Raw genomic sequence first — 126,498 nt, forward strand, 5'->3', positions numbered from 1 at the left:
CCCTGGTGTATTGAAGGAACATCACATCACATATATGTATGTATGTATGTATGTATGTATGTATGTATGTATGTATGTATGTATGTGTATATATATATGTGTGTGTGTTTGTGTTTTCGTAGATTTTATATATATATATACATACTAAAAGTCACTGAGATGCCTATTTTCCAAAGATAAAGCTTACCTATTTATTTATTTTTAAAATTTATGGACAGACCCAGCCATTTTCTCTGTGTAATGGGAAGTGCGATATAGGCCACAGTAAGATCAAGATAGAAGGGAAACTATTTTGCTGCTATGACTGTCTTCGGTGTGCAGAAGGAAAGATTGCTAACAGGGAGGGTAAGAGATATTGTATATATCAACCAATGAAGCAGATTGTCAAACGTGCTTGGGAAATTTTCTGTTTTGTGTCAACTGTTACACTTGGCAGATCAGATCAGTAATTGAATTGCAAGCATGTTCATTATTGGTAGCAAGAAATGGATTTATGGAAATACAAGTTGACAACAACTATCTTAATGTATAACTTATATTTTTCAGAAGTTAATAGATAGTCCACAATTTGAATATTTATAAAGTCTGTTTTTCCCCTTTCAATTGAAGTTCAACATCAATATTTTGTTTCATAGACATGGATGAATGCTTTCAATGTCCAGAAGATCAGTATCCCAATGAGAAGCAGGTTTTGTGTCTGAGCAAAGTGACAACATTCTTGAACTACAAAGAAACTTTGGGAACTGTTATGGCTAGTTCGTCTCTTTTCTTCTCTTTAATCACAGTTGGAGTTTTTTGGATCTTTATTAAGCATCAGGATACTCCCATTGTCAGAGCTAACAACCGAAACCTCACATTTGTCCTCCTTGTTGCTCTCCTGTTATCATTTCTTTGTACTTTGCTATTTATTGGGAAACCTCACAAGGTGACATGCCTCCTTGGTCAAATTGCCTTTGGCATCATCTTCTCAGTGGCCATTTCTTGCATTTTGGCCAAAACCATCATTGTGGTTCTAGCTTTCATGGCTACCAAGCCAGGATCCAGGATGACCAAGTGGGTGGGGAACAGACTTGGCACATTTATAGTATCCTGCTGCTCCTTTATTCAAATTAAAATTTGTGCTATATGGCTGATCATCTCTCCCCCATTCCCTAATGCTGACATGAAATCAGTAGCAGAAGAAATCATTCTGGAGTGTAACAAAGGATCTGCCTTCATGTTCTACTGTGTCTTGGGTTACATGGGCTTCCTTGCCATTGTCAGCTTCACACTGGCCTTCCTAGCAAGGAAATTGCCTGATGCTTTCAATGAAGCCAAGTTTATCACTTTCAGCATGTTGGTCTTCTGGAGTGTATGGTTGTCCTTTGTTCCAGCATACCTGAGTTCAAAGGGAAAATATATGGTTACTGTGGAAATCTTCTCCATTATAGCTTCCACTGCTGGATTATTGCTTTGTATCTTTTCTCCCAAGTTGTATATCATTGTGTTGAGGCCTGATTTGAACACAAAACAGCAGCTCAAAACAGAAAAGGACAGAATAGTATAAATTCTTATCACTGTTTTCTGTTTTTGAACAGGTATGAGGAAGTGTGGAGCCAGTTTGGTCTTGCCATGGTGGCACAGTGGTTAGAGTGCAGTACTGCAAGCTGCTTTTGCTGACTGCTTGCTGTAGTTCACCAGTTCAAACCTTACCAGGCTCAAGGTTGACTCAGCCTTTCATCCTTCCTAGGTGGGCAAAATGAGGACCCAGATTATTGTAGGTGATATTCTGACTGTAAACCAAATAGAGGGGGTTGTAAAGCACTGTGAAGTTGTACATATATGCCTAAGTGCTATTGCTAGTGCTGTTGCATTTAAGGCACAAAGCTTGAAAGCAGGAAATTGTGAGCTTTACTTCCACTTCAAACACCTCAGACACATTGCTGCGTGGCTAGGTCTTTTCCCCAATTTTCTTAGGAAAATTTGAGGCGCAAGGAATATTAATTATGTTAGCTTTCTTGAATTATTTATTTATATAAAAATAATAATGGATAGAGAAATTTAAAACAAATAAATATTGATTTATTAATTTTCCTTCAATATTGACATCTTCAATTTTAGTTGAAATTGTTCTGTTTTTTAAAAAAAACTAAAATAAATATTTATTATATGTACATAATATAGGTTTGTGAATTTCTTAAACAGTTATTTAAGTAGAAAACAGTAGTATATTTCAAACAACCACATCGTAAAGAAATGTCTTAAATACATAGGCCTATTATCTGGATTATTTAAAGCTCAAAGTAAATTTTGATCATTCTGCTTGTCATTATTTTCAATGTGGGAAGGTGCACTTCCCTATTCTCTGTTCAGAGAGAAAAATAGTTCAGTCCCTTTACAGTTTTCATATTTGTCCTATAACAGTGATGGTGAACCTATGGCACAGGTGCATTCACAATAATGCATACGTATGCTCTTTTTGCACCTGAGCCATATCTGCTAATATGTGAGCTCAGCTCCAATGTGCATGTGTGTGCTTGCCAGCTGATTTTTGGCTCGCACAGAGACTCTGTGAGGGCATTTTTGGCTTCCAGAGAGCCTCCAGAGGGGTGGGGGAGGTTGTTTTTACTCTCCCCCAGCTCCAGGGAAACATTTGGAGCCTGGTGAGGGCAAAACATGAGCCTACTGGCCCACCTGAAGTTGGGAAACAGGCTATTTCCAGCCTCCAGAGGACCTCCTGGGAGTGTGGGAAGCATTTTTCACCTTCAACAGGCATTGTATTATGGGTGTGGACACTCATGCATGTACAATAGCACAAACACATGCTCTTTTGGCACCTGAGGAAAAAAAGGTTTGCCACCACTGTCCTATGATGATAGAGAACCGTAGAATAGAATAAAGAAAAAAGGAGCCTCTTGCAGCAGGACCCTGCAAGAATTGATGTGTTGTTGTGTTCATGAGAGGTAGCACCACCACAGGTTTCAACATAGTCCACAACCGCATGACACCAGTTGTACTGGTATGACAAACTTCACAGTGGTGCCGCAGCTCCTTTTGCATGGCTCTTTCAAGTTGCAAACAGCTTAGTGATTTGGGTGGCCTTTATATGGCCAGGATGTCTTCAGGATCCTTGGCTTCTGAGTCCGGCAAGGCCCAACATTTAGGCTCTAGTACACTCTTCTCCTCCCTAACTACAATAAGTAATATAATTTATTATTGCAATTGTTATTATCTTTCATGTTTTACAAACCTTTTAATAGAATTTCTTATCTTTATACTTTAAAGGGGAGAAAGAGTGCTGTTATACATCCTGATATATATCTCTGTTTGGCTTATTTTCTGATTTAGCTCAATTACATGATCACAATAATTTCATTCAATTATAGTGCCAGGAAAAGAACTGGTTCAATCAAAAATGGAAAATTAATTATTGGTTTTGATATTGTCCATTGAATTACATTTCCAAATTTGTTTTTTAAGGAAGTCTAAGTTGAAGGCACAGACTTTAAGAACTTCAATGAAAAAATGGCCACTATTTATGAAAATGATATTGTGTGGCCAAGCAGGTTTAACCAGGTGTGAACCAATGACATAGCGTTCAGTCCAGATTTAACTATTTCTAAAGCTCACTTAGAGGCAAACATATCCACTTCAGTGACCCTCAGAAACAAAATCATATTCTCTCCATGAAGCCTCTCTAGCCTAGCTCTTTGTTTATTCATATCAAAAGCATCACAGTTAAAATAAGGGAAAACATTTAAAAATATAAAATGTAACATTAAAATATGTACAAATTAAACAGACCTTGCCCAGAATTCTGTACGAGAAGCCCTTTCTTGCATTGGCCAATCATGGATCACACACATAAGAGGTTGGGCCTCAGGGCATCACCCTGAGCAGGCACTGAGCTGGAGACAGGGTAGGTGTCAGGTTAGGTGTCAGGGATCCAAATATTACCCAAAATTAAATCAGAGTCCAAAGCATTCTTCAACGTTCCAGTTTATTAGCACAGCCATGTCGGCATATTTGTGAGAAACGTGAATCTGAAGTCCCATTAGTTTTTCCATCCAGTTTCAAGGTTATTCCCCTGTTCCCAAACCCACAGGTTTACCACATTGACAGTCTCTTTCTTCCAATGTGTATGTTTCTCCCATCAGCTTTCAAGCAGGTGTTGAACAAAGGATGACCTTGATAATCTAGAAGAAATTTGTTATGTCTGTATCTCTACTTCCCTCATGCAGCAGCTCTTAGAGCCATACCAGTTGTGTCCAAAGCTATTTGGATGATGTCCTCATTCTGCCCTCCTCTCTGATTCAGGCAGAGGAGGACATCCAGGTAATCTATAACACCCTTGGGTACCACTGGTTCCCATGAACATGGGTAAGAATCAGCTTTCCCTATCTACTAGGCTGACTCATCTAGAGGCTTTCATTGACTCCCTGGAGTGCAGGATGTACCTGTCCATATATATGCACAGGCAGGAGGACTAGATAAGTAATCCGGTTATATTGTGGCAATTTAATGAACCAGATAAATGACGAAGACGTATTTGTATAAAACAGTAGTTTACTCTTCAGTGAAAAATATCTTCAGTCTTCTATATACAGGAACTTTACTTCAGCTATATTCAGCTTACTTCCAAGTAGATATTCAACCAATCCAGGTTTCTAGTAGATACCAAACCAATCCAGGTTTCTCTATCACTATTTCAGTTCTACTCAATATCTAAGTCATGCTCAAACTGCTCCAGCCATCCAATTAACAACCACCACCAATAGCCAATGGCCACAAGGGAATGATGAAGTTGATCTACATCTTATAATGCCCAGCCCAATCAGGCTGCAGTTCACGCCCAATGACTCAGCTTTAGCATGCTTACATTCTATCTTTTACCTTATATGGAAATACATTCTACTTTACACTTTATATGTTACTACAATGAAATATCATTCAGGATTGCTAAGCCTGACACCCCTTCTGATAATTCATTGAATAAACATTATTTTGTTTCACCATTTTACAATGCTTTACATCTGGTAAATGTTTTATTAATCTATTGGCTATATCAGGGGTGGGCAGTTAATTTTGCCATGGGGGTGCATGAGAAATTGGGATGGTTTTAGAGGGCCAGACTAATATAATCAACTCAGTTCTACCCAATACTGTAAAGACCCAGACTCTGGCCTGATCTAAACATCCAGACCCACTCTACAGATGCCTAATTATTTACTTTACGGCAACACAGTGCACCACAGTCACTGTGCTGGAGTTTTTGTGTGGTTTCTGTGCTCAGCCACTCTCAGTAGGAAATCGGGGTCTGCTCCAGTGTGATGATGAAAGAGCTCACCACATCTGCTGGGACTCCTCTGGTTCCTGTTTTCCTCATGATTCATCAGGAAATCAGGAACTGGAGGAGTCCTGGAATATGTGATGAGCTCTTTCACCCTCACACTAGAGTAAACCCCGACCTTTGTGGACCGGTCACAGATAGCGGGTGGGCCAGTCACAGACAGCGGGTAGACTGGATGCGGGATGCGGGCTGCCCCCTTGCCCAGGTCTGGGCTATATTATACTCTGACTCTATGCAATACAATTTTAACATTCAATTTCTAATAATTTCTTTATAGCAGTATATTTCATCTTTGCCTTCATGCATTCTATTTCTGCAAGATTAATACATGTTTGTGAATCTTCAAACACCAGAATGGGCACCATAATTCTTCTTCCAAAGTCCTTTCGCAGTTGATCAATCAAGATCACTTCACAGCAAACTTGAGACAATGATGCATATTCAGCATCCGCCATCGACAAACTGATTGATGTTTGCTTCCTTGATTTCCAGTTTATCAAAACATTTTCATACAATATAGTGAAACCTGTATGAATTTAGTTGACTAAACATTTCATTACATTTTTAACATTAAATGTCTTACGCAACTCTTTAATCTTTATTACATACATAAGCACTAACCATGCTCTGTGTATAACTCATTGCTACCAATCTTGCATCTCAACTCACTACTGCCATCCGGCATCATATTACACTTATATACCCAATGCGATTCCACTGCTTTGTGGTTCACAGGTAAATCCACAACATCAAACACTTTTTTTTCTCAATACCTGAAACTCAACATCCATCGCATGTTTCCACTGTCTAACCTCCTCAGCAGGTCTAGCTAGCATCTTCAAATAACTCACATAAGGCTCACATAGGATGTTGCATGCATACATACCCTGAGTAAATCCATACCTTTCTGGTAGTATATCCTTAGTACTCCTTTCAGATCTACATGGCAATACTCTCTTACCTTCCGGCATCTGTTCAGCTTCTACACCACTTTCAGTCTCTGAAACACTTTCAGTTTCAACTTTTATACTATCTTGCAAAGATCTAGAACTTTCGGTGCCTTACTTCTTTGATCTTCCTTTACTTTATTCTGATCAAATAACACTTTGGTATTACTTTGTATCCTTTCCCAGCCAACATGTCTTTCAAAATTCACACTCCTGGTTACCAACACTTTATCATACTGACATGAAAACCTATACCTATTTCCTTTAGAATTTTCATCATATCCTATAAATTTCAGACATTTCCATTTCTTTGACCTTTCAGCCTCCTTTCTGTGGAAATCAACACATATGCATAAGTAGCAAATATCCTTAAATGATCTAACCAAGGAGCTTTCTTAAACAACATATAATATGGAGTTTGCTTAACAGTAGAACTCCATGTCTTATTTAGCAAAACTAAATCAGCTAGCGGTACCTGAACACACTTGTCAGTGGATCACAAGCTTCCTAACAGACAGGAAGCAGCAGGTGAAGCTAGGAAAAATCACATCAGATACATGTACAATTAGCACATCGGCCCCCCAAGGCTGCATACTCTCACTACTTCTCTTCTCTCTGTACACCAATGATTGCATCTCAAACAATCCATCTGTAAACTACTGAAGTTTGCAGATGATGCAACAGTGATCAGACTCATTTGGGACAATGATGAATCCGTATACAAATGGGAGGTTGAACAACTAACCTTGTGGTGTAACTGAAACAATCTAGAGCTGAACACACTCAAAACCGTAGAAATGGTGGTAGACCCTTCCATCCTCCCATCTCTCACAATATTAGACAACAAAGTATCAACGGTAGATACCTTCAAATTTCTAGGTTCTATTATATCTTAAGATCTAAAATTGTCACCTAACATCAAAAACATCATCAAAAAAGCACAACAAAGAATTCTTTGCCAACCCAGGAAGCTCAAACTGCCACAGGGCTTGCTGATACAGTTCTACAGAGGAATCATTGAGTCTGTTATCTGCACCTCTATAACTGTCGGGTTTGGTTCTGTAACCCAACAAGACTGACACAGACTTCAGAGGATAATCAGAATTTAGTTTGAAACTACGGATTTAGTCAACTAAAGTTTCAGTCCTGCATATTCTGCCGAAATTAAGTGACAAGATCCGAATGACTGCTGGAAAGTTAAGCCCTTTGCAATGGTCATGTGGATTTTTGCAACCCAGACAGATTTGTAGCTTTACCTTAAGAGTTAGTATGCAACAGAAATAAAGTAAGATTGGTCCTCTTAGCTTTTTTAAAAATATAAATGTTTGTAATGTTTGCAATATAAAGCAAAAATCCCCAGTTTGAATTGATACTGCCAAATCAAGTCCACATCTTATCATAGACAAGCTATGTATTGTACTGTTTTTTATCATTGTTGTGAGCCGCCCCGAGTTTCCAGAGAGGGGCGGCATATAAATCCAATAAACCTAAACCTAACCTAACCATTACTACATTGGCAAGATTCATCCTTGGTTTTATGGCTGCAATTTTTAAACTTCCCAGTATCAAATCCTAAATTCTGGTTTCTTCTGAATGCTTCAACCCATACTTCTTTTTAGATTTCAAAGAATTTTCTATTTCTAATTGTTCTGTACCTCTTTCAATTTTTTTAAAAAATATAAATTTAAATGCAAAGGTAATCTAGATTTGACCCACTACCACCAATCTCTCTTGCATCCCTCTGAAGGCTTTTACAGAGGCATTTACAATTTAGACCAAATTTTTAATCAAGAAACACCCCCCCCCCCGGTCAATGGTGTCCTGCTTTACCAATCTTAAAATCTGGTCACCATATACTAGAGGGGTGAAGAGAAAGTAGAAAGGAAGGGAGAGAAGGAGTGAGAGGTAGAGAGAGAGAGAAGAAGAAAAAAGAGGGAAAGAGAGGTTTAAGAGGAGTGAAGGGAGAGGAGGAAAGAGGAGGAAAGAAGGAAGGAGGAAGGGGGTGCAAGAAAGGGTAATTAAAGGGGCAGGCTACTGCATTTTAAAATAAATAAATAAATAAATAAGGGTCTATGAATAAAGGGCAAAAATGTACAATTATGAACTTTGTATGATGTATGTAATACTGAAAGGTATAAATATGTTAAATCTGTATTTGCGAAGGTGGAGAAAAATAAAAAAAATTGAACAAAAAGATTATAAACAGACAGGTATCCAAATATGATCAAATACCAATGAAGTGTAAACCTTCACTGACATTCTTGATGAATTAAAAAAGGGTTTTTTAAAGAAAAAAATAATGCTTTACAGCATCAGTTTTCTATAATTATTTTGCTATTATCTGGCATTTGGCTGGTTTCTTTTTTATTTTATTTTATGTTTATTCTTGTTATCTAGTTTGTACTTTAGTTAAATAAATTTTATTATATTGTATGGTTTCTTTTAATATTCTGCACCACCTTAATAACTGTGAGACTATGGTGAGATGTCAAACAAATAAATTAAGTAAATTAAAATAAGGACATATTGCTTTAAAACTAGAAGAACTTTTTATTTCTGTCTTCATACAAATGGGGAAAAGTTCTGTATTTCTTGTAAGGTTTCATTGCTGTCAGTAATTACATGTTGCTGTACAGTTGTTTACATGCCATGGTTTCCTAGGACTTGAATTCTGAATTGTAATATTTCCAGTGTCATTATCATTATCTCCTAGTAGGCAAGAAGTTGTTGTAGAGGCAAGTGCAATTATAAATACCCTTAACAAGACAGAGCTTGGGAAAACTTCAATTGGCATAAGATCAGACACTTTTACATATTATGATGATACTTGTTGCCTTTATCTTGGTGCTTTTGCCTGAAATGATGCTCATGATTCCCAGTGCTAAATGTAGGACTAACCACCCTCTGCCTTTTCTTCACAAGCAATATAAACCAGGAGATTTCATCATTGTGGGCATTTTCTCTCAGATCTATATCTACTGCAGAATGATAGACTTCAGGAAACAGCCATCTAAGGAGCTTTTTGGCACCACCATGTAAGATGTTTTATAAACAGACAGGAAAAGAGAAACAAGAGAAGAGAAGAAGGGAGAGAGGAGGTAGAGAGGGAGAGATAGAGAGAGGGAGAGTATTTGTATGTAGGGAAATATATAGATGGACAATATTACATGATGGATGGATGGATGGATACATGTATGTAAGTATGTATGTATGTATGTATGTATGTATATATGCATGTATGGATGGATGGATGGATGGATGGATGGATGGATGGATGGAAGGATGGAAAAATGCTGGATAGATGATAGGTAAATGGTAGCTCACTAGATACATGGATGAAGAGATAGATGATAGGTAGGTAGGTAGGTAGATAGATAGATAGATAGATAGATAGATAGATAGATAGATAGATAGATAGATAGATAGATGACAGACAGCACAGACAGATGTTACAATCATTAAATCTATACCATCTATGATATTTTGGGAAGTATGTATCTTTACAGAATATGTACAAAGTATATTTAGAGAGTCCTCAGAGAGGGGTGGCATATAAATCCAATAAAAATATAATATAATATAATATAATGCAATGCAATGCAATGCAATTCAATGCAATGCAATGCAATGCAATGCAATGCAATGCAATGCAATGCAATGCAATGCAATGCAATACAATACAATACAATATAATTTAATAAAATAAAATAACAACATAACGTAACATAACATAATAAATATAACGTAATATTATAAATATAATGTAATATAATGTTATGTAATGCTTATTTTAGAGTCATAACTCCAATGTATCAGCACATCCTCGCTTTAGAGTTTGCCATCATGGAAATCAATACAGATCCCTCTATTCTGACAAACCATACTTTGGGTTTTCATATATATAATACCAACTTTGATCCAAGTTGGACATACCGTGCTTCATTGGAGCTCTTCTTTACAAAGGGCCAATTCATACCTAACTATAACTGTGATGCTCAAAACAGACCAATAGCAGTAATTGGAGGACCTTCTTCTGACATCTATTTATACATGGCTAATATTCTTTCTCTATACAAGATGCCACAGGTATGTTGTTTCTATGGAATTAAGTGGCAGGAGATAAAAATCCATAAGAAATCTCAGACAGGGTTTTTTGTAAGATTTTTATGTGATATAACATGGTATGATTCATCTCTGAATTGTGAACTGGTGATCTAATGCAATCCTGAACTACTCACCTATTTTGGTGATGCAGCTCAGCCTTGGAAGTGATGCAGAGAGATGGAGATCTGGTTATTGAATATGTTTACTTAAGTCATGAGAAAAGCTGAACGTTCCTGCTCCATTAGCTCAGTTTGAATATGAATGTGAAACTTACATGGAATTGGGTTTCAGTTTCTAATTTAGTGGAATAACTAGGGAAAGAATCTGATTGCACATCATTTTTTTTTACTTTATACTTATTTCCCCTTTTATTTTTTTAAAATAATGTTTATTAAATATTAATATTAAAAAGAGAGAACAAACATAACAAACATAAAAGAGAAAGTGGTATAATACATAATATGAAGTCATTAATAGTAATATATAATCTCAAGTGTATATGTGCAAGATACAATATCAGATATGGAGAATATAAGGTAAAAGTATAATACGTAATATAAATTAATAATAGTAACACATAATGTCAAGTATATATGTACAAAATGCAGTATTAAATGTGAGAAATATAAGGTAAAAAATAGAAAGGAGGAAAAGATAGAGAAGGCGATAGGGAGAGAAGTAGAGAAAGAGAGAGAGAAGGGGTGACACTTATACGACTTTGGGGCGCAAAGGGGTAGTAGGAGTACATATGCCTTTGTCTTAGTTATCAAAGTAAGGAGGTGTAGTTAGTAAGGGTTCATAAAAATCAATGTGACTCAAGCACTATGAGCATTTGTATCTGAACAAAGTGAGCTGAAATCCCTTTTATTGTTTATTTTTCTGTTTCTAGATATTGTATGGTTCTTCTCCTGAAATTAGCACAAAAGAACAAGCTACTTTTTACCAACAGATGTTGCCGGATATGGACAGTCAGTACAAGGGAATTTCTCAATTATTGCTATATTTCACATGGACATGGGTTGGGATGTTGTTAGTAGACAATGAGAGTGGTGAAATATTTCTGCGCAGGATGCTTCCCTTGGCTACCCAGAGTGGCATCTGCTTTGACTTCATTGCAAGATTTCCCAAACCTGTTCATTCGAATAATGTGAAAAACCTGATTAAAATAGGTCTTAACATGTACAGATTTGTTATGAAAAGTAATGTCACTGTAGTTGTTGTTCATGGTGAAAGTGGTAACATGATGACTCTAAGGTTTCTTTCCAGTAAATTGAAAGATAATGATTTCCCACTCTGGACAAAAGGGAAAGTTTGGATTATGACAATCCAGATGGAATTCTCATCAACTCCCTTTCAAAGAAATATGGATATGGTTTTCCTTCATGGTGCTTTATCTTTTGCAGTTCACTCAGAGAAGGTACTGGGATTCCAGCAATTTGTTCAGATGAGAAACCCTATCTTGGAAAAGGAAGACAGTTTTATCAAGATCTTCTGGGAAAATGCCTTTAGATGTTCCTTCCACACCTCTGTAATACAAAAGTCAAATGGGGCCACTTGTACTGGAAAGGAGAAACTGGAGATTCTTCCTACATCTGTCTTTGAAATGGAAATGAGTGGCCACAGCTACAGTGTCTACAATGCAATTTATGTGGTGGCACATGCTTTGCATGCATTCTATTCATCTATAGTGAAATACAGAGCAGGGAGAAAAATCAAGGATAAACTTTTGAATCAACATTTATGGAAGGTAAAATCCTCCAAAATACAAATTATAGATGTCTCACTCTATCTTCCTACTAGATTTCTAAATAAATTCATTCTTCTAAGAATTCATTTGTCCAATGTGAAACTGTACATTTTTGGTAAATTTGAATTTAGCTTTTTTATTTCTGCGGTCTCAGAGCAAATAAAAAATATATCCATATTAATATATCCATATGTAATATTATGTAAATATATAAAAAGAAGAAACTCTATATAATGACTCTATAATTAGAGTCACAAAAAAGTTTCTATAAGCTAAATGAGATTGGGCAGCATAGAAGCCTAAATAGATAGATAGATAGATAGATAGATAGATAGATAGATAGATAGATAGATAGATAGATAGATAGTACAAGTATTCAATCTTATATACCTCTTCACAGTACGTTACAGCCCTCTCTAAGCGGTTTACAGAGTAAACATATTTATTTATTAATTTGTTTGTTTGTTATTGGTTGGTTGATTGATTGATTGATTGGATTTATATGCCATCCCTCTCTGAGGACTTGGGGTGGCTTACAACATATAAAAAGAAACAATAGAATAGAGTAGGATAAATCAAAAACTAAGTAAACTAGTGTAAAATAGCCAATTACATATATTAAAAACCAATCATACCCATTCAAACAGCAACCATAAGTAACAATTATCACCCAGGGGGCTAAGATCAAATTGGCCCAAGCCTGGCAGCATAAATGACTCTTACAGAAGGCAAGGAGTGTGGGGGCAATGTGAGTCTCTGGGGGAAGCTGATTCCAGAAGGCTGGGGCCTCCACAGAGAAGGCTCTTCCCCTAGACCCCACCAAGTGACATTGTCTAGTGGATGGGACCTGGGGAAGGCTGATTCTAACCAGTTGCTGGGACTCATATGACAGAAAATAATCCTGAAAGTAATCTGGCCCAATGCCTGTTCTGTCTGGGTTCCCCCAGACGTCAACACCAACTAAAAAGAGTACTAGACACGCTGGTAAAAAGCAAAGTATCTTTGAAAACAAACACAGATAACAAAAACTGTTCTTACAAACTGGAATGCTATGAAGCTTCACAGAAAAGTCACGACAGCCAGACAATACAACAGGCTTCCTGCTGGCACACACACCACTGTAGATAATAAAACCCATGCCTCTCCCAAGTTTTCAGCCTTCGAGGCCACAAGCCAGAATCAGAGACGCCAAGGATCGAAGCAAGGTCACAGGACTCCCAAAAGATAACTCTCCACACTACAGGAAGGGCGGGCCTGCCTTTTCAATCTTTCTGAGGAGAACCACACCCAAACCCAGCTGTTGCCTATTAGGGATGGAAATACCTGGCTAATTGTCCCCTTCGTTGTGCTGCCCTTCTCTGCCTCATATCTATGATGGCTTGTGCGTTCTCATCTAATGACTCCAGGCTACTCGCTGGGGAGAGCTCCCCCCTGGGGGTCTCAGGCTGTTCTCCCTCCTCCTCGTCCTGACATTCCTCTTCCCCGTCTGCCTGGTCCTCCTCCTCCTCCTGTTCCTCGTCCTCCCCCTCTGAGCATGGAGCCGGCAGAGTTCCATCGTTCCCTGAGGAGCCTCAGACTGAATCACAACAATGCCATGTAGGGCTTTATAGTCATTACCAACAACCGGCAATCAATTCAGCTCACAGTGTGTTGGAGAAATATGGGCATGCTAGGAAAGCCCGTGACCGCATGTGCAACTGCATTTTTCATGCTTTGCAGTTTCTGAACACTCTTCAAAGGTAGCCCCATATAGAGAGCATTGCAGTAGTCAAATCTTGAGGTGATAAGGGCATGAGAGACTATGGGTAGAGACTTCCTGTCCAAATGGGACCGCAACTGGTGCACCAGGTAAACCTGGGCAAATGTTGCCACAGCTGAAAGAAAACCTCACCACAGCTGAAAGACAATGGTCCAAAGTCGGCTGTGGATCGAGGAGGATGCCCAAGTTGCAGACCCCCTCTAAGGGAATCAAAAGTTCCCCCTGCCAGAGTAATTGACAGACAGATGGAAGTGTCCTTGGGAGGCAGAAACTACAGCCGCTCCATCTTGTTGTGGTTGAGTTAACACCCATCTGGATCCTAACAGCCTCCAGACACTGGGACATTACTTCCACTGCTTCACTGAGTGGACACGGGGTGGAGATGTATAGCTGAGTATCATAAGCATACTGATGGTAACTCACTCCATGTCCTCGGATGATCTCACCCAGCGGTTTCATGTAGATATTAAACAGCAGGGGGGATAGGACCGACCCCTGAGGAACCCCACAAAGGAAGGATCTAGCAGTCAATTTCTGACCCCCTGCTAACACCGACTGCAACTGACCAGAGAGATAGGAGGAGAACCACCGTAAAATGGTACTAAAATTAAATGTATTTTTAAAGAATTTTTTTATTTTTCTCCAGAAGCTCCATCCATACTTCAATATACACATACCTTGAAATAATCAGTGATATACATATACATACATTTTGACTCAATTAATCATTAATCAATACCCTGCTTTGCAACAATTTTTCATTCCATTTCTTCCGTCTGTCTTTTGCACTTTTTTACTCCTTTTCTCCTTTTCTTCTTTCCCTCCATCAACCTATCTTCTCCCCCTCATCTGCTTTCTTCCACTTCTTTTCTCTCTTCTCTTCTGCTCTGTCTTCACTTCCTACTTCCTCTTCCTCCCTACTTTACCTTCTCTTGAGTGCTTCTCTTCCTTACTTATATCATAACTGACAGGCTGAAATTTTCTTCCCAACTTTTATTCTAATAGTACCCAACTTTTATTCTAATAGTATTCTAAAATTATTATTATTTATTTATAATATTCTATGTCTATTCTGTATTTTTAAAGATACCAACCTACTATCATACTATAGGTATGCATTCTTTCTCTAGTGCTACATCTACTGAAAAGATCTATTTTCATCATCTGGGAACCCCACCAATTAATTTCAGTTTATTATACCAAATTAACTACAGTAGCTTAACTTCTCAGTCATTTATTATTTCTCCTGCTTCTTAAGTTCAAGCCATAGTGCTTCCTCCTATTCCTTGATTTCTTACTCACCCTTCAATTTTTAACCACTATTTCAACCATAACTAAATACCCCATAGCAAATCAACATTTGTTTACATAATTTGATAAAGAATATTAAATAGTAACTTCAGTTTCCACATTAAATCCTTTGAGTTATTACGTAACATACACCTTTACTTGTATCATTTTTATTCCATAATACTTTTTATAAATATCATTTCAAATTTAAGTCATTTAGAAAATGAAGGGAAGTAACAGTTATTCAATTCCTAGGTTTTCACATTATACCTCATTTCATACTTTTTTCCTGCTCTATTTCACTTTAATAAGACCAAGCATGTACTAAACTTCAATTTATATTTTTATCTAACAAACCAAGCTTATAACAATCTGTAATATAATTACTGTTCCCCATAAATTGTCATTTATTTATACCTATACTTATTTTATAATTCATCAACTACTACACGAACTATTATATAAATAGACACAAGAACAGTTTTTTTCAGAACGCCATCACTCTACTAAACAAATAATTCCCTGAACACTGTCAGACTTTCTACTAAATCTGCACATCTATTCTACTAGTTTTTCTCATCATTCCTATCACCCATTTCCTCCCATATTGACTGTATGACTGTAACTTGTTGCTTATATCCTAAGATTTTTATTAATATTGCTTCTTCATTACTTATTTGACCCCTAGGACAATCATTAAGTGTCGTACCACATGATTCTTGACAAATGTATCATTTATTTTATGTACGCTGAGAGCATATGCACCAAGACAAATTCCTTGTGTGTCCAATCACACTCGGCCAATAAAATTCTATTCTATTCTATAGTAGTAAGAGCATATCTCTCTTCCCTATAATAAAAAAGCAGAATTCATCCATTTTCTTTAAGTTGCCTTTTTCTTTCCTTGGCTTTTCTCCCCCCCCCCCCCTGCTTTCTTTTATCTTTGTATCCCCGATTTCTATTATGCACTTCTTGCACCTTTTTAATGTTTATTAATATTATAGATTTTCCTTTAATCCTTCTTAATCCCTTTGTCCTGTCTCTTCTATCTACATCTTTGCTTATTTTTTTCTATCACTATTAAACCCAAAGTAACAATCATAAAATGAGTATTATCTTTAAACTGTTCATTTTCTATGTCTTCTATTTTTTCACTGTCGAGTTGAAAGTCTTCTACCTGCTTTTCTTCTTCTGTTTTCTTTTCCTTTTTGCTGCCTTTTTGTTCTGAGTCATTTTTTTTCTTTGTCATTATAGTTTGAAGATCCTTATTATCTTCTTGTGTTTTTTCTTTTTCTATTTTTATTTCATCTGCAAGTTCGGAATATTCTTTTTTACTTATTTTAACTCTTCGCAGCAGTCTTTCAACAAAGCTACCAACTCTTCATAGTAACTTATTTCCATGTTAACCAGGTCATGGTTAATAAGCTTACACAATAAGTCCAGCTGTCAAAAAAGTGTCTGTTTCCCAGACTTTATAATTATTTCCTTTTAGGTGAATTTAGATAGGTTATTTGTATTTAGTATCTAGTATTTTATGTTTTTCTATTTTATTGTGCTGTAATCATAATTACAATCAGCAATGTAATTTAATAATCTGGATGGCATGCATATAATTTATTTTAAACATTTTATTCTATATTTTTATTAGTTCCAAGACCAATATGTTATATCTCTCATTTGGTACTACTTTTTTCCTTCCTCCTATGTTTACTGAATCTGCTAATTTTGAGAAATTTCGGAAATCCAAAACATACTCAAAATTCAATTTCTTTTAAAAATAAATCTATGGAGATTATTGACATTTCTGTACTAGAAACTTTTTAAAAATGTATGGTCCTGATTTGAATTTTTTAAAATATATTTTAAAGTCTTTTGCAACATTCTTCCCTTATACTCTTTTATACTCTCTTCAATACAAACATGTTTCTCAATGGTTTTTTTCCCCAAAAATCTGCTAAAATGATTAGTCTGTTTTAAATTAATCTGAATAATATTTTATTTTATTTGTTCTTTTCATTGTGCGTAATGAAGATTCTGTTTATATAATTTAAAAGGGAGAAAGATTGCTGTTGTACATCCTTATTTATATTTCTGCTTGGCGTATTTTCTGATTTAGCTCAACTACATGATCAGAAGAATTTCATTTAATAATAGTGCCGGGCAAAAAATTGGGTTCAATGAAAATGGAGAATTAGAGACTGGATTTGATATTCTCAACTGGATCACATTTTCAAATTTGTCTTTTAAGAAAGTCCAAGTTGGAGGCATCAACCTTAAGGACTCCAATGAAGAAATGGTCTTCATTTATGAAGATGATATTGTGTGGCCAAGCAGGTTTAACCAGGTATTGACCAGTCACATTGTATTCAATCCAGATTTCATACCAAAATTGTATATGCTCAAACTTTCAAACCCTTTGTTCTGTCGGGCTCTCTGGTACACTCCTCCCAAAAATTCACAGGTACAAATTTCAGACACACACACGTTTGAAAATTCAAAACAATGTTCTTTATAATGAAAATTCACTTAAACTAAGCCCTCTTTTGTTATAGGAAAGAGCACTGGTCTCCAAACAAACTGGTAATTTGTACAAGTCCCTTATCAGTTCTGTGATACTTAACTTGCAGCTGTGAGGCAATTCACAGTCCTTCTTTCACAAAGTGAAATACACTTTGCTCTGGTTTAGTTTCAAAGCGGGGAAAAATCAGCACACAAAAGGTCAAAGTCAGTAAAGCAGTCATGAAACACAATGATCAGATAATCCTCCACAATGGCCAAACCCACAGGCTGCTATTTATAGCAGCCTCACTAATTACAGCCCCACCCAACCACAGGTGGCCTCATTTTCTTTGATAATAATATCTCAGTTGTTGTTGCCCATGCATCGCTCTCCGCATGCGTAGCTGTATCATTAACTCTTGTTCTGAATCCAAGGAGGAGCTAGATAATTGATCTCCTTCTGAGCTGTCTGCCACACTCTCCTCCTCCTTGTCACTCATGTCTTCTTGGTCAGAGGAGCCTTCATCATCAGATTCCACCGGGGGCAAAACAGGCCTGCAGCATGTGGATGTCTCCCCCACATCCACAGTCATTGGGGCAGGAGCTGGGCCAGAGCTAACCACAACAGCCTTGTTTTGGCCTCATCAGCTAGCCATACCCACTGGGACTTGAACTTGCAACCTTTGCCTTGTAAGGCAGAGAATTATCCTCTAGGGTACAGTATCCAATCCCTTCAGCTCTGCACCAGGGAAGGGTTACATATTTTTGTGTCAAATCACCTGGTGTATTGAAGGAACATCACAGCTCCTTATTTGCCTCTCGGCCCAACCCAGGGCCATTTCCAAGGCAGTTAATTTTATTGATAGTCGACAATTCTATCTATATGTGTCACATGTTTGGGTTTTTTTGCTGAATTTGAAAATTAAGGGAGACTAGGATTCATCAATTTCGGCCTTGTTTTGGCCTCATCAGCTAGCCATACCCACTGGGACTTGAACCTGCAACCTTTGCCTTGTAAGGCAGAGAATTATCCTCTAGGCTACAGTATCCAATCCCTTCAGCTTTGCACCAGGGAAGGGTTACATATTTTTGTGTCTAATCACCCTGGTGTATTGAAGGAACATCACATCACATATATGTATATATGTGTCTATGTATGTATGTGTGTGTGTGTGTGTGTATATATATATATATATATGTGTGTGTGTGTGTGTGTGTTTTCATAGATTATATATATATATATATATATATATATATATATATATATATATATATATGTTTTTCTTATGTCGGATCACCCTGGTATATTTTTAAGGAACGTCACAGCTCCTTTTTTTGCCTCTAGGCCCAACCCAGGGCCACTGCAAGGCAGTAATATATTTATAGCCGACAAACTATATTTTGTATGTGTTAAATGTTTTTAGCTGGAATTTTAAAATTAAGGGAGACTAGGATAGATCCATTTCGGCCTTATTAGGCCTCATCAGCTAGCCACACCCTTTCTTTACTGGGATTCGATCTGGGAAGCTTCTGCATTGTAAAGCAGAGAGCTAGCTGGGAGGATTCAGATCTGATGGGTCTAATTGCTAGCTCTCTGCTTTACAATGCAGAAGCTTCCCAGATCGAATCCCAGTAAAGAAAGGGTGTGGCTAGCTGATGAGGCCTAATAAGGCCGAAATGGATCTATCCTAGTCTCCCTTAATTTTAAAATTCCAGCTAAAAACATTTAACACATACAAAATATAGTTTGTCGGCTATAAATATATTACTGCCTTGCAGTGGCCCTGGGTTGGGCCTAGAGGCAAAAAAAGGAGCTGTGACGTTCCTTAAAAATATACCAGGGTGATCCGACATAAGAAAAACATATACCCCCTCCCTGGTACAGAGCTGGGAGGATTCAGATCTGATGGGTCTAATTGCTAGCTCTCTGCTTTACAATGCAGAAGCTTCCCAGATCGAATCCCAGTAAAGAAAGGGTGTGGCTAGCTGATGAGGCCTAATAAGGCCGAAATGGATCTATCCTAGTCACTGAGATGCCTATTTTCCAAAGATAAAGCTTACCTATTTATTTATTTTTAAAATTTATGGACAGACCCAGCCATTTTCTCTGTGTAATGGGAAGTGTGATGTAGGCCAAAGTAAGATCAAGATAGAAGGGAAACTATTTTGCTGCTATGACTGTCTTCGGTGTGCAGAAGGAAAGATTGCTAACAGGGAAGGTAAGAGATATTGTATATATCAACTAATGAAGCAGATTGTCAAATGTGCTTTGGAAATTTTCTGTTTTGTGTCAAGTGTTACACTTGGCAGATCAGATCAGTAATTGAATTGCAAGCATGTTCATTATTGGTAGCAAGAAATGGATTTAAGGAAATACAAGTTGATGACAACTATCTTAATGTACAACATATATTTTTCAGAAGTTAATTGATAGTCCACATTTTGAACATTTATAAAGTCTGTTTTTCCCCTTTCAATTGAAGTTCAACATCAATATTTTGTTTCATAGACATGGATGAATGCTTTCAATGTCCAGAAGATCAGTATCCCAATGAGAAGCAGGTTTTGTGTCTGAGCAAAGTGACAACATTCTTGAACTACAAAGAAACTTTGGGAACTGTTATGGCTAGTTGTTCTCTTTTCTTCTCTTTAATCACAGTTGGAGTTTTTTGGATCTTTATTAAGCATCAGGATACTCCCATTGTCAGAGCTAACAACCGGAACCTCACATTTGTCCTCCTTATTGCTCTCCTGTTATCATTTCTTTGTACTTTGCTATTCATTGGGAAACCTCACAAGGTGACATGCCTCCTTGGTCAAATTGCCTTTGGCATCATCTTCTCAGTGGCCATTTCTTGCATTTTGGGCAAAACCATCATTGTGGTTCTAGCTTTCATGGCTACCAAGCCAGGATCCAAGATGACCAAGTGGGTGGGGAACAGACTTGGCACATTTATAGTATCCTGCTGCTCCTTTATTCAAATTAAAATTTGTGCTATATGGCTGATCATTTCTCCCCCATTCCCAGATGCTGACATGAAATCAATAGCAGAAGAAATCATTCTGGAGTGTAACAAAGGATCTGCCTTCATGTTCTACTGTGTCTTGGGTTACATGGGCTTGCTTGCCATTGTCAGCTTCACACTGGCCTTCCTAGCAAGGAAATTGCCTGATGCTTTCAATGAAGCCAAGTTTATCACTTTCAGCATGTTGGTCTTCTGGAGTGTATGGTTGTCCTTTGTTCCAGCATACCTGAGTTCAAAGGGAAAATATATGGTTACTGTGGAAATCTTCTCCATTATAGCTTCCACTGCTGGATTATTGCTTTGTATCTTTTCTCCCAAGTTGTACATCATTGTATTGAGACCTGATTTGAACACAAAACAGCAGCTCAAAAGAGAAAAGGACAGAATAGTATAAATTCTGTTTTTTTAAAAAAAATAAAATAAATATTTATTATATGTACATAATATAGGTTCAGTGAATTTTTTAAACAATTATTTAAGTAGAAAACAGTAGTGTATTTCAAATAACCACATCGTAAAAAAAATGTCTTAAATGCATAGGCCTATTATCTGGATCATTTAAAGCTCAAAGTAAATTTTGATCATTCTGCTTGTCATTATTTTCAATGTGGGAAGGTGCATTTCCCTATTCTCTGTTCAGAGAGAAAAATAGTTCAGTCCCTTTACAGTTTTCATATTTGTCCTATAACAGTGATGGTGAACCTATGGCACGGGTGCATTCACAGTAATGCATACGTATGCTCTTTTTGCACCTGAGCCATATCTGCTGATATGTGAGCTCAGTTCCAATGTGCATGTGTGTGCTTGCCAGCTGATTTTTGGCTCACACAGAGACTCTGTGAGGGCATTTTTGGCTTCCAGAGAGCCTCCAGAGGGGTGGGGGAGATTGTTTTTACTCTCCCCTAGCTTCAGGGAAACATTTGGAGCCTGGTGAGGGCAAAGCATGAGCCTACTGGCCCACCAGAAGTTGGGAAACAGGCTGTTTCCAGCCTCCAGAGGGCCTCCTGGGAGTGCGGAAAGCATTTTTCACCTTCAACAGGCATTGTATTATGGGTGTGGACACTCATGCATGCACAATAGCACAAACACAAGAGAACAACATGAGAAAATATTATTTTACTGAAAGAGTAGTAGATCCTTCGAACAAACTACCAGCAGATGTGGTAGATAAATCCACAGTAACTGAATTTAAACATGCCTGGGATAAACATATATCCATCCTAAGATAAAATACAGAAAATAGTATAAGGGCAGACTAGATGGACCATGAGGTCTTTTTCTGCCGTCAGACTCCTGTGTTTCTATGTTTCTATGTTTTGGCACCTGAGGAAAAAAAGGTTTGCACCACTGTCCTATGATGATGGAGAACCGTAGAATAGAAGAAAGAAAAAAGGAGCCTCTTGGAGCAGGACCCTGCAAGAATTGATGTGTTGTTGTGTTCATGAGCGGTAGCACCACCACAGGTTTCAACATAGTCCACAACTGCATGACACCAGTTATACTGGTGTGATGAAGCTCACAGTGGTGCTATCATTTATGAGTGCAATGCCACAACAAACCTTGCAGGGTCCTTCTTCAAGAGGCTGCGCTGGTATGACAAACCTCACAGTGGTGCCGCAGCCCCTTTGCATGGCTCTCTCAAGTTGCAAACAGCTTAGTGATTTGGGTGGCCTTTACATGGCCAGGATGTCTGCAGGATCCCTGGCTTCTGAGTCTGGCAAGGCCCAACATTTAGGCTCTAGTACACTCTTCTCCTCCCTAATTACAATAAGTAATATAATTTATTATTGCAATTGTTATTATCTTTCATTTCATTATCTTTCAATTAATTAATTAAATAAATGGATGGATAGATAGATAGATAGATAGATAGATAGATAGATAAATAAATAAATTTATTTACTCACTTCAGAGATGGTATTCAGTTGGTTATACCTGGTTCAGGTGAACTGATAGTGATGACTGTGGGTGTCTCCACCTACCCAGAAATAATGATGTCCCATTTACCCACATTTCAAGGTTCTGTGCATGTGCAGAAGGCATGCATGATCACATTTGCAAACCGGTAGGGAGGGTAAGTGAATACTATCCCTGACTCAACTGAGTAACTTTGGGCACTATACAAGTCGTAGTTCTTCCTTAAGTTCTCATTAAGAAATTTTTCTTTTGCTCTCCATATGTATAAGCATGCAATTTAAAAAGATATGTGGCCTAGAGGTTTTTTAAATGAATACAATTTAAACAATTTAATGTGTTTCTGTATTCTTGATTGTCACACAGTATTGTGAAAAACATGTTTTTCTATTCAAAGACCTCTTTACTAAGACCTTTGATGCCGAGCTGGTATTTTTTCCACTGCAATTATCACCTCCTTTTCCCAGGAGAGCTCTTTTAGCTGGCAGTTCAAGGAGAAGTATTCACTTTTAAAATATATTTCTGAGCTAGGTTCAGGAATGGGTTCATAGAATATTTTTACTGCCCAGTAAAAACTACCCAACTGGCCAAGTTGCTGTTGTAATTGAGCCCTGCTGTGCTAAAGAAGGATAATGTCAGGACAGGTGAATTGAGTTTCAGGGAAAAAAATGTTTTTACTCAAGATGGTGGTATTTCTAGCTTTTCTTTTAGTGTTTTTGCCCCGAGTGGTGTGCATGATTTCCAGTGCTAAATGCAACATCATTGATCCTCTACCTTTTCTTCACAAGCAATATCAGTCAGGAGATTTTATTATTGTGGACATTCTCTCTCTGATCTACATCTTTTATGAAATGATAAACTTCACAGAACGACCCTCCAAGAAAATCTTTGAAGACATTGTGTAAGGTCTTTAAGCCAAGATGCACCTAGCCATAAACACACAGAAAATGTATTGATTTTATCAAATTGTATTTATCAATTCATATTACCTTTGGTTCCACTGAAGCAAAGTTTTGTATCTAATATCAACTCTATTTTTCCTGACTGACATCTGATCTGAGTTTCCGGAGAGGGGCGGCATATAAATCCAATAAATCTAATCTAATCTAATCTAATTCCTCCTTTACCACTACAATTACCATCTTCATCATCAGTTTCTCATCTGTAAGAAACTGTTTGACTCTGTAAGGAGGCATTCATAAGCACACTAGAGTGCCTACTGTACCTATCCTATTGTCCACATTTACTTGTACTTATTTCATGTGCTCATGTCCATGTTTATACTTACACCTGCTATCTCATACATGTTTGACAAGCTAAATAAATAAAAAGAATAAAGAAATACATATTCCTTTTTTATTACATTGTCCTTTTCACATTTTTGTCATAATTAAATAATTGCACAAATAGAAACGTGCATTTGACGGAGAGGCAGGGAAATATCACAAAGGCAAAGGAAATAGTTAGCTGATACGTGAAAAAATAAGATATTATTAACCAAGAATATTACCGTTGTCAAATTATGTGTGGCAAAACATATTTAAAAACATGGGAAATTAAAATGGTCTACTATGGTGCCTTCCCTTTAAAAGGGGAATAGACAAAATTGTATAGTGGCATAAATCTAACTAGCCATCAAAATAAACTTTTGTAGGCATAACCCTGTATATTCCAGTATCTTCTCACTACATTTAAAAGTGGATCCTTCACTAGTGTCAATGCTGCATATTTTCATATTTGAATTTGGGATGTGGAACAGGATAAAGTTGACAAAAGACTCATAAACATTGGATGCATTTTATATTAAACTCATTCCTCCATACACTTCAATGCCATTTTTAGACCATCTATGAGAAACTTGCTCCAAAGTACTGAGAAAAATATTAGTGTCTTTGGAAAAATCATTAACTGGAAAAAAAATGGTTGCAAAATCAAGATTACATGAGTAATCTTAAATTATTTCTTGAAAGACCTTGAGTATTAGACTACTGGATCTAGAAAAGTCATCATGACTTTTAACCATATTTAGTCATATCAATGTATGTGAAATATTCCATTAAACTCAATTATATGTTGTATCAAAGTTTGAAGTGAATTGGTGGTGATATAGTGTGTAATTTTCATTTCAGGTTTATGACTCCACTCTATCAAAATATCCTAGCCTTAGAGTTTGCAATCAAGGAGATCAATGAGAATCCCCGTATTTTACCCAATTTTACCCTAGGTTTCCATATCTATAACTCATATTTCTCTCCAGGTTGGACTTTTCGTGCCTCCCTGGAACTTTTTTCTGCACAAAGCAGATTTATCCCTAATTACAATTGTGAAATTCAAAACAGACCGATAGCAGTCATTGGAGGCGCAACTTCTGAAGTATCTCTGCATATGGCTACAATTCTGTCGTTGTACAAGATGCCACAGGTATTGTAAAATGTTTATGACACCAGAATAAAAAATATTGTGATTGGCATAAAGTCAGAAGCTGTAAAATATTTGTTTCCTAGTATGTTGAAGTAATAGAGTAGAACATTAATGTTATGACCTTACCCTTTTAATTTTGATTTATGGTCTTATACAAACTTTAAAAAGAAATGACAAACAGATGGATAAAATTGTTGTTGTTGTTGTTAGCATTAAGATGATGATGATGATGATGATATTATTATTATTATTATTATTATTATTATTAGCATTAGCATTAGCATTAGCATTATTCATTAGAGTCAGCTAGATGTTCAGAGTGGGTTTGGCATTTTTGTCTACCTTTCTAAGAATGATGATGAAGATGGTAATGGTGATTTCACATCACTGCATTTTTATCTGGACAGGATATATTTGAATTATTAACACTGAATGCTGGAACTATTCCCAGTTTTAGAAATTGAGCTTTGGTGATAAATGAATCCCTCCCTCTCCCTCCCCTCTCCCTCCCCTCTCCCTCCCTCCCCACTCTCTTTATCTCTCTCTCCTCTCTTTATATGTGTATGTAAAAATAGATGATGGTATTCAATCATTTTTTAAAAATTATTTTTATGAATAAAGGTTTTTTTGCAAAGTAAAAGCAATATAAATTTAAAGTCAAAAGACCAAGTAATACAAAAACGATAAGTAAACAGGAATGAAATGAGAGAAAAGAGATGATTGACAATGGGAAGAAAAACCTTATAGACATGGTTTCCAATCTTCTTTTATAGTAATTATAAATGTTGTATCTATTTTGTCCTCTCTCACTAAGATTATATCTATCAAAGTAACTAGAACTGAAAATGGTAATAAAGAAGATTATGTCAAATATCTTATCTTCAGATAATGGCACAGAAAATCCCTGCAATAGGAATTATCTAATTATCTAAATTCTGCTTTATTAATATGACATGGAAAGTCTTAATTCCATGAGATGTAAACTCATGCAAATGCTTAGCAAAGTTGGTCAATCACTGGTATAAAGTATCAGTTTTGTTGCCCCCCCCCTTTATGTGCTTTAAAATGGCATATCTACTCATTACATGAGGGACACGGTGGTTCATTGGCTAAGAGACTGAGCTTGTCCATCAGAAAGGTTGGAAGTTCAGAAGTTCAAATCCGTAGTGCAACATAACAGGGTGAGCTCCCGTTACTTGTTCCAGTTTGAAAGCTTGTAAAAAATGAAAGTAGAACATTAGGAACCACCTATGGTGGAAAGGTAACAGCATTCTGTGAGACTTCTTCGGACAGCACTGGCTCATCAACTTTGAAATGGAGATGAGCACCACCACATAGAATCAGGAATGACTAACACATTTATGGTGATAAATGAATCCCTCCCTCCCTTCCTCTCCCCTCTCTTGAGTGGAACCTTTACTTTTACTCATTCCATTTGTTCAAAGCCTATTCATTCATAGGATCATAGGGAAATTCTGCATCTTTTTAGTACATGAAGCCCTCCTCAATACAGGAGGCTTGAAATATAACTAGATTCAAATTTTGAAATATCAATTACAACTTAATTTTTAATTTGGAGCTATAGTGTTGAAAGGTAGTGAAAATCACTATCAACATTTTATCTGAAAATATATCTTTTTTGTTTCTTCATTATTTCTAGATCATATATGGGCTTGTTCCAGAAACAGATGTCAAAAATCAGAATGCTTTTTACCAACAGATTTTCCCAAATGCAGAACATCAGTACTTGGGTTTAATCAAATTATTGCTTCATTTGAAATGGACATGGATTGGTGCATACACTGTAAATAATGAGAATGGGCAGAGGTTTGTGCAAAATGTAGTTCCCATGTTTGCCAAGAAAGGCATCTGCTTTGCCTTTATCGAAAAATTTCCCAAAGGTTCTTATTCCAATAGTCTGGTTGATTCACTGGAAGAAGGAAGTAAAGTATATTATGAAGTTATGAGAAGCACTGTTAATGTTGTGGTTCTTCATGGTGAAATTGATCACATAATACTTCTACGAATACTTTCCAACAGGTTGAAAGATTATAACATACCACTATGGAAGAAAGGCAAAGTCTGGATTATGACAGCCCAAATGGATTTCACATCAGTTTCCTTTGTAAGAAATATTGACCTAGTATTCCTCCATGGCGCTTTATCCTTTGCAATTCACTCAGAAAAGATTTTAGGATTCCAGAAATTTCTTCAGTCAAAAAACCCTAGCTTGAAAAAAAAAGATAGCCTTTTCAGAGACTTCTGGAAAAATGCATTTGAATGTTCATTCCACATCAACATGATTGAGGAGAAAGATGAGGTCATCTGCAATGGACAGGAGAGACTGGAGACCCTTCCTACATCTGTGTTTGAAATGCAGATGACTGGCCACAGCTACAGCATCTATAATGCAGCCTATGTGTTGGCACATGCTTTGCATGACTTCTATTTATCTGTAAGAAAGTACAGAGCAGATGATCATGAAAATAAACTGAACTTTCTAAAGCAACCATTATGGAAGGTAAATATCCTAGTTTACACTATGATAACTTTACCATATCTGTGGTGATAATTGGTTGATTCCATGTTGTGAAATTATACTACATATAATTTTCTTTTTTTAGAATTTATTATATTTTTCAGAATATAAGACACCTTTTTCCTCCCTAAAAGTGGCTCAAAATTTGGGTGCATCTTATACGCTGAATGTAGCTTTTCTAAAGCTTTTTTTTCAGTCCTAACTAGGTGCTAACGAGCTTCACACCTTTTACCTTGCAGGGTCTTTCATTGATACTCTCTGTGAATAATGTTTTCCAAGCCTAAGTCTTTGCAGTTTTTTTTCATTGCTCTACTTGCTCTGAATGTTTCTTTCCAGCCCTAACGAGTTGCTAATCATGTTCCCAATTCTTACGGCTTAAAAGCTCTTTCATTGTTACTCACTGTGAAGAATGTTTTCCAAGCCCTAAGTCTTTTCAGGTGGTTTTGTTTCATTGTTCTACTGGCTCTGAATGTTTGTTTTCAGATCTAACTAAGTGCTAATGATGTTTCCAGCTCTTGCCGGCTTCTAAACTCTTTGTTGTTACTCTCTCCGAATAAGGTTTTCTTCTTTTTAGCCCTAACCGGGGAATAGCTGGCCAGACTAAGGATGCTAGCCAGATGAATATATGGTAGGCAGACATTTTCCCCCTACTTTGCTCCCCAAAACTAAGGTGCATCTTATATTCTAGTGCATCTTATACTGCGAAAAATATAGTAACCTTTTATGTCTGTTACTTCCATCATTTTATCCAACAAGAATTTTAAAATATAATTTAAATATTTTATCATGTTGCTTTTTCCCCTTTTCAGTACAATGAGAGGAATCATCAGGCAGGTCTCCACTGCTATCATCTCAGGTATCTACTCTGATAAATTCAGACTTGAAGGATTATGTAACTTTGAAAGGGGCCAGGAACCCTATCAAATCTCATAAAATCTCATGTTGAGTGAATGTTTTAAAAAAAATTACATCTTTTTAGCCGTATTGATAGGACTTTAAGATGTACTATTATGTTGTTCTGATATGTTGTGAGCCACCATGAGTCCTCGGAGAGGGGCAGCATACAAATCAAATCAAATCAATCAATCAAGAGTCATATGATGCCTTTTTTCTCATTCCACCATCTAAAAAGGAGAATAAAGTTAAAGAGTGATCTAAAGCTAAATCTGTGTATTCTTCACTGGGGGGAAGAGTGGTATCTATGTAAATACATGATCAAATCACTTTCCCACAGAATTACATTTGTGCATGTGCGTGCGTGCGTGCGCACACACACACACACACACACACACACACATGGGAGAAAGAGGAGGAGGAGGAGGAGAGAAATGTAATTCACACAACATATGTAAATGATCCTCCAGGCAAAGATATCAACTTCAAACTAATTTTTAAAAATGATTATGTGAAAACGAATCTTATCAGACAGATTTTGCCCTTGGAAGAATTATCTTGATTATTTTAAAGAAATAAGAATAAAAATACCTATTCTGTAACACATGGAAACCAAGTAAAGAAAGTGGAGGTTTTAAGTTTCTGGATGTTTTTATAAAAGAAGCCTTCACCTGGAGCACCCACATTGCAGCGCCAGTCAAAAGGCCCCAGGAGGGATTATATTACCTGAGACTTCTCAGGAAACAACAACTGAATGAAAAACTGTAGGTTACTTTCTACCGCTCCACCATAGAGAGTATTTTAACTTACTATATGGTTTGCCAATTGCACAGTGGCAGATAGGACAGCACTCCAGAGAGTTAATGTCTTTGCCCAGAGGATTATTGGTTGCCCTCTCCCCGCCATGGAAGAGCTTTATAGCTCCCACTGCCTTATGAAACTTCAAAACATTCTTAAAGATCCATCTTGGGCATCATTTTATTTTAACTATTACCATCTGACAGACAGTATAGGATAATAAAAACAAGGACAAATAGGCTGAAAAGCAGCTTCTGTCCCAGGGAAATAACCATACTGAATTCTATGGTATAGTGCAATATCAAGTTTTTAATTTCAATTATACAGAATGTAAAGGATGTATGTTTGTGTTTTTATTTTTATAGTTATAATATATACTGGACATGGCATTTAATAACAATAAACTAAACTAAATTAAACAAACACAAAAGTGAAAGATTATTGTCACTGGTTCATGAGGCAAAAAAACCCACTTATGATTCCTTGGTTTGTTTACTATTGCTTTTAATCTATGATCAATTAATAGGCCCTTGTTTCCTAGGGATTATTTTTATATAGAGAAAGCAGGATTCACAAAGTAGTAATAGATAATGTGCTATGAAGCAATTGAATAAAACTGTTCATGTTGCTAAGTAATCAGAATTGTGTCCCTTGAAAGGCTAATACGAAAAACTTATTTTTGTAATCAGAATAATACTACCATGTTTGCAATTTCTTTAACTTCATCAACATAGAATTGTTGTTTCATGTCTTTACCCTCTTTAAAATAGATTGAAATTTATACATTTTATTATCTATTTTCTGTTATTTCTTTTAAATGCTTTGTTGCATATTTTATTTTCTGAATGCCTTGTAATCAGGATTGGGCAGTAGTAGGTTTTAATTAGTTTCACTGTAATATCACCAACTGTCCAATATAAAACATTTGTAAAATTAATTATTTATTCACGTTCAATAATTTTTCATTCTGAGAAATAATTTTTGACTTTTCTTCTTTTCCATTTTAGCTCAACCATTTTGTGAGAAGTGTCTCATTTAACAACAGTGAGGGCGGAAAAGTTTATTTCAACCAAAATGGAGAATTAGAAACTGGATTTGATATTATGAACTGGATCACCTTTTCAAATCTGTCTTTCCTGAGAATCAGAGTTGGGAAAACAGATCCGATTGGTTCCCAAGAGAATATGCTAACTATTGATGATGCTATTGAATGGCCACATAACTTTAATCAGGTATCCCTGATTTGTCTTTTGGCCCATGTTCAATCATCATTTCACTGTTTTGAAACCATTTTGGAAACCAGATTGGCATTCAGAAACAGAGGACTACATTTGTCCCTGAATATTGGCTTAGCTAACCATTTCTATTAGAGATCCGATGGGAGAATTATTATTATTATTTAATATATTTCTGTCCTGCCTTTCTTCTGGGACTCAGGGCGGTGCACAACAAAACAAATACAAATGTACAATAAATCTAACATTTAAAATTTTAAGGAGAAATATCAATCTTTTAAAAAAAACATATAAAAATCTAAATACAGTGATACCTCGTCTTACGAACCCCTCTTCATACGAACGTTTCGTGATACAAACCCAGTGTTTAACATTTTTTGCCTCTTCTTCCAAACTATTTTCACCTTATGAACCCAAGCCACCGCTGCTGGGATGTCCTGAAGTGCTGGGATTTCCCTGAGCCTCTGCTCGCTGGGATTCCCTTCATTTTTTGCCAGCGCTGCTTTGAATCCCAGCAACAAACTCACCCCTTCCAAATTGCATGGCCAAGTCTCTCTTTTTTTGGCAGAAGCGAAAGTGGAGCTGTCAAGGAGAGAGGAAGGCTCTCCCAGTGACCCAGAGAAAGGAAGCCCTCCCTTCCATGGAGCTCAAGAGAGGAGAAAGGTGTGGGGGAAATGAGCAGAGTGGGGTGGACAGAAATGGGAGGCAAAGACTCATGGAGCTCAAGAGAGGCTCTTTTTGTCTTGCTTCATTGGGACTGCCACCTCTTGCCACCTCTTGCTGTCTCTCCCCCCACTCTGTTCGTCTCAGCTTCGTCTGCCTGCCGCTTTTGTTTTTTTTAAGCCTTAATGTTTTGGATTTTCCTAATGGGCTTGCAAGCACTTTTCGCTTTTACATTGATTCCTATGGGAACATTGTTCATCTTACAAACTTTTCTTCTCACAAACCTTGTCACAGAATGAATTAAGTTCATAAGATGAGGTACCACTGTAATTCCTATTCTAAAACTGCAATTAATTTAAAAAGCAATCATCCATGTTTTAATCTAACATACATACCAGATTCAGTCATGGCCAGGTTAGATGTTAAAATTTAATAATCCCAGGCCTGCCAGCAGAGATGTGACTTCAAGGCCTTATGAAAGGCGAGGAGGATGGGGGCAGTATGAATCTCTGGAGGGAGTTGATTCCAGAGGATCGGAGCCACCCCAGAGAAAGCTCTTCACGAGGCCTGCTAGATGACATTGTCTGGTTGACAGGACCTGGAAAAGGCCGATTCTGTGGGATCTGACTAGCCATTGGGATACATGAGGCAACAGATAGTCCCGCAAGTAATCTGATCTGATGCCATGTAGGGCTTTATAGGTTATGACCAACACTTTGAATTGCATCCAGAGACCAATCGGTAGCCAATGCAGCTCATGGGGTGCTGGAGAAACATGGGCATATCTCGGGAGGTCCATCATGGCTTGCGTGGGTGTGTTTTGAACTACCAAATGTTCTTCAAAGGTAGCTCCATTGCAGTAGTCAAGGGCATGGGTGACTGAGAAGAGATTCCCAGTCCAAATAGGGCCGCAATTGGTGAACCAGGACAAACATCCCTCTCACCACAGCTGAGAGATGGTGCTCTATGCTCAGCTATGGATTGAGGAGGATGCTCAGGTTGCCTCTGAGGGGGGGCAGAACCCCCTCCAGTAATGGATGGACATGTGGAATTGTCTTGGGAGACAAAACCCACAGCCACTCCAACTTGTTGGGGTTTAGTTTGAGCCTGTTGATGCCCATCCAGATCCTAACAGGCTCCAGACACCATCGCATCACTTCCACTGCTTCACTGGGTTGACATGGGGTGGAAATGTATGGCTATCATCAACATACTGATGGTAACTCACCCCGTGTCATCAGATGATCTCACCCAGTGGTTTCATGTAGATATTAAACAGCAGGAAGAGAGGACTAACCCCTGTGGAATCCCACAAACCCCATCCTTAGGAGGGGCCAAGGAGTCAACTTCTTATCCCCTACCAACACCAACTGCAACTGACCAGAGAGGTAGGAGGAGAACCATCATAAAACAGTGCCTCCCACTGTTAACCCCTCCAGTCGGCGCAGAAGGATACCATGGTCAATGGTATCGAAAGCCTCTGAGAGGTCAAGAAGCACCAAGATAGCGGAGTGACCCCTATCCCAGACCTGCCAGAGATCATCCGTCAGCACAACCAAAGCACTTTCCATGCTGTAGCCAGGCCTGAAACCAGACTGTTGAGGGCCCAAATAATTGGCTTCATCCAAGGACCGTTGGAGCTGGAGTGCCACCACAAAACAGTATGCTAGGATTAATAAATGTGTCAAGAGAGGTGTCAACTCACAAAACATCCCTGGCCTGCTTTAGAAATGCCATAGGTCAGGGAGATGGGAAACAGGTGGAATGACCTGGCAGCCAAAAACAGATATACATCCCATGCTTCTCTCTCTCAAGGCTGTATCCAAGGGTAATTCATAGCAGTTGGGGGGGAGTGACCTCTACAATCTGCGAAGTTGCTCTGTTGGTGAATGTGATTGATGACACACCCTGGGAGAGGGGGAAAACAGGGTCATATTGGGGCATAAATTATGTAGGGTCAAAGCTGGCTTCACTTAGGAACATGCCAACATGAAGCTTCTAATTAATAACTGGGTTTATTTTGAAGCTTGGCTTGAGGCTCATGATTTTATTAAGGCATCCATCAGAACCCTGACAAGAGGTATAATCAATGAACACGTGGCCAATCTGATTTCATATGAAGTAATCTTTGGGGAGGGAGATTAATATTTTTACCATTTGAGACAAAAACACTCATCTCCCCACAGCAAGTATTCATTAATATTTCTGTGGTCCCCCCACCCCACGCTTCCTGTTGCTCCACGATTGCAAGCTCTGTCTTATTAAAACAAGTTTGCCAAATGTTATATTGAAACGAACTGCCCAAAAAGGAACTTTCATAGAAAATATCAACAAAGAAAGAAAAAATTCAGCTGGTTTGTAATGAATAGAAAAAGAAGTAATCCCTCCAAAACATTAGTGGAAATTAGAATTATTATTTTAAAATCAATATGATTTTTATTAAAATATTCAAAAATAATAGATAAAATAATATAAAGATAGGATTTAAAAAGCAAAAAGGTAATATGAAATCTAAAAGTTAAAAAATGTAAAAAGAAATAGGAAAAAAAGAAAAAATATAAAGCAAAGTGATTTAGATTTTATTTATTTTTAATTTTAATTTTAATTTTATTTAACATACAAACATTTAAACATCATACAAAATGACATTAAACATTTACGATTTATATATATATAAAATTTATCTTTTACAATTCTATTTGTTATATCTTTTTCTTAATTTCCACCCAGTTGTATATTTTCTCCCACACTCTATAATAGTCCTTATTTTGTTGGTTTTGTATCTCGTATGTTAATTTGCTAAATTTGGCGCAGTCTAATATTTTTTAAATCACCATTTCTTCATTTGGAGTCTTTTCTTGTTTCCATACTTGTGCATATGCTAATCTTGCGGCTGTGAGTAAATGATTTATTAAGTAATAGTTTTCTTTACTATGTTTGCCTCTGATTATTCCTAATAAATACATTTCCAGTTTTATCTCAAGTTTATAATCCAATATTTCTTCCATCCATGTCTGAATTTGGATCCGAATGTTGGAAGTGCAAAAAAGAGGTAGGAACATACTACCACATTTGGTGGCAATGTAAGGAAATGATTTAGATTTTAACAGTTACAAAAAAAATTCCTATTTTCCCCTCATGAAAATTACATTAGTTTGCATTAAAAGTGTGAGTTTAGATATCTCTCCTGCCAAAATCACTTTTTTGATTAAAGCATCTTTATCATCTAAACACATGGCTGTAAGGAAGCAGACTGGATAGACAATTCCTAATACAGTATAGTGGTACCAGATACATACTTCTGCAAAGCAAAGCAAACCATTCTATTCTTTCTTTTATGAGCAGGTCCAGCCACTATCTCTGTGTAATGGAAAGTGCCCTTTAGGTTACAGTAAGAGCAAGATAGAAGGGAAGCCATTTTGCTGCTATAATTGTCATAAATGTCCACAAGGCAAAATATCCAACCAGGAAGGTAAGGTATAATTTCATATTTTTCCCATTTAAAATACATTTAAATCAGTGTGTGAATAAAGAATGTGCTTGAAAAATGTTTAGAAATGTGTGCAGAAGATTAAGTAGTCAACATAGCAAATTGACCCAATGGCACGTGTATACAAACAAATAAATTGATTAGATTTTGATTATAAGTGGTACATCCCTGAAAAAATAACTTTGCACTGCTGAAGTTATTTTATTTATTTATTTGTTTATTTGTTTATTTGTTTATTTATTTGTTTGTTTGTTTGTTTGTTTGTTTGTTTGTTTATTTACTTACTTACTTACTTACTTACTTACTTACTTACTTACTTACTTATTTATTTATTTATTTATTTGTTCGATTTTTATACCGTCCTTCTCCTTAGACTCAGGGCGGCTTATAACATGTTAGCAATAGCACTTTTTAACAGAGCCAGCATATTGCCCCCACAACCCGGGTCCTCATTTTACCCACATAAGAAGGATGGAAGACTCATTCAACCTTGAGCTGGTGATGAGATTTGAACCACTGACCTACAGATCTACAGTCAGCTTCAGGGCCAGCAGTACAGCACTCTACCTGCTGCGCCACCCTGGCACAGCAGTTATACCAATGCTTTTGATTTTCAGACATTAAAAACTTTTTTTGAACACTGTATTATTGATTTTTTTATGTAATTTATAGAGTACTATTTTATTTTGTAGACTTGGATGACTGTTTTCAGTGTGCAGAAGATCAGTATCCCAGTGACAAGCAGGATATATGTCTCCCCAAAGTTATAACATTCTTGAAGTATGAAGAAACCTTGGGAACTATTTTCACCACTTCTGCTGTTTTCTTTTCTTTGGTCACAGTTGGAGTCCTTTGGATCTTTATTAAGCATAAGGACACTCCCATTGTCAAAGCCAATAACAGGGATCTCACATATGTTCTACTTATGGTTCTTCTATTATCATTTCTTTGTGTTTTTCTATTCATTGGGCAACCCAACAAACTGACATGTGTTTTTCGCCAAACTGCCTTTGGCATAATCTTTTCAGGGGCTATTTCTTGTATTTTGGCGAAAACCTTCATTGTGATTCTAGCTTTCATTGCCACCAAACCAGGGTCCATGATGACCAAATGGGCGGGGAAAAAATTAGCCATGTTCATAGTGTTAGGCTGCTCATTTATTCAAGAAATAATTTGCACTACATGGCTGATAAGCTCTCCGCCATTTCCAGATGCTGACATGAATTCAATTGCAGAAGAAATAGTTTTGGTGTGTAATGAGGGATCCAACTCTTTTTTCTACTGTGTCTTGAGCTTTTTGGGCTTTCTTGCTTTTGTCAGTTTCATGGTGGCTTTCTTAGCAAGGAAATTGCCCAGTGTCTTCAATGAAGCCAAATTTATAACCTTCAGCATGTTAGTCTTCTGCAGTGTGTGGCTGTCCTTTGTTCCAACATATCTGAGCACAAAAGGAAAATATATGGTTGCTGTGGAAATCTTCTCAATTATAGCCTCTAGTGCTGGATTACTGGTTTGCATATTTTTCCCCAAATGTTATGTCATAGTTTTAAGGTCAGATATGAACAACAAAGATCAGCTAAGAAGACATAATATCAGAATTGCATAAAATAGCAAAAAAGAGAAACAATGGTTTATGTTACTTTTGGAAAAGTAGAAATACTTAATGGAATAATCTAAAATCATTTACCAAGAGGTAACCTCTTAGTAATTCTCCAGAATTATTTCCTAATGAATCATATGAAAAATTATTGCAGTTATAGTACAATTATTTTAATTGTGTTCAATTTAATATAAACTTTAGAAGGCTTTGGAAGTTAAACTCGTGATCATGCTCCTCCATATGCATCCAAATCTCAGGATTTTGTTCCTTGCATTGGACTGCTGGCTTGTGTTCACCCTAGTTCTCAGTTGTTTAGCTGTTTCTCCTATATAATGGTCTGCACAATTGCTGTACCTAATAATAATTTAATAATTTATTATATTTGTATGCCACCCCTCTCCGAAGACTCGGGGCGGCTCACAACAATAACAACAATGTAACAAATCTAATACATTTAAAAACCATACAACACACTCATACCATACATAAATAATATAACCCAGGGGCTCAGCTTCCCCATGCCTGATGACATAGATGGGTCTTTAATAGTTTATAAAAGGGAAGGAGAGTGGGGCAGTTCTAATCTCCGGGGGCAGTTGGCTCCAGAGGGCTGGAGCCACCACAGAGAAGGCTCTTCCTTTGGGGCCCGCTAGAGGGCATTGTTTTGTTGATGGGACCCGAAGAAGGCCAACTCTATGGGACCTAATTGGTCACTGGGATTAGTGCGGCAGAAGGTGGTTCCGAAGGTATTCTGGTCTGATGCTATGAAGGGCTTTATAGGTCATTACCAACACTTTGAATTGTGACCGGAAACTAATCGGCAACCAGTGTGGGCTGTGGAGTATTGATGAAATGTGGCAAATCTAGGAAGCCCCACGATAGCTCTCACGGTGGCATTCTGCATGATCTGAAGTTGTTGTTGTTGTTGTTGTTGTTATTATTATTATTATTATTATTTAGATTTGTATGCCGCCCCTCTCCGGAGACTCGGAGCAGCTCACAACAAAAACAATATGACAAATCCAATACATTAAAAGACATCTAAAACCCATTATTAAAACCCTGTAGCACAATCATACCATACATAAACAATATAAGCCCATGGGTATCTTAATTTCCCCATGCCTGATGACATAGGGGGGTCTTCAATAGCTTACGATTAGTTTCCGAACATTTTAATAATAAGTTAGATTATTGAGGATATCTCCTTCAGTAGTGCTTCTTTTGAGTGCATCACTTGCTTCCTCAATGTCTGGTCTGGTTTGTGCACCACTTTAACCCCATATGATGAAAGAATGCATGCAACCATTTTGAACACCCTTTGTATGTATGCAAATCAGCTACAACATAGATCATCGACACAGAGGTATACTAAAAGTCTGCAAGCACAGATCACATCTTACACAATGAGAGCAATCACCCTAATGTACACAAAGTCAGCTGTATTCAGACATTGTTTATCAGGATAGATACCCATTGCAGCACATGGGCGGCCAAAGCAAAAGAGTGTGCACATCTTTATCAATCCTGCATGCTCAATGGCTATTCAATCGATTTTATCCAATGATGCACATGGGCCCAGTACCCCATTGAGGGTGCAAGTGTAACATCAACATGAAGAGTGCTTTCACATATACAAGAAGTATAGAAAATTGCTGCCTTCATTGACCCCATCCGCTTTAAACAAGTGAATGGGTTGTTGATTGGGGTAGTCCCCTAACACACACCTCACCGGGAATTGCAGATAGGGTGCTATGATGAACTCATCCAATTCATACTTGCCCGAAAGGTGTTAAAAACAATCATATTGGGACTCACATCACTAGACTAGTGGACTCCCACCATAAAGTGGGAAGACAACTACCAAAATCTAACCATGACACCAGAGAGAAGAAAAGAGAAGAAAACCTGCCTGAAGGAAACAAAAGCCTTCAGCGCAGACTAGCCTCAGCTGGTAGCCCCTGCACTGGAAGCCGAACTCCCACGCACCCAACAGGGACGATAGAATATAGAGACCTTGAAGGGGTTTTCAGTGAGGAAGATTTCAAGTACCTCCTCCCTCACTGTTCCACAGACTCTGCAATAAAGTTTGAACCAAGGGAATCTCTCCAGAGACCAAAGATGTATTCAATGGTCCCTAAGGAGTTGGAGGAACTAATGAGATACATTGATACCAATCTAGACCAGGGCTTCATCCAACCAGCAAAATTGAGGGTTGCATTCTGGGTCAGGATGTTGCAGGATAGGTTCTTGGGCAAAGAGTCACTTCAGTATTTTTTCACCCTTTTTGGCATTCAATTGTCCACCCAATTGGCTGGTAAGGCTTTGGCTTTGTGGGTGATGGACTTGTCTTTAGCAGACAATTGTCAGAAGAATGTCTAGGCATGGGCTATTGATTCTTTTTGATCTAGAAACAATAAGCACATCAATAAACAAAGCTTTATTATTAGATCAAGCAATTAATTTTAAAATAGAAAAAGTATGTATACAAAGCAAACCAATCCCAAAGGTGCTATTTTCAGGATGCAATTGGACTTTTTGCAATTCAACCAGAAACATGGAACATCTTCAAAGAAAAAAAAAAGTACATTTGCCTCTTGAAAAAGTAACTTTGGAACAATCATGACCTGGATGACTGAGAACCTCTGTGGCAAATCAAACCAATATTCAAATCTTTTACAAGCTGTTAGGAGCTTCTTAATAATGACAGCAGATGTACCCCCCCCTAAGCAGAAATGGGTTCCTCCCTGTATGAACTAATTTACTCGAACTGGTAGCAACCTGCTGATGATGTCATGATGATGTCACTGAACCAGACCAGTCAGTGCTGATCTGTGAATGCCGCCATTTTTTTTTTAATTTTTGGGATTTTTTTTAAAAAATACATTTCCACCACTGTGCGTGCATCACCATTTTGTTTTCAGCATTTTTAATTTTTTTTTGGGGGGGGGTTGCACTATGCATGCATGACCATACAGTGTGGAAGTGAACCAGCAGCAAGTAATTTGGAACCCACCCCTGCCCATTTGTTTCAATGCAATAAATGAAATCAGTTACTTTAAGAACACACACTGTACTGTATAGAACATAGCAACCTCTTCTATTATCAAGTTTTTCTATTACTTTTGGGGTTCTTTGTCAATCATTTCTAAAAAATGGAAGAGATCAAAATGTAATGAAACATTTTTTTTACTGTTGACCAATTTTTCTAGACAATGGATTTCACACCCTCATTTAACTCACTGCAATTCACAACATTTTATGCTACAGGAAATCCTTACACCAGCTTTTTTTTAGTTTTATGGTAATGGAATGACACAAAATTGTACAAGACCTTACTAATCTATTCAGGGGTTTCTCTGTCTCCTTGACATTGGCAGGTACTAATATAATTTAATTTATTTGACTTCTATGCTGCCCAATCCCATAGGACTCAGGGCAGTTTACAGCAATAAAAAACAGTGTGATACAATAATACAACAATAAAAACAAGTAAAATATAACAATAATTATAAAAACACAATTTTAACCCAATTAAAATAATTTCAAATAAAAACCATAAATCCAATCAACAACAATATACATATCAGTGAAACATAATTTGGGCATGTCAGATGTTGAGATTTATGGCTCCAAGGACTGCTGGCAAAGCCAGGTCTTAACAGTTTTTCAAAAGGCCAGTAGAGTGGGTGCAGTGTGACCATTGGGGAGGAGTTGGTTCCATAGAACTGAGGCAGCAACAGAAAAGGCCCTCCCCCGTGGTCCCACCAACCTACATTGTTTAGTCAACGGGATCTGGAGAATGCCGATTCTGTGTGATATGATAGGTCTCTGAGAGATATGTGGCAGGAGATGGTTTCATAAATAGCCAGGCCCTAAGCCATGTAGGGCTTTATAGGTGATAATCAACACCTTGAATTGAGACCGGAGACAAATCGGTAGCCAGTGCAGCACACAGAGTGTTGATGTTACATGGGTGTACCAAGGTACACCCATAGCAGCTTGCACGGCTGCATTCAGGACTATCTGCAGTCTCTGAACACTCTTCAAAGGTATCCATATGTAGAGTGCATTGCAATAATCAAGACAGGAGGTGATGAGGGCCTGAGTGACTGTGAACAAGCCCTCCTGGTCCAAACAGGGCTGTAACTGGTACACTAGGCGAACCTGGGCAAAGGTCCCCCTGGCCATAGCTGAGACATGGTGTTCAAGATTCAGCTGTGAATCCAGGAAGGCACCCAAGTTATAGACCCTATCTGGGGGTTTCAATCCCCCCCCCCGAATAATTTACAGACGGATGGAACAGTCCTTCAGAGGGAATGCCCAAAGCCACTCCGTCTGGTCTGGGTTGAGCTTGAGCCTGTTGGCTCCCATCCAGACCCTAACAGCTTCTAGGCACCAGCACATCACATCAACCCCTTCACTGAATTGGCATGGGGTGGAGATTAATAACTGGGTATCATCAGCGTACTTTCTAATGGTGGTTTTTCTCCTACTGCAGTTATTACTCTTGTCTGTTGTAGTGGGAGATAAGAAGGGGTACTAATTTATTGCAGAAATTGGTCCTTTTCTCTCTGATTCTTTTACATTTATGTAACCCTCCAGGAGATATCATCTAATATTTTGGAGCAAATACAATAAATAAGCTGATGGTGGCAATTATACACCACCTCATATACTGTAAGGGAAAAACTGCCAATGAAAATGCCCTTTACTGATGCCTGTAACTATCAGAAGCCAACAAAGATTGATATGACATTTTTGTGTTGTGTTTCTCCACCACCCTCACTGGTGTCATAGTTAGCTATGCCTATCTGACTGGAATCAAGTGTTAATAAAATATATTGTGCCACTGAACTCATTTATGATTTATAGAAGATTTTTTTTAGCTTTGCAGTAATGTTTCATTCATTTACAATACCTTTTAAAATAATTATTCTATTACTGCCATCCTTGTAGATGAGATTTTTATTTTTATTCATTTGATGTTTGCATTTGCTTATATTTTATATTAATTAAATTGCCTGGTGTGGGAGGTGTGTGTTTTATACTTTTTATTTTATTTTTATTTTCCTGTTTGGTATATTCTCAACAGCTTTGAGACATGGAGGGATGTCAAACAAAGAAATAAGCAACCTCCTGTGAAAATCAACTAACTTTTCCTGTCTTTGCACATCTTGCCATCTTGCTGAAGAAGACCTGATGTTTACGGAAAACAAAAACATGTTTACTGTTCATGGTTTCCTAAGGCTTTAATTCCTAATTGTTGACCTTTCCATTATTATTAGCAATCCCCCATATCATTGTTTCAACTTCATCTCCTATTGGCAAAGGGATTGTTGTACAGACCAGTGCAAGCAGAAATACTCTTAATGAGGTACAGCTTTGGAAAACTTAAACTGGCTCACAGATAAAACATGATGAATTCATCATGATGATGATATTTTCAGTCTTGGTCCTAGTTCTTTTTCCTGAAACAATGAACATGATTCCCAGTGCTAAATGTAGGACTAGTGATCCTTTGCCTTTTCTTCACAAGCAATATCAGTCAGGAGATTTCATTGTTGTGGACATTATCTCTCAGATCTACATCTTCTATGCAATAATTGACTTCAGAAAACATCCCTTTAACCCTGCTGTTCTGTTCGGGTCTGTGAGACCCGAAATCAAGGTTTGAGACCCTGTAAAAAATTTTCCCTGCATATCTGAAACTTGAAATTTCATGACTTTTCATCATTTCAGGGGTTCTCTCTATGAGAATTTTTTTGGGGGGGTGGGAGGTTTCTTTCTTGCTGAAAAAAAAAAACTCCCTAATGTTATGTTCCCGGGTCACCCTGACCCGGACCGAAATCTCTTCATTTGCAGTGCTTATGTTTGGTCTTTTTGAAAGCTTTTTTCACTTGGAAAGTAGTCTGAACATTTCTTCACACAATGGAATGAAAATTGAACTGAAAAAATTAATCCTTATTGGTTTATTTTGCCCATAAATGTGCCTCCCCCCCCGTTTTTGTGAAAGTTTTTTCAATTTATGGATAGTTTTGCTTGCAAAATGCAGTCTATTTTACTGGAGTTGGTGTGGGAATGGTACCTTGAACATTTCTGAATATAAGAAAAAAAATAAAGGAACTGAAAAAAATGATTCTTACTGTTTTTTTAACATCAGAAATAAGGCCTCCCCCCCCCCCCTGGCTGCTTGCAACAATTTTCACTTTTTATTTTTTTATGCTCCAAATCCGAAATATTCTTTAAAATCTTACGCATTCATTTACTCAATTTAACAATGCTGATCATCAAAAAAATATTTGTGGGGGTGGGGGAAAAATTTTTTTCTTGGCAAAAAAAAAGTCACATTTACTCTGTTCGGGTCATATAGACCCGGATCAAAATGATTTTTTTTAGGTACTTGAATTTGGTATTTTTGAAAACTTTTTCCACTGGAAAACTAGTTTGAACATTTATGAACATAATGATATGAAAATTGAACTGGAAAAATTGAGACTTATATTTTTATTTTGATCAAAAAGCCCCTCCCCCCATCCTTTTTGAATTTCGTGTCAATTTATATTTTTTAAGGCTACAAATCCCTAAGGAATTTTCCCCCAAAAGGTTTGATATACTAAATTGAACAATCCTGAACATAAGAAAAATATAAATGAACTGAAAAAAATGACTCTTATTGGTTTATTGTTTTATACTCGAGTATAAGCCTACTCGAGTATAAGCCTATTTGAGTATAAGCATGGGGGCCCATTTATGAGCAAAATAAACCAATAAGGATCATTTTTTCAGTTTAATTTTCATATCATTATGTTCAGAAAGGTTCAAGCTACCAATCCCACACCAAAATAGAATAGTAAAATAGAATGCATTTTGCAGGCAAAATTATCAATAAACTCAAAAGTTTTGATATACTAAATTGAACAATCCTAAACATAAGAAAAATAGAAATGAACTGAAAAAAAAAGATTCTTATTGGTTTATTTTTGAATATAAGACCATATCATTTTATACTCGAGTATAAGCCTACTCGAGTATAAGCCTATTTGAGTATAAGCATGGGGGCCCATTTATGAGCAAAATAAACCAATAAGGATTAATTTTCTCAGTTCAATTTTCATATCATTGTGTGCAGAAATGTTCAAGCTACCAATCCCACACCAACTTTAGTAAAATAGAATGGATTTTGCAAGCAAAACTATCCATAAATTGAAAAAACTTTCACAAAAATGGGGGGGGGGCACATTTATGTGCAAAATAAACCAATAAGGATTAATTTTTTCAGTTCAATTTTCATTCCATTGTGTGCAGAAATGTTCAAACATGTTTCCAGGTGAAAAAAGCTTTCAAAAAGACCAAACATAAGCACTGCAAATGAAGAGTTTTCGGTCCGGGTCAGGGTGACCCGGGAACATAACATTAGGAACTTTTTTCGAACAGAACAGCAGGGTTAAAGAACTATTTGAGGACATTGTGTAAGTTTTTTATAAAACAAAGATAGAAAGAGAAGCTTCATTTCAACTGTTTGATTTGTTCTTTAATGAATGATTATTTTTCTTATCTTTATCTCCTGTTCTTTGACCTTCTCTTCTATGATCTTCCTTCCTTACTCCTTCCCTTCCTTATTCCTTCCCTCCCTCCCTTCTTTCTTCCCTCCCTTCCTAACTTCCTTCTTCTGTCTTTTTTCCATTCCTTTCTTCCCTCCTTCCTTCTTTCCTCTCCCCCTTTCCTTCCTTCCTTCCTCCCTTCCTTCTCATGCATTACGTTTTCAAAAAAAGAAATAGTACTGATACAATACAATACAATACTTATTATATATTTAATAGTACTGATACAATACAATACTTATTATATATTTAAAAATATATAATAAGGAACAAGGGAGAAGTAATACAAGCAACATAAGAACATAGTGGAGAATGCTAAAAAAACAAGTAACCAATAGTTCTAAAATATCATTGGGTTATTTTCTAACAATTTAGTATAATGTTCAGGTTGTAAAAGTTGAGACCGTGTTGTCTAATTGCATATTAAACATGAGGTCAGCTAGGTGGATTTGATCCAATTCCTCTCTCTCAGTTCTAAAAAGCAAGCAATGGCAAGCCACTTCCAAAAACTTTACCATTTGCAAATGGTTACTATCTCGGGGGGGGGGGGTTACTTAACATATTTCTAACATTTTATTTTGTTACAATTAAGGCATTTTTCTTCTTATGGTTAGGAAAATTAAACATAACCCAATTGATAAGACAAATACCTGGTTTCTTTCAGGTTCAAAAAAGAGCCAGGGTTAGCACAATGGTTAGAAAGCAGTACTGCAGGGTTAACTCACTACTCACTCTAGGAGTTCAATTTGCAGTGGCTCAAGGTTGACTCAGCCTTCCATTCTTCTGTGATCGGTAAAATGAGGACCCAGGTTGTTGGAGGCAAGATGCTAACTATCTAAACTGCTTAAAGAGGGCTGAAAGAAATGTGAAGTGGCATATAAGTCTAAGTGCTATTGCTATCAAAGGAATGTCTGTGAATTCACCAGGATAAATTTCCAATGAATTTGCAGTGAGATACAGGGAAATAAACAGAAAAAGACAGAGTAGAATAGTTCCTTTATTTCCGAATTATTCTTATCTTCATAGTCTAATATAGATAATTTTTAAAGAGAGGGAATATATATTTTCTCTCAAAGAAACATTTATGCTTAGTTAGAGACCAATAGTAAATGCATTCAGATATCATTTTTTAAGGGAAATGCATTTCTTTATATATAAGTTGGGGGTAAACTTATCATTGGAGTGAAAATATTTTCATAGTAGTTTTCAAAAGGCAATAATATACTTTCTTTTTGGATGGATTAATTGATTGACATATTACAAAATATTATTTGTAAGTGGGCAAATTGACAATAGTCCATTAAATAATAGGTGCCATATTTTTCTGAGTATAAGATGCACCTTTTCCTCCCCAAAAGAGGCTGAAAATTCAGGTGCATCTTATACTCTGAATGCAGCTTTTTTTTTCAAAGGCCCCCCCCCCAGCCCTAACTAGGTGTTAATGATCTTCACAGCTCTTATCTTGCAGGTTCTTTCATTGTTAATGATCTTCACAGCTCTTATCTTGCAGGTTCTTTCATTGTTACTGTCTGCAAATAATGTTTTCCAAACTCTAAGCCTTTACAGAGTTTTTTTTTCATTACTCTAACTTGCTTTCCAGCCCTAACCAGGTGCTGATGATGTTCCCAGCTCTTACCACTTGCAAGTTCTCATTGTTACTCTCTGCTAAGAATGTTTTCCAAGCCCCATCCTTATAGGGTTTTTTTTCATTACTCTAACTTGCTCCAAATGTTTCTTTCCAGTCCTAACCAGGTGCTAATAATGTTCCCAGCTCTTACCCACTTGCAAGCTTTTTTACTGTTATTCTCTGTGAATAATGCTTTCCAAACATTCTCTTTGTATGTTTTTTTTTATTGTTCTACTTGCTCCAAATGTTTCTTTCCAGCCCTAACCAGGTGCTAACAATGTTCTCAGCTCTTACCGGCTTGCAAGGTCTTTCATTGTTATTCTCTGTGAAGAATGTTTTCCAAGCCCTAAGTCTTTGCAGGGTTTTTTCAGTTTTTTTTTTTGCTCAGAATTTTTATTTCCAGCCCTAACCAGTTTCTAACAATGTTCCCGGCACTTATTGGCTTGCAAGCTCTTTCATTGTTACTCTCTCCAAATAACATTTTTTAAAAGCCCTAACCAGGGGATAAAATAATGTGCTGAAACTGATCAGACTAAGGATGCTAGCCAAATGAATGCCTGGTAAGCAGATTCTTTTCCTTATTTTCCTCTCCAAAAACTAAGGTGTGTCTTACACTCCGGTGCATCTTACACTCCAAAAAATAAGGTATATGAAAAATGATCATGATGGTAGATAGATAGATAGATAGATAGATAGATGATAGATAGATAGATAGATAGATAGATAGATAGATAGATAGATAGATAGATACAGAAAGACACAGAGAGAGAGATGGAAAGAGGCAGACAAATTTGAAGAATGTTGGGCTGAATTGATATATACATTATATTTTGACAAAATATATAATACTTGTTTTAGAGTCATGACTCCAGCGTATCAACACATCCTGGCTTTAGAATTTGCTATCATGGAGATCAATAGAGAACTCTCTATTTTACCAAACCATACTTTGGGCTTCCACATTTATAACACTTATTTTGATCCAAGTTGGACATACCGTGCCTCATTGGAACTCTTCTTTACAAAGGGCCAATTAATACCTAATTACAACTGTGATATTCAAAACAGACCAATAGCGGTCATTGGAGGACCTGCCTCTGACATCTATCTAAATATGGCTAACATCCTTTCCCTGTTCAAGATGCCACAGGTATTTTGTTTCTGGTGATATCAGTTATACAATATAAAAATCCATTTGCTGTTTCTCTACAGAATGGTTCATAGGAGGAAAGTGTTGTGATTGAGGCTCCATTTCTGGAGCCGAGGTAGCGCAGTGGGTAGAGTGCAGTACTGCAGGCCACTAAAGCTGACTGCTAGATCTGCAGGTCAGTGGTTCAAATCTCATCACCAGCTCAAGGTTGACTCAGCCTTCTGAGATGGGTAAAATGAGGACCCTGATTGTGGGGGCAATATGCTGGCTCTGTTAAAAAGTACTATTGTTAACATGTTGTAAGTCGCCCTGAGTCTAAAGAGAAGGGCGGCATAAAACAAGTTTAATATATAAAATTTAATAAATAAATTTCAAAATAATGTAGGCTTCTGAAGGTTGTGAGTGAATTGTTCAGTAGTTTGATTATGCCATAGGGCCTTGACTCTTATCTTTTTGATGTTTCAATAGGCTAGAGTATTAATGGGGGTACTATATGCTTTTCAGAAGTAACATTTCATTGATTACTTCATAGAAAGAATTGCTAAATACATAGTAGACCCTCGTTAGAAATGTCAAATTGGGGCTAGCCTTGAAGGTTATCCTGTTCAACCCTTACTAAAACATGGTTATAATTGTAACACTATCATATATTACTATACTTTTGTTGTATTTTGTAAATTGCTATATTTTTCAACAAAATGAATATTCTACAAAGTGAATATATAAAGTTGGACCCAACTTTGTATTTAGCTATAAATTTTTATAGGCCATTCAGCATTAATTTTGGTTTAGTATCACTCTCAGCTGCTAATATTCACCTTGAAAGTGAGATAAACTTCTCACACAATATGGTACTAATAGTACTTAAACTAATGGCTGGAGTTATTTACTAATTCAATAATATATTATACATTTTAGTTAATAACACTAATATTTAATTTAAGTGATGTAGTTTGTAGCCAAAGAAAATTTGTGTCTCAAGATATGATATTGGAAATCTTTGACATGGGGGGGGGGGTTACTTTGAGATATCTTTGCTTGGATCACTCAAGAGACAATGAAGAATTAGCCAAACCTTATCCTGGCCTGGAGGTATATGGTGGGGATGAACGGGTGAAAGCTCTGACACACCGAGTGACACATGAGGAGGAATTAAAGTTTGGCAGCATCAATATACGGTGCCTTCTTACTGCAGGCCACACCGTGGGACATGTCTGCTACTTTGTGTGGGAAAATGAGTCTCTGAATGCTCCTGCAGCTTTTACAGGTGACACTTTATTTGCTGGTGGTTGTGGGAAACTTATGGAATGCCCATCTGATCAGCTGCATGGAGGCCTGATGGAGGTCCTGAGTGGATTGCCAAAGGAGATGAAAATCTTCTGTGGACATGAGTACACAACCCAGAATTTGAAGTTTGTCTCAAAGGTGGAACCGGAGAATGAATCTGTGAAGGAAAAGCTCATTTGGGCTAAACTCCGAGAAGGTGAAGACCTTCCAACAGTGCCTTCTACTCTGGCAGAGGAATTCCTCTACAATCCATTCCTTCGCCTCTTGGAAGAACCGGTCCAGAAGTTTACAGGCAAGTCTGTGCCTGTCGAGGCCTTCGCTGCTCTTTGCAAGGCCAAAGAAAGCTGCCGGAAACCCAAACAACGGCTGAATCCTCAGGCCATGCTGGTGTTCCAGTGGGGGCTCTTGGATCCACTCCTGCAGAAGTGAAGAACCCGTGACTGCTGTGATGGGGGATACAGCTGCAGCAAATACATCTGGATTACACAGCCCCTTTCCAGCAGCGTCCAATGGGGCAGAAGCTGGCTGAGTCAAAGTTGCCTTCCTCCATTTCACAAAGGAGGAAAACTGTGTCCTATTTCCCCTCTGCCTGTAGTAAATATGGTGACGAGCATCAAAATAACTCCTTACTTCTGTGAAGGCAAGCGCTATGGAGCTATGCAAAATGGAGGAGGAAATATATAGTTGCCTGCTTCCCAATTTACTCTTAGTTTAATGACAACTATTCATTCACCTTTTAATTAAATATATATATATATATATATATTAAAAAAAGGAAATCCTTGACATGGATTATTGTATCATTTTTTTCTATAGTAACATAGATTACTACAAATTGGTATAACTGTTTGCAAAATCTAATGAAATGTTGAATCATGGACCTATTTTTTCTCTTGCATCTCAGTTTTGGAAATGATGACACAACAATCTCCATGTATAGACAGAAATCTGCTAATTGAACCCATTTTTGTAAGTCGTAAGAAAATCTGAACCTTAGCTTACCTTGAATACAAATGCAGAATGTACATGGAATTGGATTTTAGTTTCTAACTTGGTAGAAAAAGAGGGAAATAATGATTACATGCCCTTTATTCTTTTAAAATTTAATTTAAATTTTAAAATTTAATTTATTCCTTTTAGCGTTTGTCTCCTTCTGTTTCTAGGTAATATATGGTTCTGCTCCTGAAATTCGCAGAAAAGAACAAGCTGCTTTTTACCAACAGATGTTACCAAATATGGACACTCAGTACAATAGCATTTCTCAATTGCTGTTATATTTCACATGGACATGGGTTGGGATGTTGTTAGTGGATAATGACAGTGGTGAAATGTTTCAACACATGTTGGTTCCCATGGCTACCCAGAGTGGTATCTGCTTTGACTTTGTTGAAAGATTTCCTAAATCTGATTATTCAAATAGCATTATACAGTTAATAGAAACAGGTATGAAGATGTACAACGTGGCTATGAGAAGCAATGTTACTGCAGTGGTAGTTCATGGTGAATTTGGGAACATAATAACTCTAAGATATCTTTCCACCAGTTTGAAATATAATGATTTTTCACTATGGATAAAAGGTAAAGTCTGGATAATGACACTCCAGATGGGTTTCACTTCACTTCCCTCTCAAAGATATGGTGACCTGGTTTTCCTGCATGGTGCGTTATCATTTGCAATTCACTCAGAGAGGGTGCCGGGATTCCAGCAATTTGTTCAATCAAGAAACCCTACCTTGGAAAAGGAAGAGAGTTTTATCAAGATCTTCTGGGAAAATGCATTTGGATGTTCCTTCTCCAACTCTGTAGTAGAAAAGGAGGATGGTGCCATCTGTACTGGAGAGGAGAAACTGGCAGACCTTCCTACATCTGTGTTTGAATTGGTCATGACTGACTACAGCTACAGTATATACAATGCTGTCTATGTGGTAGCCCATGCCTTGCATGACTTCCATTCATCTATAAAGAAATACAAAACAGGAAATCCTGAAACCAAGGGGAAACCTTTTGATCATCATCTATGGAAGGTAAAATCCCAAGAAGACCAATTACCAAGAGGTTGCTGTATCTTCCTTCTAGTTTTCTGAAGAATTGATTCTTACAATATAGATGAAATCATGTTCTTTTGGTAAACATCAATTAATAAATCAATTAATTTGCCAGTTGCAAGCTATAAAATACAGCATACCATTAATATATACACATTTAACACTACATAAATATTAAATTTCTGAAATCCAAAGAGATACTGCCAATTCCATTTATTTGAAAAACTGAGACTTTTTTGTTAAATTTCTGCATTAAAACAAAAAATTAAAATGTATGAAAGTCCTCATCAGTATTTTTTTAAAAGTTTCTTAAATTATAAAGCTTTCTATAATTTCCATCCCCACAACTGCTTTTTTAAATACTGTACACTCCTTGTCACAAATGTCCATCCCCACAACTGCTTTTTTAAATACTGTATACTCCTTGTCACAAATGTCTCTGTTAGATCTTAGTTATCATAATATTTCCCCCAAATCCATTAGAAATACTATTTTGTTTTTAACTACTTAATACTTAGATATATTATTTCATTTCATTTTTTATTTTTGTGCTATAAAAATGTTTAATCATGATTATAATTAGTAATGTTAAATATTTATTAATGCTATTATTGTTGTGTTTTCTGATCAAGGACTTCTAAAAGAATTTCTTATCTAAATACCTTAAAAGGGAGAAAGTGTATTGTTGTACATCCATATATATATCTGTATTTGACTTTTTTTTCTCATTTAGTTCAACCACTTTATGAGAAAGATGTCATTCAATAATAGTGCCAGGCAAAAAATTTGCTTCAACGAGAATGGAGAGTTAGAGACTGGATTTGATATTATTAACTGGATCACATTTTCAAACTTATCTTTTAAGAAAGTCCAAGTTGGAAGCGTAGATTCTCAAGAGAAAATGGTCATCACTGATGAAGATAGTATTGTATGGCCAAGTAGGTTTAACAAGGTATGATCATGCTATACTTTGGCTTGTGTTAAGACCTGCTTTCATTCCTTCTAAAGCTCTTTTAGAGATAATATATTCCACAGAACTGATCTTCAGAAACAGAACTCGACATCTTTTTTTTCTCTTTGAAGTCTTCCCCACCTGTCATAAGTGATGATATCTTTGATGCTCCTTTAGTCTTCACACAAAAAGAAACTATAGCCTAACCTACTAGAAATATAACTGCAAAAACCAGGTTAAAATGAGCAAAAAAAAAAAAGTAAGAGAACAACCATTGGAAACTGATAAATACAAACCACAGGACTGAATGGATCACACCCCAGAGAATTAAAAGAGCTGGCAGATATCATTTCAGAACCACTACACTACATCTTTCAAAAATTCTGGAACACCAGGGAACTAACAGAGGACTGGGAAAGAGCTGATGTGGTTCCCATCTTCAAACAAACAAACAAAACACAAAAAACGCAACTCAGGAAATTAAAGACCAGTCTGCCTAATAACAATACCCGGGAAGATACTGGAAAAGATAATAAAAAACCCCCAGATCTGTCAACATCTAGAAATGAATAAATTAATAACTAACAGCCAGCATGAGTTTGTTAAAATAGATCATGTCAAATCAATCTCATTTCATTCTTCAACACGGTGATTAAATTAGTAGACCAATGATACACCATGGACATAATATTCCTAGACTTCAACAAGGCATTCGATGAAATAGACCATAATCTACTTCTTTGTAAGCTAGAGAAAAATGAGATAGACAATCTCACCACCAGATGGATCCACAACTGGCTGGAAAACCGTACTTAATGACTAGTCCTTAATGGGTTTAAGTCCACATGAAAAAAAGTAAGCAGTGGGGTACCACAAGGCTCCGTCTTAGGCCCAGTATTCTTCAATATCCTCATAACCATCTTAGATGAGGTAATAGAAAGGGAACTTACCAGATTTGCAGATGATACTAAACTGGAAGAAACAGCTAACATCCTAGAAGTTAGGTTCAAGGTCCAGATGGCTTTTGACAGACCTGAGCCCTGGACCCTGTATAACAAAATGATATTCAATGTAGAGAAAAGTAAAGTCCTATACTTAGGTTTTAAAAATCCAAAAGTATATATATATAAACTGGGTGAAAACAGGCTTAACAGCAATGCCTGTGAAAGGGATCTTTCACATGAGCCAACAGTGTGCAGGAGCAGCCCAAAAAAGCCAATGCAATCCTAAATTGCATAAACAGAGGGATGCAATCTAGATCAAGTGAGGTACTAATACCACTCTATAAAGACTTTGACTGCATCTGGAGTATTGCATCCAGTTTGGGTCACCACTCACCACACTATAAAATATATATTAAGACACTAAAAAAGGTGCAGACGAGAGCAACTAGGATGATCAGGGTACTAGAAACTAAAATATATCAAGAACAGTTGCAGGAACTGGGCATGGCTAGTCTAATGAAGACAAGGACCAGGGGAGACATGGTAGCAGTGTTCCAATATCTGAGGGGCTGCCACAAAGAGGAGGAAGTCAAGCTATTCTCCAATGCACCCAAAGGGTAGACAAGGAATAATAGATGGAAATTGATCAAGGAGAGATTCAACCTAGAAATAAGGAGGAACTTTCTGACAGTGAAAGCAATCAACCAATGGAACAGTTTGCATTCAGAAGTTGTGGGAGCTTCATCACTACAAGCTTTCAAGAAGAGACTGGACTGCCATCTGTCAGAAATGGTGTAGGGTCTCCTACTAGATAACCTACAAGGTCCCTTCCAACTCTGTTAATCTGTTATTAAATTAAAGAGGAAACATTAACATTTACGAAGAGTCCTGCAGACGTTTACAAGGAAAAATGGGCCAAGAAAATTAATCTCAGTGTCAAGTGGTAATGTGGTCTATATTCATTTTCATATTGAAAAGGCTGTTCAGATTTTATGTACTCGAAATCACCCGTCCCTTATTCACTTCGTTATGCCAAACATGAATGTGGGATGGAAGCATGCTTCTAAAAACATTTTAAAACACTGAGATGAAAAATTTTCAAAGATAAATATCTTCTACATTTATTTATTTATTTATGGGCACACCCAGCCATTTTCTTTGTGTAATGAAAGGTGCCATTCAGGCTACAGTAAGATCAAGATTGAAGGGAAACAATTCTGCTGCTATGACTGCCTTCGGTGTCCAGAAGGAAAGATTTCTAACAGGGAAGGTAAGAGATCCTGTACATCTACCTCACTTAAAATAGCATTCATTGAATCTGGGAGATAAATATATAATAGAAAATGTAGCAAACATATTAGACAAAATAGGTTTAAGGAACTGAATTACAAAACATACATTATACTTTGCAGGTAGTACATCTCAGAGCAAAATTTATGTAAAGACAAGTTGAAAGCAACTATTCTAATGTATATACTTTTCAAATGTTAAGTGGCAGTCTTGTTCTGAAAATTGTACACTGCAACTGCAACTTCAATATTTTCTTTTGTAGACATGGATGAATGCTTTCAGTGTCCAGAAGATCACTATCCAAATGAAAAGAACAATTTCTGTATCCCTAAAATTATAACATTTTTGACATACAAAGAAACTTTGGGTGCTGTTTTGGCCACTTCTGCTCTTTTCTTTTCTTTGGTCACAGCTGGAGTCCTTTGGATCTTTATTAAGCATCAGAACACTCCCATTGTCAAAGCCAACAACCGGAACCTCACATATGTACTCCTTGTTGCTCTCTTATTATCATTTCTTTGTATCTTGCTATTCCTTGAAAAACCTCACAAGGTGACATGTATCCTTCGTCAAATTGCCTTTGGCATCATCTTCTCAGTGGCCATTTCTTGTGTTTTGGCCAAGACCATAATTGTGGTTCTGGCTTTCATGGCTACCAAGCCAGGGTCCAAGATAACAAAATGGGTGGGGGAAAGACTTGGTACATTCATAGCATCCTGTTGCTCCTTTATTCAAATTAATATATGTATTATATGGGTGATCATCACTCCCCCATTCCCAGATGCTGACATGAAGTCAATAACAGAAGAAATCATTCTGGAGTGTAACAAAGGTTCTGCCTTCATGTTCTACTGTGTCTTGGGTTACATGGGCTTCCTTGCCTTTGTTAGCTTCACACTGGCTTTCCTAGCAAGGAAATTGCCTGATGCTTTCAATGAAGCCAAATGTATCACTTTCAGTATGTTGGTCTTCTGCAGTGTTTGGTTGTCCTTTGTTCCAGCATACCTGAGTTCAAAGAAAAAGTATATGGTTGCTGTGGAAATCTTCTCCATTATAGCTTCTAGTGCTGGATTACTGTTTTGTATCTTTTCTCCCAAATGCTACATCATTGTGCTGAGACCAGATCTGAACAAGAAAGAATTTTTAAAAAGCAAAACAACAGATTAATATAAAATATGATGGCCTAATAGCAAAGAAAAATTTGCTGGACTCTCGTACTATACTATTCATAATAAAAAAAGAAGATAATTTCTCCAATTTAATTTATAATTAATATATGTAATTGGAAAGAGACATTATTTACTTTTCATTGCACAGAAATATTTGTTCTTCTTTATTTACTATTATTGCAATGAAAATGCAATGAGAGAAATCTTATCTACAGATAGAAGCTTAAAATGTAAATTGTGCTTAAGACTTGCTCCCTTCACTCACTGAAAAGGGCGTCATTAATGAAACAGGTGATTAGACCACTACTATTGGAGCAATAATCATCTCAATTTTAAAAAATTATATCAATATTTGAGTCTTGATTCCATAAACGCCATTTTAGTTTTTTAAAGAATTTGAAGAATAGCTATCAGGACAACCTAGTAGATCCTGAAATAATTGTTTGGTTATGTCTTAAATAAAGGAATAATAAAGTAAGGATGAAAGGGATAATCTTATAAAATGCAGCCATTCAGATAAGCTTAATTATCAGAGAGATTTCAATGTTAATTATTTATACAAAGTATTACACCTTCCAATAATCTTTACAACTGACTATTTGAAATTTGGGTTCAATAGCAACAGGATGTATACTTTGGGGTGCATGGGTCTTAGAGTGCAAAGGTCAAACAAGCTTTGTGAAATTTAAGGGTTGGAATGGAGTACCTTCCTGCAGGTCTTTAAAACATTTCTCTCTTTTTCCTAGATCATATGGTTCTTCTCCTCAGTAATACTCAAATCTCAGGTAGAGAAATGTTAGACTTAAGGTGTTGTCAACTAGTATCCCATATGTTCCAAAATGCCTTTTTACCTTTGAATCTGAAGCTGTGCAAGACTCTAGTTTAATGCATCCATGCTTTTATTCAAATATTCACATTTAGCTTTGGGACTTCTATGATTGTTCCAGATAGTTTAGATCACAGGTGTCAAAGGCATGGTGTCACCCTGTCATCATGTGATGTATCATAATGTTTTTGCCTTTGCAGAGCATGGCCTGTGCATGACACTTCTCGCCAATAGGCTGCCAGTTTGACAGTCTTGGTTTAGATGCTATATATTCAAGATTTTGTAAATCCTGATCAGTTTTGCACAAACAAAGGAGAAACATTTTCAATGCTTTGGGCTTTGCTCTTTGTGTTTGTTAGTTGAATTTATGTTACACAGAACTTATATAGGAACAACCAAATTGGAGAACCTTTTGATTATAAGAATTAAAATTTACTTAATTATGTGGTATATTTTATATATATATTTACATATCTCTAAAACCTTAAATTGCAATGACCTTAAAATTTTGAAATGAAATAATCTCAGAAGACATCATATTCAGCTGTTCGAAATTTTGCTGCTTTGCTGCTTTCAAGTAACATCATGTTTCTAACATCCACCAGATTTTCAAAAACCTCAAAAAACAGACACATATTATACAGTTTTTGTTTTCTGTACAATGCAGTCTCATTGCTTTTCATCATTCAGATGATGAAATACCACTGGGGGTGGGGGAAAGTCCTATTCACGCTACCAGAGAATTTTAATTTTGAATATGAAGAATGATTGCATAAATATATGCTGCTAAAGCCTCAAAAGAGGAAGAAATTGCCAAATCTGTAAAGAAGGGGGATAAAACCTTCTTCAGATATATTAGTGATAGGAAGAAGAAAAACTGCAGCATCAGAAAGTTTACTACTGGGGATAATATATACATTGATGGGAATAAGGAGGTCACTGACCATTTGAATAGCTACTTCTGTTCAATTTTCTGAGAAGACAGCTTACAATATATTGCTATGGATGGATATAGCATTGCTTCCAGCTATGGGGATTCAGCTCCAGTGATCTCAGAGGCCGATGTCTTAGAAGAAATTGAATGATTAAAGATAAATAAGGAAATGGGTCCAGATGGCATCCACCCCAGAGTTCACAGACCTCAGATCTGTGATTGCTACCTCCATGACCTATTTGTTTAACCAATCACTTTTAACAGGAGATGTTCCTGATGATTGGAGAATGGCCAGTGTTGTGCCTATCCAGAAGAAGGGCAGTAGAGGAAAAGCTGGTAACTATAGGCCAGTTAGCTTGACATCAGTTATAGTTAAAATGATGGAAACTCTACTCAAAAAAAGGATAAATCAGCATCTAAAACCCAATAACTTATTGGACCCAAACCAGCATGGCTTTATTGAAAACAAATAATGTCAGACTAATTTCATTGATTTCTTTGACTATGTCACAAAGGTGTTGAATGAAGGTGGTGCTGTGGATATTGCCTATTTGGACTACAGCAAAGCCTTTGATACAGTTCCAAATAAAGAGTTGATAGATAAATTAGTGAAGATTGTACTTAATCCCTAGATAGTTCAGTGGATTTACAGCTGACTGAACTGTAGATATCGCAGAGGTGTTGTTAATGGCGAGTATTCTGAGCAGAGCCTGGTTACAAGCGGTGTGCCACAAGGGTCTGTTTTGGGTCCTATTCTTTTTAATATGCTTGTGAGTGACATAGGGGAAGGTTTGGTAGGGAAGGTTTGCCTATTTGCTGATGATTCCAAAGTATGCAATAAGGTTGATATTCTTGGAAGCATCTGTAATATGGCACTTACTAGATAAGTGGTCAAGCAATGGAAACTGCAGTTTAATGTTTCCAAATATAAAATAATACACTTGGGGAAAAGGAATCCTCAATCTGAGTATTGTATTGGCAGTTCTATGTTAGCACAAACCTCAGAAGAGAAGGATTTAGGGGTAGTGATTTCTGACAGTCTCAAAATGGGTGAACAGTGAAGTCAGGTGGTAGGGAAAGCAAGTAGAATGCTTGGCTGCATAGCTAGAGGTATAACAAGCAGGAAGAGGGGGATTGTGATCCAGCTGTATAGAGCACTGGTGAGACCACATTTGGAATACTGTGTTCAGTTCTGGATATCTCATCTACAAAAATATATTGATAAAATCGATCGGGTCCAAAGATGGGCTACAAAAATGGTGGAAGGTCTTAAGCATAAAACTTATCAGGAAAGATTTAATTAACTCAATCTGTATTGTCTGGAGGACAAAAGGGAAAGGGGGGACATGATCAAAACTTTTAAAAATGTTAAAGGGTTAAATAAGGTTCAAAAGGAAAGTGTTTTTAATAGGAAAGTGAACACAAGAACAAGAGGGCACAATCTGAGGTTAGTTGTGGGAAAGATCAGAAGCAACATGAGAAAATATTATTTTACTGAAAGAGTAGGAGATGCTTGGAACAAACTTCCAGCAGAGGTGGTTGGTAAATCCACAGTAACTGAATTTAAACATGCCTGGGATAAACATATATCCATCCTAAGATAAAATACATGAAACAGTATAAGGGCAGATTAGATGGACCATGAGGTATTTTGCTGCCATCAATCGTCTATGTTTCTATGCCATCAAGCTGCTATGTTCCATATGCACCAAAACAAATTCCTTGTGTGTCCAATCACACTTGGCCAATAAAATTCTATTCTATTCTATTCTGTTCTGTTCTATGTTTCTATGCGTATGTCTAGCCTACTAATAAGAAGAACTAGGGTTGCTCCAATATTTGAGGGGCGTCCACAAAGAAGAGGAGGGTCACCTATTCTCCAGAAGGCAAGACAAAAAACAATGGATAGAAACTAATCAAGGAGAGAAGCAACCTAGAACTGAGAAAAAAAAATCTAAAAGTGAGAATAATTAATCAATGGAATGGTTTGCCTTCAGAAGTGGTGAATGCTATATCACTGGGGGCTTTAAAGAAGAGACTGGACAGTCACTTATCTGGATCTCCTGCTTGAGCTAGAAGACCTCCAGGTTCCCTTTCAACTCTGTTATTCTGTTTACTTACAAGGTCATGAAGTATTTGTTAACTTCCTGTTGGCCACTGATGTGCTGATTCTGCTTTGGTAAGGGTTTTCTTATGGTATTTAGTAAAACTTCTTATCACTTGTTTGTTTTGTTTTGTTTTGTTTGGTCTTGGCCAGACATTACAATAGCCCATTTTTGCAAGTGTCTCGTGTGTCAGGCTGAAACCATTTTGGTTGGGGTCTTTTGCCTGGCACACTTTATACTATTTTAATATGTATTTTCTTTACTGTGGAAAATTGGGAGGGGGAATTGCAGGAGGGCTGTCTGTATGTTACCATAACAAATTATTTCTAGAAAGTCAAGGTCATCTTTGTCTCTGCACTCCTGCACCTGCCTTGAAGGAGATTGGTGGAATCTGCCAGGCTGGCAGTTAAATGTTGGTCAATATGATGGACTTAGAGGTGTAGGGGCAAGGGCTTGAACTTTCATCTGAACTGGACTTGATGATTTGAGTTTCACCTAGATATGCCAACATGGCGCTATTAATAAATTGGAACTTTGAGAAATATTGGAACAAACTTCCAGCAGACATGGTTGATAAATCCACAGTAACTGAATTTAAACATGCCTGGGATAAACATACATACATCCTAAGGTAAAATATAGGAAATAGTATAAGGGTAGACTAGATGGACCATGAGGTCTTTTTCTGCTGTCAGTCTTCTATGTTTCTATATTCCGGTCACACCACAAGGTTAGTTGTTCAACCTCCCGTCTGTATGCGGATTCATCATTGTCTCGAATGAGTCAGATTACTCAAATCCCTACAAAATTTGGACAAGAATTCACACAATAGGAAAGTCAAAAGGAAAATGGACTTAATAAAACATAAAATAAACTTGATTGAACAAATAGCCGAAAAAATAAAGAGGGCAAAACAGGAATATTTTGAACATGCAGACAAACCGGGGCACTGGTTAGCCTACAAGCTAACAAAAATAATCTAAAATGATAAATAAACTATAAGATAGTAATGGTGTACTAAGATATAGAACAGATGAAAAGAAGGAAATAGCGGTGGAATGTTACAAAAAATTATATCAACAGGAAAAAATAAAAGAAGAAATTTTTAAATTTTTAGACTCTATAAACTTTCCACCTCTATTAGATGATCAACAACTGAGGCTTAATGCACCATTTACTATTGCAGAATTTCAACAAATACTTAAAAAACAAAAAAATAATAAAGCTACTGGCCCAGACGCAATACCAGTAGAATTCTATAAACTGGATAGTAACATACTTACCTTGAACATGTTAGAGATTTTTAATAAGATAATTGCAGATGGTAAAATTCCAAAATCTTGGTCTGAGGTTTTAATTACCTTAATACATAAACCAGGAACAGAGAAAGATAAAATACAAAACTATAGGCCAATATCCCAATTAAATGCGAACTACACAATATTTATTTCTATCTATGCATTTAGAGTTTAAAATTTTTTAAATGAAATAATACATGACGAACAGAATGGCTTTTTGCCAGGCAGACAAATTAAAAATAATCTTTGGACAATTATTAATACATTGGAATTTTACTGTTACTTGAACTTTTTGTATCTTTCTAGCCTTCTTGTCAAATCCACAGGGATATTTTTGGGTCTCAGGGACATTTTTGAGATTACTATAATTGTAAATTGTACTGTATAATACATAATGAGGTGTATTGTATCTGGGCAGTATAGAAATCATTCCAACAAATAGTTAATCTTTATTTGGTCCTGAATTTTATGGACTTATGTTCATTGTCAGTCTCATTGTGATTCCCAACCATGAAACATTTAGTGAAATTTTTTAGTTCATGTGTTTATTCTCCTAGTACCATTCTCTGGATAGTTATTTCACTGCAAAAGTGTACTGGGCCATGTTTTCACCAGTGATGTTACCAAGAAGTCAATTTCCATAGGTAATTATTTCCCCTGTAATTATCAAATCAATCATAATTTATTCTGTACCTTAAAAAACACAAGATAAATAACAAAGCTAATAGGTACCTAGGCAGGCATCATTTAATCTGCCTACTAAAACAATTGTCCAGATAAAACTTCAATAATAAGTTAACTGAAGCAAGTTTGTTTTAAATATCCAAGCAAATATACATGTTTTGGAATCTAGGTGGATGATGTAAATGCAAGGTGATGGCAATTGTGGCACTGGTTGTAGTAATGTTGACATTTCAAATTGTTCAGAACAGGTCTTCTGTGAAATGTCATATAAGCCATCCTCTTTCTATTCTTCACAAGTACTACTATCCTGGTGACTTTACCATTGGTGGCATTCTTTCCCAGATTTATGTATTTTCCAATCTATTAAACTTTAAAGAAGATCCTTCTTCTGAAGTATTTGATTTTACCAAGTAAGGTAGACCATATTTTCCATTCAAACCATATAATGTCCCCAGCAAGCCAACCTAAATAATACTAATATAAATTTATGTGAATTCTTAGGAGATTTATTTACAATACTGTCTTTCTAAGAAACTCTTAGCTTTTCCTTTCCACAGTCATTATGTTTATAATATCAAAATTGAGATTTTCATGGAGATATGAGTGAATATAGGCTATTGGTGGTGATCACATATGTTAAGCATGTCCTATTTTATATAGCTGTTATGTCATGCAAAAAAATTGCATTGACCATCAATAATGGAATAGATATCCTTAAGCTTCACGTATTGTTGAGAAGAGACTTCACTGACTATAGTGAGATTTAAGTATTTTCCAATCTATTAAACTTCAAAGAAAATTTTATCAAGTAAGGTTTTCCTGAATTTTTAGGAAATGGATTTGCTGCACTGTGTTTCTAAGAAACACTTTTCTTTTCCTTGCATTAAGTTTATGATATCATAATGGCAATTTTCAAGAAGATACCAATACACGTATGCTATTGGAGAAACAAAATAACATTTGTCATTAGGCTTCATATGTTTTATTGAGAAGGGACACCACTGACTAAAGTGAGCTTTTCCTTCAATTATACTGTTCATGGAAATACAGTAAAAAATTTGTTCAGAATATTATAGGAAGAATTAGAATGAATGTTTCTAAAAGATTTTTTCATCAAGGACAAGAATTCTCTTCACCGAAAAATATTGTTCTCATTTCTCATTTGATATTTTAGTTGATGTTTTAATATTGTGCCTGATTATAACAGCTTAATTTCCTTTGCAATGTGTCCCAGAATATTTGTCATCAAAACAGAATGATGATTTGAAGATCAAGGTGCCCTAGCCATTTAAGAGAACATTTTTATTGATCCTTCCTTTCTGCTTCAAAATTATACGTTTCCATATTCTGGAATCTGTGATTTTCAAGTATGAAATTTGAAAATCATTCTGAATTTATTGTTTGACCCACCAAATTCAATCTGATCACTAAATTTGTATCTAAAATAACTCTAGCAGCAACCCAGACAGCCAGCTCTGTCAGTAACAGTTAAAAAGAAAACCTACTGTAAACCAAGCTTAGATAATTAATTCTTGGTCTAATAATGCAGACATTGTTTCATTTAATTTCTCATATACAATGTACTTCTTTGACATTAAATAAATGTCAATATATTTTTAGACTGTTTTAGAACAGTCTGCAAGCAAAGAAACTGTAATTAGTTGTCTACAAAATTGCTGCATTAGAAATTGTACTAAACTAAAGATTTCCCTACAGTTGAGGTACTTGTAGGATAATTAAAAAAATACCTTCATGCCAGAAAATTATTTACCCAATATAACTTAAAAGATTGTCTTCTGTTTGTAAAAAAGTTTAACAATATCACTTTTGCTGAGCAAACTTGTCCTTGTGATTGAAGGAATCTGATAATACGTACCACATGTTTCTTGCACATACTTCCTATAGCAAACTTCATAATTCAAGTAATTAACAAACATTTTATCTCTTTCTGAGGATGATCTTGTTTTCTATATAGAACTTTAACTTCAAAAAAACACATCCTTGCCAAATTTCTTAAAATTTATTTTATTCTTAAAGAAAGTATCAGGTTTTTAGGTTAGTAGTTACAGAAAAAGTAATAATTTTATCCTTCTGATACATATTACTGATCACACCTAAACACTCCCTCAAAAATCATTCAAGATGCATGAAATTCAACATCCATGCAATTATAATTTGGATTTGGGTACTAACTGGGCCATTGTGCGATGATTTATATCCCCCTGAAATTCAAACATTTAGAAATTTAATCCCTCTGAGATTGAAACATTTAGAAATTCATAACAAGCTTTTGTGTTTATACTCCTTGTGGCATGGAAATACAATCTAGCTAATACAAATTCATGAATTTTATTCATCTCTTGAATTGAAATGTGGTTCCTGTGTTATATTTTAAAGAAGATGCATAGAAAGTTTTTTATTATTATTTTTATTACAGCGTATTAACTCATAATTACCAGCATATTCTGGCTTTGCAATTTGCAGTCAAAACAATTAATGAAAATCCAAAGATCCTTCCTAATGTCACTTTGGGGTTCCATGTGTTGAACAGCAATTTTCGTGCCAGATGGACTTACTGTGCTTCAGTGGAACTACTCTCCACACGGGGCAGGTTTATCCCAAATTATAACTGTGATGTCCAGACCAGTATAGCTGCTGTCATTGGTGGTCCTAACACTAATGTGTGTCATTTTATGACAAGTATTTTATGCATCTACAAAATTCCACAGGTGAGTCTTTCCTTGATTCAAATAAAAATTTACATATGCTTGCTTTTGCCATTACTTAGATTTCCCCCCCTGCTTTCTGGAGAGAAAACATTTACATTTTCTTGTAATTCTGACTCATCAGTTAAAGTAACTAATGAGTTTTTTTAAAAAAAAAATCTTTGAACTGATCAACAGTCACATGATTTATTTTCATATACTAAGGTAAATTTTAGAATCTTAACACACGTATTTTAAAACCGAAAACTTCCATCTATCCTCAATGAAAAAAATGGCACTTATGTTCCTGTTTTCTGTCATTTATGGCATTCAGAAATTACCTTAATGCTCTGCTAAATTATTGTAATGCTATAGACCAGCATTTCTGCTAGTATTTTTAAAGGTATCCAAAGTTACCTAGTGAGGAATGAAGTTAAGCTATGACACTTCAAGAGACACTTTATGATTGATTGATTGATTGATTAATTGATTATTTATTTATTATCCCTTGGGTCAGATCAAAGTGAAAGTTCCAGAAACAATTACTAAAATTTGATAAAAACAATTTAAAATGAAATTTGATAAAATACAATTTAAAATAAAATTGAATAAAATGCAATAATTTAAGATATAGATAATGAAGTAGACCCAGAGACAGGGTTTGGAGCAATCGGTACTTTTATTCAGCTCAGAGAACAAGTGACAGCTCAGCAAGGTAAAGTGACAATTCAGCGAGTACCGACTGACTCTGGCTGGAGAAACCGCTCCTTTTATATATTTGCGGTTCCCGCCAAAGCCAGAGCCGGCCGCGTCTGAGCCAATCAGGAGCGACTTCCTGCTTGGGCTCAGACAGCGCCGAAAGAGGAACAAACTATTTACAGAGTTACAAGGTAGCCATTACAGGATACAACACCCCTCCCCTCATAGTTGGACACATCCATCAAGAAAGCCATGTGACAAAGTCGTCCAATCGGTGGGGCCTCCGAGGAGCTCGCGCTGACCTGCGCAGTTCAATTTCTCCTTCGCCACCGACTGTGGAGGATGGCTCGCCGCTGTTCTCCCGGTGTTGTGGACTTGGCCTGGCGGGCCCAACGAAGGCTTCAGAGGACGAGGATGGTTCGGCGTCGCTGGATGGTTCCCCCTGGCCCGATAAGTCTCTTTGCGTGTCTCTTATTTCGGGCAATGTACTAAAGTCTGTTGAAGGGGGAGAGTCCATGTCAGCGGTTTGTGGCAATTGATTTTCTGTTCGCTTCCGAATGTGGTCTATGTGTCGTTTCCACAAACGACCATCCTCTAGTTTAACAACATAGGTCTTAGGTGCATTTTGCTTAACAATAATTCCCTTCATCCAGTTTACATTTCCATCAAAACTTTTTACATATACATTTTGTCCCAAATACATTTCTCTTTCAGGTTTTGTACACATTTGGTTATTATTAACACAGAACCTTGGGTTTAACCTGTCTAGAGGTGACCTCAATTTCCTTCCCATCAATAACTCTGCAGGGCTTACATGTGTGTGCGAGTTAGGGGTAATGTGTTGGGTGAGTAAGAATTGGTCCAAGTTCTGTTGCACATCCCCAGGGCCTGATCTGCGCAATGCCTCCTTTGCCACCCATACGTAACGTTCTGCCAATCCGTTAGCCCAGGGCGAATAAGGCGAGATGAGGGCATGCCTGACCCCTAGGCCATCTAGGAACAATTCGAATTGCCTGGCTGTTAGCTGTGGCCCATTGTCAGACACTAAGAGATCCGGGCAACCATGGGATGCAAACAGTCTGCTCAATACCTTGATAGTGGCACTTGTGGTTATGTTGTTCATTGCTATTATTTCCAACCATTTTGAGAAAGCATCAACCACTATTAAAAAATACTGAGACCCCACTGGGCCAGCAAAATCAATGTGGATTCTAGACCAAGGACCAGCAGGCTGTTCCCACTCAGCCGGAGTTGTTTTGGGGGGACTGGGTCGTGACTCTTGGCACGGATCACACTTTGAAACCCAATTTTCAATATCAGCATCTAGCCCTGGCCACCATAAATGCCCCCTTGCCAGGCTCTTCATCCTGACAATCCCAGGATGACCCACATGTAACATTTTGAGTACCTTTCCCCTTAGGCTTTTGGGAATGATCACTCTATCCCCCCACAGTAAACAACCTTTTACATACGATAATTCAAGTCTTTTGTTTTTAAAATCACACAATTCAGTTTTCACAACATCATTTTGCCATCCCTTTAGAACACAGTTCACCACTTGTTTAAGGATTTGATCTTGCTGCGTGTGTGCAGCTACCTCTTTTGCTGTGGTTAGTGGGTTTTCCTCGAGTTCTATCATTAACACATCTGTGGAAGGAACAGGGTCTTCCACTAAGTCTGCTATGGGGCATCTGCTTAGGCCGTCTGCATGATTGATTTCCTTCCCCCCCTTGTGGGTGAGCTCATACTGATACCCTGAGAGGAAAAGAGCCCATCTGATTAGTCTTGGAGACATGAAAGGTGGAGTGGGCTTGTTGGGGGCTAGCAGGCCTAGTAAGGGTTTGTGGTCCGTGACTAGCTCAAAGCTTCTTCCAAAAATGTAATTGTGAAACTTCTTTACCCCTGCCACTAATGCTAGAGCCTCCTTGTCTAACTGGCTATAATTCCTTTCTGTGCTGGTCATGGTTCTAGAAAAAAATGCTATTGGGGCCTCTGTCTTATTAGGTAGAACGTGAGCTAGGACTCCTCCTATGCCGTACGGCGAAGCGTCGCACGTGAGCCTAATGGGTAGTGAAGCACTATATTGGACTACTACACTTTTAGAGGTTAATAAATTTTTTATTTGAGAAAAAGCTTCACGTTCAGTTTTCCCCCATGTCCAGCGGGCTTCCTTCTGGAGTAAACGATGGAGAGGCTCTGCTACTGTTGCCTTCTGCTTTAAAAAAACGGAATAAAAATTAAGGAGGCCCAAAAATGCCTGCAACTCATTCTTATCTCGTGGCTCTGGGGCTTCTCTAATTGCTCTCAGCTTCTCTGTTGTGGGGTGGATACCTTCCTTATCTATTTTATATCCTAGGAATTCTATACTGTTGGTTCCCCAGACACATTTATCAGGCTTGATTCTTAAACCTTTGTCCTGTAACCTCTTAAGTACTTCCCTTATTCTTTTGTTTACTTGTTCCTGGTTTTCCCCTGCAATTAAGATGTCATCAAAGTATGGAATGGCCCCATTTACCCCTGACAATAGGCGTTCCATGATGCTCTGGAATATTCCTGGGGCTATGCTTACCCCAAACTGTAACCTCGTGCATTTGAAAGCCCCCCTGTGCGTTACAATTGTTTGAGCGTTTGCTGTTTGTTCATCGACCGGAAGTTGCTGGTAAGCTTGCGCCAGGTCGATCTTTGCGAACCTTTTCCCCTCCCCCAGGGAGTGTAGCAGTTGTTGCACAACCGGGATGGGGTAGGGGTGGTGTTGGAGTGCCTTGTTTAGGGTTGATTTGTAATCAGCGCAAACTCTTAAGGAGCCATCTGGCTTCAGAGGGGTAACTATGGGAGTTTCCCATGGCCCCTGCTCCACAGGGACCAAAATACCTTGGCTAATGAGTTTGTCCAGCTGTATATCTAGTTTGGGGAGGAGCGGCAGGGGGACCCTGCGAGGTTTTAGTCTGATCGGTGGGACCTTGGGGTCAATAGAGAAAGATATAGGGGGCCCCTTATACAATCCCAGTGTGGGGCTGAACACTTCAGGGAACTCTTTCACAAAGTTAGGCATATCATAACAGTTTACATTACACACACCCGAAATCTCGATCCCCAGTGGTTCCATCCATGCTAAACCCAGAAGAGAGTGCTTGGCCCCTGTTACAATAAGCATGGGAAGGGTACATTTAACATTCTTGAATGCGATAGGTACATTTGCTGTTCCCAAGACCGAGATTACTCCCCCCTGAAAGTCTCTAATCACCAAAGAGGTTTGATTTAGGTCAGCCTTAGATACATTAGGCATATACAGTTTAAATTTTTCCCAGGGCATGATGGTATATCTAGAGCCCGTATCCAGCTCCATTGAGGAAGGTTGGTTATTGAGTAACAGTGATATAACAATTTTAGCCCCCTTTTTGGTTGCCGTGTTATTCACGGAAAATTGAGAGTTACCTCTATAGTAGTCGCGGTTAGCGGTTGAGTAGTTCCTTTGACCCGCGTTGCGGAATGGTCTCCTTTCTCGCGCTTGGGGGGTCTGGTTTTGAGGTCGCTGGTATTGCGGTGTGGCAAATGTGTCCTCTGGCGCTGTTGCTCTGCATGCGATGGCGATGTGGCCTCTCCGGTTGCAACGGCGGCATGTAGCGTCTCGGAAGGGGCATCGATGGCGCTGGTGATTTCCCCGGCAGCCCGCACAGGGGGCTGGGTGAGTAGCTCTCAGGTGTCTCGGCTGGTCTTGCACCAGGAGGCAGTTGTCTCCGCTGGAACTTTGTTGGCTGGGGTTGTCTGTTTCCACGGCGCTGGGAGACGCGGAGTCGATTTTCGCAATGATTTCTCGCCTTCCGTGCTCTTTCAATTCTCTCGCCGCCGCGTCGGCTGCTTCTGCGGTTTGCGCCAGTTTAATTACGGTTTGTAGAGTCGGCTCTTCTTCGATGAGGAGTTTATTTCTCACCGTGTTGTTTTTCATGCCGAAAACGAGGGCGTCGGTGAGGCGAGCTTCCGGGTCTTTAAACTTGCATTGAGCAAGTACCGTTCGCAGCCGCATTGTAAACTGGCTGATCGACTCGGTTTCCCTCTGAACCATCATGTGGAATTGGTGCCGAAATACCATGGCTGGTTTGGTCGGCTTGAAGTGGCTCGCCAGTTTTTGTTGTAGGACGTCCCACGCTGTGGCTCTTGCTTGTTCTGGTTCGGTGAGAGTTTGGGCTAGTCTGCGGATTTCTGCGCCGCAGTAGTTAAGGAAAATAGCCCGTCTGCGATCGGCTTCGGCGTCCTGCATTCCCGCCGCCTCGAGGAAGATCTCGAAGGTGGCCATGTACTCGTCCCATGTCGATTTCTCGGGATCGAAGAGTTCCGGAGCCTGGCCGATCTGGATTTTGTCCATGTTGCACGCGAAGTTTCTTCCGTCCGTTCGTCGCCAGTGAAGTAGACCCAGAGACAGGGTTTGGAGCAATCGGTACTTTTATTCAGCTCAGAGAACAAGTGACAGCTCAGCAAGGTAAAGTGACAATTCAGCGAGTACCGACTGACTCTGGCTGGAGAAACCGCTCCTTTTATATATTTGCGGTTCCCGCCAAAGCCAGAGCCGGCCGCGTCTGAGCCAATCAGGAGCGACTTCCTGCTTGGGCTCAGACAGCGCCGAAAGAGGAACAAACTATTTACAGAGTTACAAGGTAGCCATTACAGGATACAACAGATAAATTATGATAAAGTTATATTTCTGTGAGCTGTGAGCCGCCCCGAGTTGCTGTGAGCCGCCCCGAGTCCGCGGAGAGGGGCGGCATACAAATCTAAATAATAAATAAATAAATAAATGATGGCGCCGACAAAGGCTGCCTCGGTGAAATGCTCTCAAACAGTTTTTTCATTTTCTACTATTCCCTGCAATTCTCAACGGATTTCCTACTCAAGAGACCATCTGCTAAGAATTAAAGAACATTTCTTTAAGGAGCAGCTATCTGCAACTTCAACCCCACCTGTCTTTACAAACGCGGAGGAGATTTTAGCACAGGAGGAAGCCATTTCCCGGCAACCATGGATCACCAAAAACATACGCAGCCGGCAGAGACGAAGAGGTAAAAGGGCGGGAATTTTAAATAGACTAAGGAACAAGGGAATTAAAAAACAACCATTCCCTTCTATCTTTCTTACTAATTTACGTTCACTTGCCAACAAGATGGATGAAATACTGCTCTTAAATAGATGCTATTCTGATTTTCACGATGCATCTGCCCTATGCTTTACTGAAACCTGGCTAAACGAGGAAATTGATTATAACAGTATGCATTTACCGGGCTTTCAAATTTTTCGGGGTGATCGGAATGCAGAATTATCAGGAAAAAAAAGGGGAGGAGGCTTATGTATATATATCAACAACAGCTGGTCTCAAGACATCACCATTATACAAAAGTTCTGTGATGAAAACTTGGAGTCTTTAATTATTAATTGCAAACCCTTTTATTCTCCTCGTGAGATTCATTCCTTCTTAATTTCTACAATTTACATCCCTCCCCAAGCATCTGTACAAAAGGCACTAAAAACCCTAGCTGATCAGATTATGGAGGCTGAAGCCAAATACCCTGATTCACTGGCCATTATTTTGGGAGATTTTAACAAGGCAAACTTAAGAGATGAGCTACCAAAATACTTTCAACATGTAAATTGTCCCACCAGAGGCAATAATATCTTAGACCATTGTTATACAGCTGTAAAAAATGCATATAGGGCTTTACCAAGAGCAGCTGTGGGCCATTCTGATCATTGCATGATTCACCTTGTACCTGCTTACAAACAAAGATTTAAAGCCACAAAACCAATAATTAAATCAGTTAGGACTTGGACTGAGGAAGCAAAGTTAAAGCTACAGGCTTGCTTTGACTGCACAGACTGGAATATTTTTAAAGACACCTCTGCAGATCTAGATGAACTCACAGATATTGTAACATCATATGTCAGCTTCTGTGAAGACCTATGTGTACCAACCAGGAACTTGAAAATATACAGTAACAATAAACCTTGGTTCACAGCCAAACTCAAGCAGTTACGTCATTCCAAAGAGGAAGCCTACAGAAAAGGTGATAGAATGCTGTACAATCAGGCCAGAAATATATTAACAAGGGAGATCAGAGCAGCAAAAAGGAACTACTCTGAAAAGCTAAAGAATCAATTCTCAACAAATGAACCAGCAAACATGTGGAAAACTCTCAAAAACATCACCTGTTACACCAAACCACCTTCCCAAGCTGAAGGAGATCAGCAATTGGCAGATGACCTGAATGTGTTCTACTGCAGGTTTGAAAAGAAACCTCAACCACTTATGTGCACAACCTCCATCCCAGACACACCAACAACAGCTAAATCTTCTACAACTGAACCCATCCCATTGTGTTTACAACCCCTAGTGATCACAGAAAAGGAAGTGAAAGATCTATTTCTCAGACAGAAGCCTGGAAAAGCACCAGGCCCAGACAAGATAACTCCTTCTTGCTTAAAAGTCTGTGCTGACCAATTGGCCCCCATCTTCACCCAAATCTTCAACAAATCACTAGAGTTGTGCTATGTTCCTTCCTGCTTCAAACGCTCGACTATCATCCCAGTGCCAAAGAAGCCCTCCATCAAGGAACTGAATAACTACAGACCAGTTGCTCTAACATCTGTAGTTATGAAAACCTTTGAAAGGCTAGTGATGTTCCATTTGAGAGCCATCACGGATCCACTGTTAGACCCCCTGCAATTTGCATACCGAGCAAATAGATCAACAGATGATGCTGTTAATATGGCTCTACACTACATCCTTCAACATCTTGAATCTCCAATGACCTACGCCAGGGTCCTCTTTGTGGACTTCAGTTCAGCATTCAATACCATTGTACCGGACATTCTCTTAACCAAACTAAATCAGCTAGCGGTACCTGAACACACTTGTAAGTGGATCACAAGCTTCCTAACAGACAGGAAGCAGCAGGTGAAGCTAGGAAAAATCACATCAGATATATGTACAATTAGCACAGGTGCCCCCCAAGGCTGTGTACTCTCACCACTTCTCTTCTCTCTATACACTAATGACTGCATCTCATACGATCCATCTGTTAAACTACTGAAGTTTGCAGATGATACAACAGTGATCGGACTCATTCAAGACAATGATGAATCCGCATACAGACGGGAAGTTGAACAACTATCCTTGTGGTGTGACCAGAACAATCTAGAACTGAACACACTCAAAACTGTAGAAATGGTGGTAGACTTTAAGAGAAACCCTTCCACCCTTCCACCTCTCACAATACTAGACAACACAGTATCAACAGTAGAGACCTTCAAATTTCTAGGTTCTATCATATCTCAAGACCTAAAATGGTCACCTAACATCAAAAACATCATCAAAAAAGCACAACAAAGAATGTTCTTTCTGCGCCAGCTCAGGAAGCTCAAACTGCCCAAGGAGCTGCTGATTCAGTTCTACAGAGGAATCATTGAGTCTGTCATCTGCACCTCTATAACTGTCTGGTTTGGTGCTGCAACCCAACAGGACCGACACAGACTTCAGAGGATAATCAGAATTGCAGAAAAAACAATTGCTGCCAATCTGCCTTCCATTGAGGACCTGTATACTGCACGAGTCAAAAAGAGGGCGGGTAAAATATTTACTGACCCCTCGCATCCTGGACACAAATTGTTTCAACTCCTACCCTCAAAACGTCGCTACAGAGTACTGCACACCAAGACAACTAGACACAAGAACAGTTTTTTCCCGAACGCCATCACTCTACTAAACAAATAATTCCCTCAAAACTGTCAGACTTTCTACTAAATCTGCACTTCTATTCTACTAGTTTTTCTCATCATTCCTATCACCCTTTTCCTCCCATGTTGACTGTATGACTGTAACTTGTTGCTTATATCCGAAGATCTTTATTAATATTGCTTCTTCATTGCTTATTTGACCCCTATGACAATCATTAAGTGTTGTATCACATGATTCTTGACAAATGTATATTTTATTTTATGTACGTTGAGAGCATATGCACCAAGACAAATTCCTTGTGTGTCCAATCACACTTGGCCAATAAAAATTCTATTCTATTCTATTCTATATTTCATTGTCACCTCTGCAATCTACCCCACGTAAGCTGATCTCAACCAGACAATTTTGCTTAAATAATCTTCTGTGTTAAATGTTATTTTCAGGTTCTGGCTGTACATAAGGTAAGTTGCTTTGATATGGGGATCCCAATGGGTCATTCATTTGATATATACAGTACACCAAGGTACCTGTTTCTCACCCCCGTATACAAGGAACAATCAATTGGAATGGGAGCCTGGTCTTCTCCCTCTGTCAATTCGCAAATGCAGAGACGCTCATTGTAGGGTATAGAATGAAATCTGCAATATCTGACCATTGTGTCAAGCTGTGTCAGTCTCGCTTGTGTAAATATCTCCCTGAGATGTTTTGGCATTTGTAATCTCAAATAACTTTCCTCTCCATAACCTGTCAGAACATGCTGGATTTCACCCCTAGACGGTAGGCAGGCTGGAGCACTTATGAATGCCCATTACAGACCTCTTAGGGTGAGGTCAACAGTAGAAAGTTATGGAGATTTGGGGATATAACACTCTGTAACTGAAGTCATATTTTCTGCAATCGAGTTTGGAATGGTTTACCTTGAGTTTACCTTGAGTTTGTATCTAGCTGCCCCAAGTCCATGGAGAGGGGTGGCATACAAACCTAATAAATAATAATCTACTGTGTACACATGTATAATTGCAGTTAAAGCTGAAGTAGTCATTAACAGGTAGTACATTGTAGCAGATAATTTTGTGTGCTACAGGCTGTAGGTGGCATAGTTCTAGTTGTCCAAGGCCAAAATTTCAAGCCTGGTGGTATTTTTATTAGGAGCAGATGAGCAGAGTACTCTTCTTGTAAAATACCTCTGGACTCACTCAATTGTGTTAATGTCCAACATACAGTGCGGATTCCAGGCAGATGAGCTGTATCCAGGAATTGGACTAGCAAAGGTTTTGTATGTCCAGGTTTGCAGTACAATATTACCAGAGAAGAAGCTTCACAAAATTAGGTTGACAACTCTTAATGCCTTTTTGGCAATGCTTTTACAGTGAGCTCTGGCATTTAGATTGTTTGAGATGAGAATTCCAAGGTCCTTGACAGAGAGAGGGTCATCTACAAATTCATATCTGCCCAGCTTATATTGGTGTTCTGATTTTTTTTGCTATAATTTTTAATTGATAACAGATGTTATTAAGAAACAAGAATATTTGATTCAGGACAAATTATAGTTAACTATTGTATAGATAAGAAGTAGCATAAACTTTCCACAAATTGAATAATAGTTTTCTAATAGAATGTTTTGAAATTTTAATATTTTCTTTCTTGTTAACAGTTAACTGTTAACAGGTTAACAAATAACAAGTTGATTGGTTACCCATTTTGGTTCTTGTTTATTACTCTAACAACTCTTTTTTAAGGTTTATATTTTATTTTTTTTAAATAAAAGCACAAATCATAATATTCATTATTATTAATATTATTTTTAGTTTGCTTATGGTTCAGGTGCAATGATGGATGACAAATCCCAGGGAATTTTCCTTCATCAGCTATTTCCAAATCTTTACCATCACTATAAGGGGATTCTCCAGCTATTACTGCATTTTCAGTGGGCATGGATTGGTGTTATATATATAGATGATGACATTGGCGAGAGCTCTGTGGAAAGCATACTGTCCATTTTTGCTCAGGGAAGAATCTGCTTTGATTATGTAGAAACATTTCCCCAAATAAATTTTTCCTCAGAAATCAACTCAATAGCATTGGAAGGACTGAAAACAATAAGCATTGTTATGGACAGAACAGCCAATGTGGTACTTGTACTGGGTGAAATTCAAAGTATTATGGTTTTAAGAATGATGCTTCAGTTCTCCAAATTTCATGAAATAATAATGAAAGCCAAAGTATGGATTTTCACTGCCCAAACAGATTTCACATCTCTTCCACTGCTACGGAACTGGGATGTGAACTTCATCCATGGGGCTCTCTCCTTTGCAGTTCATACCAAAGACGTTTTCAGCTTCCATCAATTCCTACAGTTTAGAAAGCTTCCATCAGAAAAAGCAGATGGATTCTTCCGGGACTTCTGGCAAGAGGCATTCCAATGCTCTTTCTCCCATTCCAATGTAGAAATGAAGTCAGGGGGACTCTGCACTGGAGAGGAGAAGTTAGAAACCCTTCCTGGGACTGTTTTTGAAATGAGCATGACTAGTCATAGCTATAGCCTCTATAATGCTGTTCATGTAGTGGCAGAAGCCTTGCATGCTATGCATTCTTGGACAGTGAACAAAAGAGCAATCCAGAGAAGAGGAAGAAGGGGGCTTCTCAATCAACAACCATGGAAGGTAACGTCTTATGAATACTAATGCAGGAAATCCTATTTTCTTTCAAACCCTAGCAATATTGTTCATCCAAACCATAACATTCCATACTGCTATCGCAGTGTGAAGTCAAGTATTCTCATATTATTATTTATATTGATTTTTAAAATTATTTTATTTTATCTATTATTATTATTATTATTATTATTATTATTATTATTATTATTATTATTAATTAGATTTGTATGCCGCCCCTCTCCCATAGACTCGGGGCAGCTCACAACAGAATAAAACACTTCATAACAAATCTAATAATTTACAATTTAAAATATTTTTAAAAACCCATTATTAAGCAGACATATGTACAAACATACCATACATAACTGTATAGGCCTGGGGAGATATCTCAGTTTCCCCATGTCTGACGGCAAAGGTGGGTTTTGAGGAGTTTATGAAAGGCAAGGAGGGTGGGGGCAGTTCTAATGTCTGGGGGGAGTTGGTTCCAGAGAGTCGGGGCCGCCACAGAGAAGGCTCTTCCCCTGGGGCCCGCCAACTGACATTGTTTGGTTGACGGGACCTGGAGAAGGCCCACTCTGTGGGACCTAATCGGTCACTGGGATTCGTGCAGCAGAAGGTGGTCTCGGAGATATTCTTGTCCAATGCCATGAAGGGCTTTAAAGGTCATAACCAACACTTTGAATTGTGACCAGAAATTGATCGGCAACCAGTGCAGACTGCCGAGTGTTGGTGTAACATGCTCATACCTTGGGAAGCCCATGACTGCTCTCACAGCTGCATTCTGCACGATCTGAAGTTTCCGAACACTTTTCAAAGGTAGCCCCATGTAGAGAGCGTTACAGTAGTTGAACCTCGAGGTGATGAGGGCATGAGTGACTGTGAGCAGTGACTCCCGATCCAATTAGGGCTGCAACTGGTGCACCAGGCGAACCTGGGCAAACGTCCCCCTCGCCACAGCTGAAAGATGTTTCTCTAATGTGAGCTGTGGATCAAGGAGGACGCCCAAGTTGCAGACCCTCTCTGAGGGGGTCAATAATTCCCCCCAGGGTGATGGATGGACATATGGAATTGTCCTTGGGAGGCAAAACCCACAGCCACTCCGTCTTATCCAGGTTGAGTTTGAGTCTGTTGACACCCATCCAGGCCCCAACAGCCTCCAGACACTGGCACATCACTTTCACTGCTTCATTGATTGGACATGGGGTGGAGATGTAAAGCTGGGTATCATCAGCCTACTGATGATACCTCACCCCATGCCCTTGGATGATCTCACCCAGCGGTTTCATGTAGATATTGAATAGCAGGGGGGAGAGGACTGACCCCTGAGGCGCCCCACAAGGGAGAGACCTTGGGGTCAACCTCTGGCCCCCCACTAACAGCGACTGTGACCGACCGGAGAGGTAGGAGGAGAACCACTGAAAAACAGTGCCTCCCACTCCCAACCCCTCCAGCCGGCGCAGAAGGATACCATGGTCGATGGTATCAAAAGCCACTGAGAGGTCAAGAAGCACCAGGACAGAGGATAAACCCCTGTCCCAGGCCCGCCAGAGATATAGTTTCCGTGCTGTAACCGGGCCTGAAACCCGACTGCTGGGGACCTAGATAATCGGCTTCTTCCAAGGACCATGCTGCTAGGCAATATCTTTTAGAAGCTTCTTACAAATGAGAAAAAAAGAGGATAAAACATTGGAATACAGTACAAAATATGGAAATTAATACCCACCCTCTTTCCTTTTCATTAGAAAAGGAATGAATTATCCATAAAAGAGTTTCTCAAACCTCTAGCTTTCATAGGCAGCTCTGAATGAGAAAAGAGCATTATTGAAATGTGTTTGGATATTGGTAGTTAGATTGTTGGTTGCAAACATTTCATCACAATTCAAGGAGACATCAGCAGTGTGTATTGTATTGAATTGAATTGATAATAGACTAAAACAGAACAGAATAGAATAGAATTTTTTATTAGCCAATTGTGATTGGACACACAAGGAATTGGTCTGGTGCATATGCTCAGTGTACATAAAAGAAAAGATACATTTGTCGAAATCATAAGGTACAACACTTAATGATAGTCCAGTACAAAATAATCAATCAAATCATGTTAGGAACCAGTCAATATAAATCGTAAGGATAGAAATAACAAAGTTACAGTCATATAGTAATTAATGGGAGGAGATGGGTAATGGGAACAATGAGAAGATTAATAGTAGGACAGACTTAGTAAATTGTTTGACAGTGTTGAGGGAACTATTTGTTTAACAGGGTGATGAAATTCAGGAAAAAGCTGTTCTTGTACCTAGTTGTTCTGGAGTGCAGTGCTCTATAGTATCATTTTGAGGGTAGGAGTTGAAGCAGTTTGCCTCCAGGATGTGAGGTGTCTGTAAATATTTTAACAGCACTCTTTTTGACTTGTGCAGTACACATCCTCAATGGAAGGCAGGTTGGTAGCAATTGTTTTTTTCTGAAATTCTAATTATCCTCTGAAATCTGTGTCTTCTTGTTGGGTTGCAGAACCAAACTCAACAGCTAGAGACACAGATGACAGTCTCAATAATTCCTCTCTGGAACTGTATCAGCAACTCCTTGGGCAGTTTGAGCTTCCTGGGTTGATATTGAAAGAACATTCTTTGTTGTGACATTTTGGATGTTAGGTGTCCATTTTAGATTTTGTGATATGATAGAACCTAGAAATTTGAAAGTATCTACTGTTGTACTGTGTTGTCTAGTATTGTAAGAGGTGGAAGTATAAGCAGGTTTCTCCTAAAGTTTACCACCATTTATATGGTTTTGAGTGTGCTCAATTCCAGATTGTTCCAGATTGTTGTGGTGAGTTGTAAATTATTTTGTTACCTTTTTATGCGTGCACTTGCATGCATGTGCGATGTTTCTGTGCATGCATAGAAGCATCTCAGACAAGTGGGCAGAGCCTCCTGCCACCAGCACTACCAATTCTAAGAACCCATCCAAACCAGGAACAACCCACCGCTGATTTCACCCCTTCAAATGTCTCAAGAAGGCATATCAGAGGTTAAAGGGATAGATCAAAGAAAGAATAGAATAAATGTCTATCACGATAGGTTAATAATATTTAGATTTTATATATGTAAAATAATAGAGTATTATTGGACTATTATTCCTGGAATTCTTGTTCTTCTTGTAATTACTTTTCTTTCAATTCTAATTTAGCTTCACCACTATTTGAAAAGCAACTCATTTAACAACAGTGTTGGAGAAACTTTCAGCTTTAGTTCACAGGGGGAATTAATAGCTGGATTTGATCTTATAAATTGGGTCACATTTCCCAATCAATCCTTCCAGAGAGTAAAAGTTGGAAGAGTAGCACCACCGGGTTCTCCTGGGAAAGTATTCACCATCTCCAAAAATGCTATTATATGGCACAACAATTTCAACCAGGTAATGTTTGTCACAGGATTATTTTCTAAAAATTCTTTTCTGAAGCTTTAAAATGTAGAAATGATGAGAGAAAATTTACTATTAGCTGAGGGGTAGGGAGGTAAAACAATCTCTTTTGGGATTTTATTTTTTATTTTAGTGTAATTTTTGTAACCACACTTATAACTTGTGCCAAGTCATCATCAATATATAGTACAGGCAACATGCTAGAAATCAAGAGACTCTGTGTTCTAGTCCCATTTTAGTCACAAAGCCAGCTAGATGACTTTGGAACAATTACTCTCTCTCTCTCAGTCATAGGAAGGAGACTATTGTGTATTGGGCTTCTGTAGGCAAGAAGCAAACCAACATAGCTGCAACAGAATTTATTGATTCAAAACTGGAACTGAGGAACAGAAGGCAGTGCCTGCAATTTGTATTCTAGGCCACTGATGGCAAACACAGATACCAAAAGGGTGTGGACACGTACGATAGTGTGCATGTGAGTGCCTGCCCCCATAATGCAATGCCTTCCCCCTGAACATCCTCACAATCCCTCTCCTTTCCCCTGCATTCATACAACCCCTTGCTGCCTCCTTGTGCATGCACACAGGCCACACTGAAGCCTCGAGGACTTATGGTAGGTCCATTATACTATTTTTCACTCTCCTCGGGGTTCAGGAGGCTTTTCTGAAACCTGGAGAGAGCACGAATTTGTATGCCACTCCGAGTCCACAGAGAGGGGCGGCATACAAATCATTATCGTTATTGTTATTGTTATTGTTATTGTTATCATTATCGTTATCGTTATCGTTATCGTTATCGTTATCGTTATCGTTATCGTTATCGTTATCGTTATCATTATCATTATCATTATCATCATTATCATTATCATTATTATTGATGGTTGAAAAGGCTGAAAATCAGCTGGCCAGCATGTGCATGCCTGCTGGAGCTGACATAGGGCAACGCCTCATGTGCCCTCAGATATGGCTCCGTGTGACACCCGTGGCACTCTTGCCATAGGTTTGCCATCACTGGTCTAGGCCCACCATGTCTCAACCAATCATATTACTTGAAAAAGTCCGCTCAAATATGAATGTTCTAAGTTTCACTCCAAAATAGTTGTAGTTCAATTAGGGTCATCTAAAGATTAGTTTCATTTTAGCACAAAACAATTGGAGATAACAGTTAGAATCATCAAAAGTTTGGTTCACTTTAGCAGGGCTTAACACAACCATATACAGTGATACCTCGTCTTATAAACGCCCCGTCATACAAACTTTTCGAGATACAAACCTGGGGTTTAACATTTTTTTGCCTCTTCTTACAAACTATTTTCATCTTACAAACCCACCACCGCCGCTGGGATGCCCTGCCTCCGGACTTCCGTTGCCAGCGAAGCACCTGTTTTTGTGCTGCTGGGATGCCCCTGAGGCTCCCCTCCATGGGAAACCCCACCTATGGACTTCCGTGTTTTTGTGATGCTGCAGGTGAATCCCAGTAGGGGAATGCCAGCAGTACAAAAACGGGTGCTTTGCTGGCAACAGAAGTCCGGAGGTGAGGTTTCCCAGCGAGGGGAGCCTCAGTGAAATTGCAGCATCACAAAAACACAGAGGTCTGGAGGTGGGGTTTCGAGGACTTCGGTGTTTTTGCGATGCTGCGATTTCACTGATGCTCCCTTTGCTGGGAAACCCCACCTCTGGACTTCCGTTGTCAGCAAAGCACCCATTTTTGCACTGCTGGGATTCCCCTGCTGGGATTCCCCTGCAGCATTGCAAAAACACAGAAGTCTGGAGGTGGGGTTAGAAACATAGAAACATAGAAGTCTGACAGCAGAAAAAGATCTCATGGTCCATCTAGTCTGCCCTTATACTATTTTCTGTATTTTATCTTAGGATGGATATATGTTTATCCCAGGCATGTTTAAATTCAGTTACTGTGGATTTATCTACCACGTCTGCTGGAAGTTTGTTCCAAGGATCTACTACTCTTTCAGTAAAATAATATTTTCTCATGTTGCTTTTGATCTTTCCCCCAGCTAACTTCAGATTGTGTCCCCTTGTTCTTGTGTTCACTTTCCTATTAAAAACACTTCCCTCCTGGACCTTATTTAACCCTTTAATATATTTAAATGTTTCGATCATGTCCCCCCTTTTCCTTCTGTCCTCCAGACTATACAGATTGAGTTCATTAAGTCTTTCCTGATACGTTTTATGCTTAAGACCTTTCACCATTCTTGTAGCCCGTCTTTGGACCCGTTCAATTTTGTCAATATCTTTTTGTAGATGAGGTCTCCAGAACTGAACACAGTATTCCAAATGAGGTCTCACCAGCGCTCTATACAACGGGATCACAATCTCCCTCTTCCTGCTTGTTATACCTCTAGCTATGCAGCCAAGCATCATACTTGCTTTCCCTACCGCCTGACTGCACCGCTCACCCATTTTGAGACTGTCAGAAATCACTATCCCTAAATCCTTTTCTTCTGAAGTATTTGCTAACACAGAACTGCCAATACAATACTCAGATTGAGGATTCCTTTTCCCCAAGTGCATTATTTTACATTTGGAAACATTAAACTGCAGTTTCCATTGCTTTGACCATTTATCTAGTAAAGCTAAATCATTTACCATATTACAGACGCCTCCAGGAATATCAACCCTATTGCACACTTTAGAGTCATCGGCAAATAGGCAAACCTTCCCTACCAAACCTTCCCCTATGTCACTCACAAACATATTAAAAAGAATAGGACCCAGAACAGACCCTTGTGGCACACCGCTTGTAACCTGACTCTGCTCAGAATACTCGCCGTTAACAATAACTCTCTGATGTCTACGCTTCAGCCAGCTGCAAATCCATTGAACTATCCAGGGATTAAGTCCAATCTTCACTAATTTATCTATCAGCTCTTTATGTGGAACCGTATCAAAGGCTTTGCTGAAGTCCAGGTAGGCAATATCCACGGCACCACCTTCATCCAACACCTTTGTGACATAGTCAAAGAAATCAATGAGATTAGTCTGACATGATTTGCCTTCAGTAAAGCCATGCTGATTTGGGTCCAATAAGTTTTTGTTTTTTAGGTGCTGATTTATCCTCTTTTTGAGTAGAGTCTCCATCATTTTAACTACAACTGATGTCAAGCTAACTGGCCTGTAGTTACCAGCTTCTTCTCTACTGCCCTTCTTGTGGATAGGCACAACACTGGCCATTCTCCAATCCTCAGGAACTTCTCCTGTTAACAGGGATTGGTTAAACAAATCAATCAGGGGGGTAGCAATGACAGATCTGAGTTCTTTAAGAACTCTGGGGTGGATGCCATCTGGACCCATTGCCTTATTTATATGGTTTCCTATGGAGGGAAACCTCAGGGGAATCCCAGCAATGCAAAAACGGGCGCTTCGGCTGGCAAAAGGGGTGAATTTTGGGCTTGTACGCATTAATCGATTTTCCATTGATTCTTATGGGAAACATTGTTTCATCTTACAAACTTTTCATCTTAAGAACTTCGTCCTGGAACCAATTAAGTTTGTAAGACAAAGTATCACTGTATATTCAATACATAACAGAGACAATGGCAAATCACTTCTGAAATCTTGCCAAGAGAAGCACACGGGCTTATCCAAGCAGTTATTAGGTGATGAGACAAAAGAGAGAGACAAAAAATAAAAAATAAATAAAAAGGAGTAAAATGTTAGAAACACCATCACCCTCAAATGAATTTTCTGAATAATAACATATTTTCATTGCTTCCATTTCCACACAGATTCACCCTATTTCTCTGTGTAATAGCAATTGCCATTCTGGTTATAGTAAAACCAAGATTGAGGGGAAGCCATTTTGCTGTTATGATTGTCATTTATGTCCTGAAGGAAAAATTTCAAACCAAAATGGTAAGTGTTCCGATAGGAAGTATATTGATGCATAACCCATTGCCTGAGTATAAAATATCCAATTCAGGGCTGCACGCAAATCCTATCCCATATGCCCTTTTTCTTAGCTCTTACTGATGCTTGCTTTTATTTGTGGAATATATACATTTTTACAGAGTGATTTGCACTGTGATTTATTTTAATATTTGCAAAGTTTGTAAAAAATATTATAAATAAAGATCAATAGGTAGGAAATTACTGAATGGAAACACATAACATAGGTGTTCAATAAACATGTTTGGAATACAATTTTTCAGAAAAAAACAAGACAGATTTCAAAGATGAAATGACAAGAAATAATCTTCAGTGTTTCACATTCAAAGTCCAGTACAACTATTGAGATAATTGCTTGACCTCAGGGGGAAATGGGTGGCATGGCAAAATTTTGTTGCTATTTTATTTTTGAAATAATTTATTTATTTATGTTTGGCTTTCATTTTCTATCTTAATTTTTGTGTAATTTTTGTTTCTATATCCTGCTTAATTTATGCAATAAAAGAAAAGGGGTTTTTAGCAAGTATTTTTTTCAACTTCCCAGGGACATGTTAAAGTTAAAGCTAAAACTTAATTGCTATAACAAATCTATAAAAGGTGGTTATTTTTAAATTAAATTGGAGGAATGAAGATTGGTTGTGCTTCCTAAAGTATCTGTCTTTTTCAGATATGGAAAATTGTTTTCAATGTCCAGAAAATCAGTATCCCAATGTGGATCGGAATGGGTGCCTTCCAAAAGGTGTCAGCTTCCTCTCATTTGAAGAACCTTTAGGAATTACACTCACTCTTTTTGGCCTATTTTTTTCTTTCTTCACAACTTTAGTGCTTTACATCTTTATTAAGCATCGGGAGACTCCCATTGTCAAAGCCAACAACCGGAACCTCAGCTATATTCTTCTCATTTCTCTTTTGTTTTGTTTCCTTTGCACTTTGCTCTTTATTGGACAGCCCACAAAGCTTATGTGTCTCCTTCGACAAACAACCTTTGGCATCATCTTCTCAATAGCCATTTCTTCAGTTTTGGCCAAGACCATCATTGTGGTCCTTGCTTTCATGGCAACCACACCAGGAAGTCGGATGAGAAAATGGTCTGGAAAGAAGATGGCCAGCTCCTTTGTCTTCTCCTGCTGCTTTATTCAAACTTTGATTTACATTGTGTGGTTGGTGACTAATCCTCCCTTTCCAGATGTTGACATGCACTCCCTGATGGAAGTAACTATCCTGGAATGCAATGAAGGTTCTATCACCATGTTTTATATTGTCCTGGGATTTCTAGGCTTCCTGGCTGTCATCAGTTTCACAGTGGCTTTCCTGGCTAGGAACTTGCCTGACAGTTTCAATGAAGCCAAGTTTATTACCTTCAGCATGTTGGTCTTCTGCAGTGTCTGGGTGTCTTTTGTACCAACTTATTTAAGCACAAAGGGCAAATACATGGTGGCTGTGGAGATTTTTTCCATCTTGTCCTCCAGTGCTGGTTTATTGCTATGCATCTTTTCCCCTAAATGCTATATCATTGTGGTGAGGCCTGAACTGAATAGCAAGGAACAACTAAGAAAATGAAAGTCATAGCCAAAGAACAGTTTATTTATAATAATATATAATATTTAATATAATATATGAAATGCCAGTTGCTTGCAATTTTGCAGATCAAAGCTCACCAGGCTCAAGGTTGACTCAGCCTACGAGCCTTCCAAGAGGGGTAAAATGAGGACCCAGATTATTGGGCATATCATGCTGACTCTGCAAACTCTTAATGTTCTTTTTCTTTTTCTCTTTTATTCTAAAGGGAATTTATTATGATAGCGTGTTTAAAGCATATATGAAAATTGATATGGAGGAGATTTTGAGAAAATTGAAACATATTGATCTAATTAATTTGATGTGATTAAGAATAGCAACAGCCTAAAATGGATATTGGCTAACAGTTTTTTTTAAAAAAAATTCTTATCATATAAGGAATTGGAATAATTATTTTTTGGTTCAGATGTTAAATTGTAAGGAGGTAGCATTGGTTAATCTGTGTATACCGAAATCGTAAAAATGATATATTGTAAATTAATTTGAAATTAATGGTATCTTTTTTTCTGTACACGTGATTGGAAATTGAAAAATAAAAAAAATTACCCGAAAATAAATTTCGCTTCTGGTCTAAAAAGACCCGAGGACCACAGCAGGGTTTTAAACAAGCCTGGGATAAATCCAACCTAAGATAAAATACAGGAAATAGTATAAGGGCAGACTAGCTGGACCATGAGGTCTTTTTCTGCTGTCAATCTTCTATATTTAATCATCAAAGAAATTCTTGTGTAAAATTCTTTTTGGGAAGAAAACTCATCAAGTCTCTTAATTTTCCTTTCTTCTTCCTCCAGCACAGTATTTAATACTGATTGAATCATATTCAATCTTTCTTACATGCAGCCAAAGCCTCGGCTATGGTGACTGAAGCCATTCCATATCTTTGTCAGGGGAGGCTCTAGACTTGTCTGCCAAGCCCCCCTTTTCACCTCCCCTTCAGGGATGCTCTGGTCTGATTCAAAAGAATCAGCACCCCCAGATGATGGGGGTTCAGACATTCCCCCGCAGGAGTTCGGGGAACTCTGTTTCATCGGGGCAAATGGCCATGCCCCTCTCTGGGATCCCCTACAGACTTTATTCCCAGCTGAGGAACCTTTGGAATTTGGTGCCTCCACAAGCCACTGGAGGGGCCTGGATTGCAGCAGTTGCTTGAATGCTTGCAGTCTAAGCTGGCTCTGGCTAAGCTAAAGCAATCACTTTGTTAGTGCCCCAAATAGCATCTGAGAAATAAATCAGATTCCAGTCCAAATCTCTCATCCAAGGTTCAATTTATTAACTGAGCCATGTTATTATTATTATTATTTATTGGATATGTATGCCGCCAAATCAGTCCCAATGACCATGTTGATTACACTGTTGCCATCATGATGCTAACTTCCTTCCAGTGCCCCACCCAAGTTAAGGTTCATCCCTTGTCCCCACACCCACAAATTCATCACGAGGACCAGTCCAGTTGCAGGGATTCCATCGACCTCCTCCTTACGTCTGCTGGTGCAGAACAAAGGATGATCTTGGACTTTAAGAAATGAATTTGTTGTGGCTAGTAACTTTACCTTTCATGCAACAATACCTCCCAATACTATTTTACTGTGGCAGACCAAAGTCTGCAACTCCAAATGACGGCTTTGGCCTGACACACTTCTGCCTTTGCAGAGGCTTCAGTTCCCTCCATGCCTCTTCACCCACTGGCAAGGCATACCTTTCACAAGTTCTCTGACTTTCAAAAGCTTTATGCAGAAGATGCAGAGCCTGGATCAGTAGAAGGTTTCCTTTGTCAGCTTCCTGTTAGGCAGCCTCTCTGCAGCAGTTACTCCAAAGGGAAACTCCTTTGGAATTTCCATTCATCCTATGCCCAATAACCATTTGGCTCAGACTAGTTTCTCCTCAAGCTGCAACTCTGACAGGCACTCAGTCTCCTCTCAATCATAATGAGACTGGAGGGGGAGTGTTCAACCCAGCAGCTCCCATATGCTCAAGATTGCTGCCCTGGTTAGACATTCTTTGCTCAGCCCCCATGGTAGAATTGATCTCCGTGTTGGTTGATAAAGCAGATCTTGCTTAATTTCAGGCATGCCTACATTCAGAACCCAAGAAAGAAATCCCTCAATTTCATGTTTGTAGAGAAGAGGTACTTTTACTGAAATGATAGCAATAAAAAAAAAGCAAGATCTGAAACAAAAGGTAGACAAATTACATATAGAAAGTTTCCCCAAATCCCTCCCCCAAGAACTAGGTTGAATAGCCAAACATCATCCCATATGGTGTCGTGCGAGGCACACCTTCAGGTATTTTTGTCCATCTTCATTGTGAAGTGGTTCCAGTTTTAATGATCTTTAGTGAATAAATATGACAATATAGGAGTTTTTCTTACTGAAAAAAATATGGAATTATACTTATTCTTTCTTGCCTCTAATCAACTGCTTTTTATCATTCAGATCAGGCCTTAGTAGAATAAGAAAGCATTTGGGGAAAAAGATGCAGCCAAGTAACCCTGCACTGGAAGAGAGAATAGAAAAGATCTCTACTGCTACCATATATTTCCCCTTGGTACTCAGATATGTTGGAATAAATGATAACCAGACACTGCAAAAACACAACAGGCTAAAGGAGATAAACTTGGCCTCATTAAAACTGTCTGGTAAATGCCGTGCTTGGAAAGCCACACTGAAACCAACAATGGCAAGGAAAAGCAGGTAGATCAAGACACAGTAAAACATGACAGTAGAACCTTCATTACATCCCAAGATGATTTCATCTGCTACTAAGTTCATATCAGCATCTGAGTATGGGGGTGAGATTGCAAGCCATACAATGCAAATAACAACTTGAACGAGGAAACAGGAAACAACAATGTAATTATCTAATTGTTTGCCCAGCCATCTCTTCATCTTGGATCCTGGTACTGAAGCCATGAAAACTAAAATCACAATGATGGTTTTTGCCAATATACAAGAAATGGCTACTGAGAAGACAATCCCAAAAGCAGTTTGTCGCAAAAGGCAAGTCACCTTTTCAGGTTTTCCAATGAATAATAAACTGCAAAGGAATGATAGCACAAGGGAGATAAGAAGAAGGTAGGTGATGTTCCGGTTGTTGGCCTTGACTATGGGAGTGTCCTGGTATTTGATGAAGATCCCAAGCACCACAGTGGCAATGCAAGCAAAGGCAATTGCAGTAGCGGCCAAACTGCTCCCTAATGGGTCTTCATAAGACAGAAAAACTATCTGTTTTGGAAGACATGAGTCATGGTTGTTGTTTGGATATTGTCCTTCTGGACATGGTATGCAATCATCCATATCTGCAAAAAAAAAAAATGCTGTTACTACATGTAGAAGATTCTTCATAAATTGAGATACATTATTAACTGAAGTATAGTAGATGGTGCACCACTTCTTAATGTTTCAGTAGGAAATTGCCTGAGATTTATAAAGCTACTGGACAGACTGAAGGCACTAATAAACCACTTCTGTAATATGGTCAACTATAGATATATAAATTATATAGAAGAAATTATATAAATTAGAATGTATATGTAATGGGAGACAGCTAATATCGAAGCAAAAGGATTTAATTCAATTTAAATATAGCAACACATCCCATGTTTATTGAGGTAAAACTTTCATTCTAAAAACCAGTGGTTGCTCATAAGATCTATTCCTTTTTCACCAGAATTATTTGTATCTTTAGATGTTGATGCAGTAATTTAAATACAGTACGGCAGGCTAAGTCTGTCGATAGTCAGCAGTTCAATCCTGATAGGGCTCAAGATTGACTAAGCCTTCAATCCTTCCAAGGCCAATAAAATGAGTATCCAAAGCAGTGGTGGTTACTCTTGATTTGTCCTGGTTTTGCAAATTGGTAGTAATAGCGATTGGAGGCTCTGACCACCTACCTGGGATGCTTTTATGCATTTATTTGTTTGTTTGTTTGCTTGCTTGCTTGCTTGTTTGAACTTATAGGCTGCACTTCTCCAGGGCACTCAGGGCAGCTTACACAATAAAATCAATACAAAATATAAAATTATAAAATCCCAGCCATAAAACCCAAATATTAAAATCCCAAAATACCCTGCGCACGCCCTTTTCCATGGGCGTGCGCTCCCCATACCCCTGCCAGCCCGCGGGGGGGGGGGGGTCAGGGGCAGGGAGGTGCGGCAGTAGGAGGAAAGGGAGCCTCGGCCGCCCCTGCCTCCCCACGGTGCCTCCGGCCAAATGCTCCCCTGGCTTCTCGGCCCTGCCCCCCACCTGCCCGATCCACCCCCTCTCCTCCTCTGCCGCCTCCTGCCTTGGGGCGCGATCCGCCCCCTCTCCTCTGCTGCCACCTCCTGCCTTGGGGCGCGATCCTCCCCCTCTCCTCCTCTACCCATCTCCTGCCTTGGGGCGCGATCCGCCCCCTCTCCTCCGCTGCCACCTCCTGCCTTGGGGCGCGACTTCTCTCTCTTTCTCTCTCCCCCTCTCACAGCGGCTGCGGCTTCGGCTTCTCAGGACGAAAGTGCTCCCAGCCAGGGGGCTGCGAGAGAGGGCTTTCTCCATGGGCTTCAGGAATACCCGCCCCGCCCCTCTCGCAGCCCCTTCGCTGGGAGCCCTTTCGTCCCAGACTTCCAGCAAGGGGGCTGCAGTAGAGGCAGGGCAGGCGTTCCCTAAGCGCTCAGAAAAAGCGCTCTCTCAGCCCCCTCGCTGACAGAGAGAGAGGGAGAGAGAAAGTGAAAGAGAAAGAGAGAGAGAAAGGGGAGAGAGTTAGCAAGAGAGAGAAGAGAAAGAAAGCAAGAGAGATTTTCTATCATTCAGATCAGGCCTTAGTAGAATAAGAAAGCATTTGGGGAAAAAGATGCAGCCACTCTTTCTGAGTGAGAGAGAAAGAAAAAAGAAAACGAGAGAAAGGGAAAGAGAAAGTGAGAAAAAGAGAGAGAGAGCAAGAGGGGGAGAGAGAAAGAAAGAAAAATGACTCTTGATTTAAAGCATATGGTAAAAAGCACCCAAACAATAACAGAGAAAAAAAACCCCAGCGGTTGTGTGTGTGTGTGTGTGTGTGTGTGTGTGTGTGAACTCTTGAACCATTTCCAATAGCTCACCTCTAATTGGAAATGGTTCAAGAGTTCACACACACACACACACACACAAGGGGGGAGGAGACAGGGATGGAAAAAGAGAAGATAATAATAGTAATAGATTTTGGTTTTGTTTTATTATTAATTTCTTTTAATAAAAAAAGAAGGGAATTTTTTTCTTATTTATTTATTTATTTATTTAATTTATTTAATTTATTTATTTATTCTTCTATGCCGCCCAGTCCCAAAGGGACTGTCGCTCAGACACTATACTTTTCCGCCCACACCGAAAAAAAATTAGAGGGAACATTGATTTAAACCCATTAATCCAAAATTCATCCCAATCAGAATCATATTATTAGAGGGAGCAGAATGTAAATGCTAAACAGCCCCAGGCCTGTAAGCAAAGATTTTTTTAAAAAAACCTTTCAAAAGGCCAGGAGGGTGGGGGAAGTACAAATCTCTGGAGAGAGTTGATTCCAAAGGGTCACATAGAAGGCTCTTCCCCTAGGCCCCACCAGGCAACATTGCTTTGCTGATGGGACCTGGAGAAGGCTGACTCTCTGGGATCTGACTGGCCACTTGGATACATGAGGAAGGAGACAGTCCCATAAGTAGTCTTGTCCTAAACCATGTAGGGTATGTAATAATCAACACTTTAAATTGTGTTCAGAGACCAATTGGTAGCCAATGCAGCTCACAGAGTTATGGTGATACAGTGGTACCTCGACATACGAGTCTAATTTGTTCCAAACCCGAGCTCATATGTCGATCAACTCACATCTCGAACGAATGCCTTTAGACTTTGTTTTTCGTGCCGAGATAACTTGAAACAAGGAATTCTTGCGCCACCTAGTGGAAGCTCGTCTCGTATCCTGAATTTGAGCTCGGGTGTCAAACAGAAATTTTGCTCGCATCTTGGTTCGTAACTTGGAATACTCGCATGTGGAGCAGCTCGTATCTAGAGGTACTACTGTATATGGGCAGGGGTGGGCTGCTGCCTGGATGAGGGAGGGGACATAATGGAGTAGCAAAAATGGAGCTCCACCCCAGATCACCCAATCTGCACTGAAAGATGTTGAAAGAAAATGCAGGGCATCCTGCAAAAGCCATGCCCACAGTGTGGTAGTAAAAAAATTGGTAGCCCTTCATTGTACATGGGTATACCTTGGTAAACCCAAAACAGCTTGTGTTGCTGCATTTTGGACTAACTCCAAACATTCTTTAAATGTAGCCCCATAGAGAGCACATTGCAGTAATCGAGCCTCAATGTGACTGTGAGAGACTCCCTGTCCAAACTGGTGCACCAGGCAGTGCAAACTGGGCAAACATTCCCCTCGCCACAGCTGAGAGATGTTGTCCTAGCCTCAGCTTTGGGTCAAGAAGGATTCCCAAGTTGTATGCATAGAAGCATTGCTCACACATGCAAGTGTGCATGCTAACCGGTAGCAACAGATTTTAGAACCCACTACTGATCCAGAGGCAATAACACTCTCACTGACTCTAACTTTTCTGGAACTCTGCCAACTTAGAGTCATGACAGCCATGGAACTGACTCAAGTAGTTAAGAGTCTGACTCACAAGGGGGGACATGCACCTGGCATGGTATTCCTCTCGGAGAAACTGAGTAATGGTCTGAGACAAAGGGGCTAAGAAGTGTTGCCTTTGTCATTGTCAGACCATTTCTACTGCGGCTTGATTTCCTGGCTCCAAACCTCCCATTCAGGGAGGCGGAACCGACTAGGTGGTTCCACCCCAGATGCCTGATGGACACAGAGGACTTTCAGAGGGTGCTTGGGGTTTTAACAGCTTAACTCATCCATAGCTCGGCAGAGTCTCTCGCCGTGGCCTGGAATAGGGCTGTGATGGAGGCTCTTGAGCGAATTGCGCCGTTGCGACCTGTCTGTGGAACTAGACCCCGGAGGGCTTCTTGGTTTACTGAGGAGCTCCGGAAGTTCAAACGCTAGAAGAGACATCTAGGGAAGTGATGGAGGAAGAGTAAATCCGAATCCGACCAAACCCTTGTAAGAGCTCATATTAAGACTTACAAAGTGGTGCTCAAGGCGGTAAGATGCGCGTATCATGCCACCTTGATTGCATCAGCGGAATCCCACCTGGCCGCTCTGTTTAGGGTGACCTACTCCCTTCTGAACCAGGGGGGAGTTGGGGAGCCCTTGCAGAGCAGTACTGAGGAGTTTAACTCATTTTTCGCTGATAAAGTTGCTTAGATCCGGGCAGACCTCGACTCTGATTGGACATCCCCCATCTTCACAAATCACACCTCAAACTCTCTCAACGACCTAACCCAAGTAGACTTCACTATAGACCGTGTTGAAAAAGCAATCCGAGACCTTAAACCTTCACTATCAGTTGGACCAGATGGTCTTTGCACATACTTCCTAAAAAAACTTTCTTCAGCTTTAGCCGAACCACTAAGCATCATCTTTCAAAATTCCTTCAGGACCAGCACACTTCCTAAGCTGTGGTCGAAATCAGTAGTCATCCCCATCTTCAAAAAAGGAGACCCTTCTCTCGTTGACAACTACAGACCAATTTCGCTATGCTGCATCTCATGTAAAGTCATGGAATCAATTATAAATCAATCGGTCACCCTTTACTTAGAATCTAATAACCTACTCTCTAACAAACAATTTGGATTCAGAAATAAATTATCCTGCAACCTTCAACTACTTCACTGCAAAAACATATGGACTACCCACCTAGATCAAGGAAAATCCATTGATGCAATTTATATTGACTTTTGCAAAGCCTTTGATTCAGTGGTCCATGACTAACTACTCCTAAAACTCAAATCCTATGGCATCTCAGGATTCCTCCACAGCTGGATTACTGCATTCCTGTCAAACAGGCAACAAGTTGTCAAAATTGGAAGCGCCATTTCCACCCCTGTCCCAGTTAAAAGTGGTGTTCCCCAAGGTAGCGTACTAGGTCCTAATCTATTCATTCTCTACATCAACGACCTCTGCGATCATATCACAAGCAACTGTGTTCTTTTCGCCAACGATGTAAAACTTTTCAACACCACGGACAACACATCTACTCTCCAAAAAGACCTTGACTTTGTCTCACATTGGTCTAACACATGGCAACTTCAAATATCAACCAGCAAATGTTCTACCCTCCACATCGGTAAAAAGAATCATATATAAACTGAATAAACAAAATCTCACAGCCAACTCCCACTGAGTAAATGACTTTGGAATACTAGTATCAAATGATCTAAGTGCCAAAGCCCACTGCAACAATATCGCCAAAAAGGCTTCTAGAGTTTTAACCTGATCCTACGCAGCTTCTGCTCTGGCAATCTCACGCTACTCACCACAGCCTACAAAACTTTTGCCAAACCCATCCTTGAATACAGTTCATCTGTCTGGAACCCATACCACATCTTGGACATCAACACCCTTGAAAATGTCCAAAGATACTTCACCAGAAGAGCCCTTCACTCCTCCACTCGAAACAGAATACCCTACGAAAGCAGACTATCAATCCTAGGTCTAGAAAGCTTAGAACTATGTCGCCAAAACACGATCTAAGTATTGCCCACAAGATCATGTGCTGCAACGTTCTACCTGTCAATGACTACTTCAGCTTCAATTGCAACAACACAAGAGCACGCAACAGATTCAAACTTAATATTAACCGCTCCAAACTTGACTGTAAAAAATATGACTTCAGCAACCAAGTTGTTGAAGCGTGGAACTCATTACCTGACTCAGTAGTGTCAACCCCTAACCCCCAACATTTTCCCCTTAAACTATCCATGATTGACCTCTCCAGGTTCCTTAGAGGTCAGTAAGGGGCGTGCATAAGTGCACCAGTGTGCCTTCCATCCCCTGTCCAATTGTCTCTCCTTATCTCATTTATCTTTTCTTCCTTTCAAATATGTTCACCTATATTTTTTTATATCTTTTCTTTTATTCTTTTCTTTATTTATATTATTACATATCTATTCTCTTCAATGTGTATTATGTATTGGACAAAATAAATAAATAAATAAATAATAAATAAAAATAATGTCTTACCTTTCTCTCTTGCCACCTTCGTTTCTGGACATGCAAAGCACTTATAGCAGCAAAATGGCTTTCCTTCAATTTCTCTCCTACTTGAACCTGAATCACAATGGTCATTGCACATGGAACGTGGTATTTTCTGTAAATAGAGATTCATAAAATGAGGACTCAATCTGGTATTTTAAAAAATTATTTATTTATTTATTTATTTATTCATTCTTTCATTCATTCATTCATTCATTCATTCAATTTCTATGCTGCCCTTCTCCTGAGACTCAGGGTTGCTTACAACAAAGGTAATATAAACATATTAGAAATCTAAATGAAACTACAATCTAAAAAAATATCCAGTGTTAAACAAACACATTCATGCATCATTCATTGTATATTCATTCCTTAGCCAGGGCAAAACATTAAAATTTCAGTGGCTCCAAGCCTGCCAGCAGAGGTGAGTCTTCAAAGTTTTATGAAAGACAGGAAGATTGGGGCAGTGTGAATCTCTTAGGGGAGCTCGTTCCATAGGACCAGAGCCACAGAGAAGGCTCTTCCCTAGGCTCCACCAGATGACATTGTCTAGCTGATGGGACCTGGGGAAGGCTAACTATGACGATATACTATGACCATGTTGGCCTTTCAAATAAAGTTCACCCAAAGGAATAAAAAATATTCTTTCAACCAGAGTGTATACATCTATGGAATAATTCCATGGCTTTAATTTAATTTTAATTAATTAATTAATGCATTCATTCATCTCTTTCATTCATTAAAAGATATGAAGGTTTAATGTACATATTAGTGTTTACTTTTAAGTACTTTTGGTTACCGTATAATTGTCTCTTTCTCCTTTTAATTATTTCAGCTTTCTTATATATTCTAGGAAAAGGAAGATGAATTTTACCAAAGTAATACTTGATTGGCAACTATTCCTATAACAAAGGTAGTGGATCAAATCCAAATACTATAAGTTGAGCAAGTAAGCCCTTAAACTATATTTAATATTTAAATCAAATAAACTTCCAATATCATAAACCACAAACATTTTTACCACCCCCTGGTCATCTGGGCCATTTCACCAGTGCTTCTGAAAATCAAAAAAGGTATCAAGCAAAGATGCATGCTGAACTTTCTGTTTTTTTAAAATTTCCTGATAGTTAGAACAATTAATCAATGGAACAACTTGCCTCTTTAAATTGTTGTGGGTGCTCTAACACTGAGGGTTTTAAAGAAGAGGTTGGTTAGCCACTTGTGTGAAATATTATAGGGTCTCTTGCTTGGACTAGAAGACCTTCAAGATGCCTTCCTTCCAACTCTATTATTCTGTGCTCTAGTCTCCATTTGTCTAGAATGGTATTAAAGGTCACAATTATCAGGCATCTAATTAAGCACAAATCTAAACAGTACATTCCAATTCAAAATATAAGTCAACAATTTTTGAATATTCAAAATGTAAATTATTAAACTATCTCCAGATCTGTACAAAATGTTCAATTACTACAATGCTCTCTACATGGGGCTGCCTTTGAAGAGTGTTCAGAGACTGCAAATTGTGCAAAATGCAGCTGTGCAAGCTATTGTGGGGCTTCCAAGATCTGCCCACATTTCAACATCACTCTGTGAGCTGCACTGGTCTCTGGGCACAATTCAAAATGCTGGTTATGACCTACGAAGCCCAACATGGGTTTGGACCTGATTACCTACAGGACCTTCTCCTGCCTCATGCACGCCCGTGACTGGTTAGGTCCCACAAAGTTGGCCTTCTCCAGACAATGTCATCTGGCAGAGCCTAGGGGAAGAGCCTTCTCTGTGGTAGCTCCATCCCTCTGGAACCAACTCCTTCCTTGTCTTTCGTAAAGCTCTGAAGGGGCCAGGAGAGAAAAGATTGTCTCCGGCCGCTGTTGCAGATAATTGAATTGAATGAATGGGAATTACTGCACATGAGGTTTTTTTACGATTTTATAAATAATTGTTTTTAAGAATTATTGAATTTCTTCATACATGTTGTACATTATGTTGCACATGGCCCTGACTCGCTTCAAGGAGGGCGGCACAGAAGTCTAACAAACAAACAAGCAAACAAGCAAGCAAGCAAACAAGCAAACAAACAAACAATAAAATATGCACCTGGTAAAATCTTGTGGGCCATTTAATAGAATCATCATCAATGCTGAGCGGTTTAGAAGTGGAAGGGTCTGGGTCTATCCATCCAACTTTGACTTTAGTGAATGTGTTATTTGGATATGTGACCCAGCTGAAAATATCAAATCCAGCAATTAAATGTCCCTTGTTATCAAAGGAAATATTTTCACCAGCACTATTTTCAAAGAAAGTACTTCTTATGAATCTATGGAACTAATTATGGAAAAAGTAGAGAGAAAATGACGACATGATACAGTTTTCACAGTTAAAAACCCTGGATAATGGTCTAGGAAAAAAATGCATTGCTGCAGTGATTGATATTAAACATGTAAAATATGCTAATAGCACTTATTTCAATTCAAAGAAGGAGAAGAAGAATAACTAGAAGGAGAGGGAGAAGGAGAAAATGGAGAAGGAGAAGACATTTTCAGTGAGCTATTGTGGCAGTATGGTAATATTAACAAAAAAGGCTGAGGTGCCATATGATAATCTAAGAAGATAATTACATAAAGTTAAGGAAACAAATAGAGAAGAAACATAGAAACATAGAAGATAGATGGCAGAAAAAGACCTCATGGTCCATCTAGTCTGCCTTATACTATTTCCTGTATTTTATCTTAGGATGGATATACGTTTATCCCAGGCATGTTTAAATTCAGTTACTGTGGGTTTACCAACCACGTCTGCCAGACGTTTTTTCCAAGAATCTACTATTCTTTCAGTAAAATAATATTTTCTCATGTTGCTTCTGATCTTTTCCCCAACTTACCTCAGATTGTGCCCCCTGGTTCTTGTGTTCACTTTCCTATTAAAAACACTTCCCTCCTGAACCTTATTTAACCCTTTAACATATTTAAATGTTTCGATCATGTCCCCCCTTTCTCTTCTATCCTCCAGACTATACAGATTGAGTTCAATAAGTCTTTCCTGATAAGTTTTATGCTTAAGACCTTCCACCATTATTGTAGCCCGTCTTTGGACCGGTTCAATTTTGTCAATATCTTTTTGTAGGTGAGGTCTCCAGAACTGAACACAGTATTCCAAATGTGGTCTCACCAGCGCTCTATATAGTGGGATCACAATTTCCCTCTTCCTGCTTGTTTTACCTCTAGCTATGCAGCCAAGTATTCTACTTGCTTTTCCTACTGCCTGACCACACTGTTCACCCATTTTGAGACTGCCACAAATCACTACCCCTAAATCTTTCTCTTCTGAAGTTTTTGCTAACACAGAACTGCCAATAAAATACTCAGATTGAGGATTCCTTTTCCCCAAGTGCATTATTTTACATTTGGAAACATTAAACTGCAGTTTCCATTGCTCTGACCATTTATCTAGTAAAGCTAAATCATTTGCCATATTACAGATGCCTCCAGGAATATCAATCCTATTGCACACTTTAGACTGATCGGCAAATAAGCAAATCTTCCCTACCAAACCTTCCCCTATGTCACTCACAAAGAAGGATTTGGATAAATGGAAAAAACTTCATCTATCATTGATGGGCAGAATTGTGTTGGTTAAAATGAACATATTACCTTGTTTACTCTTATTTTTGACAATTCCAATAAAAATAGAGAAAACCTCTTTTAAAGAGATTAATATAATGATCTCAAAGTTTGTTTGGCAAAAAAAAAGAGAGTGATAATAAATTTAAAATTGCTTCAAGATGCTAGGACTAGAGGGGGATTTGGACTGCTGAATTGGGAGATTTATTACCATGCAGCAGTATTGATATGGATGAGAGAATGGATTTTATTAAGAAAAATACTATGAAGGATGTGAAACTAAAGGAATATAATTAGTTAGTAATATATTATCAGTTTGTTTAATATAAAATTTATTAGAACTAAAACCATTTAAGGGAAGGTTCAGAGGGAGAGAGAGGAAGTAGGTATAGAGAGGTAGAGGTGAGGTAGAGAGAGGAAGGAAGGAAGGATGGAGAACGGGTATGAAAGGCAGGTGGGAGAAATGGAGAGAGTAGGAGGAGAGTGAGGAAAAGAAATATAAACAGGCTGATAACTTATAAATATAGAGATGTTGACATGAGTATAAAAGAGACTAGCTAGAAAGTGGTAATAAGATATGTTATGGATATGTGTGTATGGTATTTGCTTTGATATATGTATGAAGATGAAGACATTAAAATAAAAATTTAAAATAATAATAAAAAAGAAATTCTGAGGTGACACATTTGAATAAGAAGGTATCTATACCTATGTATGATTGTAAGTATGTTTATGGATTCTGTGTGTTTTAACTGTTCAAATAAAGCCTTTTATTAAAAAAATAAAAAATGAATAAGTAGGTATCTTTAGTCCAGATTAATCTATTGTCTTTTTTTCTTTAAAAAACCATACTACTGATTTTTATTTTATTTATTTGTTTACCATTTTTATTATCTGTGCAAACAACTCAAGGAGGTGAACAAATCCAACACACTTTTTTCCTATTTTTTTCCACAACAATGTTGTGAGGTGAGGTGAGTTGAGAGAAAAAGAGAGAGAGAGACCCCAAGGTGGTTAAGGTGGGACTTGAACTCATGGTCTTTTGCTTTCTGGTCTGGTGCCTTAATCACTAGACCAAACTGGCTTTACTCCCTCAAATTGATGTGAGGCAAATTTTGTAGTAATGCACCTACACATTGTATAGAAGATTAGCAGTAGGGGAAAATGCATTTGAAGCTCTATTTCTTTATGCTAATATTAAAAACATACACAAATAGGGGGAAAACCCTCAAAAATTATTTAGAAGAAAGAAATATTGACTGAAATTCTTCTACATTGTTCTGCAAAATACCTGCCATGGTTCCTGATTTAATCGATCTTTTGCTCTCTCTTTCACCTTTGCTCTCTCTTTTGTCTTGGATGAAGTTATTTCTTGCAAAGCATGAGCCATAATGTACACTGCATTGTAGATGCTGTAACTGTGACCAGACATGCTTGTATCAAAGAGGGTCACAGGTAAATTTTCCAACTTTTCCTCACCAGTGCAGATATTTTTCTCTTCCATAGGGGAATTTGAGAAATCACAATCAAATGCGTCTTTCCACAAGACTCTAATAAAGTTGTCTCTATTTTCTGAAACAGGATTTCTTTTTTGCAGAAAGTTCTGGAATCCTCTAGGATAATTTGTGTGGATTGCAAAGGACAGAGCTCCATGGAGGCAATGTATGTCCCAATCTCTTAGAAAACCAGGAGAAGCAAAATACATCTGGGCTGTCATGATCCACACTCGACTCTCAATGGCTATATCAGAAAATTGTGCAAAGTGGAAAATAGATCTTAAGACACTAATAGTGTGTAGTTCACCTTGTATAATAACAGTATTGGCAGTACTTCCTGTGACAACACGTGAAGTTGAAAACCATTCCATCGCTGCTTCAGCTACAGCACCTGAAAAGGACATTTTTGGCATGGTTTCTAAGAAGTCCACACAGATACCATGCTGAGAATAAATGGGAAGTATATTCTGCTTAAATATTTCTCCATTGTCATCGTTATATGCAACTACACCAATCCAGGTCCATTTGAAATGCAGCAGCAAATCTAGGATTCCCATATATTGATGGGTCCCATTTGGGAACATCTGGTGGAAGAAACCTTCTTTGGTTTTGTCTTCTATTATTGGAGATGACCCATAAATTATCTTAGGATGGAAAAGCATGGAAGAAGGTGATTCATTATTACAATCAATCTTATGATAAGTTCATTTGAAAGGTTAGGCATTGGAAAAAGGTTCTCCATTCACCTTTATTTTGCTCTGTCCTTCACATTGGCAAAAAGAATCAGAACACCAAATATAAACTGAATAAACAAGACCTTACAAACAACCCTCACTCTGTAAAAGAGCTTGGAATACTCATATCAAATAACCTAAATGCCAAAGCCCAATGCAACAACATCACCAAAAAGGCTTCAAGAGTTGTTAACCTAATCCTACATAGTTTCTGCTCTGACAATCTCACACTACTAACCAAAGCTTACAAAACTTTTGCCAGATCCATTCTTGAATACAACTCATCAGTCTGGAACCCACACAACATCTCGGACATAAGCACCCTAGAAAATGTCCAAATATACTTTACCAAAAGAGTCATTCACTCCTTCACTCGCAACAGAATACCCTATGAAACTAGACTTACAAGCCTGGGTCTAGAAAGCTTAGAACTACATCACCTAAAACCTGATCTAAGCATAGCCCATAAAATCATATGCTACAACGTCCTGTCAATGACTACTTCAGCTTTAACCTCAACAACACAGGAGCATACAACAGATTCAAACTCAATGTAAACTGCTCCAAACTCGACTGCAAAAAGTACGACTTAATTAAGTAATCAAGTGGTCAAAGCATGGAATTCACTACCAGACTCTGTAGTGCCATCTCCTAACCCACAAAATTTTACCCTTAGACTGTCCTCTGTTGACCTCTCCAGATTCTTAAGAGGTCAGTAAGGGGCGTGCATAAGTGTGCCAGCGTGCTTTCCTTCCCCTGTCCTATTGTCTCTTTATGTTTTACTAGCATAATGTATATGAATACTATTATTTCTAATGTTTTTTTTCCTAATATTTTATTCATGTATATTAATATGATTATATCTTCATATACCCACATTATGTACTAGACAAAACAAACAAACAAACAAACAAACAAAGGAGTGTAAAAGCAAACATTCTATCTATAAATATCTTTCCTCAATATTAGTATTACAGCAAACTGAGCCCAAGGGCAGGGTCAAGCATGTCATCAGTTTCAAGCCAGTTCATACTCACAAGAGATCTAAATCCAGCCCACCTTGAATCTTGATGACTTTTATCAATCACCAATTTGATTTGCTCTTAGTTGTTCTGATTTTTTCAGAGAGTGAGTTAGCACGTAATAAGCCTATGGTCATTTGAACTATCTTACTTTCTGATTCATCTAAGTATGGCAAAGAAATACTACAATTTTCAAAGTCCTTCAATTAAGGCTGTTAAGCACATGAATTCCTGGGATATCAGCATGGTTTGACACAGTGAGTGATAAGTAGATACATAATGAGTTTATAATAGGAATAGTTTCACCTGCAAACACAGATTAAACATTCACCAAGTTGGTTTTTCAGAAAAGAAAAAGAGTCATGCATCTTTAAAATCAGATATCAATTTTCTGGCGTGCATATTTAAGATCATATTTAAATGTAAGGAATGCAATTCTTCCTGTAGGTATTTCAATGCTTACAACTTACTTGTGGTACTTTGTAAGTACTCAGGATATTTGTCATGTGCAGACAGACTTCAGAATTGGGTCCTCCAATGACTCCCAAAATGTTATTGTGAATATCACATTTATAGTTGGGGATGAATTTGTCCTTTGTAGATAGTAATTCCATTGAGGCAAGATATGTCCATCTTGCAAAGAAATGGCTGTTTAAAATATGGAAGCCAAAACTAATATTGGGTAGGATTTGGGCATTCTCATTGATTTCCTTCACAGCAAATGCCAAGGCAAGGATATGCTGGTAATTATGAGTAAACATCCTGTATTTTTAAAAAATAGTTTCAGGTTAAATCTCTTTTTTAGATGGAAATTTTCAATCTACTTAAATAGACTGCTATTTTAAAAAAGTTGATCTATGACATACAAAGAACTTCAAGTCAACTGCATATAACACATTTTGGAACTTGTGAAGTTATATTCACACATAAAACTAATGAATTATTCTTATAGTTTCAGAAACCAGTTTGAAGCATACTGTATTATATTTAGGGATATTACTGAAACACGAAAATGTTAAGAGCTATTGCAAGATCTTTCTTGTCTTATTTATATATTTACAATATTTGATATCTACCCATATCATTCATTTTATTTACTGCTAAATATCTATACAACCTATCTCATTGTGGTGATGCTAGGCAAAAAATAAAATGTAATCTATTTTTTCAATATAAATTTATGTGAAGTAGGGCATTATTGTATTCTTGCATTTTATATCTTTACATTCCTGTAGGTGATTCTATCTCTGAGAATCTTGAGAACCACTCTAGCAAAGTTTAAGAAATGAAAATGAAAACAAAAGCATTTACATGATTTGAGACTCTGGAGTGCAAGGAAGACCAACCAAGATGATTAAAAACTTGTAGACTATAACTTATGAAGAATGGTTGCAAGATTTGAGCATATGATGGTAATTTTCCAATATTTGAGAGTCTGCCACAAAGAGGAAGGGATCAACTTACTTTCCAAATAACCAAATGGCAGGACAAGAAACAATGGATGGAAACTAATCAAGTAGAGAATGCAACCTGGATTTGTTTGTTTGTTTATTTGTTTGTCAAACAAGTATAGGATAGTAGTTTGTATAAACATAAAATAAGTAAAAAGTAATGATTTAAAAAGGGACAATAGAACAGTAGGACAGGGATGATAGACACAATAGTGCGCTTATGCACGCCCCTTACAGACCTCTTAGAAATGGGGAGAGGACAACTGTAGACAATCTAAGGTTAAAGTTTTTGGGGTTGTGGAAGAAATCACAGAATCAGGTAGTGCATTTCAAGCATTGAGCACTCTATTGCTGAAGTCGTATTTTCTGCAGTCAAGTTTACTTTTAGTTAATTAAGATAAAACTTCCTAACAGTGAGTACAATAAACCAGTGGAATAGCTTCCTTCAGAAGTTGTGGGTGCTTCATCACTGGAGGTTTTTAGGACAAAACTGAACACTCACTTGTCTGAAATGGTGTAGGGTCTCCTGCTTAGGGGGTTTAACTAGAAGACCTCCAAGGTCCTTTTAAGCTCTATTCTGATTGATTGATTTGCATGAAATGTTGAAAAGATTCCCTATAATGTTTTCCCTTATTTTTTTTTTTCTTATTTTTTTTGTCCCCACATTGTAGATTTAGGTGAACTCTATAAATAGCATGAATAACTAGAGCACTTTATTGGAATTCTTTATATGATTGGAATTTGTCTTTGATGCATATGCTCTCAGTATACATAAAAAGAAAAGATACATTTCTCAAGAATCATAAGGTACAACACTTAATGGTAGTCTTAGCATACAAATAAGTAATCAAATCATACCAGGAAACAATCAATATACATCATAAGGATAGAAGCAACATGTTATAGTCCTAACAGTCATAAGTGGGAGAAGATGGTGAGAGGAACAATGAGGTTAAAAGTATTAGTCAAAATAACATGTTATAATGTATTAAACCTAAGCTACTTACACAAGGTCATCAAAACCTTCCTCAGAAGGTGGTTTTTGAAAGCTGATTGGACTTGAAAAAATGTATATCTGAGAGAAAATGCCTGCAATGATGAAGTCGCCGGGCTCATAATACTTATGGAGAATAAAGAGAGGTTTACCAACAGGACAATTATCAGTGGAAACCTTACTTAAGGCATGAGACATAGTCTGTATACCAATCATTAGGGCCACAAAAAATGTCACTTTGTCTGAAAAATTTCCTGCTTTCTTCCAAAGTGTTTGTTCCTTCATAGACATTTGAATACTACTGAGTTAAGAGGCAAAACCATCTAAAGCCAGAGCTATCTAATATTTTCTATCAATGACCATAGGTATAAATGCCTTAATGTCATTAGCTTCAATTCTGAGTGAGATGATGAAGCATTAGTATAGTTAAATATCTTCCTTTCACAAGGGAATGTTTTCAGCTATGCTAGGAAGAGACAGCATTAAACACAGTTATTTCATAATTATGACCTGATGGAGAACTAATGACCAGCTTGGAATTCCAGGTTCACTATAACGTTCTCAGAGGTCGAGCCATTAATATTTCTCACAGTTCAGCTGCTCTCTTACTTTCTGAACATAAGAGGAACACCAGGTGTATAATATCCCTTATGGGGGAAAAAGAAACAATAACTGAATAAAACTTTTGAAAGAGCCAGGAAAAGAATTATCCACCCACCCACCCACCCACCCATTCATTCATTCATTTCCATTTTTCCTTGACAGTTGCTAGTTTTGGGCAATTTTCAATTTTCGTATACAGTGATCCCTCAAGTTTCGCGATCTCGATCTTCGCGAAACGCTATATCGCGATTTTTCAGAAAATATTAATTAAAAAATACTCCACTCTTCTCTCTCTCTCTTTCTTCCTCTCTCTCACTCTCTTCCTTCCTTTCTCATCTCTTTCTTTCTTTCCTTCTCTCTCTTTCTCTATCTCTCCCCCTCTTGCTCTCCCTCTTTTTCTCACTTTCCCTCTCTCATGCACTGAGCGGCGGGGAGGCGGGCAGGCAGGCGGCGGACAAGCGGTGGCCAGACAAGCGGTGGCCGGACAAGTGGCGGGCGGACAAGCGGCGGCTGGACAAGCGGCGGCCGGACAAGCGGCGGCCGGACAAGCGGCGGACAAGCGGCGGACAAGCGGCGGACAAGCGGCGGACAAGCGGCGGACAAGCAGCGGACAAGCGGCGGACAAGCGGCGGACAAGCGGCGGACAAGCGGCGGACAAGCGGCAGACTAGTGGCGTCCGGACAAGCAGTGGCCAGACAAGCGGCGGACAAGCGGCGGACAAGCGGCGAGCGGACAAGCGGCAGGCGGACAAGCGGCGGGCGGACAAGCGGCGGGCGGACAAGCGGCGGGCGGACAAGCGGCGGGCAGACAAGCGGCGGCCGGACAAGCGGCGGCCGGACAAGCGGCGGCCGGACAAGCGGCGGCCGGACAAGCGGCGGCTGGACAAGTGGCGGCCGGACAAGCGGCGGCTGGACAAGCGGCGGCCGGACAAGTGGCGGCCGGACAAGCAGCGGGCACGGCAGCAGCAAGGAGCCAAAGATCGGGGTTTCCCCTTTGCGTGGGTGGCGGGGAAACCCCGATCTTCGGCTCCTCGCTGCTGCGGCGCTGCCGAGCAGATCAGCTGCTGGGCGGCGGAAGGAACCTTCCCTGGGCCAGGTGCGGAAGTAAAAACACCATCTGCGCATGCGCGGCCATGAAAAAAGGGCACGCATGCGCAGATGGTGTTTTTACTTCCGCACCACTATATTGCGAAAAATCGAGTATCGCGAGGGGTCTTGGAACGTAACCCTCACGATACTCGAGGGATCACTGTATTTTAGAATCTCAAGTGCACCATAAACATAGGTACTTCATGAATTATATTGCCTCAAGACCTCTGCAGTTTTTTATGTATAGCTGAACATTTGGGGAACTATTTAATTGGTTTCATAAAGAGAAATGGACCCAAATTTTTGGGATGACTTCTGCGAATGGAATAGAATAGTGTGCATGGAATTGCTTGCTTAATTTGATCCCTCGGCAGATTTTCATAACATAGATATAAGTAAGTAAGTAAGTAAGTAAGTAAGTAAGTAAGTAAGTAAGTACATAAGTATGTACATATGTACATATGTATTATACAGTGATAGCTCTACTTAAGAACTGAATTCATTCCATGACCAGGTTCTTAAGTAGAAAAGTTTGTAAGTAGAACCAAGTAGAAGAGCAGAAGGATAGTCGCTGCTGAAGGAAAAAGGTGAGGTGAGGGGAATAAAAAAACCCAAAATGTTAAGGCTTAAAAAGAAGAGGGACTCTGAGGTTGCAAGGAGGAGCACGTGCCTCCCATAGAAACATAGAAGACTGACGACAGAAAAAGACTTCATGGTCCATCTAGTCTGCCCTTATACTATTTCCTGTATTTTATCTTAGGATGGATACATGTTTATTCCAGGCACGTTTAAATTCAGTTACTGTGGATTTACCAACCATGTCTGCTGGAAGTTTGTTCCAAGGATCTACTACTCTTTCAGTAAAATAATATTTTCTCACATTACTTCTAATCTGTCTCCTAACTAACCTCAGATTGTGCCTCCTTGTTCTTGTGTTCACTTTCCTATTAAAAACACTTCCCTCCTGGACCTTATTTAACCCTTTAACATATTAAAATGTTTCAATCATGTTCCCCCTTTTCCTTCTGTCCTCCAGACTATACAGATTGAGTTCATTAAGTCTTTCCTGATACGTTTTATGCTTAAGACCTCCCACCATTCCTGTAGCCTGTTTTTGGACCCATTCAATTTTGTCTATATCTTTTTGTAGATGAGGTCTCCAGAACTGAACACAGTATTCCAAATGTGGTCTCACCAGCACTCTATACAAGAGGATCACAATCTTCCTCTTCCATTATATCGGGGAGGTCTTCAGTCTTTTCCTCTTTTAGATTTTGAAATCGGAGGTAGTGGTTAGCTTTCTCCATTTCTAGCTGAATTACCGTACTTTCTAGATCCCTATTTGCCTGGACTAGTTTATCGTTTATTTCTTCCATGCGTTTATGATCTTGTTTTAGTCTGTCTTCTAATTCCTGAATTTTTTGTTCGTGTTTAAGAATCTGATGTTGACAAACTTCATGTTTATTATCCAGTCATATCATTTCTTACTTCTCCAATTTCCTTTTTGACATCATCATGATTTTTTGTCATCAGGTCCTGCATTTGTAACAACAGTGCTACACCAACCATCAGTACCTCCATGGCCCCACAGCACCTTCATGGCCTCATAGACCTTTCACTGGGGATTAGTCTCTGCACATTTGTTGCTTCCTATGTGTACACTGAGAGGGAACATCCAACTGTGCCGGTGCTGAGGCATTGTGGTCCAGCCCTTTGTTGTTTCTAGGGCCATCCCATGGGCCAGATCTAACCACATTGTGGGCATGTCATTGAGTTTGACATGTCTACTGTAAGAAATTGAACACCAAGGCAATCAGCCACAAAGATATTTTTCCCACCATGTTATATCACTCTGTTAAATAATTAATTCCCAAAACATATGCCCTGGGATGTCAAGCCACCTAATATGGTGATATTACCTATCATATTTCTCATCTATCCCATTACCTATTTCCTTAAATTCTTATGACTCTAACTTGCAATTGTATCTCATGGTTTATTGCTTTAGTATCCTATGACTATCACTGAGTGTTGTATCTATGATTTATGATCATTGTAAGTCATGCTGATTATGACTACCACTTGTTGCTTGTGTGTACACTGAGAACTGCATTGGAGACAAATTCCTTGTGTGGAGACAAATTCCTTGTGTGGCCAATCACATTTGTCCAATAAAAAATTCTACCTTACATCTTCTTCTTTGTACTCAGAAGATATTTTGCTAAAGCAATCAGTAGTAAGAGGGTCTCCATGAGTTGCAATGACTTCATTCTGAACTAGTTTTAGTTTCTGAATAATCTTCAGTGAATGTATCATTCATTGAATAATCATGGAATTATATCCCTTCTTTCTTGCCTCTCATTAACTGTTTTTTAGTATTCAAATCAGGCCTTAATAGAATGACAAAGCATTTTGGGGAAAATATGCAACCCAGTAATCCTGCGCTGGAAGACAGGATAGAAAAGATCTCCACAGCTACTATGTATTTCCCCTTAGTACTCAAATATGTTGGAATAAAGGACAACCAGACACTACAGAAACACAATAGGCTGAAGAAGATAAACTTGGTCTCATTAAAAGTGTCTGGTAAATGCCGTGCTTGAAAAGCCACATTGAAACCAACAATGGCAAGGAAAAGAAGGTACAGCAAGACACAGTAAAACATGACAGTAGAGCCTTCATTACATCCCAAAATGATTTCATCTACCACTAAGTTCATATCAGCTTCAGGGTATGGGGGTGAGGTTATAAGCCACACAGTGCACACAATGACTTGAATGAGGGAACAAGAAATAACAATGTAATTATCTAATGGTTTCCCAAGCCATTGCCTCATCTTGGATCCTGGTACTGAAGCCATGAAAACTAAAATCACAATGATGGTTTTTGCCAATATACAAGAAATGGCTACTGAGAAGACAATCCCAAAAGCAGTTTGTCGCAAAAGGCAAGTGAATTTTTCAGGTTTTCCAATGAATAATAAACTGCATAGGAACGATAGTACAAGGGAGACAAGAAGAAGGTAGGTGATGTTCCGATTGTTGGCCTTAACTATGGGAGTGTCCTGGTATTTGATGAAGATCCCAAGCACCACAGTGGAAATGCAAGCAAAGACAATTGCAGTATTGGCCAAACTGATGCCTAAGGGTTCTTCATAAGACAAGAAAACTTTCTGTTTTGAAAGACATGAGTCATGGTTGCTGTTTGGATATTGTCCTTCTGGGCATGATGAACAATCATCCATATCTGTAGAAATGAATGATGAACAGATGAATGAACACATTATTATTACAATGCAGAAGGTATTATGTTATCATTTTCAAAATAACAGAAAAGAAGATTCTGGAAGATGAAAGTTAGTAGAAGAAATTAATCTCGAAGATACCCTAAAGGTGCCCATGGTGGCACAGTGGTCAGAATGCTGTATGGCAGCTAATTCTAGCAGCTTCCAGCTGTTCGATTCCCACTGGCTCAAGACTGACTCACCTTTACATCCTTTAGAGATTGGTAAAATGAGGACCCAGACTAATGGGAACAATATGCTGATTCTGTAAACCGCTTAGAATGCCCTGCCGGTGACTTACCGCTGGCCAGGATTTGCGGCAGGGCCAGGGAAACGCGGCCCTCGGCCCAGCCGCCATTTTGAATGGCCAGGATCTCGCGAGATGATGCGAGATCCCAGCCATGCCTTGTCATTGGCTCTTGCCGATGACGTTGCTGGGGTGGAGCCTGCCAGCCCTATATAAAGGGCTGCACAGGCTCGGGGCTTCCTTTTCTCCCCGGACAACGAGCAGGCAAACACCCGGCTGGTGTTCGCTGAAGATCGGAGGCCATTTTGGGTGGCCTCGTGGGATGGCCATTTTGTGGGGGGCGGTGAGGAACAGGCCTACAGGACTTGCTAGGTCGAAGTGCCTTTGGCTTCCTCCCGGGGGGCAAGAGGGGACTTGGTTCCCCCCTGCTATTTGGGGGGAATCTTTGGTGGGCACTTGCCTCTTTCGGCTTTCTCAGGCTCGGGGGGGGGGTATAGGCCTGCAGGTCTTCAGGTCTTTACGGCTCTGTGGCCTCTGTCCACCCCTTCATCAAGGGGGGTGTTTTACTGGGGGATTTCTTTTACTGCTTGATAGGGTATCAAGGCCATGGCTCCTAAGAGGCAGAAGGCCTTGCCTCCTGCCCCTGAGATGGCAGCTAGGCCTCGGAGGGCTTTGAGGCCCTTGGTTAGGGCCAGGCTGACCAATGAGGAGGCCCAGAATAGGGTCAGAAGGGGGGGTAGGCCCTGGGATTTTCCTGCAGGTGATTCTAACTTGCCTGCTCATTCCTGCTCTAGGGTGATAGAATGCCTGGATGAACTGGACGCACAGTGGTGGTCGGTATATGGGCCGGGGGCCCCATCCCATCTGCTCCCGTGGCTCTTGGACGGCCCCTGAGTGATGCAGTGGCCCAGACCGGACAGGCATCAATGGCATCAGGATCGGTCACCGCGGGATCTCCTTGGATGAAACCTAGTGCTATGGTGTCAGGTGAGGCGGTTATGCATCCACAATACACACTGCCCCTCCCCTTATCTGGGCAGGCTTTCATACCACCGGCTTCAGGGAGTCGGGTCATTTCATACACCACACTTAGTCCCGCCCTTACCTGTAATCAGGTGTGGGCTACACCTGCCGCTGTGGCGGCAGCCCAGGCCCCTACAGTGACATGTGCCCCATGGTTGGGGCGGGCGTAGAGACTGGGGTGGCAGCCATGGTGCTGGATCCTTTGGCTTCTGTACAGGCTGTGGCCATCCCATGGGGGTTGCCTTCCATCCCTTTGGGTTTTCATTTGCATCCCTCCATTAGGGAGCGGATTTGGAAGGGAGAATATGTTGATTTGTTCTCCCTCCTTAATAGGGAAGTCCCTAAAAAAGAGAAGGAAGAGGAGACAAAGACCGATAGGCCCAAGAAGGTCAAGGTTAATAGGTGCTTCAGCTCATGGCTGTGTGCCTTTTTAACCTATATGTCAGTGGTCATTGAGAGGGAGCCCGCACGGGCTGCCTCTATGATCAAATACATTGACCTCGTCGCTCGTGCTCACTTTGAGTATGTGGGTACTGCATGGTTGCAGTACGATGTATCTTTTAGAATGCGTGTGACTTTTGAACGCATGCTGCCTTGGGATATGGTGGTCCCTGGTTTATGGTTCAATGCTACGCAGCTTGCCCGGGTCAGTGGTGATGACCGCACTGATAGCAGTCATTTCATGGAGGACAAGCCGGCGGCGACACCAGCAGCTCAGGCAAATGGGAGAGCAGGGGTGAAGGCTGCTCCCCCGTGTCAGGAATTTGCGGCTAGGGGGTCATGTTTTCGTCCCTCCTGCAGATTTCAACACGCATGTGGGAACTGTGGGGGCTCCCACGCTACAAGCACTTGCACTAGGCCCAAGGGCCCCAAGGACAGGAGGGATGGGGCGGGACCGCCTAAGCGGCAGCCGCCCTCTACAAAAAAAGGGCCCCAGCCCAATTAAGCTTAGGGTATTGGAGGATATGCTTAGGGATTATCACCCACGCAGGAACGCAGCAGCGCTCCTGCAGGGTTTTACGGAAGGTTTCAGGATACCATATTTTGGGCCTAGGAGGGCCTTCATGTCCAGCAACCTTAAGTCGGTTGTGGGTCATGAAGATATTGTTAGGGATAAAATTCAGAAGGAGGTGGCCGAGGGCAGGGTACTGGGCCCCTTCCCGTGCCCGCCTTCACCCGCTCTTTGGGTGTCTCCTCTGGAGGTGGTTCCCAAGAAGGCCAGTGGTGAATTTCGGTTGATTCACCACTTGTCCTTCCCAAAGGGAGAATCAGTGAATGATTTCATTCCTGATGAGCTTTGTTCAGTTCGCTATGCGTCCTTTGACGCGGCGGTGGCCATGGCTAGGACGTATGGCGTCGGAGCTCTAATGGGTAAATGCAACATTAAGTCTGCATTCCGGCTCCTTCCCATACACCCGGATGATTTCGAGCTCCTGGGTTTCCACTTTGAAGGTGGCTTTTATATGGATAGAACACTGCCTATGGGCTGCTCCATATCATGCTTCCTGTTTGAGAGCTTTAGCACCTTCTTGGAGTGGGCTCTCAGGAGGCGATCTGGTTCGGGTTCGGTAATTCACTACCTTGATGATTTCCTGCTGGCCGGGCCTGCGCATTTGGAGCAATGCTTGGCTCTGATGTCAGCCTTTGAGACTCTTTGTGCTCATCTGGGGGCTCCTTTGGCCCCCGAAAAGACCAAAGGTCATGCCACCGGGATTACCTTTTTGGGTATTGAATTGGACTCTGCCAAGCAATCTTGTAGATTGCCCTCAGAAAAGCTACTCAAGATTCAAGGTAGATTGAACCAAGTCTTAGCTAGCCGTAAGGTGACCCTTTGCCAGCTTCAGGAGTTAGCCGGGCTACTTAATTTTGCCTGCCGGGTGATGGCCCCTGGCAGGGCTTTTTCCCTTCATTTGTATATGGTGATGAAGGGGCTTTGATTGCCCCATCATTGAACGTGCTTACGTGCCGGGGTCAGGAATGACCTGCACGTATGGCAAGCCTTTTTAGCCCACTTTAACGGTCTATCCTTTTGGAGGCACGAGCTTCTGTTGGAACCTGAGTTGCAATTGTGTTCAGATGCCGTGGGGACCTGCGGGTTCAGGGTAATTTTGGGCGACCAATGGTGCTATTCTCTGTGGCCTCCAGAATGGAGGGCCTCTCCAGTTGTCAAGTATCTGACATTTTTGGAGCTCTTCCCACTGGTGGTTGTGTTAGAGCTTTGGGAGGAGCAATTTAGGGACAAGACTGTGCACTTTTGGCGTGACAACCTGGCTGTGGTCCATGTTGTGAATGCCCTTTCTTCTAAGAATGACAGGGCCATGTAGCTTGTCTGCCATTTTGTGCAGATCGCTGACGCCTTGTCCCGTGGTCAGTTGTCCAGGTTCCGGATGCTGGCTCCATGGGCTCATGCATCACCAGAAGCCTTCCCTTGCCATCTGTGGAGCCTGGGTGGGCTCACGAGCAGTGGAAGATCAAAGCAGGCAGGGCCATGGCCCTCTCAGTAGCGCCTGACACCTTGAGGTCTTATCGAAACTCAGGTAAGGAGTTTTGGGAATTTAGACACTCCAGGGGTTATCCACACACCTGGCCCATCCCGGTTGATCACCTAATAGAGTTCTGCGTCATGCTTAAGCAATGCGGTCTATCGGTAAAAACTATTAGGGCTAGACTGGCAGGCCTGGCCTTTCTCTCCAAGGCCAGTGGATTTTCTGACTCCTCTGGTGATTTCCGCATTCAGAAAATGCTAGAGGGGTGGGTTAGGGAGTGACCTGCGCCCCCAGTAGACAGGCACTAACCATACAGCAGCTGTCCCTCATTAATGGTGTATGGAACAGCCTGTGCACCTCTCTGTATGAGGCCCGCCTTTTTCAGGTGGTGGCCAGTGTGATGTTTTTTGGGGCCCTTTGTGTTAGCAAGGCTTTGGCCTCCTCTCGCGGAAACAGGTCGCTTCGAGCCTTCCAGTTCTCGGACCTTCAATTTGAAGGTACCAGAGTATCCCTATTAGTGAGACAATCTAAAACTGACCAGTTAGGGAAGAGGGTTAGGATAGTGTTGACGGCCACCGCCGATCAGTCTGTCTGTCCGGTGGCGGCCCTTTCCTCCTTTTGTAGTCTGAGAGGAATGGGATGGGGGTACCTTTTTAGTCATCAGGATGGTTCCCCACTCACCCGCTATCAATTTTGGGCAATTATGACCAGGGCGCTAGTTGCGATTGGCCTTGACCCTGCCTAGTACGGAATGCACTCATTCCATATTGGGGCTGCCACTAGTGCAGCAGTTTCTGGGTTCTCGGGTCACAGGATTCGGGAGATTGGTTGCTGGAGGTGGGCAGCCTATTTAACTTACGTGCGTCCTGCTGATGTTGTAGTGCAGGATTTCATGCTCGGTAACCTTTCTCTGTCCTCTTCCAGATAGCCCCCATGGGGTGAAACCAATGGCATTGCTGTGTGGCCACAGTATGGTCTTTTGGACTGGCCGCTCTGCAGCAAGATCTGCTGTGGGGACCCAGCTGTCTTTGGGCCGTTGGGTCAACATCGCTTGGCTTGGAAGAAGAGGCTTGAGGTGGGAGGAGCTCCTCCCTCTGCTCCTGGGAGGGCGCCACAACATGGTTACACCCAGTTGGCTGGTCTTGCACCTTGGGGGCAATGACCTGTGTGTACTGGGTGGCCTGGCATTGATTTGTCTGGCCCGCGAAGACCTGCGTGCTCTTTGCATATCTTGACCAGCCACGCAAGTGGTCTGGTCCGAAATCCTTCCAAGGATTGTTTGGAGGGACGCCATTTCCCTTAGGGCCATTCACAAGGTCAGGAGAAAGGTTAATAAGGCCATTGGCAAGTTGGTTAGAGAGTTGGGTGGGGTAGTGGTTTCCCATCCCAATATCACTGTTGATCAGCCGTGGCTTTGCTGTGCTGACGGCGTTCACCTGTCAGAACAGGGGATCACCATCTTTTTACAGGACATGCAGAGGTCCCTGTGTGAGCTGGCGCAGATAGAGGGGGGAGTCGGGGGGCTAAGATAGAGATCTGACCCCCCTCCATGGCAGGTTAGGAGCGGAAATTGGGAGGTGTTTAGCAACTGCGTGTTCTCTGTTGGGCATCTTTGGGGATGATTGTCAGACTCTCTCCAAGGGCTCATGGTGCCTTTTAAATCACCCTGAGCAATTGGGGAGAACCTGTCTTTCAGGGATTGGACGGCGAGACCTCCCACATGTATGCCATGGCTGGGATCCAGGTGAGGGCGTGGCCCCTTCACCTGGACCAGCATGGAGCTATGCCCTAAGTTGCCCCGGAAGTTTTTATTACATCATTTCCGCCCCGGAAGTATTTCAGTTGACCTCTGTGGGTCCACGTTAGGTTGAATTAAATTAATTTTAATTTAATTAATAAAATGACCCAGTTTTAAATCCAGCTCTGTGTCCATGTTGTTATTCTGCCTCTGCTGCAAAGGGCTGTAAAGCACTTTGAAATGGTATATGGTATACAATAAGTGCTAAATGCTAAAGAGTTCATTTAACAGTGTAGCTTAGACAACAAGTAGACAGGATTTCATTAATTTAACATCTTTCTAGACCCACTGTTTAATTTGCTTTAGTTTGTACTATGCCTTTCTCTTGGTAATTTTATTAACACTAATTGGCTAGGTGTCTTAAGGCTGAGATGATAAAGTTCATTGTTCCTGGGAAGGTAATTAAGGAGGAGATAAAATATTTTCCTTCATTTCACTCATCCATGCCTCCTTAAATTATCTCCGACAGCACATAATGTATAGAGCAGTACATAAATACTGAATTTATTCCTTTTAATGGAATGGTTAATATTTCTGAACTGATGAAATCTTACCTTTTTGACTTGTAATCTTTCCTTCTGGACATGGAGAGCACACATAGCAGCAAAATGGCTTTCCTTCTATTTTTGCCCTACTAGAACCAGGAGGACAATAGTCATTACAAAGGGAAAGTGGTCTTTTCTGAATAAAGAGAATTTTTTAAATGTCAGTTTTGTAGTTTTGGCATGCTCAAGGGCACTGATTTTACTGAAACACAGACAGATATTGTGTATGCATTATCTGAAGAGTTCCTCAGAAGGATACATTTTCAGATGGCTATAATATTGATCATATTAGCACTTTCAACATAATGTTTAGGTATCATGGAAAGCACTTACGGGGTGAGGTTCAATTTAAACCATAAATTGATCACTTATTGAAGCAATAGCCACATTCTTCTTAATAGCAAGCTCAGTTCCTTGACAATAGAATGGAAATATTTTACCTCCATGATACTTTTATACCAACCTAGCCTAAATCTTTCTTAATTTCAAAACTATTCCAGTTTCAATAAGCCTTGTAATTGTATGCCACACCATAAGAGCTATTTCAATCAAAAGATGACTTCCATCTCTGAATGGGGGTGTTGATGTTATAGTAGAAACAGTAGATCATCCTCAGGAATACATGAATTCTTTAACCTAGAACCAGTCCTTTAATGACAATTTTAGTCTATGATGTACTTTTCAAAAACTACTTATGACTGTCCTCAAAGTTATTACATCTGTTCCTCTCCACAGTTACATGATTTCATTTTTGTTCCACCTGCAACCAGTTGCAAGATTCTGTGAGCACGCAGCCAAATTCTTTGCATTTTTTTCACTCGTTTCTGAAGTTTCTTAGAGATGTCTGATTTTAAACATGACTGTTGGATGTTTTATATTTGCTTAACAACCACCTGACTTGCTTTATTATTGTATCAGCATGCTTTATTTCCTCTGTAAACCAGTGATTAAATCAAATCTGTTGTGGTGCCTTTCCTTAGGATTACAGTGTTTTACTAACTATTTATTCCAGATGCAATTGTGAAGAATGAACAGTATTTGGAATGTTTATTAAATCATCCTCATATCCATGCAAAATACTGAAAGTGACTATGCAGTTACATTTTCTAGTCTATATAGTGTGGTCCTTAAGAATGTTGACCAGTTTTAGTGAGAAAGATGTAAGAAGAAGAATTCTCTTTTTCTGAATTTATTCAGAAGGTGATGAGATACTACAATGTATTTGCACACTGAACTATGGAACATCATCTTTTGGCTGTGGCGAGGAGGGCATTTGCCCAGGTTCGCCTGGTGCACCAGTTGCGGCCCTATTTGGACAGGGAGTCATTGCTCACAGTCACTCATGCCCTCATCACCTCGAGGTTCGATTACTGCAACACTCTCTACATGGGGCTACCTTTGAAAAGTGTTCGGAAACTTCAGATCGTGCAGAATGCGGCCGCGAGAGCCATCGTGGGGCTTCCTAGATTCACCCACGTTTCTGCAACACTCCGCAGCCTGCACTGGCTGCTGATCGGTTTCTGGTCACAATTCAAAGTGTTGTTAATGACCTTTAAAGCCCTACATGGCATTGGGCCAGAATACATCCGGAACTGCCTTCTACCGCACGAATCCCAGCGGCCGATAAGGTCCCACAGAGTTGGCCTTCTCCGGGTCCCGTCGACCAAACAATGTCATTTGGTGGGCCCCAGGGGAAGAGCCTTCTCTGTGACGGCCCAAGCCCTCTGGAATCAACTCCCCCCAGAGATTAGAACGGCCCCCACCCTCCTTGACTTTAGCAAATTACTCAAGACCCACCTTTGTCGCCAGGCATGGGGGAGTTAGGATATTCCTTCCCCTAGGCCATTACAAGTTATGTATGGTATGTTTGTGTGTATGTTTGGTTTTTATAATAAGGGTTTTTAGTTGTTTTATTAAATTGGATTGTTACATGTTGTTTTTTATCATTGTTGTTAGCCGCCCCGAATCTGCGGAGAGGGGCGGCATACAAATCCAGTAAATAAATAAATAATTCTCACAATTCATGATGTAAATACAATACCCAATAAGTCTATATACTTCAATAGAAGAAAATGTCACTTTTTCATAGATTCAGAATGTAGATTAAGCGATTCCTAAATCTGTGCAAAATATGTACCTGTTTAAACCTTATAGGCCATACAATGGAGTCTTCATGAATGTGGAGTGAAGAGAAAGAGTTTGGTTCTATCCATCCAACTTTGACTTTTGTGAATGTGTTATTTTCATAGGTAATCCAGTTGAAAATATCAAATCCATTGATTATATGCCCTTTGTCATCAAAGGAAACATTTTCTCCAACACTGTTAATAAAAGATGTACTTCTTATAAACTTGTGGAGCTAAATTGGAGAAAAAGTGAGAATGATTCTAGGAGAACCTTCATAACAATCCTAACACACTTTAAAACTAAGATGAATAATTTTGATGGAGGAAATCTACTAAAGAATGGAAGAAGAGAGGATAAATAATTGAAGTCAATTGTCTAGCAGAATAGTGACACCAACTGAAATGTTTTGTAGACATATTTGGAAGACTAATTACTTTTAATATGCTAGACACTGTTCTGTTCAGTTACGCTGTCTTTCCCTCTTTCTTGGAGTTTAAAACATGTAACCAAAATGAGCTATTTTCAGTTTTGGCAATACGACTCCAGTTTTGGCAATGGAAACTTTACAGTTCAAAACTAATAATATATTGATAGAAAATGTTGATAATACCTTAACAGAAAAACCTAGGATCCTCAGCTCTGCATGTGCTTTTGGATGAAAGAAAAATCATTTGCTGTAAAGAACAATATTATGATTGTTCCAATATCTGGAACACACACTGCATATCTGATATCAATACAATCGAGAGAGTCCAAAAATAGTTCACAAGAAAAGTCCTCCACTCCTCTACTTACAATAGATTACCTTATTCCACACATGGAGCCCTATCTGCTGGCATTCAAGCTGTTGCCCTAGCTCATCTCCAACATGCACATGTGTGCCCTCCAGCTTATATTTTGTTCTGGGAGAGCGTTTTTGGCTTCCAGAGAGCCTCCAGTGGAATGGGGAGGGCGAAACACGAGCCTACTGGGTCCACCAGAAGTTGGGAAAAAGGCAATTCTCGGCCTCCAGAGGGCCTCCAGGGGGTGGGGGAAGCTGTTTTTGCCTCCCCTGGCATTGAATTATAGTTGTGGACACTCACACATGCATGATAACACACGACCATGCTCTTTTGGCACTCGAGGAAAAAAAGGTTCGCCATCACTGGCCTAGAACTTCATCGCCTAGAACTGACCTAAATGTCATTTATAAAATCTTCTAACACAATGTCCTACCTGTCAAGGATTTCTTCAGCTTCAACCACAGCAATATATGAGCACACAATAGATTGAAACTTAATGTAAACCACTCCAAACTCGAACTGCAGAAAATGCGACTTCAGCAGCAGAGTGATCAATGCCTGGAATGCACTACCCGACTGTGGTTACTTCCCAAAGTCCAAAAACCTTAAACTTAGACTGGCTACAATCAACCTCACCCATTTCTAAGGGGCATGCATAAGCGCATAATTGTGCCTACCATCCCTGACCTACTGTAATATTGCCTAATTTTACCTCTACATACTTTGCTAATGTTTATACCAATGCCTTCTATCTTGCACATGTTCAAAATTAAATAAATAAATAATTAAAAAACAAACAAACAAATTGCATTATAATGTACAAAATAATATTTATGAATCAAGGTAAGCTGGATGTGGTCAAACCTGAGATGGCAAAATTGAATATCAACATCTTGAGAATCAGTGAACTAAAGTGGATGGGAATAAGCAAATTTAATTCAGATTATCATTATATCCTCTACTGTGAGCAAAGATACTTTAGAATAATGGAGTAGCTCTTTATTATGTACTCACTGGCAGTATTCCAAGTAACCTCACCAATGGAATCAAAACTCTGAAGCAGACATTTTCCTCAAATCCCTGATTTCTCCTTGCAAAATTTAGGTTTAAGTTAAAACTAATGACATTCAATATTTCAAACCATTCAGGTATGACCTAAATCATATCCATTATGAATATATAGCAGAAGTGATAAATAGATTTAAGGGATTGGATGCCTTACAAACTCTGTAGAGAATTCATAATGTTGTATAAAAGGCAATACCTGAAACTGCCCCAAAGACAAAGAAAAGCAAGATAGTAAAGTTGCTTTCTGATGAGACCTTATAAATAGCTGAGAAAAGAAGGAAAGGAGAAAGAAGATAGGGAAAGATATATCCAACAGAATACATATTTCTAGAGAACAGCAAGGAAAGATGATAAAGCCTTCTTAAATGAACAATGAAACAAAATTGAATTGTTTTAATCCACGGAGTCAGATAGAGTTGGGCAGGACTTAGCAACTGAACAACATATTTTGTCTACTTTTAACATTATAAATGTGTATTGTACTTTCAGCAGCTGCATATTGAAACAGGATGAATAAAAATGGATATATTCTTTTTAAAATCATTTAAATATAATTGTTATGGGTGGGCTGGGTGGGATTTTGGTATGGATGAAACGAATGGAAATGGTGTGAATGATTTAATTAGCCTACCTGACACTGGAGAGGCGGGAGGGGAGGGGGCACTGATCTCTGGGGTGGCAGAGGGTCGGAATATCCCGGTGTTGCTGGGGAGAGGCAGATATGGCAGGAGCCACAGAGCTAGCCATTCCAGGGGAACGAGGGATTGCTGCTTAATAATGATCCCTTGTTCTGGCTCTGTGAGCTCAACCCTGGGCATTGGCGATGAGTGTAATTCTTTAAGCTCCTTAAAACCCACCTTTGTCGTCAGGCATGGGGGGACTGAGTTATTCCCTTCCCCCTAGGCCTATACAATTTATGCATGGTATGTTTGTGTGTATGTTCGGTTTTTTAAATAAGGGTTTTTAAAAATTATTTTAAATATTAGATTTGTTACATGTTGTTTCATTATTGTTCTTAGCCTCCCCGAGTCTATGGAGAGGGGCGGCATACAAATCTAATAAAAAATAAAAAAATAATATAAAGAATAAAATATAATTAATCATCATATTTGAGATATCCCAAAGGTGCTTTTTCAAGAGATAACTGGACTTTCTGGTTTTTCTTTGAAGATGTTTTGCTTCTCATCCAAGAAACTTCTATACTTCTAACTGGATGATGGGGAATGAGAAGTGAAATATCATCAAACAAAAAACAGGAAGTCCAGTTGCCTCTTGAAGACACCTTTGGGACAACCATGATCTGGATGACTGAGAATCTCCATAGATATCGTATTTCAGAGTTTTGATGATGACATAATCTTTACACGTATTATGAGAAACATTACATTTTTCTTTCTTTTATATTTATTTCCTAGTACATCTGAGAAACATTTTGTCTCTAAGTCTATTCTTTTACAATCTATACCATCTCTTCCCTGCTGGAGAAGGGAGGTAGACTAGAACATTTCCTAAATCTCTTCCAACTTTTTTATTCTATTTTTGTTCAACATTGCTTTGAAAGATACCTGCCAGGCTTTTTCTTGTCTCGTGTTTTTTATCATTGCTCTTTCTTTTGACATGGATGAAGTTGTTGCACGTAAAGCCTGTGCCACAATATGAACTGCATTATAGATGCTATAGCTGTGACCAGATATGTTTGTGTCAAACAGGGTCACTGGTAGACTTTCCAGTTTTTCTTCTCCAGTGCAAACCTGCACATCTCTTTTTTTTGAAATGGAATTTGGGAAATCACAATTAAAGGCATCTTTCCAGAAGATTCTGATAAAGCCATCTTTATTTTCTGAAAAAGGGTTTCTTCTGTTCAGAAATTTCTGGAATCCCTGAGGGTAATTTGTATGAACAGCAAATGGGAGTGCTCCATGAAAAAAATGTATCTCCCAATCTCTTTGAAATCTAGTAGATGCAAAATCCATCTGGGCAGTCATAATCAACACTCGGCTTTCCATTTTTACATCATAAAATTGCAAGAATTGGAAAAGTATTCTTAAGACACTAACAGTTTCTATTTCACCTTGTATAATAACAGTATTGACAGTACTTCCTGTGACAATACGTGAAGTTGCAAACCATTTCATTCCACTTTCAACAGTGTTACTGGAAAAACTTATTCTGGGCATTGTTTCTGAGAAGTCTACACAGACACCCTTCTGAAGATATAAGGGAAGAACATGCTGAATAAAGACATCTCCATTGTCATCATTATAAACAATCACGCCAATCCAGGTCCATTTGAAATGCAGTAGCAACTCAAGAATGCCCAAATAGTGGTGGATCACATTGGGAAACATCTGGTGAAAATAATCTTCTTTGGTTTTGTCATTTATTATTGGAGAAGATCCATATAAGATCTTGGCCGGGGAAAAAAACATGGGAAGAGGACAGACAAGATCAAAATGAATCTTCTCATATGTTTAGTAGAAAGATAGACTATTAGAACTGGTTTCATTTTTTTTTTATTTCATATTTTTATCTTATATACTTTTCTGAACATTTATTATTTCTTATTACAAATCTCTAAAGCAATATATTTTGGATACCACCGATATTTCAGGAAATATGATTTTATGTATGATTTGGACTTTCAAGCTTTTTTTTCTAAAACTCTCAATATTTCTTTGTAATTTTAAAATTTATGTTGAAATATAGACGGATTGTTAGAAAATTGTCCATGCTTAACAAGGACCCCCATCTTTAAAAAAGATAGTAACAACTCAGTTCTGTAATTCTGATAGTATCTCCATATCTATGGTCACATAACTGCATTTTGAGCATTGGGTAATCAATTCATTTTTACAGGTGATTGTCCATGAAATATGATACACTTTATAATGATCCTTACTGGAAACTTACTGTCCCATATGTGTCTCAACATACACCTGTTATGATTTAGGACAAAAAAATCCAGGATCCATTACAATCATAAGTTGAGGATTATTTGTATTCTCATTTATTATAAATACAAAACATGTGCTGGATTTTTTTAGCACTACTTTTTCAATGTTTCAGAAACACTTCATCTATCAATTAATAAAATTTCCATTTTCTATCTCCCATTTACAAAACAATTCCTTCAATATAATGACATTCAATATTTCAAACCATTTTTACCTGTGGAATCTTGTAGGTGCTCAAGATGTTTGTCATGTGCAGAGAGACTTCAGAGGTAGGTCCCCCAATAACTCCCACAATTGTATTCTGAATATCACATTTGTAGTTAGGGATGAATTTGTCCTGAGTTGATAGAAATTCCACTGAGCCAAGATAAGTCCATATGGGTGAAAAATAGCTATTTAAGATATGGAAGCCCAAACTGATATTGGGTAAGAGTTGGGGATTCTCATTGAGTTCCTTCACAGCAAATACTAAGGCCAGGATGTGCTGGTAATTCTGAATGAACATCCTAGGTTATGAACAATAAGTTCCAGGTTACAACATTCTTTATATCTTATTAATAATTCTACGTTGATAGCATCATTATAGGAACTTTATTATATGGAATAAGTTTGAAACATGCTATTTTTAATATGTATTTTATACATTAACAGTATAAATCTATGCGAGTATTTGATATTCTCCATGACAAAATGTATATATTGTTTACTTGAATGGAATATATACATATACATATACATATACATATACATATACATATACATATACATACATACATACATACATACATACATACATACATACATACATATATACATATATATATGTGTGTGTGTGTGTATTATGACACACACACAAGATACTGAAGATTGCCAATGCTGCAAGATTCTGTTAAAGTAATGGAATTTGAGAAGGAATATATAACTGTTATACAGGATAAAAAATGAAGTAGTAATTTATACCAGCTTGCCTGAAAAAAAAGTGCATTCATTGAAAAAGATATTAGTCTTAATAAGTGGGAAAGAAGAAGAGACAAGACAGTCATACCGGCTTCTACATATGCTCCAAATAAAAATGAAGAACAATTGTATAATATACTAAAAATTAACATTTACTTAACATAAATTTAAAAAGGGGAAATCCGAAGTATAACACTTTTCTTTCTTATCTGCTTATTATCTGGTTTTTCTGCCCAACTTATTTTTTATTTTAATATATTGTATTTTCAGGGATATCTTCATGTGTTATTATAGATATTGTGTTATCAATTAACACAGACACAGACACACACATACACAAACACAGAGAGAGACAAAGAGAGAGAGAGAGAGAGAGAGAGACAGACAGACAGACAGACAGACAGACAGAGACAGAGAGAGAGAGATGATAGATAGATAGATAGATAGATAGATAGATAGATAGATAGATAGATAGATAGATAGAAAGGCAGGCAGGCAGGCAGGCAGGCAGGCAGGCAGGCAGATAGAACTGTATACAGTGATCCCCCGATCATTGCGAGGGTTCCGTTCCAGGACCCCCCGCAATGAGCGGGTTTTCGCGAAGTAGGGCTGCGGAAGTAAAAACACCATCTGCGCATGCGCAGATGGTGTTTTTACTTCCGCAGCGCTAGCAAGGAGCCGAAGATTGGGGGCAGCGCGGCTGTTTTAAAACGTCACCGCCGGCATGGGGGGCTTCCTAGCAGCCCCCCCAAACCCGGGTTGGGGGTCCGGGGGGTGCTGGCAAGCCCCCCATGCCGGCGGCAACGTTTTAAAACAGCCGCGCCGCCCCCAATCTTCGGCTCCTCGCTAGCGGGCAGGCAGGCGGCGGACAAGCCGTTCGCTGGCGCTCGCTCTCGCCGCTTTCCAGCTGAGTCCTGAAGCGAATTCGCTTCAGGACTCAGCTGAGAAGCGGCGAGAATGAACGGCGTGGGCGGGCGAAGGGCGGGCGGCAGCGAGGAGTTTGCGTGGGCGGTGGGGAAACTCCTTGCTGATGCCCACCGCTCGCCCTCCCGCCAGCAAGAGGGGGAAGACCCAGGGAAGCCGCCCAGCAGCTGATCTGCCCGGCGCCATCTACGCATGCGTGCCCATAGAAAAAAGGGCACGCATGCCCAGATGGTGTTTTGACTTCCAGGTTGAAAAATCGCAAATTAGCCTGTTCGCAATGGTCGGGGACGCAATAACCGGGGGATCACTGTATAGGTAAACATTCATTTAGAGTATCTTCCCACCACCTCCAGAATCGCGTTAGTAGTTTCCTTTCTTTTTAGTTATTTTCAGTCTTTTAGATTAGAAGATAAACTTTAAAAGATTAGTGATTGTGTTTCACATTCATATCATTAGATTTATTTTTGTTTTGTTAAATTTAATGGCTACTCATCAGAGATACTTATAGGAAACTTCTGATTGCTGGTTATGCCACTATATTTTGGATTGTTATGTATGTTGAGATTGGTCTTTGGCGTTGTATGATTTATTCAAGTAGGTTTTCAGTCTTTCTATATATAAGATAATTTTTATACAATAGGTGATTTTCTTGACATTTATGATAGAAGATGACCATAGGAAGCTTCTATTATATCTTTGTAATTTGCAATAAAAGTAAACACATGGAAATTTTTATATACCAAAGTATTGAATAAAATCTGCCATCTTTTCTTATTTTCATGTCTGTGCTGGAGCTTTAGATGAAACCCCTACGTGGAGTTAACTAGCATTAAAAATAGAAAATATATTTGATTTTTCAGCCTAAGATACTTACAAAAGATCATCAAAAGTCTCCTCAGAAGGTGGTTTCTGAAATGTTATTGGACTTGAAAAAATGTAGATTTGAGAGGTAATGCTAGCAATGATAAAATCCCCAGGCTGGTAATACTTAAGGGGAACTGGAAGAAGAGTCTTAATAGGACACTTAGCCAGAGGAATCTTTCTCTGGCCATAAAGTTCAACTGCTAGAATTATCATGAGTGCCAAATATAACATGATGTTAACTGAGAGTCTATATTCTTCCTGCAATTGTTTGACCCTTCATTGATATTTTTTTTACCATTGGTAATTCAAATACCATCACTTAGTTGATCAAAAGTCAGAATCATATAAATCAATTACCTATAAACCTAGCAGTATAGTTCTGCTTGTCTCATCCTTCACAAAAATACAGAGAAATCATTGTTCATATTAATAAAACGAGACATTAGTACAACTGACTTTTCATTTATCCTCCTGTCCTAAGGGAATATTCATGAACCAGGAAGTTACTGTACTGTATTAATCATGGTTATTTCATAATTACAGTGAGACAGGGAACATTTACCAATTTTGAATTCTTTGTTTTCTCAAAAAGTTTCAGAGATCAACATGTTGAAGACATGTCAGTTGGCATCTGCCCAATCTATCTCTTTGAAATAATTCCCTGCTGCACTGTTGGCTTCTGTAATGAGCTTACTCCCCAGTTTTGGATGTTTTCAACTACGTTGATTTTTGTACGTATGCATCTGCATCTTTCTGCATAATTGTATATGTGTTTGTGAGAAAATAAGAAAGAGCACATGAATGACAAGGAAAGAGGAGGAAAAAGCTATATCTATTAAAGAATTAACCTCTTTGACGATTGTATTCTCAATTCTAGAAATATTAAATTTGATCTTTTTTCTTTCTTTCAATAAAACAAAAAATCCCCACCCCAACTCTGCAGATGATTTGAAAAATGAGCCCACCAACCAATAATTCATTAAGACCATGAACTCCATTGCCAGAAACAATACCGATTACAACAAACTTAGATTCAGACCAGATCTGTTTCTCCTATAACATACCTCAAAACAATGTCATCTGGCGGGACCCAGGGGAAGAGCCACCTATGTCACCAGGCATGGGGAAATTACTATACCCTTAGCTGTTTCGTTTTATGCATGGTTTGCTTGGGTTGTATGATTGTTTTTTAAAAAGGGTTTTAAAAACTGTTTTAATATTGGATTTGTATATGATGTTTTGCTTGTTGTGAGCTGCTCCGAGTCCTCAGAGAGGGGCGTCATACAATGTAATAAATTATTATTATTATTATTATTATTATTATTATTATTATTATTATTATTATTATTATGTCAGTACAACACAGCAAACGAGATCACTATGCTGGATTTCGTATTTCATCACCAGTCGGGCGCTTCCCAATCACCTAGGACTGCGTGATGTAGCGGCGAATTATGTTTGCCGATCCCAGTAAAGAGGCCTTTTGCAATTGACAGATGGAGATTTTGTCAATTCCAATGGTTTTCAAATGTCCACTGAGATCCTTTGGCACTGCGCCCAGCGTGCCAAGTACCACTGGGACCACTTTCACGGGCTTATGCCAGAGTCGTTGCAGCTCGATTTTTAGATCTTCGTATTTCACTAATTTCTCTAGCTGCTTCTCCTCAATTCTGCTGTCTCCTGGGATTGCGATGTCAATGATCCATACTTTCTTTTTCTCCACGATCATAATGTCTGGTATGTTATGCTTCAGAATTCGGTCAGTCTGAAGTTGGAAGTCCCACAGTAGTTTTGCTTGCTCATTTTCGATCACTTTTTCGGGCTTATGATCCCACCAGTTCTTTGCCACTGGTAAATGGTAGTTCCGGCACAAGTTCCAGTGGATCATCTGTGCCACAGCATCATGTCTATGCTTGTAGTCAGTCTGTGCGATCTTTTTGCAGCAGCTGAGTATGTGATCGATTGTTTCATCTGTTTCTCTACAGAGTCTGCACTTTGGATCGTCTGTTGATTTTTCAATTCTGGCTTTGACAGCATTTGTTCTAATGGCCTGTTCTTGTGCTGCCAGTATTAGACCTTCTGTCTACTTTTTGAGTGTTCCACTTGTAAGCCATGACCAGGTCTTCTCTTTATCCACTTTGCCTTCAATCTTCTCCAAGAACTGCCCATACAACATTGAGTTACAGTTTTTCTGTACTGGTCCTTAGTTTGCTTCACCTTGAGAAGCTTCCTATTGTTGACCTTCATCAACGCTGACTCTTTGCTCTCCTGCACATAGTCAGCTAATGCATGCTTCTCTTCTTCCACTGTCTGCTTCACTTGCAAAAGTCCTCTGCTGCCTATTTTCCTTGGTAAATACAGCCTGTCAACATCACTGCGGGGGTGTAGTGCATGATGGATTGTCATAAATTTTCTGGTTTTCCTGTCCAGGTTGTCCCACTCTATTTTGGTCCAGTTCACTATGCCAGCTGTGTACCTAATGACAGCTATGGCCCATGTATTTATAGCCTTGATAGTGTTGCCACCATTCAGTTTGCTCTTCAAAATTTTTCTGGTCCTCTGGATGTACTCTTTGTTGATCACAGTTTTCACATGGCCATGCTTGATATTATCCAGTTGCAAGATGCCCAAGTATCTGTTGGCTTCTGACTGGTGGCACTTGATGGTTTGACCATTTGGCATTTCAATGCCCTCACTTTCAGTGATTTTCCCCTTTTTCAGTGCCACTGTGGCACATTTATCCAGGCTAAATTCCATGCTGATGTCATTGCTGAAGATTCGCACAATGTTGGTTTCTGACTTTCCATACAACTTCAGGTCATCCATATATAGCAGGTGTGAAATTTTTGGTGAATTCCTAGCAGTTTGGTAGCCTAGATTGGTTTTCTGTAGGATGAGTGAGAGCGGGATTATAGCAATGATGAATAGCAATGGGGACAAAGAGTCCATCTGGAAGATGCCCCTTCTGATGTTGATCAGTCCATAGCTTTCATTCCCAACAAAAAGCTCAGTCTTCCAACATTTCATCGCCTTTTCTATGAATTTCCTGATGTTTTCATTGACTCCAATGACTCCCAGGCATTTTATGATCCAGCTGTGTGGCAATCAGTCAAAGGCTTTCTTGAAGTCAATCCAGGTCATGTATAAGTTTGTTTTACTGTTCTTACAGTTCTACGAAATCATTTTATTAATTAGGAGCTGGTCTTTCGTACCTCTACTTTGTCTTTTATTGCCCTTTTGCTCCACTGGCATGATTATTATTATTATTATTATTATTATTATTATTATTATTATTATTATTTATTTATTGGATTTGTATGCCACCCCTCTCCGCAGACTCAGGGCAGCTAACAACAATGATAAAAAAACTATCATGTAACAATCCAATTAATAAAACAACTAAAAACCCTTATAGTAAAACCAAATATACACACAAACATACCATGCATAACTTGTAATGGCCTAGGGGGAAAGAATATCTTAACTCCCCCATGCTTGGCGATAAAGGTGGGTCTTGAGTAATTTGCAAAAGACAAGGAGGGTGGGGGCCATTCTAATCTCTGGGGGCAGTTGATTCCAGAGGGCTGGGGCCACCACAAGGCTCTTCCCCTGGGGCCCGCCAAACAACATTGTTTGGTCAATGGGACACGGAGAAGGCTAACTCTGTGGGACCTTACCGGCCGCTGGGATTCATGCGGTAGAAGGCTGTTCCGGATTTATTATGGACCAATGCCATGTAGGGCTTTAAAGGTCATTATCAACACTTTGAATTGTGACCAGAAACCGATCGGCAGCCAGTGCAGGCCACGGAGTGTTGCAGAAACGTAGGCGAATCTAGGGAGCCCCACGATGGCTCTTGCGGCCGCATTCTGCACGATCTGAAGTTTCCGAACACTTTTCAAAGGTAGCCCCATGTAGAGAGCGTTGCAGTAATCGAACCTTGAGGTGATGAGGGCATGAGTAACTGTGAGCAATGACTCCCTGTCCAAATAGGGCCGCAACTGGTGCACCAGGCAAACCTGTACAAACGCCTTTCTCGCCACAGCCGAAAAATGATGTTCCAGTGTCAGCTGTGGATCGAGGAGGATGCCCGAGTTGCGAAGCCTCTCTGAGGGGGTCAATAGTTCCCCCCCAGGGTAATGGATGGACAGATGGAATTGTCCTTGGGAGGCAAGACCCACAGCCAGTTCGTCTTGTCTGGGTTGAGTTTGAGTTTGTTGACACCCATCCAGGCCCCAACAGCCTCCAGGCACCAGCACATCACTTCCACTGCTTCGTTGACTGGACATGGGGTGGAGATGTATAACTGGGTATCATCAGCGTATTGATGATACCTCATGCCTTTGGATGATCTCACCCAGCGGTTTCATGTAGATATTAAATAGCAGGGGGGAGAGGACCGACCCCTGAGGCACCCTACAAGGGAGAGACCTAGAGGTCGACTTCTGACCCCCCACTAACACCGACTGTGACTGA

General features: G+C 39.0%; 7 protein-coding genes and 1 pseudogene across 7 annotated transcripts; 6 read left to right on the plus strand and 2 right to left on the minus strand.

The window, feature by feature from the left end:
• The first annotated feature begins 637 nt into the window (after nt 1–637).
• On the plus strand, nt 638–1,546 carry LOC139154233 (vomeronasal type-2 receptor 26-like). The gene has a single exon (XM_070728662.1). It carries the CDS (start codon nt 638–640, stop codon nt 1,544–1,546), a length of 909 nt encoding a protein of 302 aa, XP_070584763.1.
• Nucleotides 1,547–9,607: 8,061 nt separating this feature from the next.
• Nucleotides 9,608–21,095, plus strand: LOC139154234 (vomeronasal type-2 receptor 26-like). Its single transcript, XM_070728663.1, has 6 exons — nt 9,608–9,630; nt 10,071–10,362; nt 11,270–12,127; nt 17,293–17,520; nt 19,768–19,894; nt 20,185–21,095. The coding sequence occupies exons 1-6, from the start codon at nt 9,608–9,610 to the stop codon at nt 21,093–21,095; spliced, it is 2,439 nt and encodes an 812-aa protein (XP_070584764.1).
• Nucleotides 21,096–23,349: 2,254 nt separating this feature from the next.
• Nucleotides 23,350–36,258, plus strand: LOC139154235 (vomeronasal type-2 receptor 26-like). Its single transcript, XM_070728664.1, has 6 exons — nt 23,350–23,516; nt 24,745–25,036; nt 26,697–27,557; nt 30,275–30,499; nt 34,511–34,637; nt 35,348–36,258. Exons 1-6 carry the CDS (start codon nt 23,350–23,352, stop codon nt 36,256–36,258), a joined length of 2,583 nt encoding a protein of 860 aa, XP_070584765.1.
• A 10,087-nt stretch (nt 36,259–46,345) lies between these two features.
• Nucleotides 46,346–48,349, plus strand: LOC139154237 (hydroxyacylglutathione hydrolase-like protein pseudogene; annotated as a pseudogene).
• Nucleotides 48,350–48,520: 171 nt separating this feature from the next.
• On the plus strand, nt 48,521–54,318 carry LOC139154238 (vomeronasal type-2 receptor 26-like). The gene is made up of 6 exons (XM_070728665.1): nt 48,521–48,560; nt 48,825–48,889; nt 49,084–49,944; nt 50,699–50,917; nt 53,011–53,131; nt 53,414–54,318. Exons 1-6 carry the CDS (start codon nt 48,521–48,523, stop codon nt 54,316–54,318), a joined length of 2,211 nt encoding a protein of 736 aa, XP_070584766.1.
• Nucleotides 54,319–60,386: 6,068 nt separating this feature from the next.
• On the plus strand, nt 60,387–82,836 carry LOC139154813 (vomeronasal type-2 receptor 26-like). Its single transcript, XM_070729812.1, has 6 exons — nt 60,387–60,577; nt 62,719–62,896; nt 73,103–73,957; nt 77,138–77,365; nt 81,117–81,243; nt 81,944–82,836. Exons 1-6 carry the CDS (start codon nt 60,387–60,389, stop codon nt 82,834–82,836), a joined length of 2,472 nt encoding a protein of 823 aa, XP_070585913.1.
• Nucleotides 82,837–85,244: 2,408 nt separating this feature from the next.
• LOC139154239 (vomeronasal type-2 receptor 26-like) lies at nt 85,245–105,280 on the minus strand. Its single transcript, XM_070728666.1, has 7 exons — nt 105,155–105,280; nt 104,173–104,403; nt 101,287–101,399; nt 99,299–99,590; nt 96,868–97,716; nt 91,945–92,071; nt 85,245–86,149 (listed from the first exon to the last, which is right to left on the minus strand). The coding sequence occupies exons 1-7, from the start codon at nt 105,278–105,280 to the stop codon at nt 85,245–85,247; spliced, it is 2,643 nt and encodes an 880-aa protein (XP_070584767.1).
• Nucleotides 105,281–105,299: 19 nt separating this feature from the next.
• On the minus strand, nt 105,300–112,792 carry LOC139154240 (vomeronasal type-2 receptor 26-like). The gene is made up of 3 exons (XM_070728668.1): nt 112,787–112,792; nt 112,356–112,482; nt 105,300–106,210 (listed from the first exon to the last, which is right to left on the minus strand). Exons 1-3 carry the CDS (start codon nt 112,790–112,792, stop codon nt 105,300–105,302), a joined length of 1,044 nt encoding a protein of 347 aa, XP_070584769.1.
• Nucleotides 112,793–126,498: the final 13,706 nt, after the last annotated feature.

This window comes from Erythrolamprus reginae, chromosome Z (genome assembly GCF_031021105.1).
Source record: "Erythrolamprus reginae isolate rEryReg1 chromosome Z, rEryReg1.hap1, whole genome shotgun sequence".
Lineage (NCBI taxonomy): Eukaryota > Metazoa > Chordata > Lepidosauria > Squamata > Dipsadidae > Erythrolamprus > Erythrolamprus reginae.

What these genes read in the sequence shown, in the direction of transcription:
- LOC139154233 (XM_070728662.1), top strand. Translation starts at nt 638, where the DNA reads ATGGATGAATGCTTTCAATGTCCAGAAGATCAGTATCCCAATGAGAAG.
- LOC139154234 (XM_070728663.1), top strand. Translation starts at nt 9,608, where the DNA reads ATGGATGAAGAGATAGATGATAG. An exon ending in TGAATCAACATTTATGGAAG is followed by an intron (nt 12,128 to 17,292) that starts GTAAAATCCTCC and finishes TTTCTGATTTAG; the next exon opens with CTCAACTACATGATCAGAAG. An exon ending in GGCCAAGCAGGTTTAACCAG is followed by an intron (nt 17,521 to 19,767) that starts GTATTGACCAGT and finishes ATTTATGGACAG; the next exon opens with ACCCAGCCATTTTCTCTGTG.
- LOC139154235 (XM_070728664.1), top strand. Translation starts at nt 23,350, where the DNA reads ATGATTTCCAGTGCTAAATGCAACATCATTGATCCTCTACCTTTTCTT. An exon ending in CGTTGTACAAGATGCCACAG is followed by an intron (nt 25,037 to 26,696) that starts GTATTGTAAAAT and finishes CATTATTTCTAG; the next exon opens with ATCATATATGGGCTTGTTCC. An exon ending in CAAAATATCCAACCAGGAAG is followed by an intron (nt 34,638 to 35,347) that starts GTAAGGTATAAT and finishes TTTATTTTGTAG; the next exon opens with ACTTGGATGACTGTTTTCAG.
- LOC139154238 (XM_070728665.1), top strand. Translation starts at nt 48,521, where the DNA reads ATGGTGACGAGCATCAAAATAACTCCTTACTTCTGTGAAG. An exon ending in AACTCCTTACTTCTGTGAAG is followed by an intron (nt 48,561 to 48,824) that starts GCAAGCGCTATG and finishes CTTGCATCTCAG; the next exon opens with TTTTGGAAATGATGACACAA. An exon ending in AAAGATTTCTAACAGGGAAG is followed by an intron (nt 53,132 to 53,413) that starts GTAAGAGATCCT and finishes TTTCTTTTGTAG; the next exon opens with ACATGGATGAATGCTTTCAG.
- LOC139154813 (XM_070729812.1), top strand. Translation starts at nt 60,387, where the DNA reads ATGTTGACATTTCAAATTGTTCAGAACAGGTCTTCTGTGAAATGTCAT. An exon ending in GCATCTACAAAATTCCACAG is followed by an intron (nt 62,897 to 73,102) that starts GTGAGTCTTTCC and finishes TATTATTTTTAG; the next exon opens with TTTGCTTATGGTTCAGGTGC. An exon ending in TCAATCAACAACCATGGAAG is followed by an intron (nt 73,958 to 77,137) that starts GTAACGTCTTAT and finishes ATTCTAATTTAG; the next exon opens with CTTCACCACTATTTGAAAAG.
- LOC139154239 (XM_070728666.1), bottom strand. Translation starts at nt 105,280, where the DNA reads ATGATACATTCACTGAAGATTATTCAGAAACTAAAACTAGTTCAGAAT. An exon ending in GTACTTACAAAGTACCACAA is followed by an intron (nt 97,717 to 99,298) that starts GTAAGTTGTAAG and finishes TTCCATCCTAAG; the next exon opens with ATAATTTATGGGTCATCTCC. An exon ending in GAAGGTGGCAAGAGAGAAAG is followed by an intron (nt 86,150 to 91,944) that starts GTAAGACATTAT and finishes TTTTTTTTGCAG; the next exon opens with ATATGGATGATTGCATACCA.
- LOC139154240 (XM_070728668.1), bottom strand. An exon ending in AAAGATTACAAGTCAAAAAG is followed by an intron (nt 106,211 to 112,355) that starts GTAAGATTTCAT and finishes TCATTTCTACAG; the next exon opens with ATATGGATGATTGTTCATCA.